The 144,179-nt window shown below is 42.6% G+C and overlaps 3 protein-coding genes across 3 annotated transcripts; 1 reads left to right on the forward strand and 2 right to left on the reverse strand.

Moving 5' to 3' along the window:
• Positions 1-8,961: 8,961 nt before the first annotated feature.
• Positions 8,962-54,763, forward strand: LOC147896160 (P-loop NTPase domain-containing protein LPA1 homolog 2-like). The gene is made up of 7 exons (XM_087382489.1): positions 8,962-9,478; positions 9,598-9,848; positions 16,437-16,518; positions 51,110-51,601; positions 51,821-52,564; positions 54,213-54,314; positions 54,457-54,763. The coding sequence occupies exons 1-7, from the start codon at positions 9,305-9,307 to the stop codon at positions 54,649-54,651; spliced, it is 2,040 nt and encodes a 679-aa protein (XP_087238615.1). The 5' UTR covers positions 8,962-9,304; the 3' UTR covers positions 54,652-54,763.
• Positions 54,764-71,799: 17,036 nt separating this feature from the next.
• Positions 71,800-72,686, reverse strand: LOC147896161 (uncharacterized). Its single transcript, XM_087383037.1, has 2 exons — positions 72,517-72,686; positions 71,800-72,362 (listed from the first exon to the last, which is right to left on the reverse strand). The coding sequence occupies exons 1-2, from the start codon at positions 72,563-72,565 to the stop codon at positions 72,049-72,051; spliced, it is 363 nt and encodes a 120-aa protein (XP_087239163.1). The 5' UTR covers positions 72,566-72,686; the 3' UTR covers positions 71,800-72,048.
• Positions 72,687-77,575, reverse strand: LOC147896162 (aquaporin NIP2-1-like). The gene is made up of 4 exons (XM_087382229.1): positions 77,537-77,575; positions 75,989-76,050; positions 75,666-75,875; positions 72,687-72,962 (listed from the first exon to the last, which is right to left on the reverse strand). The coding sequence occupies exons 1-4, from the start codon at positions 77,573-77,575 to the stop codon at positions 72,713-72,715; spliced, it is 561 nt and encodes a 186-aa protein (XP_087238355.1). The 3' UTR covers positions 72,687-72,712.
• Between the last annotated feature and the right edge of the window lie 66,604 nt (positions 77,576-144,179).

Raw genomic sequence — 144,179 nt, forward strand, 5'->3', positions numbered from 1 at the left:
CGATGTAAGCTTCTCCATCGCAGCATCCGGGCTTCCATGAGCACCATTCAATGACCACTGAAGCTGATGAAGCCACTGCAAGCCTGAGAGGCCTTGCAGAGTGCGCAACAAAACTCATGAGCTCCTCCGTCGCCATCGTCGCAGAAGGCTCAAAGCTCTTCTTTCTTCCTTCTCCAAGGTCTCACCAAAAAATGCCACGTGGCAGATAAATTTTAACTGTGGTTAAGTTAACTGTTTGAGTCAGTTGAACCTTGGTACAGTTTGAGTAACTGTGGGTTAACTAAACTGAGGTTAGTTAAAAGTGCCACATCACCAAGTGCCACCTAAGCACACAGTACCTTGCTAAGCACAGTTTGTAAGCAGGATGTGAATCCCTGTGCCACATCATCAATGGTCCTCTTCTTCACAAAACCTTCAACAAGCCATAACTTGCAATCCAGAAAGAATTTGCACACGCTCCAAAAAGGAAAAGTGATCGTCTTTTCAAGCTCCACGCGCCTGTCATGTCAGAATCATTGTATGCAATTAGACACTGCCAATATTGAAAGAAATCAATTGGTAAGACCTTTGCAATAAATGGAAAAGCAAAGCATGAATGCACACAGCAAGCCACAAGCACAAGTGTATGAGATGACCATAGCCCGAAACATGGCATCCACACAAAGCATCAAGGCACATGGAAGAACAAAGCATCATGCATGAAGCTACGTCAAGCAAAGAAGCAAATGAGTCGTCATCAAGCCATGAGCCAAAAGGTGACATCAATGGAATGTATTGAAAAGCAAAAACCTTGCCAACCTTGCCTATGTTTTGTAAATCAAGCCTGACCACCTGAGAGTAGCTATGAAAGCACCCAGGGGAGGTATTGACATGTAAAAAGCCACACTTGACCACCTTAAGTAGCAATGCATGCACTAAGGGGAGGTGATGGATTTGTAACTCACATCTGACCACCTTGCAGTAGCCAAAGGATTATGGCACCAAGGGGAGGTGTTGAGAGTTGTGGTGCCATAAGCACATGTAGAGCAAAGGTATGAGCAAAGGATAAGCTGCCACATGGCATGGAGGAGATATCCCACATGTGAGCAAGCAAAATGGATGTAAGTACCCTCACCTATAAAAGGGAGGTTCATTTGAAGGAATATCAATCAAGCACTTTGCACTATCTCAAGATTCTCTTTATGAGTCCAAGCTAATCTATCTTGGAACCTAATTGACTTGAGATACATGTCATGAGCACTCTCTTCATCATGTTTCCACACAGGTTTCATCCACCTTAGAGTGCTCCATAGATCCTGAGGCACACATGTTTTGACAGTTTGCCATTCTGGCTTGTCTACAGCATCTTCAAAGTACACTAGCTCTTCTGTAGCCATAAGAGCATAGTTGGTGGTTTCCACTTGAATTGCCTTGCCTTTTTGAGCATATGTCAATCTGGCTGGTGGTCTGCTTTCCCTAGTAGACCATCTGAGCTACTGTGGCTCTGCTTGGGGTGTTGCTGGCAATTCCTGCTCTTCTTCATCAACCTGTTCTATAGATGACTGTGAAGTCGATGCTTCTATCTCCTGTGTAGGTGAGGTTTTCCATTCTGATTCCTCATCAAAGATTACATCTCTGGAGATAATGACCTTGCAGTTGATGGGATCATACAATTTGTATGCTTTGCTTTCTTCACTGTAGCCAACCATGATGCCTTTGTGTGGCTTCGCATCCAATTTCCTGCAATGATCATCATGTATGTGGGCATATGCTATGCAACCAAATATGCGGAGATGCCCAATGTGTGGCTTGTGTCTAGTGAATGCTTCATAAGGAGTCATACCCTATATCGGTTCGCTAGGAAACCGATTAAGCAAGTAGTTTGCAGTGGCTATTGCTTTTGCCCATTACTGATTCGGAAGATGCTTCTCACTAAGCATTGCTCTAGCATTGTCTGCTAAAGTCCCATTCTTCCTTTCAACTCTTGCATTCTGTTGAGGAGATTTGCACATGTGAATTGTCTTTGAATGCCGTAATTTTTGCAAAAGTTCATGAATGCTGAAGACATGTTTCACCTCATCTATCTATCTCATGACTTTGATCTTTCTGCCTGTCTAGTTTTCTACCATGGCTTTGAATTCTTGAAATCTGGAATACACTTCAGATTTCTCTTTCAAGAAGTAGACCCAACAATATCTGCTGTAGTCGTCGATGAAAGTCAAGTAATAAAGTGAACCATTGATGCTGCGGGTCTGGGCATAACCCCATACATCTGTATGAATCAAATCAAGAATACCTCGTGCATGAGAGATACTTCTGACAAAGTTGGTTCGCTTTTGTTTGCCAAAGCAACATGCTTCGCAAACTTTTCCAAGAAACTGTAGCTTCAGAATCCCAATTGCCATATTCTGATTCCTGAGATCTAACAAGTACTTGAAATTGACACGACCATATCTCTTGTGCCATTTTGCAGATAGTGGCATCTGTTGCGATTGAGTTGACATGGCGTGCTTATTTGGTACTGAGCTAGCATTCTGTACAATCGTCCTTAACACCTTTTACTACTAGGTGACATCTTTTGAATTTGTCTCTAATAGTGCATTCATCTCCATCAAAGATGACTCTGTAGTTGTGTTCCATCATTTGACCTACTGACAAGACATTCTTGCTAAGCTTTGGAACATAGAGCACATCTTTCACCAATCCTTTCGTATCAGTGATATTGTTCATAGGGATAACACCTGTCCCTTAAATTGGATTCGGTGTATTATCTGGCTACTGTGTAGATGACATTTTTTTGTCCTTCTAATGGCTTCATTTCTATGAACCATTCTTGATGATTTGTCATGTGAGATGAGCCACCGTTGTTGATATACCAAGGATCCTATTCCACTTGGTCGACTTGATAGCTCAAATCCTCTTTGGGATTCAAATCAATGTCTAGGTACACTATATCAATCTGATGCATTTCCTCGCTTGCAAGAAACATATTTCCATGTTCAATTGCAAAATGACTGTGACTAGAATGTCCACTATGATGATTTCCTCTGCCTTAAAAATTCCCTCGATTACTGTTGGATTGACTACCTTGGTCGTATTGCTTTTTGAGGCAATCTCTTTCATAGTGTCCAAACTTGTGATAGTAGTTGCACTGAATGTTTGACATGTTGGTGGATGCATTCCCTCGTCCTTGGAATCTTCCTCGATTGGAATGATTGCCACTTTGCTGATTTTGATGTTGCTGATGCTGATTCTAGCTTTATTGATAATGACCACTTTTCTGATATGATCTACCTCTGCCTGTGCCTCTGCCTCTGCTTCTGTCTGAAGCTATGAATGCCTGATCATTAGAATGACATTTTTGTGCTTGGATGGCCTGAGTCCTGAGTTCTTCACCAAGTAGAACTGACTGAAGTTCTTCTAGATTTAGAATTTATCGTTGGATGGCAATACTGTGGACTAGATTCTCATATCCCTCTCCTAGTCCATTCAGGATTACTTGAACCATTTCTACTGGGTTCATAGTCTCTCTTGCTATTGCAAGTTGATTGTTGTAATCTTTTATCCGGAGTACATAAGCATGACTGGTTTCATTGCTATTGCGGAAACTCTGGTTGATCTGGTTTCTCAGTGTGACAATCCTGGATGTGTTCTTAGACTCATAAAGATTTGCGAACATATCCCATGCTTCTTTCAATGTCTTGACTATGTCGAGTTGTCCTAGCATGACATCTTGCACATTCTGCTTGATTAGATGATAGGCGTACTTGTCTTTCTTATCCCATTCTGCCTGAGCTTGGGCAATGGCAAGATCTGCTATAGGTGCGGAAATTGTTTGTGTAGCTATAGATCCTGCTATTAGTGCTGTGACAACAGGTGGAGTAGAGCTACCGCTGGCTGGATCGTCCAATGGTCTAGGTGTAGACCCATCGACATACTCCCATTTGTCCTAAAGTACAAGAATGGTCTCCATTTGGTATTTCCATGTACCGTAATTGGAGTTGTCTAACTTAGCAGATGCCTCTAAATTGAGGTTGCTAGTCGTAGACATGGTGCAAGAAATGTACTCAAAAGTGTCGTGAAAATCTCTGTATGAATCAACTGCAAATACACTGACTGTGCCAAGTGGAATCTGAATTGTCGACGGTGAAGATAGAACTGCAATATATAAAATCAAATCTCTGTTACAAGGCTTGTGGCAAATGATGCCGGGAATAGCCAAGAGGCTTTACAAGGCTGAAATGATGTGCACAATGCTGTGAAATAGCCATGTAGGCTTTACAATGGTGGTGTGTGTGTGTGTGAAATCAAATGCTATCTGCCCAGTGAACAATCGGAAATGCCTCTACACTCTCGGAAGTCTGCTCACTGAACTAATGAACGTAAGGTTTCAGGTAATGTAATGATGTGAAACCATATGTGAGCATATGGACTGACTTCGAGTAGGTACTAGTCGGGAATTTCGGGCATGGCTTAGATTGGCAACTTGGGGAAATTCAAAGCGTCCCCTTTATGGCGATCTAGTCTACTTTGATCTAGATCTATACCAACCATCAATCGAAGAAAGAATAGCAAATAATTTCTTTTCTTTTGTTCTTTTTAAGTGATGGGTCAAATGCATCGATGTAGAGGTAAATGTGCGTGAAGGAAGTGGTTTTGTCAAGCGAGGCTCAAATGTGAGTGTAACTTGCACCGAAATGTGCACGTGACATGACGATTGCGTAGAGCACATAAAATCAAGCGATTTTCCAATTTGGAACGCCCTCAAATTCTTCTTGGATCAAGAGATACAACTTGATCTAGGTGGAGGGGCAAAAGAAGTGCAAATGGTGCTCAATGATGATGTGTCACTGTGGGTCACATGCAGTGATGATGTGGCACTGTGTCTAGCAAGAGGTGTTCTTGTGGAGCCCTATGCTGAGGTGGTAAGAGTGGTCACATGTAGTGACTATGGAGCACTGTGTGTGCCTACAGAGGTCCAGTGTAGGTTGCCACATGGCAAAGATCTAACTAACCCACCTGACTAGGATTTATCTGACTTAACCACAATAAGGGGACCCAACCTTATCTGCCACGTGGTAGATGGTGGGTTAGAGAGAGACTTTTAGAGAGAGATAGAGCTCTCTCTATGTGGGGAGATGGCCGATTGAAGCAGGTGCTGGAGAGCGTCGCTGAGTCCGGTTGTTTTATGAGAAAAAGCTTGACAACGCTTGTGGATGGAGGCAGCACTGCTTGTATCCCGTGTGGGTTGTAGATTTTGTACTTTGTGTGTGAAGGCGCTGAAGGAGGCTGTGAAGCCTAGGCACTGTCGGTCGTGAGGCTAAGGCTGGAGATCATGGAGACCTTATGAGAGGTTATGGCTCGGTCTCACTGTAGTGTACGGAGCAGCCCATTAGTGATGATGGAGACGGGCGGCTGGAGAAGAGGAAGAAGGTCACTGATAGAGGTTGGCAGTGGTTGGTAGAGTCCAGTCGAGGCACTGGAGGAGCTTTGGACCTTTGGAAGTCCAGCGCACTGTGGAAGGGCCCTTACTGGCTCGTAGATTCTTTGCATGGAGCTTGCGAGGAGGCTAGAGAGGTCCTTGTTGTTGCAATGTATGTGGGTCGATCTGCTTTGCTGAAGGTGCTCCTGGTATCGATGAGGTCACTTGAAGTGGCCGGCTCATCGCGCTATTGTAGTTTGCAGCAGGCGTGGAGGTCGACCATTGTAGAGGCTTGGGAGGCGGATGCGTGGCTGTTGCAGGAGGCCTGGTGCTTCTTGTTGGTTGGAGGTTGTTCAAGCTCGTAGAGGTCATAGTAGGCCGCCTTGCCTTGAGGCCTTGGACTGTGGTGGTTGTCGAAGCCTTAGAGCTGCTGGCTAACCGTGAGCCTTTCCATCTATGACAAGAGATGCAATAGAACCTCTGTGACAAGAGATGAATCTCTTCACAATAGAGCTCTTGAAACTAAATCTCAGGTTCTCTCCCTCTCTCAAGCAATAGATTTCCTCTCCGAATCTCTCTCACAAGCAATGGATTCCTATCTCAATGAAATCTTTCTCTCACAATCAAATGAATCGACGGAAATTCTCTCAACGAAAGTGAACGGAAGAAACTCATGATCACTCAAGCGAACTCTCAATCTCATAATCTCTCTCGCACTCTCAAGGATCGCAATGTCTCAGCGGAAGACAAGGGAGCTCTGATAACATGACGAAATATGAAGAGGGGAGAGAAGAAGAGTGGAGATGAGGACTCAGGAGAGAGCGCACAGCTAGAGAGCACACCACAAATGACTAACTGTACACTAGATTTAGTTGAGAAAATAGAATATATACAAACCCATTTAGGGTTAGGGTTAGGGGGTCTAACCCTTTCCTTTATAGCACTCTATTGGGTTAGTGCTATCCACATATGATCACATGATGGAGCTATGCACATGTGATCACATGATGTTGAGCGTGAGCTCTCAACATGTATCACTTGTTGCCATACCACCTATTTAGGAAAGCCTGTAAGCCTAACTAGATGGTACCTTCCAAATCTAATCTTCTCATTGATTTTTGATCTTGTTCTTTAAAATATACTTGACAAATGTCATTTTGCTATGTGATTGGCCCACTATCATAGATTTAAGCATCATCCCTATTTAATTTCCACATGGACTTAAGCAAGACCACCTTGCCTCCTTGCTTTGCTAGCTTTGCATCCCTCTCTAAAGCAAGCCAATGCATAATTATCTCCTGACTTTAGCCTTAAGTGATTTTTTGGCAAATCCTAAGTCCTGTGACTTGCCTAAATTGAACTCGCTTGACTTTGTTTGGGATGCCTTGGCATTGATTCCAAAAGAAGACAACACATGTGTCTTTAAAGTAGGTTGTAACATCAAATACTTTGGTATGGCTAATAGTTGCCTTAGTTATTATGGTGCGTCTTCTAGTTTTGTATTGTATTGTATGGGATAAGTATTGGACTTCCACTAATCGAATATATTATTGCATGTAATTCTAACCAGTATGGTTAGCAGTATTGTATGGAATAAGTATTGGACTTTAACTGATCGAATATATTATTGCATGTAATTCTAACCAGTATGGTTAGCTAACATGCACCTTAGTGATTCTGCAATAAAGAAGTTCTCTCTTTATATTGAGATTTAGATGGACAAATATTTTGTATTATAATGCTTAAATAGGCATTGTGATTTTGATGATTTGTAGCATGTGCTCCCCAAACCAAAATAGTTGAGGCCATTTTGAAGAATCTTCTAATCGTAGGTGTACTTTTGTTAAATTGTACACTTTATGAATTATGCTACTAAATTGGTTGATGTTGCCTTCCAAATCTTGTTCTAGTTCATTGACCAACAAATAGTATATAAGCCATGCCAGGTACGAAAGAGCATGTCTTTTATACTACCTACATTTCCTTTGTCATTTTGTAGTGGGATAGTAAAAACTCGTCAAATTTGATGTGATACACATTATTACCATAAACACATTTTCTTTTGCATTTGTATTTGCATGAGATTATGAGAATTAATCATTCTAATGACCAGAATGGTTACTTTCTCTTAAATTAAACCATCATGTTGAAAGGTCCAATTTTTGTGATTCTTGTTGATGTGCCAATTATTTGTATGACCTTGCTAACAACTTCTACTAAAAAAAAAAAGAGAGATTGGATGGATAAAATCATAATATGAAATTCAAATGCGTAAATGAAAATCATACGAATCCTTGTAAGTTATTCTTGGTATCAAAAGAGGGGTGGAAGTGAGAACAATTAGTTCATGGGATATCATGGCATGTTAACGCTCACATGTAGTGTGAGGATCATGAAGCCATTTTCTTCATTTATATGAAATGCACTCGTATCATGAGATAAAGTAAATCACCCTATGGAAATTAATTTCCTTTTCTAAAGGTCTGCTTATCAAGGGGAAAACGTAAAGGAAGTGCACACTTACATTCTTGCAAAATTGTGAGATCAGTTTTAGTAAGCGAGAGACTTGATCTTTTAAGTAGTAGTCCTTATGTTCATGAAGGAGGTGGACACTTGCATTTTTGTAAAATTGTGAATCAGTTTTAGTATAAGCAGTATGTTCATACTAGAAACTAGGTTATGTAGAATTATGGGAATTTGTCTTTTACAAGAGATGAGATAAAAAAAGGATATTGTAGAATGAGACATTTAAGGACAATGGATGTTTGCTATCAAGATTTATAGATGTAAACAAAGGTGGGATGTATTGTAAAAGAATTGTGTATGACTTGTTCCCAAGTTGATTAAACACTTTTAGGCTTGCAAAGTGACATGAGTACCTTATCAACACTGATAGGGTGAGTGAGGTGGATGGCCTTGGTTTTCAAAGCTCTCATGATGTGGCAACTTCTATATCGAGAGTCCAGAACAAGGTGGAAGGTCCTTGAGGATGATGTAAGTTTGGTGATGAGAAGTCAATGGCTATTGTGACAAGTGGGGAAAATAGATGGGCCTCACTCACAACCATTGTATTGATATTTGTTAAAAGTGTTTGGTGATGAATTGTGATCTTGAAGAGCAAAATAGTGGTGGCTTTGCTAGGGTCAAGAGGGTAGGAGAGGCCAATGGCAAAGTGACAAGGGAGATGATAGATTGGGGTTGTGACAAGTTGGCAAAAGAGACAGGCATGACTTACAACCACTATACTGATGAAGTGTGATGTGGATGAGCAAGACAGGTGTGGCCTGTTGGGGTCAAACCGATGACGAAACGACGAGGGAGATGATGGATTGGGTTAGAGAGAGTTACTTCACAGACAAAAAAGAGGCAAGGAGTGATAGGGTGCAACCGCCTAGGCCGGTTAGCCGGTTAGGAGGGGAATCTGAATCTTGGGGACGCGGAAAACACGGCAAGAGATTCCGTCCAGATTATGCTGAAAGTCTCATTAAGCTTCATTAGGAGAACGTTTAACGAGTTAATCACCACCTCGCATTGCTCAGCATTGCAGCTAAATCGACGATTCTCCACCAAAATTTGTTGATTGTGCTCGGTCTCGATTGGTTTTGTTCTTACAGCTCGACTGATCTCTAGTTTCTGTGCTTCATTTTGAGCTGGCATCGCTTCCCCTGTCCATGATGGATACACGGAAGCTTCGCATGCGTTTCTTTGCATGAATTCTGCGATAGACTTCGAGTTTTCTTCTTCAGCGAAGTCCAGGAGCTGAATTTTCTTTGATTGGGCTCTTCTTATTTCATGTTATAATTGCGCAGAAATTGCCAATATTATGCAGACATAATAGACATTTCTAATCTAGCAGGTCTTTTGTCTCTTGGCCTTTGTTCTCCCTCTTTGTGCAATTTTTTTATGAGCAATCTTTCGGAAAAAGATATGAGCAATAGACAGAAACTTGTCTACATTGGAGTGCAAGATGAACAAAGTGAAAATGTCGAAGGGAATAAAAGGCCTTTTCGTTACACTAGGATGTTGTTGCAGAGTACACTCCATCTTATGGGATGCAAGCCCCGCCATGCATTCAAGGCAAGTGGCAACTTTGTGCTCTATGAACCACTTCCATGCAGCGAAAGACGTCCTTGATTTAGCCGGTCCGCAAAAATTATCGTCTTCTGAAATCCTTTAGATATGTTTTAAATTTCCAGATAAGCAAGCGTGTCTTCGAAGGTTTGAGTACTGAATTCCTGTGGAAGAAAGAATTTACTTCTCAAGAGACGGAATGTTATAGTGGAGGCTATGTAAACAATATTGGGCAAATTGTGGAGGGAGATGGGACACCGCAACATTCTATATTTGTTGTCCACAGAGAACATTTTCTTGATGTTGTATGTGATGGCCTCAAAATGTATCGCTACGTGGGACCAACTCAAAGAGATGACCTCATCCTAGCCTGCAAGTAAGAATTTTTTGTCCCAGTTCTTTGGGCTGACCTTCTGAGATACAATTCCTTTTATGTTGGTGTTTGATTTAATGGGATAAGAAAATAAAGAAGAGTTAGAAGATTCTCCAGGTGCAAGAAAATTCAAGTCGACCAGGGTGATATTTTGGAACTTTCGGCAGCCATAACTGAGTGTCGACGTTTGAAAGAATATTCTCTGGATTGCAAAAACATATAATCTTCCTGGTGGAAGTCGTTTGGCATTTGCAGGCTAAATTATCCCTTTTATAATCAGTAAATTGTCTGCACTGTTTTAGAAATCAATTTCTATCTATGACACGTATTTTCCTAAAATAAAGCCTATCTTAGCTTGGCACCTGTGTTGAATAAAGTGGACACAGATGATTAATCCATCTTCTGCGCCTAACTTGCTGATCAAAGTCAAGGCTTGGCCTTTATTCTTTAAATTTTTTTGTTTAGGATGTGTCACTATGTTGCAACTTGTACACTAAGATCATTGACTGCGTCCGTCACATGTCAACTGACTGTATCATGGCAGGATATGGGCAATGGATAATGCCTAGGGATATTCAAGGAACCCATCACTCAGGATGACGTCAGCCTGTTGTTTTCCATGTGCGCATCTAGATCCATCTGTGTCATACATAGAGTTTTGGTATTTCTCCATGTGCTTGTGTTGATGCACCTACGCTTATAGGTGGAGTTGTGGTATTTCTCTTTCGCAGGTGATTTGAAGCAAGATTCTGATGGATATTCAATTCAGAGGATGACAAGAAGGTAAAGAACGATAGATGGGAACTAGCGCCTGCATCCTTGAGCACAAAGCAAAAATGTACCAGGGAGATAAACCTTGTAGATTGTGGAATGGCACCACTAATCTTAGAAATACACTTGACTCTACCCATATGTCTAAGAAGCTCCCAATGATAGTAGTACACGAGCGGATATCCATGGTGACGGCCCACTAAGATCAATGTATGAGCTATATCCAAGTGTCTTTCAATTCGAGGTCTGAAAGGGGACTAACTCTTCATCAAATTCTTGCATGTTTCAAGAAAAACATGGGAGAACCCTAGACAAACCTTGAACCAAGCTCATGTAGGTTGACTATGTATAAGAAGTCTGGCTGACCAAGTTGGATGTCCAAGAAGATATCAAGTCCTAAATCCCCTGTCCATCTACATGCTAAATAATCGAGTCCTAGATCCCATGTATGGTTCTGAAGGTGGGGCTGATCCCCACACCCGATAGATAAACAGCTAAGTATTCTTCTGTATATAATATTGCAAAGGCTATTTCAGCTTACATAAAAGTGTACGGCTTTGCATCTCAAATCTATCAAGCCAAGTTTTCCCATCAGTGGCAGGTAGTATCATGGTATGCTGAGGAACATGTATATTTGTCTGTTATGCCATCCAACCCTTACCAGATGTAATGGTGAATCAAGGTTGTGTAAATCTCACTAACAGCTAAGAGTCTACTCACGAGGAAGAGATTTGTGGAGCTATAATGTAGAGGCAAACTTCGAATGCCCTCCATGGCTAGAGCAAGCTGCTAAGATGAGAAAATGCCTAATCCTGCCTGACAATACAATTATAGACTGGCCTAACCAACGATCATGGTGTGTGAAATGGCCGAGGGATTTGCTACTTGATGTGCCTCAGAACTACTTCTAAGAAATCACTAAAATAGCAGTGAGCATACGTTGAACACAAAAGACTTGATCATCTCCTACGACTTGAGCTCAATACTTGCATAAAAGTGCTCACAACTTGCCAAGAAGGAGGCTCAAAGCCACAAAGCGGCAGCCAAGATTGAAGTGCAATGAAAAGATGAAGCTCTCCAACTAGCAATCCCCCAACTAGAGGTGAGTAGGTCTATGAGGACATGGGCTAGTGCCCTTTCTATATGCCTTAGAAGGGAAGAGGCTGCACAGTGTATTGCAGCTTTGATCCTATTCAGTCAATGACTTGATTATTACTTTGGTTATAATTTGGGAGTTCAAAGAGGTCGTGTGAGTTTCTCTCTCTTTGTAGTCGGCACTGCAGGCAGCTCCATGCCGTGCACTGCTCAGGATCAGCCCCAGATCGCAGGTCGTTGTCAGCTCGCATGTCAAACTCGAACAGGCTCCAGCAGCCTCTTTTCTCCTTTCCCTAACCCCAACCTGGGCTGAACCCCTAGCCCAGCACAGGGGTTAGTCTGAGCTTGGGGTATTTTAGATATGGCCAACATGGAATATGGCCCAGCAACTCTGGCCAGCAGAACTCGATATTCTACCGTTGCAGCTATGATACCCACTCCATATGTGCAAACATTCTACTGAGGAGTCTGAACCGATCCATCATTGGTATGCATGAACAGCTTCTTTACCTACAGCAAGAGGTGAGAGAGTTAAAGCTGCAGCTGGCAGATGTGATGGCTAGACTTCAAGTTTTTGAAGGACCTGGTAAGCAGGCAGTAATAGATGAGGTAATGAAGACTTTCAAGGCGTCTCCCCCTACCCCTTGACTAGTGTCTACGGTAAAAGATCTGCGTTCACACTGAATCTCACTGAAATATAAACAATTAAGAAAGAAATGATTGTGGAGGTTTATACAAAGGCAAGTAAAACTAAGATATTCAAGAAAAGATTAAGGAGCATGAAGCCAGACCTGAAGCTTAGAATAGGAGGAACTCCCTGAAAGCTGGTACAAAGAGGACTCTTTCAGTGGGACTTAGCACACATCACAGCAGCCATATGCCTAACATTGAATGGATGCTTGACAATGATGAAGATGCCAGAGCAACTTGTATCTTGCATTCTAGAGGACATGCTATCATTACACTTAACTCACCAGATTTATGGATCAAGCTCTCTGACAATCTTACAAGTCTAAATGGACCAAGGTACGGATAGCTAAGGAACTCACACGAGCTCAAAAATAAGGCAGCGGAATTAGCCGACGTCAAGGCTGCTAGGAAGGAAGGAAAAATGGGCAGTATATAGTGAGGGCATAGCGGAGTTTAAAAACCAAAAGACTCTCAGACTTAAACTGATGTATGGATGATTATGTTTTTGATTTTCAGACTATAATCTAGGTACTATAAATAACTAGAGTTGCTTTTTTTGCACTCCTTGGGAGCTGCCATGTGCCCTTCCTAAGCAGATATACTAGACGGTTTTTTGCTATCCCATAGACCTATTGGTTTCCGGTGGACATTGATAGACTTTCTTTTGTTTCTTTCTTTCTTGCCTTGTTAGAGTCTTGCTATGGCAGAAGCATGTTTCTAGAGACATTTAATTTTATTAATGTTAGAGTCGGTGCTTATGCGGAAGCACAATTTCTAGTTAATATACTTCATAAACTTGAAATTAACAATCACACACATATAATTCAAATTCCACACAAAGGATAGGGTAGAGGAGACAAAAAGAAAAGACTCCAGCACCCGATGGGCTGTGAATGACGTACACCTCCTACCTAGGCTGATCCGAAGAATATTTCTATAGTACAATGATGATCAGCTTTGATAACGTTAACAATGCAGATCTTCAAACAAAACCAAGACAACCTAGAAGTCCTAGAACATGAATATATAGTCCAATATATATAAAATTGTCTCACCAATGAAAGAAAACGGGATAAGAGAATGTGAAGTAGAGGAAAACTTTTTAAAATTATCGAAAATAACCATTGGCAGCCGCTGGAGATAACCGGGTCACGGGTGACGAAAAACCCAAAAGTCCACTGAGTAGATCAGATCTCAGCACAGAGGTGGAGAGGCTGAGCGGTGAGGAGGGGCTTGAGGTAGAGAGGCTGAGCGACGGAGGTGGAGAGGCTGAGCGACGGGAGAGGGAGGCTGAATGACGGAGGGAGGGGCTAGCGACGGAGAGGCTGAGCGGGGAGGCTAGCGACAGAGGTGGAGAGGCTGAGTGACGGGAGAGGGAGGTTGAGTGACGGAGGGAGGGGCTAGCGGAGAGGGAGGCTAGCGACGGAGAGGCTGAGCGGGGAGGCTAGTGACGGAGGTGGAGACATGTTGGATGAGTAAGCAGTAGGGAAGGAAGGAGGTAGTGGAAAAGGCAGCATAGGTGTAGATGGAAAGGGAGATGAAACCTTCATGGCAGGTAAAGACATGGCCGGAGCAAAAGTACCCCTAAGTGGGATAGATGTGGAAGTAAGATTTGTTAGGAACCCGGGGCTATGGATAACGGATGAGATAGCAGTTGATGTCGAGTCGGGAGCAGAGGAAGTCACCACTCCCGTGGAAGTGGTCGTTGATGAAGACATATTTGCAAGAGGAGGAGAGGGGCTGTCCTCACCTTGATGAGTCCCTGAGGAGCCTTCGTCCATCGTACCTTCCTCTTTCACCCGCTCTCCGCTTTGTACTTCTTCTCCAGAGTCTGGGTCCCGACCACTAGGGATCTTGTTGATCCAAGTTGATGAGAGTAGACATAGGACTTGCTTGTGGGTACGAGGACACTCAGGGGAGTGCGTCTTCCGATGGTAGGGTAAGAGTTGACCTTCATTCATGCTCCAAACTTCACAAAGATGTCGTGGATGACCTAGATAGTGAGCATCAGTGCCTGGTATGTATGGACAGCTAGGTGCAGATAGGTCGAGGATAGGCCATAGAGCAGCAGACTACATCAGCCTTGGAGACATTGGCCATCATTTGGCTAGATATCATTCATAGATGGATAGAATCCAAGGAGTTTCGGATGGTGCTAGGCGTAGGAGGGAGTCTTTTTGGTATATGAAGCTATTTCACAGATGTGGTGTAATATTGCATTATAAACCACCGGAGTGGCTATTTATTCAGCCTTTGTATGAGATAATCCCTAATAGAGCAGCCACCCAGGAGGATATGCTCTTGCTTTTATATTGTACCCTTCATTGGGGGTTGCATTTTCCTTGGGGTCTGTGCTAGTAAGGATTTTATCAATAGAAGTTTCTTTTATCTGGAAAAAAAATCTCCCACCTAAATGTTGTCATCGTCACTTTAGCCATTAGTAGAAAGAGTAGCGTTAGTATCTCCATTCAAATAGTGAAAATCGAGTCCATTTTAAGCTAGAATTCATTGTAGGAGCAAGATTAAAAATTACACACAATCCATCAATCAAAACTCTTGTAGAACAGAAATTCCGGACATGGAAGATTCTAGTGTACTTGAGGACGAGGTCACTCATAGAAAAAGGGCCTTTGGAGCAATACATTAGCGTGGATGATGCCTTAATTTCTCGAAGTCACAAAATGACAAAAGAAATCTCCCATGGGTTTGTATGGAAGCCAAATTGGAGCAAGGTCTATTCTCTGGTGATGTGCAAGTGCAAGCTCTAACGTGGAGCTAGCAAGCTGATATTCTAATCTTGAAAAGTGATGTGGAGGGGTAAAGCATTGGGATCAAATGGACTGAGAAATAGAGTCTGAGTGAGGAAGACATGCTAAATAATTGAATCTTGCTCAAGAGGGCTTGAGAAAGCTGCAGATTTCATCTTTGAGGATGAAAAACAAGTAGCACCTTTTATATAGGATGGTAGTGGACTGTGAGGCAAACACACTAAAGCAAATGGTGAAAGAAATGGCCTTTAGACGGATGAGTTATAACTGAAGGGAGATTTGTAAATAGATGTAAACTAAGTAGTCCCTTAGTTGCTTTTATTACCATACATCTCTAAATATCTCCATCCTTATGGAGGCTGAGGGCTTATATATGTTTTTGTTAGGTTTTACATCTCTTTAAACACTGCGTTGCCCTGCTGTATTGAGGAACTCAAAGTTGCACAGGTTTTGCTGAATGTAAAATAAAAGCATATTTTCTGCATTGAAAAAAAGAGATTAAAAAATTAGTCTCTTAAAGACTTTACCCCATGCCCTCTACCCATTCACATATTTAATCGAACATTGGGCCTAGAATAAACAATTTATCCTAAGCTTGCTAGAGCTGTAACTATGCTAGGCAGCTCGGATTTAACCAAAATTGAAACCAATGGTTATGTCTTGATGTGCACTATTTAGCACAACTCTATATAAGCTGCTAAATGATAAGTGGTTTTGAAGATTACATCTACCTTACCGGAGAATACTAAGTGATCTTATTCTAACCTTGTTAACCAAACATCATGGCCTAGGCTCCCAGGTGTTAGGAACTATCTGAAGGGCGTAAAAACTCTATTGGGGATAGAAACCCTACGGATGTGCATATCATCTCATTGGTATGTTGAAAATATAACATCGGGGGTGGAGGGTGATCCCATGGCTACCCTCATGAAAGGTGTCACCTCCATAGCTAAATGGTGTAACCTCATGGTGAAAACCATAGAGAGAGATATCTTAGTAACATAACCAGTCTGTGTGTGAAGTGTTGTAATAAGATACATGATCCATGTGCACAAATAATAAAAATACAAGTGGTTATCTATGGAATAAGTAGGCCCGTCATATGCCTTCTTTTGCAAATTGTTAACAAACTGCACCGTCCAAAACAAAACTCCTTTTACAAGATCAAGCATGATTTATTTGGGAGATCATAATAGTTCTAGGTATTTGATTTTTACTATGCTCTTCATAGTTCTTATTTGACTCCTTCTTGACTATTTTCTTATAGGATTCGAGAAAGGAAGGTATCTTTGACTATTTTGCTTTGTGGCACAAGTGGATGTGGCAAGTCGACTTTATCAACCCTCTTGGTATGTATATCAAATCCCTTCTTTTTCCCCAACTATAGTGCATTAAGATCAAAAGTTCAATGGAATTGTTTAAGTATGCCTCTGTCCATTTGAGGAACATCAAAACAGCCCCACTAGGGTTGTGCAAACATTGATTAAAGCATATTTGGAGCTATTTCATAAAAATCATCAAAGGGTTATAATCAACACATGATTCCATGGTCAATCGGTGTGAAATGACAATAAGCGTGCACTATACTACTAATGCAAACTTGTTGCTTTGGAAAAACTCTCAAGTGTCTCTAAGGGTATGGATGTGATCCATACCTAAAGTCCCTAGGTGGAATGGGTTATGTTGTGAAATACATTTATTTTGATTAAATGCCAACCAATGAGATTCCAAATCTTTCAAAACTGGAGTTCGTTATTGCATAGGCATTCTACCCCTTTGCTTGCCCCTTTTGTGTAATTGACTCTGTGCCTTATACCAATTTAAAAAAGTAATTGATGACAAAATCTAGTGGCTCGGCAAAGTTTGTTGAAACAAACTCACTTGGACTTTAAACCATTTGCTCAGGGACTCTAAAAGTAACTTTATCCAAGTTTGTTGAAACACTCTCACTTGGTCTTTAAGCCATTTTCTCAAGGACTCTAAAAGGAACTTGTGATTTTGGCCAAGCAAGGCTTCCAATTGCAGTTATAATGCTGCCAGCTCTTCAACTATTTGTCTATTGCCAATTGCTATTCAAGCCCAAGCCCAAGCCTATTAAGTAGTGGCTTACATTTGAACTAGCTTGTGTGGTAAGCAAAATAATAAGAGATCCTGTGTGGTTTTGATCTTCCACAATTAGTGCTAGAATTCTCTCGATATACTACAAACACCAACAACAACCACCACCCCCCCCCCCCCAAAAAAAAGAAGAAAAAAACCTTCTATCAACAAAATATTTGAAAACAATACACAAATTTCAGAGACGCGTGAAAAGAGAGCTGGCTGTCCTGCCACCCTCTGTCTCTCAGGTCCTAGCTCACTCCCTAGGCTACCCTAGAAGTTGGTTCCAATTGCCATTTGCAGGATTATACAACCACTAGATGCCTCGATTAGTGAAAATGTAGATGATCCCTATAGGCCATGCCTTGTAGAAATGCTCTCACCTTTTGGCGAAAAGGCGATCTTCCTCCTAGAATCATCTGTCTTGCTCCAAGATGACTCGTAGGGTGTAGATGATGTCATTTCACAGGGCAAATTTGCTGCCCTTCCATCACTGCCCTTCCATCACAAGGGTCCCATAACAGGGTTGCATCGTACCATCTAGATATCATAAGTTGTGATATTGGAAATTGTCTCTCAAACGTTGTCCTCACAATGAAAGCTTTGGGTGCCAACTAGGAGCAACAGAGGACCTTGGAAGAGGGCCGAGGTTGGGCCGAGGTTCGGGCAGCAGTGGGCACCATGCAGGTAGCAGCAACAAGGATCGGCAGTCTGCAGCAACGTATCTGGTTTCTTTCAGTCTCATAGACCCTTGGGTTTTTCGTAGACGTTAATAAACTTTCTTTCTCTCTGTTTCGATACTGTTGTAGGGACTGTTGCCCGCCTCCCTGCCTCGCCATTAGGGTCGTACAGTGTTGTACTGTACGGACCTGCTGTCCATACATTCCGCCATCAAGAAAGGCACCCTCAGCCTCTCCTTCAGCTCTTGCTCCAGCTTCATCTCTTAGTCCCTGCATCAGCTCATTTGCAGCCTCTCCCTCTTGGTACTTGCATCTCCAGTTTGTACTTGCAGCTCGTGCATTCAGTTGCCTTGCACAGAAGGCTTCAGAGTATTTGGAGTACAGGTGCATTTGGAGAGTTAGTGCGTGCATTTGGGATACTTTTGGGCTGCATATTCAGCTCAATCTATTGCTCAGGTGGTATGCATTTTGAGGCCCAGTGTTATCTGAAGGTTATGCACATTTTGGATGGTAGTTGAGAAAGAAAATGCTGTTGCATTGTGAGCTAGTGTTTGGCTGAGATTCAGGAATATTTTGGGGCAAAAGCTCATTGCATTGTGAGCCAGTGTTTGGCTGTTTTTGAGGACCATTTTGGGGGCAAAAATACATTGCTTGATTGCATTTTGTATCCCGGAAGGGATTGTGTTTTGGGCAGATACTTTTGGGGCAGATTCTCTACTATTTTAGAGCAGCCACTGTCAGTGTATGCCATTGCAGCGATTGCATAGCGGTTAGTTGCATTTCAGTTGCATTTAATTTGCAGGTACATTTGCCTTCATTCTTCAGCTTGCAATCATGTCTATCAGAATTTTGGTACCATGACCGAGGCAGATAAGATGGATGGACCCAACTATGCTTTGTGGTCATTTACTCTCAATAATATTTTGGTTGGCAAAGGCTTATGGACATTGTGAATGGTGATGAGAATAGACCTGCTGGATCTAGCATGAGTGCATATTCCACTACTGGCGCTATCACTTAGGTTTGTACTACTGCTTCCACGGAGGATCAGAAGAGATTTAATCGCAGGGATGCCCAAGCTTTGTCTTTGATTGCATTATCAGTGAAGACACATATTAAGTCAAGCATTAAGTTGTGCAGGCATGCAAAGAATTCTTGGGACATGCTGAAAAGTATGTGGAATGTCAAGAATGAAACCAGAAGCATTGCTTTGAACAATAAGCTCAATGACCTGTCCATGTTTGAAGGTCAAACTGTTTTGCTAAGATTACTGATATTCGAGATGAGGACATAGAAGACAAGAAATTGGTCTCTATTACCCTCAACAGCCTAGCTCCCTCATATGGCACATTTGTTACCTCCTTGACCATCATGCTCAAGGCTACTCCTCTCTCGTTTGATGAGCTAGTTGGCTTTTTCTTACAGGAAGAAAAGAGGACTTCCAATGCTGCCCGTTCCTCTAGTCAGGTTAAGCAAGCAATTGCCACTCATGGAAAGGGTAGATTTCAGCCTATAGGAGGTCATTTTTAGAAAAAGACCAGCCATGCCCACCAGCCCATGAAGGAGGGAAATGCAAACACAAATGCAGGGAATGCAGATAAAGGTGCAAAGGTGAAGAAAGGCAGATGCAATTATTGCAAGAAGCCTAGTCATTACATTGCACAGTGCCAAAAACGGATTGCCAATGAGAAAAGAGGCAATGCACAAGTAGTAATTATGTTGCACCAGCTGAGCACTGGATCTTGGAGACTCTGGCTCTACGGGGGAGTTCCCATTAGGTATTTGCAGTGGGACCCTGGAGAGTGGGAGTGGATTGACACAGGACATTGAGAGAAGAGCATCCCCTTCTTTCACTACACGTCAGTAATGCCAGGAGATTCCAGCTCAGTAGTAGAGGTTGGAGACCTTCTAGAGTTCCTCATTGGGAGGCATTTGATATCACTGCGGATTTGCAGAGGTTCTTCTGGAGGAGACTCTGGAAATCCCACAGGAATAGAAAGATCACTCTTTTCTTTTGGCTTTCTATCCATGGTGGGATTGCAGTGAACCTTTGGAGATCTAGATTCGGAGCCGACCCTACTTGCCCTCGTTGTCTCTGTAGGAACAAAGTGGAGACAGGTTGTGAACACAAGTGAGCAAGAGTGCACACACAAGAAAGCTCCAATAGAAATGTTCAAATGAAATAATACAAGTACTTGGTATATACAGTACCCAAGTACTATTGGTCAACCATAGGGTTGACTTTATGCCTACAACACCATATCTTTGTAATATCTTACAAATCCCCTCTCAAAGATATGGCTGAAAGTACCTTGGAAACATCTCAAGTGTACCCTGCAGTACCTAAAGTACCATGGTTGCACAAATTCATCCAGTCGGATATGCAACCTATGGGAGTACATGAAAACAATGTCATTGTGAATCACTTCACAACCGCCCTTGACATTGTGAGAATGTCTATGATCCCCAAGCCATGTCGATGTCGTAACAAAAGATCTGTTGACAGGGTTTTGGTGAAGATATCCGCCACATTGTCCTCAGATGGAAAATAGATGAGATCAGTGAAGCCATCAGAAATACAATCCCGTACATAATGATAATGATTTTCAATGTGTTTCATGCGAGCATGAAAGACAGGATTGTTGGCTATGGCAATGCAACTCTGGATGTCACAGAAGATAGAGTTTGCTTTGCCATCCTGTGCATGATGCAAGTCATGCAAAAGCTTCCTTAACCACATTAACTCCGTAGTGGCTGAATTTGCAGCTTTGTACTCTGCTTCACTGGAGGAAAGAGAGACTCACTCTTGCTTCTTACTGAGCCATGAGATACAGGTTGAACCCAATGAGAAGCGATAGCCAGTAGTGGACCGTCTGTTGTCAATGTCCCCTGACCAATCTGAGTTGGTAAAACCACTCAGCTTTAGATCACAATCTGAAGCATAATGCAAGCCAAGAGAGAGAGTGCCATGGACATATCTGAGAACTCTCTTTGCTGCATTCCAATGTGTGATCATGGGACAATGCATGAACTGGCTCAAAAGCCTTGTGGTGTAGGCAATATCAGGCCGTGTGGAGCATAGATATATCAAACCGCCACCCAACTGCCTATACAAAGTGCCATCAAACTTTTCAGCAGCATCATGCTCTCAGCTTGAGTCCCTTTTCCAATGGAGTAGCCACACGCTTACAGTTCTCCATTTAACAACCCCTTCGAATACTTTGTCTGTGACATAGAGATTCCATCATGGGTCTGCCAAAACTCAATGCCAAAACTCAATGCCAAGACAATAGTGCAATAGGTCCAAATCTGTCATGTCAAAGTTGTGACATAAAGCGGACTGCACTGCTGTAATTTGCTGCAAATCACTGCCAATGAGTATAATGTCATCCACATATAGTACCAACATGACCAATTCTGATTTTTTCTGCAGAACATACAGATTTGGCTCTATATGAGTGTTTATGAGGCCCTGGGACAGAAAAAACTGATGTATCTTCTGATACCGCGCATGAGTGCTTGCTTCAGCCCATATAGAGCCTTCCTGAGCTTGCATACCTTGTGCTCTTGTCCCTTCACCTCAAAACCTTGGGGCTGATGTACATAGAACTCCTCTTTAAGATCTCCATTGAGGAAAGCAGTCTTGACATCCATTTGGTACACTGACCAACCATAAAACGCAGCAAGAGAGATGACAGAACGAATGGTGGTCATCTTGGCCACTGGAGCAAATGTCTCCTCATAATCTATCCCCTCCTCTTGTGCATACCCCTTGGCAACCAAACGGGCTTTGTATTTCTCAACTGTGCCATCTGAATGGTATTTCACCTTATAAATCCATTTCGTGCCAACCACATTTTTCCCAATGGGCGCATCAACCAAGTCCCATGTGGCATTCTTCTCAATGGATTTAATCTCAGCTTCCATAGCTTTCTGCCATGCCAGATTATGCTGAGCATCCTTGAAGCTCTGAGGCTCATTTTCAGCTTCCATCACTGAGGTCATCAAAGCAAAATTGACCTTTTGCTGATTTTTCTGAGTGTTGGCCCTGGTTTTCCCCAAAGTAGGCTGATCCTTAGCATCTTGAATGGTCAACCTTGCCCAACGTGGAATAGATTTCTCTGCTGTACCACTCAGAGCTGCATCAACATCTTAAGTGGCTTCCCGACGTTGATAATGCCTCCAAACATGAGGTTGTCTATTCTCATTTATTGGCTGCAAATCTGAAACATTTGAGAGAGAGCCATCCTCAACATGTGGCAAGCCATCTAAACTATGAGAAGTAGAAGGGGAAGCATCAGGAGACTCCGTCTCATCATCCTCAAAGTGGATGATGTCCAAAGAGGTGTCATCATATGGTGGCGAGTCTGCACTAGCGGGCTGCATGCACTCATTCTCAGCAAAGAGAACATCTCTAGTGATTATTACCTTCGTGGTAGCGGGATTATAAAGCCTAAATTCCCTGCTTTCAGTGCTATACCCCACGAAAATGCATTTGACACTCTTGTCATCAAGCTTTGTCTGATGTGCATTTGGAACCTTTGGCTTAAAGCCATACAAAGCCTCAAATGGAGTCACATTAACCAAAGCTTTGGTAGGGCATCTATTCTGAATATAAGTGGCTGTCACAACTACTTCTCCCCAAAAAGCCTTTGAGACTCTTTTAAATTTCAGCATGCATCTCGTCATCTCCATGAGAGTACAATTCTTCCTCTCAGAGATTGGATTATGCTGTGGTGTCTAAGGGCATGTCAAGTGATGTTTAATCCCATGCTGCTTCAAAAATCTCTAGAATGCATGTAACATGTACTCTCCCCCTATATCTGAGTTGAGTGTTCCAATTCTAGAACTGGTTTGGTTCTTAGCCATAGCTTTGAACTCCTGAAACCAATAGAACACCTCAGATTTTTCCTTCATGAGAAAAAGCCATGTGAACCTAGAGAAGTCATCTATAAAGGTCACAAAGTACCTTGCTCCTCTATGCGTGGGAATAGTCATGGGACCATATACATCACTGTGCACTATCTACAACACTCTGGTTGCCTTGACCCAATTCTTGCCTTGTTTACTGAATGGCAAGCGATGTAATTTGCCAAGTGCACACCCCTCACACACTTCATTTGCTGGTTGCTGTAATTTTGGCATTCCTTGAGTCATATTATTGTTGTACAAGTAGGACAATGCCCTGTGATGGACATGTCCAAACCTGGCATGCCATAAATCAGCCTGGGAAGTGTTTGCTACAGCCAATACCTTCTGATCATAAGACTGAGCATCAAGCTTGTATAAGCCTCTGTCATATGTGCCTGTTGCTACAACCTCATACCCTTTCTTTGGATCCATGATCCTACATTGGTTATCCTGAAATTCAACCAACATATGTTGATCATGGGCAATGTTTGAAACTGAAATCAAATTTTGCCTCAAATCTAGAACGTACCAAACATCTCGAATATACTTAACTTTCCCATTATCAAGCTGAATGGGAATGTGCGCAACTCTGATGATGTCTTGAGAAGCATCATTGGCACATGTAACCTGTCTGCCATGAACAGGTGTGATGCTCTCAAACCACTCCTGGCGAGGAGTCATGTGCTTAGTAGCACCACTATCGATATACCATGTATCACTTGCAACAAGGGAAGCATCCCCTGATTGATTTTCAGCATTCAAATCCCCCCTGGATCCATCTTCTCATTAATGCAGCAAACACAAAATCTCTATCACCTTGGGCAAGATGAGCTTCACCACGTGCATTTGAAGCACGAGTTTCAGTGGGGGCAACAAAATTACTACTAGAGCTGTCCCTTTGCCTCTTCTTTTCATTGGCAATCCCTTTCTGACACTCTGTGATGCAATGCCCTGGCTTCTTGCAATAATTGCATTTGCCCTTTTTTTGATTTTCGCTTGAACTGCTTGCATTCCCCTCCTTGGGCTGAGTTGTATGGCTGTGTTTTGGCTCAAAATTTGCCTTTTCCACCCATGGCAAGCGCTTGCTCACCCTGACGAGAGGCTTTGGCAAAATTTGAGCATCTCTCCTCTTCTTGCAACAAAAATCCAATTAACTCATCGAACGAGAGTGGGGCTGCCCTGAGAACAATGGTCAATGAAGTGACGAATGTGCCATATGAGGGCGCTAAGCTATTGAGAGTAATACTGACGAGCTTCATCAATACTTGCGAGCTGATCACGTAGATCAGTGATCCTGGCAATATGATTAGTGATGGCCTGGCCTTCCTGCATCTCGAGATCCTTGAGCTGATTTGTCAAGGTAATGGCATTCCCATGCTGCCTTTGCATCCTTGCACGACTTGATAGTCGTCATAATGTTTCTCTTCACATTTGTGACAATCAAAAACCTCGCTTGGGCACTGCGGCGGTCCAACTTCTTCTGCTCCTTCGTCGATGCTATGGGACTAGCAGGAGGGGCTGTAGCAGTTTGCTGTCTGCGTGTAGTTTGAGCTGAAGAAGCTGTGCTGGATGTAGATAAGCCTGCTGGCCTCACCTCATCCCCACTAACAATATCCCACAAGCCCTTACCAACCAAGATGTTCTTAAGCATGAATGACCACAAGGCATAGTTTGGTCCATCCAGCTTGTCACCCTCGGTCAAATTGCCAAAACTGTCTGAAAGAGTCGACATGATGCAAAATGGGATACCCACAAGCTGCAAATGTACCTGCAAAAAGAAGAACAAGTCCCAAAAGTGCAACTGGCTGCAAATGTGCCTGCAAATCCCAAACTAATACTGGCTGTAAATGCAAAGTACGACTGGTTGCTTTGAAATCCCACTGTCTGCACAATGCAATCACTGCAAAAATGGCATCAACCAATCACTGCACTCTGCTGCAATCTGAAGTGCAATCCCAAACTGAAAATGCATAACCCAAGTCTGAAATAGCGCACCCACTAGTGCTCAAATGCATCCACTAGAGCTCAAAAGCATCCACAACTGTAAAGTAACTGCGAATGCACTTGAGAGTGCAAGAGTATGGGCTGCAAAAATAGTCCCAAAACGAAATACACAGCTCAAAACACTTACTAAAAGTGCACCTTGGCCTGAAACACTTGCAAAACAGTCCATTGACTGTGTGGGCAAGCTGTAGATGACAAAGGAGTTAAAGTGAGCTGTGATTCGACGTCATCAGGTTGAGTCCTGTTCTTTGGATGTGGTACCACACCTTCCTTTTGCAGCTGTACATGCCTCTGTGGATACCTCTTGGGAGATACGGGCGAGCATAGCAGCCCGGCATATCTGGAGAGCTAGATGCATGAGGCATTGGAGGGAACTTAGGTTCATCCCTCGCACACATTGGCTAGCAGACACCATACATACTTTGATGGCCGTATGGATGAGTATGCAGGGAGACTCCTGTGTAGCCTCAGCTAGGAGAGCTTCATTCTTTAGGGAATGGAAGGATTCTCCTTTCTTCTTTGAGACTCTTACAGGTTTACAGGGTTGAGATGGCACTTTCAGCCTCAGCCTTGGTTGTTTTCCACCTCATTTTGAGGGGTTTATTTATCCTCATGGTTCCATGATGTATTCCGCTTTGAGCTTGCTCTCGCGGGTTTTTTCTCTTACTTAATAGAAGTCTCTTTCTTGAAAAAAAAAAGAATGCAAATGCTTCAGCATCTCATGCAAATTTTGCACAAGAGGGAAATGATTTTGTATTTACTTTATTTCAAGACAGCTTTGGTGTACCAGGGGGGATTTAGTTGCATATTATGCTTGACATGCTTCATTTGGTGATTCTTCATTTGCTGCCATAGATACTTGGTATCTAGATAGTGGTGCATCGAAGCACATGACTCAGATGAAAGAGTGGTTTGAAGAATTCAAACCTGTTTATCGCATGCATGTTACTTGTGCTAATGATGCATCTCAGGGCTTCACAGGAGTGGGAGATGTTCCCATCTTTCTGGATTCAAGAAAGAAAAAGTATATCCGTGATGCCTGGTATGTTCCTGATTTGAGAAAAAATCTTGTTTTAGTTTCATCCATGGCCCATGATCAGCACATACTTGTGGAATTTCAAGATGATCAATGCAGGATCAAGGATTTAAAGAAAGGGTATGGGACTGTGGCTACAGGCTTTTATGAGGCCAGCATGGGTCTTTACAAGCTTGATGCTCAGCCCTATAATCAACATGCTTTAGATGTCTCGTATGCTACTCCTGGTGATTTATGGCATAACAAGTTTCATCATCCGCATCACTAAGCTTTGGCATATTTGCATAATCATAATATAGTTGAAGATTTGCCAAAATTACTGCAGCCCACTCAAGAGGTGTGTGCAGCGTGTGCATTTGGAAAGTTACATTGCCTTAGGAGCTCAAAGAATTGGCTGATAATCAAACCAATTCTAGAATTGGAACACTCAATTCTGACAATGGGGGAGAGTACACTTCAAATGCCTTCAAAGGGTACTTGAAAGAGAATGGGATAAGGGATCACAAAAGAGTGCCATACACGCCTCAACACAATCCGATTGTAGAGAGGAAGAATAAGACTCTCATGGAGATGACACGGTGTAACTTAAGAAAATGTTAAAAGCATTTTGGGGTGAAGCAATAGTTACAGCACATATATTCAGAATTGATGCCCTACACAAGCATTGGTTGACATGATGCCTTTTGAGGCATTTTATGGCTACAAGCCCAAGGTGAATCATTTCAGGGTATTTTAGTCAGTTGCATATGCTTTGATACTGGCTCAGAATCAATCCAAGCTTGATGATAAGAGCACTAAATGCATCTTTGTGGGGTATAGCACTGAAAGTAGAGGCTTCATGCTTTATGATCCAGCCACAAGGAAAGTGATCATAAGTAGGGATGTTTTATTTGCTGAGCAAGATAGCATGCAGCCCATCAATCAGGATTTGCCTCCATATGATGATACACCTCTGGATATTGTTCAGTTTAAGGATGATGCTGATTTTGGTCCTTCAGTTGATTTGGGTTCTCCAGTTGATATTCCCTCTACCTCTCAGACTCCAACTTAGTTGCCACATGTTGAGAGGATGTGACTCCGGGTGCACTTCCAGCTTCTATTTCCAATGGTAAAGGTGAAAAATCAGTTGGGCTAGGTTGACTCTTGCATCATAGATCAGCCCACTTTAGGGAGAGCCAGGGCCAGCACTAAAATTACTCAGAATCAAGTCAAATTTGCCTTGATGACTACAGTGATGGAAGCTGAAAATGAACCTTAGCATTTTGAGGATGCACAGGGACATCCCGCATGGCAAGAAGCCATGAAATCAGAAATAAGATCCAATGAGAAAAATGGTACATGGGATGTGGTTGATCCTCCCATAGGCAAGAATGTGGTTGGCACCAAATGGATCTACAAAGTCAAGTATCATGCAGATGGCACTGTTGAGAAACACAAGGCCCGTCTTGTTGCCAAGGGGTATGCTCAGGAAGAAGGAATTGACTATGAGGAGACCTTTGCTCCAGTAGCCAAAATGACTACCATTCGGTTTGTCATTTCCTTAGCTGCAAATTATGGCCGGTCAGTCTTTCAGATGGATGTCAAGACTGCTTTTTTGAATGGGGATCTCAAAGAGGAGGTCTATGTGTAGTAGCCCCAAGGTTTTGTAATGGAGGGACAAGAGCACAAGGTATGCAAGCTGAAAAAGGCATTATATGGGATCAACAAGCACCTCGTGCATGGTATCACAAGATACATCAGTTTTTGCTGTCCCAGGGCTTTGTGAATACACATACTGAGTAACCCTGTGGCATAGGCAATGTCTGGTCTAGTGGAACATAAGTAGATAAGACTACCCACCAGCTGCCTGTAGAGTGTGCCATCAAACTTTTCAGCCTCATCATGCTTACTCAGCTGATTCCCTCTTCCAATGGAGTGGCCACAGGTTTACAATTCTCCATGTTAAATTTCTGCAAGAGGCCCTTTGAGTACTTTGTCTATGACATAGATATCCCCCCTTGGGTCTGCCAAAACAATGCCAAGACAATAGTGAAGTAACCCCAGATCTGTCATGTTAAATGTATGACATAAGACGGACTTCACTGCTGCAATTTTCTGCAAAGTACTACCAGTGGGTATAATGTCATCCAGATATAGCACAAGAACGAACGAATCTGAGTTTTCTTGTAGAACATAGAGATTGGTGCATTGTCCCACAGTCACTCATTGGAACGCAACACAAAGAGTTCTCAGATATGTACATGGTACACTCTCTTATGGGCTGCATTATGCTCTAGATGGTGACATATTGCTGAGTGGTTTTTCAGACTTAGATTGGTAAGGAGACATTGATGACCGCAAGTCCAGTTCAGGTTATCGCTTCTCATTGGGCTCCACATGCATATCATGGCTCAGTAAGAAGAAAAGCCGCGTCTCTCTCTCCTCAAGTGGTGAAGCTGAATATAAAGCAACAAATGCAGCCACTATAGAATGTATGTGGTTAAGGAAGCTATTGCATGATTTGCATCATGCTCAGGATGGTGAGGCCTCTCTGATCTTTTGTGATAGCTAGAGTTGTATCGCCATTGGCAAAAATTAGTCTTTCATGCTTGCATGAAGCACATTGAAAATCACTATCATTATGTGCGGGATTGTATTCAAGACGGTTTCATTGATCTTACATATTGTTCCACTGAGGAAAATGTGGCGTATATCTTCACGAAAAGCCTACCAGCGCCTCTCTTTTAGTGCTTTACACAGGAGAAGATCAGCAAATTGGCTGACAACATGGGTAAGAAAATAGGGGACAAATAGAACTCAGACCCCTCCATAGCACTACCGACCACTTAATTACTCTTCAAGTAGTCATGCAGGAAAGTAAACTCGATGGCAAGGGGCTGTTTGGCTGTTTGCTAAATTTAAAAAGGCTATTGGCACCATCCCTCACAGAAGTCTATGGGAGAGATGGAGTGTATTGGGGTATCGCATAGCCACAAAGTGGCCTCTACAAGATAGTAAGATGCCAGCTTAAGAAAAGACAAGCCTTGTCACACCCTTATCTAACAATATAGATGTCAACCAAGGTTGCCCACCTCATTTTACTTTTGCATCGATGAGATGGAAACGATGATCCTAACCTTTGGATTGACAATGGGCATCACCCTTGGAAATGTGTATTTCTATTACTTCTATACGCAATGATGTCATCTCTTAGAATACATCGAGGAGACAAATGTTGGAATACGAAGTCAAAGTGAGTCAAAAATGAGTGTTCTAGGTGTCTAGGGGGTGTTTTATAGTCTAGTGAGTCCTAGACATGCCACGTGTCATATTGGGATAACCCCATAAACACTATGGATTTCTAGAGTCTAGTGTCACACTATATAGTGTTGTACTTGTCTATTGTCTATCATATCAGTCAACATCAAGCTCTTTGGTATCACGTGAGTACTTGTCCATTGCTTTCATTTTCTTTCCATTTCATTTCCATTATGCTTGTTATCTTTCCTTTTGATTCCTAGTGTTAGCTTGCTTCTCTCCCTACCACTATGATCTTTAATGTGGTATCAGAGCCATGTTCCTAGCCTTGCTGTCTCTTTCCCTTTCCCTTTCCCTTCCAAGAGGTTGAGATGAGGGAGGCCAATGAAGCTACTCTACTTCCTCCTCCTTGGAAGGCTGTCCTCTTCTCTCCTTCCTTGAGCTCTCTTCTCCACGCCATGATCTGCCACCTCTGGTCTCCTTCCTTCAGCTACATCTTTCTGTGACCTGCGGACGATGTGATGCTTCTATCTGGATCTAGAAGCAGAATCACGGCTTTTGGTCTTCAGCAAAGTTGTAGAGGACCTTGAGTACTACAAATTTCGTATTTACATCATTGCAATCCGAGTTTTCTGTAAAAAGTTACAGCCTTTGCAAAAAGTGGCGAAATTTGTTTCTGCGCGCTGATTTTGTTGTGGAGCTTAATGATTTGACAGCCCAAGCATGATGCAGCCAGCTCAACATGGAGCTGTCCATCCTTTTCATCATTGACCTCTAATCCAGCCCACCATTTGCTCCTTCTGCCCATCACTTGATGTGAGCTCTTGACATTACATTGCGATGACTCCTTCGCGTGACTACTCCAAACTTTGGTGAAGACTTTCCGAGCTAAATGTGAGTTCTCCGATGCTACTCCGACACACTTCACAACAGTGACCTCTTTGATTAGTGCATTACATTGAGCTTGATGTAGACCACTCTACATCAACAAGTGACTTCTTCAAGATTGCTTATTCAATCGATGCGTGAGGTACTTGCATTGATTGACTGCCCGATTGATCATGGTACCTAAGGCTTCTACTTCAACATTGATGACTCTCCTTCCTGCATTTTGAGACTCATCATGTAATTGCTCCATGTAGGTACCTATGGACTTCATCGACACATATTTTGGGGCATTCCTGTCTAGCGCTTCATCGACGTCGTCATCGACTTGCAGGGATGTGCACACATGTGCATTAGCTACTTGGAGGACATCTCTTTCACAAAGAGATTATTTTATTTATGACTATACGCTTGATGTATTTTGAGGTCCTCTGCCCTAGGTAGTCCCCCTAAAATGATATGTATTGAGTGTTTGGTTTTCATTGAGTCTAAAGGTCCTCTGCCTTGGATAGTCCTCCTAAAAAGATGTATTGGTTTTCCTATTTTGGTGTGTGGCTTCCTAACATGTCTTGTTATGAAGCCAAGTGGGATGTACTGTGGGAGCCATATGTATTGGCTTTGATAGGTTTAGAGGGGGATGTATTGTGGGAGCCACATATTGGCTTTGATAGGTCTCGTTATTAGGCTTGGCCGAGTTCCAGGATGTTGGTGTATTCCTAGACCTATGAGCTGGTCATGTAGCCATGCTATAACGTGAGTCTCCGAGCATGTTGAGTCTCAAGCCGTGAGAGTTCTTGAATCAACCTTTGAACACGCTCAGACTTTAGCCTCTGAGTTACATAGGGTACACAGTTTGATGACCATCATTGTCATGTTCTGTTCTTGGCTCCATTCCAATAGTCCCTCACCTTAGACCATCATTGTCATGTTCTGTTCTTGGTTCCATTCTAGTAGTCTCTCACCTTGCCTTCATGGGGGGGTGTTGGAATATGAAGCCAAAGTGAGTCTAAAATGAGTGTTCTAGGTGGTCTAGGTGTGTTTTATAGTCTAGTGAGTCCTAGACATGCCACGTGTCATATTGGGAGTTATCCCATATACACTATGGCTTTCTAGAATCTAGTGTCACACTATATAGTGTTGTACTTGTCTATTGTCTATCATATCAGCCAACATCAAGCTCTTTGGTATCATGTGAGTACTTGTCCATTGCTTTCATTTTCTTTCCATTTCATTTCCATTATGCGTGTTATCTTTCCTTTCCATTCCTAGTGTTAGCTTGCTTCTCTCCCTGCCACTATGATCTTTCAACGAATAGAAGATGATGTATGTTTTGGATCGATTCTGCTGGAATGGTAGCTTGTTTGTCAATGTAGGAAAGACAAAGATGCCAATAGAGCTGCTCATTTTCACATACCTTAGTCAAAAGATTGAGGAGTTAAACACTGTAAATATTCGAGCAAATAAACTTTCGTCAACTATCAAGGGAACAATTGCTCTAACCAAATAATTCATGCAATTCCTATGCCTGTTCCTTAGAGAACAAATGTCATTATGGAAGAATCAATGATGGTACTTGAAAATTTACTTCGTTTCACACAATTCATACTTTACAAAGTAGAGTATGTGGATGGAAAGTATCTTCAAGATGGTACTTGAAAACTTAGTTGTTCAACATCCTGGTTGCACAAGCCCTACTTTACAAAGTAGTGTGTGGAGGGAAAGCATCTTCAAGAGTGCTTGGAATGACATTGAGGGAAAAAAATTTATGAAGATAGATGGCGGTCAAGATCAATCCCCCCTCCATTCTGCTCATGGAAATAAGGAGCCTACCACTAGAAATTTTGACCCTCGAAATAGAATTCTGCTAATCATCAAGGTGCAGCGTATGCCTAGTACAACAGTACCAAGACTTGCACTGTAAATAGGCTCAATTTATAAAAGTGTCTAAAGCAAGACATTGTCAAAAGGATTGGTCATCAAGGTGCAGTGCATGCCTAGTAATAGCACGAGAGATAGACTCAACATTTCATAAAAGTGTCAAGAGCAAAGCATTGTCAACAGAATTGGTGATTGACATATTGGCATGGTTCAAACGATGGGAGATAGGATGGTTGTTGGATTTTCCCCTGACACGGTGGCTATAAGCTTGCAATCGAGGGATACTTTGAAAGGACTTTGAATAGGACGTGGAAGATGGATCCCATGGATGCCCATCAATCCAAAATACTAGGAAAGATATAAAAAAGCCTCAAAGAAAATGTAGCCATTCTTACAGACAGCAATACCCCACAAGCAAGATGAGCAATCATCCTGGATTCACACTTGCTCTCATGGCCTTGGGGGAGAGAGTGGAGCTTGGGAAGTGCAGCTGCAAGAGACCCAACTTGCACCCTTGGTGACATGCAGGAGATAGAGAGTGATAAACACACACTTCTCTTCTACTCACAAATCCTGGAGGGGTTTCTTAATGTACATGGCATGCCAAAACTACCTAGCAGTCATGGGCACTTATTTAGCACAGATGCTAGCTTATTGAGAGCATCTCCTCATCCAAGATTAGGCTAGATTGACCATAATGTAACACCGGCCCTTGTACGATGTTGTAATTTCCTTTGATGGATAATCACACATATGGATTGTACACCATCTACATGACACTTTTAGTATGCTTTGTATTTATCAATAGGTCCCATAGACCATACTTTGGTCTAGTGGATGGTAATGTAACCTCTCTACCTTCTTCTCCCTACCACCCTTGTGTCGTATTAATCCCCCATTGTAGGAACAAGAATGGAGATGGGTTGTGAACACAAGAGAACAAGAAGTGAACACAAGTGAACAAGAATGGAGACGGGCTGTGAACACAAGAGAAAAAGAAATGAACACAAGTGAGCTCCAACTGCAATGTTCAACCAAATCAAGTACAAGTACTTGCTATATATAGTCCAAGTACCAACACACAAAATAGACTAAGTCCTAGTCTATCCTACACCACCATATCATAGTATATCTTCTACAAATCCCCCCTCAATGATATGGCTGAAGTACTCTAAAATGATCTCATAAGTACTTGAAGTACCTAAAGTACCAAGGTTGCAAAAATTCATCTACAAACCTATGGGAGTACAAAGAAAAACAATATCATTTTACAACCCCCCTTGACATTGTTTGAATGTCTCTAATTGTGACCTGCTTCTTATTGCCCCCTTTTAAATGAATTTCACCCAATTGTATTGCTAGTCGGGAAGCCTTCTACTATTGTGTGATTAAATAAGTCACATTCATATCAGTGTTTCCTTGTTGCCTTCCCATTAGCTAGCTTCTTCAGCCCTTTTAAGACATCCTCACGGCATAAAGTGATTTGGACATAATTTAGCATGTCTGATAGAGAATAAAAGGAAGGTATGTAAAACACAGAGGTAAGAAGTACATGGTTGTGGGAGGAGGGGTGAAGAGTGTGTGAATAGGAGTCAAATCACATCGGTAGGGGTGGAATTATGGAATTCCCATTCTCATATGAGTGTATCTTCTTCCTTCCCATTAGCTAGCTTCATCCTTTTAAGACAATATCAAGGCAGATCATCAATTGATCTGGTAGGTGCCCAAGTTCCTTCCCTTCTACTCTTCTCCCTTGTGATCATTAAGTGTCTGGACATAATTTAGCATGTTTGAGAGAGACGAAAGGTGAGGAGAGAAAGAAAGAAAGAAAGAAAAAAGTCTATTAACGTCCATGGAAGACCAACATGTCTATAGGATAGCACAAAACCTTAGTACATCAGCTTGGGGAGGGCACATGGCAGCTCCCAAAGAGTGCAAAAGCAACTCTATTTATTTGGAGTACATGAACAGTAATCTAATAAAGCATAATCAGCCATACATCAGTTTAAGACTGAGTGTATTTTGGTTTAGATTTAAATTCTCTAATAACTGCTATGCCTTCACGGTATAATGCCCGTTTCCCATGTTTTCTCCTTTACTTTGGCTAATTCTGTTGCTTTGGTCTTCAATTGACCTCGTGTGGGCTCCTTAGCTATCCATACCTTTGTTCCTTTCAACTTGTATGATTTGTGGGGAAGCTTGACCTTTAAGTTACATGATTTGAGTGTGATGTCAACATGTCCTGTGGAATGTTTGATATTAGTTGCTCCATCTTCATCATTATTGTCCTCATCCATTCAATGTTGGGCATGGCTGCTTTGACATGTGCCAAGGTTTGACATGCTGGGCATGGCTGCTTTGACATGTGCTAAGGTTTCACTAAAAGAGTCCTCCTCTTTGTACCAATCTTCAGGGAGTCCTCCTATTCGAATCTTCAATGCATTTTCACATCTGGCTTCATGTTCCTTGATCTCTTCTTGGATATCGGTTTTATTTGCCTTTGTCTCAACCTCTACAGTGACTTCCTTCTTAAACGTTTGCACTTCGGTGTGAATGAAAATTTTAAATCTAGAGATTAGTTGAGGGCTGGGAGGAGAAGCCTTACATGCTTTCATGACTTCATCTATGATTGCCTGCTTGCCAGGCCCTTCAAAAGCCTGAAGCTAGCTGTCATAGCTGCCAACTACATGTTTAACTCTCGGACCTCTTGTTGTGAATAAAAAATATGCTAATGGTGACCAATGATAGGTCGATTTAGACCTCTTTTGTGACATGTCTGCCATATGGAGAGGGTGTTTTAGTTGCAACTATAGAATACTATATTCATTTTTTTCAGAATGGCAGGGCTGAAGTAAAAATCCATCTCAAGCTGTCCATCCAATCTCCCCCGTGAGATGGCGTACAAGACTGAATGTAAAAATATTTCCAAGGCTCCTGTCCAAGCATCAATCCTCTCACTACAAATTTGCAGAGCAAGGCTATACATTGCAAGTTTGGATCAATAATATTGAGACCTTCCCCTGTGGGGAGAATGAAGGTCTCCCAAGCCACCCTAGCTACAACATCTGAGGTGCCATCTAACCCGCTCTATAGGAAGTTCCGGAAAGGTCTCATGAGCTAAGAGATACAACCTCTAGATTTGAACCAACATGAGCAATGAACCAGGAAGTAGCCAATAATACTTGGTTCACAACCACCACTATAGATGCAAGGTCAAGTCTGGCAGAACTCCAAAAATTGAGTTTCCTCCTGATCCTCTCCAACACGAGAGCAAACTGCTGTGTTGGAGAGATGCCCACCCCAACCTGGCATCCTAGGTACTTGATGGTGGAAACACCCTTCTGGATCCAAGTGAATCCTATGTCATTCCCCTAGTTTGGAGTGTCCTCATCACTAATCCAAAAGCCATTGGACTTGTTCCTATTAATATGAGCCCTTCCTGCCGTGCAAAAAAACTCCAAGGCTATCCTGAACGAGGTGAGTGTTTGTGGTGTGGCATCCAAAAAAATAGCTGTCATCTGCCAACTCACTATCCAAGAGCTCATCCTTCTACCTCAATGGAAGCCTCATCCCTATAATATCAGCTTGAGCTCTAAGGTAATAGCTCATAGCTTTGACCACCAATAAAAAGAGAAAGGGGGCTAAGGGGCATCCCTGGCAGAGTGATCTGGTAATCTGAAACTTGTTTCCCTTGACTCCCCAATAAGAACCTGGCCATGGGCTGATCTTGTAGAGAGCTGATACTCCTCTGATCCATGCATCTATGAATCCAAAGTGAGGGTACCCTCTAGAAAGCCCTAGTCTCTACTCTGTCATAAGCTTTCTCAAAGTCTAGGAGTAGAATCGCAAGCCTATGGCCATTATGCATGGCCCAATCAGAAACCTCCCAAAATGAGAAGATGTTATCGAAGATGCTCCTACCATGAACAAAGCCTGTCGGCGTATCATGTATAAGATCTGGAAGAAAGGGCTGCAAACGAAGGCTGATTGCTTTTGCTAAAATTTTGTACAAAGTACCCAGCAGAGTGATTGGTCTCCACTGAGACACTAAATTATTTCAACCCCCTTTTGAGATAAGATGAATGAGGCCCTCCGTAAGTGAGTCTGGCATCTCACCCGAGTCCCAAACGCCTTGCAGGGCTGAGGTAATGTGGTCCCTAATCTGATCCCAAAATGAAATAAAGAAAGAAGGGGTAAACCCATCTGAGCCAGGGCACTTGCCATTGTGAAGGGCAAATAGAGCAGTCCTGAACTCTATGTTGGTGAAGGGTGCATTTGGTGAGACTATCATATCTCCTATCACCAATGTAGGTACATGCTGCCAAATAGCAACTCGAGCATCATCTCTAGCCTGTGTGTCTGAGAAGGGAGGCATAGAAATCTATGGCTACCTATAAGACGGCATCTGGATGTGTATGTAAAGCTCCGTCTCAGTCAACAAGTTGTGAAATGCTCTCCTTACTCCCTATGAGGCATGGCATGGGAGAAAGCCTTCAGTGCATCATTTCAAAGTTTTTGGTTGTGTTGCATAAGCCCACGTGCCTGTGGAGTTTCGACACAAGTTGTCAGATAAGGCATTTAAATGCGTTTTTGTGGGGTATAGTTCACAAAGCGAAGGTTATCGTCTCTCTCTCTCCCCCTCCTGTAGCCTCTCCGCTCCCCCTCCCGTAGCCTCTCCGCTCCCCCTCCCATAGCCTCTCTCTCTGCTCCCCCTCCCGTAGCCTCTCCGCCCCCCTCTCGCAGCCTCTCTGCCCCCCCCCCCCTCCCGCCCTCCCGTAGCTTCTCCGCCCCCCCCCCCCCCTTCTCGCTCTCTGCCCCCCCTCCCGTAGCCTCTCTGCCCCTTCTCCCGTAGCCTCTCCTAATTGGGCTGAACCCCCAGCCCAACTAGGGGGTTAGCTCAGCTAGGGGGTAACAGGAAATATGGCTAGCAAAGCATGGCAACCTACCTTCCTCCTCTTCACATTCTCTCTAACCCCGAGTTGGGCTAAACCCCCAACCCAACCTGAGGGTTAGGTTAAGCCAGGGGGGTTCATCATACAGCCAACTATGGATTGGCCTACCCTCTCCTCCAAGTCTCCCTCAACCCCCTCAACTCCTTCAACATCCACCAAGACTCGGTACTCTACAGTTGCAGCCATGACACCCTCTCCACACGCACGGAATTACCAACAAGAAGGCTCAAAACAGCCCATCCTCGGGCAACAGGATTGGATTTTTTATCTGCAGCAGGTAGTGAGAGAGCTACGATTGGAGCTAGTAGAAGTAAAGGCCCGAATTCACATCTTGGAAGGGCCTGATAAGCAGGCAGTAATTGATGAGGCTGTAAAATCTTGTAAGGATTCCCCCCCTACCCCGCAGCTAGTCTCTACAGTCAAAGATCTTGTTCACACTGAAGTACAAACTGCTAGGAAGGAAGTGTTTGTGGAAGTGGACAGGCAAGTAAGTCTGATATCCAAGCAGAGATTAAAGAACACGAAGCTAGATGTGATAATACGCTGAAGATTAGAATAGGGGGGCTCCCAAAATATTGGTACAAAGAGGAGGATACATATAGTGAAATATTGACAAAGATCAAATCAAGTTTGCCCAACATCGAATGGGTGTATAATGATGAGCAGGATGATGACGACTCCAGGCCAGCTTCTATTTTACACTATAGAGGTCAGGCAATCCTTACACTGAAGTCAAAAGATATGCGGATCAAGCTTCTTCGACAATCTTACAAGCTGAAGGGCACTAAAGTATGGATAGCAGAGGAGCTTACACAAACCCAACTCAGGGCTGCTAGAAAGGATGGAAAATGGGCAGTTTACCGTGAAGGTGTTGGAAAGGTCACCTCCCCATCTATAAGCCCCCGAATGAGGAGACCGTGGGGGAGGGAGACCTAGGGCAGGATGTGCCCAAAGAGAGAATACTTGCATGTGTGGATCTGGGACAGATCTGGAGCATTCATGGTTGGTGGGGTATCCCAAGGAAGGAGGGTACCTATCTGATCTGCAGGAGCATAAGGCGGAGCAAAGGACAGCAGTAGGGACCCGAGAGAAGAGGCCATGAGCTCACGGATGACATCAGCAACAGTACGGAACAATACGGAGCTGAGGCGCACACGTGTGGGCAGATCAGGGAGCCAAGAAATAGCGCAGCATAGTGGGGGTCTATGAGCAGGTATACAGCCTGCAGCAGGGTCTTCAGCAGCAGCAAAGGGGAGCCTAGCAGCAGCCCAAAAGGGCCTGGCTAGGGCCCTTATATAGGGCTGGTTGGGCTGAGCCAACCAGGTCGGTTGGGCCAGCCAACCAGGTCTGTCCAGTCGGCCCATTTAGGGCTGGCTGGTCGGTCCATTTGAAAGGGCCTTGAGCCCTATAAAAGGAGAGGCCTTGGGCCTCATTTCATATCCAGCAACCAGCAGTTCTAGGAGGCAGAAAGGAGCAGCAGGAAGCCACCCTTTGGACCTATATTCAGGAGGTGAGAGGGTGCTTGAAGGGCTGCAGACTTAGCCAGGAAGGGCTGGACCTTGGCTGTCTTCTAGGGCAGCATGGTGCTGAGATCATCATGTTCTGGAGCAGCCATTCACAAGCAGGTTGGAGTAGTGGAGCAGGGACCTGTGTGCTGCAGACAAAGCTTGGCAGGGGCTGCCCACCTAGGCTGATTCACAGGTAGTAAGGTGGAGAAGAACACACTGGATGGAAAGTCTACAGAAGCTCGAGGTGGAGCACACGGGCTCGAGTATAGAGATAACTAGCTGATAGGAGAAGGACCTTGTGGTAAGATCAGAGGACCACACCATTGGTGGGACTCTGGATCTATATCTTTTGTACTGTGTCCATAGTTTTGGACGGAAATATATTTTGGTGGTTTCTCTATCTGGCTGGTTCATTGTCTATTGATGAGTCTGCACATCTATTGAATGCACATAAGTAAAGAAGTTTGTGATTCCACATCCCACACGCACACTGTGTGAGCTCCTGGGCATTGCTATCAGTCTTCCATTGTGCGTACCCTCTGTTGGGTCATTTCTAACATGGTATTAGAGCCCAAGTAGGAGGCTCACAGGTGTGGGAGCCTGAAGGCAGGGACCTTGCTGAAGGACGACCCTGATTCAGAAGCTCTTGGGAATCGACTTCCATGACTGGAGGATTGTGCCCTTGCGAGAAGGAGGGTGACTCAGGTTCAGTCAGGTGCATTTAAAGTTTGTGGTCCAGGTTATCTGGAGATGTACTTTTGTTGCAGACCTTGCCAAAGGAAGGATGGGGTGAAACAAACCCTTAGAGCATGGTGCCTGGAAGACTCCAGGTTGTTCACTCATTATGAGGGGGACAACTGGAAGATCGTGGAGGCTGGGTTGCTCGAGCAGCACACAGGCTCGAGTCTAGAGATAACTAGCTGATAGGAGAAGGACCTTGTGGTAAGATCAGAGGACCACACCATTGGTGGGACTCTGGATCTATATCTTTTGTATTGTGTCCATAGTTTTGGACGGAAATATATTTTGGTGGTTTCTCTATCTGGCTGGTTCATTGTCTATTGATGAGTCTGCACATCTATTGAATGCACATAAGTAAAGAAGTTTGTGATTCCACATCCCACACGCACACTGTGTGAGCTCCTGGGCATTACTATCAGTCTTCCACTATGCGTACCCTCTGTTGGGTCATTTCTAACAGAAGGGGTAGCACTAATCAGAGAGTTTAAATCAAAACCAAAAGACTCTCAGTCTTAAACTGATGTATGGCTGTTTACTCTCCAAAATATCATGTAGATACTTTAAGTAATCGGGATTGCTTTTTGCACTCCTTGGGAGCTGCCATGTGCACTCCCTAAAGCAGATGTACTAGAGGGTTTCTTGCTGTCCCATAGACCTTTTGGTCTCCAGTGGACGTTAATAGACTTTCTTTCTTTCTGGGGCCAAGAGTAGAGAAGAACTGTTTGTTGACTCTACCTCCCGTCTGAGTCCAAAATGACCCTCTGACATGAAAGGCATACTCTGCTCTCTGATCTAACAGTGACTGCTGCTGCTGAGCCCTTGCTTCAGCAAGGCGCTCCCGAACCCAAGCATCTGTAGGCCTCTTCTGCCCTTCCCTGTGAAGAGCAGCCAATTGTTGGCGGGTACCTATCTCTTGCATGAGGATCTCACCTCTCCTGATACATCCATACATGGATAGACATCTGCAACCTCTTGTTCAACCAAGAAAACAAGAGTGACTATGGCTGAGTGTGGAAAGCATCATCATACCAAGCATCTCTGCCACTATATCGAAAAAGGAAGGCATCCTAAGCTGCTCTCTCTAGGGAATGGATATGACCTTCCCTACCTCCTCTTTTGTCTGTGGGCATTCCAAATGTTGAAATCACCCCCAATGATCCAAGACTCTACAGTTATGACCAAGAAAGAAGCTCCTTCCATAGAAGGATTGGGGGCATAGAGGTTAAAGAGACCAACCTTATGCCCACTGTCATGTGCACGGATTGGTATCTGACGTGTACTGGGTACACAAGACTATGGCAAGGGTACGAACCAGTTTGAGGTCTTCGCTATTTTTGGCGCTTGGGGCCCGAGTCTATAAAAGGGGCCCAGGGGTTCAGTTCTCAGAGAGCCGATGGGAGCAAGTTTCGTTCCCATGTGCTAGGTCTGATCCTGGATTGAGTCGCGGACGCGCGCCTGCATCTTAGCGTAGCCCAAGGCCCAGTAGCAGATCCTAGGCTTCACAGCGACACCTGGTGGTATGGGACATCAGGCTGGTTTGGATCTGGTTGGGAGTTCGTGCTAGTAGCTCAGCTCGTGGCTCGAAGGGGACATCTCCTGATTCGGGTTCACATCCCGTAGATGTCATGGTTGGGTGGTGAGCAGCCTGCTCAGTTTCTCACGTTGTGTGTGTTTGTTTGCAGATCAGAGGTTTCAGGAGTGCTGGGACGTGTCAGTTGGTATCAGAGCCAACTCCTGAGGTAGGAACTTCTGATGCGAAAACTTTGGACGATTTCTTCCTCTAGGTAAGCCCTAATTTCGAAATTTGCTACTGCAAGATCTTGTTGGTTCATGGGTTATCGGATGTGGTCAGGATGTAGGGAAAAGGTAGGAGAAGGAGAGTCTTGATTTCGGAATTGTTGAAGGGATAGGTGAGAGAGGGTTGAGGCGTAGCTAGGAGAGAGTGGAGATGAAGGTAGGAGAGGCGTGAGAAGAGCTGAGTGGCAGGCGAGGAGTTTTCGTTTGCTGTCAGGGCTGCGTAGAGGTAGGTGACGTTGGTGTGAGTGGCTGAGAGGTGCGCCATGGCTGGAAGGAATTTCGGCTAGGCAGGGAGGTGTGCCAGGGGCTGGAGCAGGGTGCGGCCACTATGTTGGAGGTGTTGCTTTTTTCGAAAAAGCACCACCCTCCAAGTTTCGGAGGGTGAGCTTTTCTGGGAAGCATAGCTTCCTAGATTAGCTGCACCATCCCCTATATAGTCTGGCAGGGACCCAAGCTCAGCCATAGCCTCAGCTAGTGTGCGCAAGAAGCCCTCCTTGCACATCTATTGGATTGCGCCATCTAGATTCGGTACATCCTGCGACAGGCTACCGTACAGCCTGCGTCAGATTCGGTACAGCCCCTGCGACAGGCTACCGTACAGCTTGCGTCAGCATCCGTACAGCCTACGTCAGAATCCGTACAGCCAGCGTGAGGATTTCTGTATAGTACGGTCTGCTGCAAACTTCCGTACACTGCAGCCTACAGCGAAACCAGCCAGAAGAGACTCCGGGATCATCTACGCCCGCTGATCGTCAGTTTCCAGCATCTTCTTCCGTCACATCCTCTTGGGACGGTTTTTCTCTGCTCCACTCTCCTTCCAGCTTCGATTCCCCCAGTTATTTCTCTCAGTTTTATACTCTTTTCAGATCAGATTTCAGACATGACTGATTTGTAAATCCTGAGTTCGCCATGGGAGATCAGGATTTGGACTACCCTGCTGAGGAAGACTAGGGTCTTTATGACGATCTGATTATGAAGAAGGCCTTCGGTGAATTCACCACTGCTCTGGATGAAAAATTCCAGCAGGTTAATGCGAATCAAACGGGGTTGACATAGCAACTCCAAGGGATTCAGACGACTCTCACCCTTCTGACTAGCACTGTGCAGGCACTCACGCATGTGGATGCCATGGCTTCAGTGCTAGGTCCGAACATAACTCCAGACCCTTTTTCCGGAGATGAGAAGTCTCGAACTAAGGAGGTTGTTGACACTTGGTTGCACAAGTGGCAGGTACACTTCCAGTTTCACCCGTACACAGATGAAAAGAAAATACAACTTGCAGCCGGTTTCATGTCAGGAAAGGCTTTGTTATGGTGGAAGGAACTCCAACCTAAGCCGTTAACATGGATAGATTTCGAAGGTGTCTTCAGGAAGGAGTTCCTGAAGGAGGAGGACGACTATGATATCGTTGGCAAGCTTAAAGCCCTCGATATGTCTAAGCTGAACTTGTCGTTTGAAGTTTATCTTCAAAGGTTTCGAGATCTGCAGACCAGGGCCACAAAGATGGATCTAGTGACCTTGTTAGGTTTCTTTGTGGATGGTTTGCCAGATTCGTACAAGTTGCAGATCAAGAACAACAAATGTACAACGTTGCAAGAGGCCATGAATTACGCGCGTATTTATGATGATACCATGGCCGGTGCAAAAGCAACTACAGTTTCCGACACGAGTGGGAAGAACAAACGGAAGTTCTTCTAGTCTACGACTGGTATCGGGGAGACGAAGTCTATAGACAACGCCTCCAAGAAACACTTGACTCAGGCAAAGAAGAGCCCGCTTCCTTCGTACATTGAAGCTTAAGAAGGAAGGACGTTGCTTCTACTGTGAGGAGCAGGGCCACACCAAGAATGAGTGTCCAAAGCGCACAAAAGCACGCGCTCGGACCGAAGCTCCAGGTGGGTCCAGGTACCAAAGCCAAGGGAGCGAACCAAGTTTCGATGACAGGTATTTCTATAAATGTCATTACCTGCCCACTTTCTTGTAATTGCACTTTCAATACTTCGTTATTTGGTTCCCATGATCTTTTCTGAGTTTATGGAGACGTGAGGGACCAAAGGGTTCACATTCTCTTTGACCCGGGCAGCTCTCAAAACTTTGTTAATTACAAATTTGTGCAAAAGATGGGGCTGTTCACGATACCTAGCGATCACACCTATGAGATGCAGCTTCCAGCTGGGACAAGATTGAAGCGCTTCCTATCCGGATTCAAGCATACACAGGGGCTCTTACGTGCTATGTTATGCACTTGGAGCATGTAGACTTGTTAATCGGAATAGAGTGGTTTAAAACCCACAATATTCGGATTGGATGGATGGAGCATACCCTTTCTTTTGTAGATAAGGACACCCAATTTTGTATTCAGTGTGATAAAATTCCCTCTTCTCAGGGACCTATTGTATCTGCGATGCAGCTTCGGAATATATTAAACACTTCTCATTATGATGTCTTTCAGTGTGTTTTGATTCTGCTTTCTTCATTTGTTGTCTCTGTAAATAACAAGAATGATTTAAGTGTGTTTGAAGACCGTGAATTAAGAATGTTGTTAGATAGTTTTAAGGATGTATTCCGTGCTCAACTGCTGGAAGGTTTACCTCTAGAACGGGCAGTAGATCATCGCATAGACTTAGTCCCAGGGGCTCAACCTATTAGTGTACCACCTTATAGGATGAGCCAGCTTGAGGAGGATGAGTTAGCTACACAGCTACGGGATTACCTGAATATGGGCTATATACGCCCAAGTAAATCACCTTGGGGTGCACCTGTCCTCTTAAGGAAGAAGAAAGATTCTACATGGAGAATGTGTATAGATTATAAACGATTAAATAAAGTGACAATTAAGAATGGATACCCTCTACCTTGTTCCGATGATCTAATAGGCCGTTTGGCCGGAGCGAAGTATTTCACTAAGATTGATTTGCGTACGGGTTATCACCAAATCCGTATCTATGCTAAACACATAGATAGAACCGCATTCCGAACCAGGTATGGTCACTACGAGTTTCTTGTATTACCTTTTGGTTTGACCAATGCCCCTGCTACCTTCCAGCAAATGATGAACGATTTGTTCCGAGATTTTCTGGGCAAATTCATTGTAGTGTTCTTAGATGACATCTTGGTATATAGCCGAATGCTTGAGGATCACATAGGACACCTCCGGATTGTCTTAGTTATTCTAAGACAGCATAAGCTCTATGCCAAGATGAGTAAATGTGACTTCTTTATGAAGGAGATCATTTACTTAGGACACAAGATTTCTTATGAAGGTATTAGCATTGATCTGGATCGTATCCAGAAGGTTTTAGAATGGCCTATCCCTCAGACTGTGAAACAACTTCGTTCTTTCCTAGGATTTATGGTATTTCTACGGAAGTCTGTGCGTGATTATTCACATATCACTACACCCCTGACAAACATATTGAAAGGTCGTGGATGCAGGTCTACCCAGCCGATCTCTTGGAATGATGCAATGAACAAGGCTTTTGAAACCTTGAAGTTTTCTATCAAGGAAGCACCTGTTTTTGCATTACCCGATCCTACCCAACCTTATGTTTTAGAGGCCGATGCGAGTGATTTTGCGATTGGGGCAGCCCTATTCCAAGAGGGCAGACTTGTAGCTTTCGAGAGTAAGAAGCTAGACGACACCCAATATCGTTGGCCCACACTAGAAAAGGAACTTTATGCTGTAGTGTATGCCCTTAAGTATTGGAGACACTACTTGTATGGTTCAAAGTTCCTTGTATTGACTGATCATCAGTCAATTAAGTATGTGTGTGATGGATCTGAATTGAGGGGACAGAAAGCAGATGGGCAGAATTAATGCAAGATTTTGATTTTGAAATACGTTATCGTAAGGGTTCGTTGAATAGTGTGGCGGATGCCTTAAGTGGAGTTAAGTTTGTAAATGCTCTGTCATTTATGGAAATATCCTCAGACCTATTTCAATCCTTGAGAGGGCTATACGCAACTGATAGTCATTTCAGTTCTTATTGGCAGAGAGTCCAGGATGGGAGCTCCATGGTTGACCAGGACTCAGGGATTTGTGCCACCTACAGTACAGGCGGTGGGAGGTCAGTGGATGATTAGGAACGGCTTGCTGTTCCGGAATGAAAAGATTTGTGTGCCAGATGTTTTGGACCTTAGATCCAAGATTCTCTGGGAGTGTCATGATGCTCCTAGTGCTCGACATCCGGGTATACTCTCTTGTGGAGCATACCTTTTATTGGCCTAAGATGCATGCATTTATTGAAAACTATGTAGTAGGTTGCCGGGTTTGTCAGGTTACTAAGGCAGAACGCCTTAGAAGCGTGGGTTTATTACAGCCATTACAGATTCCTGGTAATAAATGGGAAAGTATTTCCATGGATTTTATTACTGGTTTGCCTCGAACGTGCAAGGGTCATGACTCCATTTGGGTCATAGTCGACCGTTTGACAAAAATGGCTAGATTCTTACCTACTAGAACAACTATTTCAGCTGTTCAGCTGGCTCACGAGTTTGTGGACCACTTGTTTAAGCTGTATGGTTTGCCATCTGACATAGTCAGTGACAGGGACCAAAGTTTACAAGTAACTTTTGGACACTTGTTTTTGAGAAGTTAGAAACTACTCTAAGTATGAGTTCCTCAGATCATGCACAATCCGATGGCAGTACAGAGAAGGTTAACCAGTTGGTTGAAGACATGCTTCGGGCATATGTATCTAAGAGACAGTCTTCATGGGAAGATTATCTACCTATGATAGAGTTTGCTTACAACAGTGCAAAGCATTCTAGTACTGGTTACAGTCCTTTTATGCTTATGTACGGGTTTCAACCTAAGTCACCAGTTATGGTTGGGTTAAAAGGGATTCAAAATGATGCTGCTAAGAACTTCTTGCTAGACATGCAGGAAATGTTGCAGTTTGCTAAGGAGTCTATTAGAAGTGCCCAAGATCGGGACAGATTTTATGCTAATAGACGTCGTTCACCTAGAGAGTTCTCTGAAGGAACGATGGTATATTTGCGAATTCCCAAGGAATCCAAGAGCCTAAGTACTGGTTTGGTTCCGAAGTTATCCCCCAGATACTGTGGTCCGTTCAAGGTCATTAAAAGAATTGGACTAGTTGCATATTGACTAGAATTGCCTCCTGATCTTAAAGTACATCCAGTCTTTCATGTCAGTAGACTGAAAGAAGTATTGGGTGCAGAAGATCAACTTGTTTCTCCTCACGAGATAATAGAAGTTACAGATTTGACTTTTATTCCACATGAACCTGAGTGTATTCTTGAATTTCGTGATGGACAGATTCGTAATCGATCTATCACGGAATACAAGATCAAGTGGAAGGATCGTGTTGAGGAGGATGCAACATGGGAGACATTACAAAACCTCCAAAGAACATTTCCGGGTTTTTTTAGCGAACTCAGGAGTGAGTTCTTAGAGGAGGGGAAGTATGTCATGTGCACGGATTGGTATCTGACGTGTACTGGGTACACAAGACTAGCTCAGGTAGCCTGGGGAGGCTTAAAGCTAGGCAGGCTTGATTCTCGGGTTGAGTGGCAAGGGTACGAACCAGTTTGAGGTCTTCGCTATTTTTGGCGCTTGGGGCCCAAGTCTATAAAAGGGGCCCAGGGGTTTAGTTCTCAGAGAGCCGATGGGAGCAAGTTTCGTTCCCAGGTGCTAGGTCTGATCCTGGATTGAGTCACGGATGCGCGCCTGCATCTTAGCGTAGCCCAAGGCCCATTAGCAGATCCCAGGCTTCACAGCGCCACCCGGTGGTATGGGACACCAGGTTGGTTTGGATCTGGTTGGGAGTTCGTGCCAGTAGCTCAGCTCGTGGCTCGGAGGAGACATCTCCTGATTCGGGTTCACATCCCGTAGATGTCATGGTTGGGTGGTTAGCAGCCTGCTCAGTTTCTCACGTTGTGTGTTTTTTTTTGCAGATCAGAGGTTTCAGGAGTGCTGGGACGTGTCACCCACCAATCAAAAGAATGATCCACTGAGCTCTAGAGGGAACTATGATCCCATGTCCAATCACCAAGGGTAGCATTGAAGAAGAAACAGAAATGGAAGTACCTCCCCTAGTGCCCAAGGTGGGTGACCAAAAAATATGCCGAGAGAGAAGCTTACCCGACTTGGCACAATCCTTGACATCCAGTTTGTGTTCTTGAATCATGAGAATATCAATGGGGCCCCTAGTACAGTTGGATGAAGTTGGTTACGAATCAGCTGCCTATGGTGGCGGTGAGGTACACCTCCGAGGCCCTGAACGTTCCAACTGACAATCCTCATTGGCGAGAGGAAGAGGCCGGATGAAAAACCCTACCCGACCTAGTAGTGGAGATATCCCTCTCCTAGGAAAATTCCTCCTATCAAGAGGAGGGAAGTAAACTGGGGAAAGAAATCAGGGTACAAACTCCTCTTCTAAATCAAACTCTGCCATGTCTGCCCGAACTGCAAAAGAATTCCTGAATGATGTTTCTGGAGTAGGTGTGCGAAGGATCCCTGCAGATGATAGAGTAGAAGCGATAATCCCATCGCCTCTGTCAAGAGGTGAAGAAGTAGGAGAAAAAGAGAAGTAGGCTAGCTCGGCCATAAAAGTAGCATTAGCTTGGAGTAAGACACGGGTTTCAGCAATGGCTTGCTCCATAAAAGAAATTGAAGGGTAGGAGAATGCCAAGCTAACTAGAAATAGAATGGAAATATGGAAAGCATAATAGAAAGGCAAAATGGAAAGAAAATGAAAGAACAAGTGCTAGGCAATGATAACCAAAATACTCACATGTAGATAGCTTGATGTTGACTGATGTAATAGACAATAGACAAGTACAACACTATATAGTGTGACACTAGACCCTAGAAAGCCATAGTGTATATGGGATAACTCCCAATATGACACGTGGCATGTCTAGGACTCACTAGACTATAAAACACACATAGACCACCTAGAACACTCATTTTAGACTCACTTTGGCTTCATATTCCAATACCCCCCCATGAAGGCAAGGTGAGAGACTACTGGAATGGAACCAAGAACAGAACACGACAATGATAGTCATCAAACTTTGCACCCTATGTAACTCAGAGGCTAAAGTCTGAGGTTGTTCAGAGGTTGATCCAAGCACTCTCATGGCTTGAGACTCAACATGCTCAGAGGCTCACGTTATAACATGGCTACATGACCAGTTCATAGCTCTAGGAATACACCAACATTCTGGAATGCCTAATAACGAGACCTATCAAAGCCAATACATATGGCTCCCACAGTACATCCCCCCTTGGCTTCATAACAGGACATGTTTGGAAGCCACATACCAAAAAAGTAGGAAAACCAATACATCTTTTTAGGAGGACTATCCAAGGCAAAGGACCTTTAGACTCAATGAAAACCAAACACTCAATACATATCATTTTAGGGGGACTACCCAGGGCAGAGGACCCCAAAATACATCAAGTTGTAGTAATAATAAAAAAATAGATCTCTTATGATAAGAGATATCCTCCAAGTAGCCGCTGCACACGTGTGCACATCCCTGTGAGACGATGACGGTGTCGAAGAAGCTCTAGGCAGGAATGCCCCAAAAGATGTGTTGGTGAAGTCCATGGGGTAGCTAGATGGAGCACTCACATAGTGACTCTCAAAATGGCTAAGGGAGAGTGACCGATGTCAAAGTAGAGGCCGTAGATGTCACGAGCACTTGGAGAGTCGGTCAAAAGTGGAGCTCGGGTACCAAGGACAATTGGGCGTTAATCAGAGAAGTTGGGAAGTGTTTAGAGCTCATATCAAGCTTGGAGCAGCTTCAATAGAATGTCGGGAAGAAGGAGCAAATGGCGGGCTGGAGCAGAGGTCAACAATGAAGAGGATGGACAGCTCCACGTTGAGCTGGATGCATCATGCTTGGGCTGTCAAATCATTGAGCTCCAGAACAAAATTCGCGTGCAGAAACAAATTTCGTTACTTCTTGCAAGGGCTGTAACTTTTCACAGAAAACTCGGATTGCAATGATGTAGAAACGAGATTTGTAGTACTCAAGGTCCTCTACAACCTTGCTGAAGACACAAAGCCGTGATTCTACTTCTAGATCCAGATAGAAGCGTCACATCGTCCGCAGGTCACAGAAAGATGTAGCTGAAGGAAGGAGAAGAGAGGTGGCAGATCATGGCGTGGAGAAGAGAGCTCAAGGAAGGAGAGAAGAGGGTAGCCTTCCAAGGAGGAGGAGGTAGAGTAGCTTCGTTGGCCTTCCTCACCTCAACCTCTTGGAAGGGAAAGGGAAAGAGAGAGCATGGCTAGGAACATGGCTCTGATACCATATGAAGAGACATGGCGGTAGGAGAATGTCAAGCTAACTAGGAACGGCGGAATGGAAATATGGAAAACATAATGGAAAGGCAAAATGGAAAGAAAATGAAAGAACAAGTGCTAGGCAATGATAACCAAAATACTCACATGTAGATAGCTTGATGTTGACTGATGTAATAGACAATAGACAAGTACAACACTATATAGTGCAACACTAGACTCTAGAAATCCATAGTGTATATGGGATAGCTCCCAATATGACACGTGGCATGTCTAGGACTCACTAGCCTATAAAACACACCTAGACCACCTAAAACACTCATTTTAGGGCCTTTTCTTTTTTCTCTTCCTTCGACAATCTCTAGCAAAGTGCCCAGGGGTCCTGCAAATCCTATACTAATCTTGTCTCCCAGTGATATCGACTCTCTGCCTAAAGAATGAGCCATCTGGACGCTGGAGCATCATGTGGTCATCCGTGATGTTAGGATCGGAGACAATGGCCTTAACACGTGGTACCCCGTCTGACCTGATTGCCTCTGCTATCGAAGAAGGCATCCTAGGGAGGGGGGGATCTCTGTGACCATTCCGAAAGTGGCTCCAATGGAAGATCAGAGTTACACCTGAGGGAGGCCGGGGAATTTGAGGAAGATTGAAATCGTCCGGCTATCCTCCTCCACAGGGTTGAAACCCAACGAGAAGGGCGTTAAGAAAATCCTCCTGGAGCTCAGTGCTAAGGGACTAGCTTGAAGGATTGTAATTGCTACGTCCGGGGAGTCAAAAACAACCTGGAAGAAACCTCGACCAAGCAGACGAACATCTGTGAGGTGCCTTGCGAGGTCTCCAGGTAAAGTGGATAGCATCCAGTCCCTGGCCTGTAACCTAGAGGGGTGGGACCCATTGATGCTAGCAAAGAGTGATGTTGAACTCTCTAGCTCTGTATCTTTTCTGAGCTGTTGCAACTCGTCTTTTGAGAATGTAACGGTTTTTGCAGCCAGTGGAAGCAGGCGAGGATTGGCTGAAGGCTGAGCCATCGCCAATCAAGATGGGAAGGCTGACTCGAACACAATGAGGCTCCATCCACTCAATATGCTGCCTGAGCGAGAAGGGAAAGGGAGGGGAAGGCTAAAGAGCTGAAGGAAAGGAGGAAGGGGGGGGGCTGAAAAGAAGGGGAGAAGGCGGAGAAGAGAATGAGGAGGAAAAAGGGGCTGAGGGGAAGGCAGCTGGGGCAGATATTCTGACTGGTAGTTGCCCAAGTTCCTTCCCATCAGCTTGTACTCTTCTCCCTTGTGATCATAAAGTGTCTAGACATAATTTAGGGCATCTGAGAGAGATGAAGGGGAGGAGAGAGGGGTGATAGAGTAAAAGAAGAGGTAAGAAGTAAATGGTTGTGGGAGCAGAGATGAAGAATGTGTAGATTAGGAGTCAAGACTAGAATAAGATACACAGGGGTGGGCTTATAGAGCTCCCACCTTCTGAAAAGCTGACATGCTCAGCATATTAATTCTAACATCCTCTAAATGACCAACTATCCCCTCAGTTACTGTTTCTTGCATAACGAGTTTAGTCTCCCAATGAATGAGAATGTACTGTTTTGTTCTCTTTTTTATAACATGGATTTGTTTTTCTCCAAAAGGAAAGGAATTAAGATCTAGATTCTGCTATCATGGACCAAAGGAAGTGGGGTCAAAGAGTTTTTTTTACTAGGGGTTCCTGGATTCATTGGATGTCTGACAGCAAATTTCTAGTGTGAGTTAGAGTTTGGATGGCGAATCGTGGTATATAGACTGACCTAAAATTTTCCGGTGCTTCTGAAATCCACCCTCCAGCATATCATTGCCATGCATCCCTTTCCATTTCAGTTTGCTTTTAAGTTTTGAAATATTAGTTGCAGATTTCCATCTTCTTACATCATGATTTAGGCTGCTGCTTGTTCAGGCAAGTAGGCTTGGCGTCACAACAGTTGTATCGACAGATTCCATTCGGCACATGATGAGGAGCTTTGTTGATGAAAAGGACAATCCACTTCTTTGGTCTTCAACTTACCAGGCTGGAGAGTATCTAGATGCAGTGGCTGTTTCAGAAGCAGAGGCCAAGAAGAAGGACAAAAGGATGGCAGAAATGGATGGCCATGCTGTGGTGAGAGATCCCATTTATTTACAGAAAAAGATTGTCATTGCTGAGTGTCTAAGAGATGACTCTCATGGATCTACCAAAACAACAATAGGAACAGGATATAGAAGTACCTTATTGCATGAAGGGAACATTGATTCTAAAGAGATGGCGATCAGTTCAAGGATGATGGCTGTACAGGGATATAAGGCTCAAAGTGGGATGGTAGTTGACAGACTCGATAGATTAATCACTTCTTGGGAGCACAAATATGAATCAGTAATTGTTGAAGGTGTCCATTTGAGCATCAACTTTGTGGTAAGATCTTGTTGACAACAAGGGCCATAACTTTTATTTTTCATATGTTGTACAATATGGCATCCAAAGATCGCCGATTTCTACTATTTCAATTGTTTATGTTCTTAGAAAGCAAGGAGAAATTTGCAGTAGGACAGTCTTGCAGTAGATGGCGTGACTTGTATTATTTTTTATATTGTTTTCATGTAATTGTAACTCATAAATTTCATTCCAAGGCAGGTGGAACTTATGAAAAAGCATCCATCAATCCTTCCTTTCATGATCTACATTGCAAATGCAGAAAAACATCAGGAAAGATTTGCGGTCCGTGCTAAATATATGACCCTTGATCCTTCAAAAAACAAATATGTGAAGTACATCCACAATATCAGGGCTATTCAAGACTATTTGTCCAAACGAGCGGATAAATATGTGATTCCTAAGACAAATAACACGAATGTAGACAGGACTGTAGCTGTCATACATGCAACCATCTTCAGCTGCTTGCGTAGAAGAGAACGTGGTGAACAATTTTTTGATGAAATGACCAAAACAGTGAGAATGGTTGATGAAGAATATAGAAAGTGTTCTGCTAACTCTTTAAGCTCAAAAGGAATGTTTCAAATTTTACAACGTAGGGGATCTTCTCGCCAGATCATGGCACTGGTTAACACTGATGGTTTTGTGGAGAAATCATGGCATCTCAAACTGATGGAGGAAAAAAATAAGGACTCTTTATGCAGTCAGAAAGTGGGTGGGACTAGTAAATTTATAGACGAGACCTTGGAAACTGGTCCAGTGAATGTACAATTTGGAAATTTTGGACTTGGTTGCTTGTCCATGGCTGGAAAATATCCCAGCCATTCCAATGTTATAGATGAATTTAGCTCAAAGAAAGAGGTCACTGTTGGCACCAGCGATAATATTCGGTCTTCATGTTCAAGTTCACCCACACTAGGAGATGGAGCTTTGAGTGATAAAGAGGTATGTTTTCTTTTGGATTAGGAAAAAGTCTGAGCATTGAATCTTGCTATTGAATTCGATTGATCAAGTGTTCATTGTCCCAGAATGCATGCTTTTGTTCTTGGCGCAAAAGTTTTTCTTCTGGATTTTAGTATTTCGAACAAACACATAACTTGATTTGTGAGTTGTCCATTCTGATCGCCAAGCTCTTTCTCCATAGAGTATCTTCAAATAGATCTCTAAGGCCTAATTCAGTCATAGAATAACTAGAAAATGTGGATTTATGGTGGCCTTAACTGTCGAAGAAGGATGCCATTTTGAAAAGAGATCATCATCTTTAGGTAGCTGGGCTATTGCTTTTTGCACTATGTTTAATTCAAGGATTCATCTATATGAGCGTGCACTTGTAAATCATTTGCTGTAAGGAATCTGTATAAACAAGAATCTTATGGTGGCTCAGAAGATCCTGGTATGCTGGAGCAAGGCTTAGACGTCCAAGCTGAACTTGCCAGTCACAGACTTCACAAACCTGCATCTTTTTCAATGTTTTTGCAATATCTAAGTAAAAATTAAAGCAGTAGTGTTTAAGGTCTTACCATGATTTTCACAACTTTGACCATGGTTCTAGAAACCCAAAGTAGGGATACAATCCAACTGAATAACATCGGAGCAAAGATACGTGTTGTGCTTTGTTACAACAGATAAACAAAGGCATTTGACACAAAAACCACTTTGGCAGTGATTAGTGTCGTGCATTGGTAATCTCTCAGAACAGAAATTTTTTTATAGCTCATTATCTTTATAAAACTATAACAATGGTCCCCAATATCTCAAAGAGTATAGGCAGGTCAATCCATAATGATGTAAGAATGCCTTGTGGGGAAGAGGACAAGAGGAGATGATAAGTTGGAGCATGCAATGAAGCTTTTGAGTTACTATAAAATATATGTTAGAATGGAGGAGGTAAAGATGAAGACAAGCATTAGTGAGCTGAAATATATCTTCAAAGTAATACACCCTAATTAAGGCATTTAGTTCAAATCTCAACCATTACGTTACACATACAATATATAATTCCCACCCTACAAATGTATTCTACAAAGGCCGCATATAGCCTTGCTGCCTGCTGGCTCATGCTTGCACCTCCATTACTTTATTACGCCTCCTAGATGATCTGGCTTGAATCTCTTACAGCCCCACATACCAACACCCTTCCATCTCTTTCCTCATCCTGGCCGCACCTCCTGCTGTCTGATTTGTTTCTGCTTTGTTTGTTGTGCTTTGACCACGATTTCACCCTTGCCTCTGCCTTGTCATTGTGTCCCTACTCGCTTCCTTTTCTCTGCACGCATTTTGTGTGATACTACATCATACATGTGGTTGACTGAATGATCGAATGACCTGTACAAGACAAATTAGGATATGGGAACACTTGCTAGGAAAATAAAAGTTACATATATTTTAATTACGTTGCATACAGTTAAAAAGAAACTGGTTTTTCAACTATATTTCTTTCCCAGGTTAGCATGCGTTGTTTTGTGTTTCAGCAAAACCATCTTCCATCAACTTTGTGGGACTTTCCACATTATTCTCATGATAGTTATTGATTGCACAGTCTCAAACATTCTTTCCACATTGTTTATGCTCTTGCTGGATTACTTAAATGCAGCCTTTAAGTGAAAGCAGTGTCTTAAGTGACGAAGAATCTGAAGAATCAAACGTTGCTGATAGTGAGGAGGAGCTAGACAGAAAAGAACAGTTGGAAGAGGGGGTAAGAACTTGCAACACAGTCCTGCTTATGTTTGAGTGTATGGATTACATCTAAGTGACTTGGATATTACTGAGTTTTGAAATTAGCACTCACACCTAGGGACTGCTTTATCAAGCCATGATTCTCTGCAAATGTGATACAGCTGCAGGCATCTGTTGATGAAGAGAGCAGCGGATCAGAAGAGCATGGTGAGGAGCTTGGGACTGTTGATGGATATTGCTCTGCCAACTCTACACCCACATGCGGTGGAATTGGCGCATTAGAGGAACCAGATAAAATTTTTTTACGCAAGGAAAAATATCCACAAAGAGTTCAACTTGAGAACTTCGATATGTAAATGAAGTTTTCGGAGAGCAAGGTTTTGTAAAATGGCATGCTGATCAGCAGACCTAACAGGTCCCCAATCAGGTGTTACATGGCAATATTCTGGCCCTTCAATTTGTCTTTATAGTTTTGTCAATTGGAATGTTGGATCTTGAATCATTTCATGTTATGCAGCCATCTGGCACTCAACTGTCCCTTGATAGTTGTGTGTTGCAGTTGAAGCCTAGTGTTAGATGTGAAGTCCACGGTTAGTCAAGGTTATACACTTACTTATTGTGTCTTGTAGAACACACCTGATAGTGATTAACATGAAAGTGGTTTCATCATTATCTATTCCTTGTTGTTGATAATAGCCTTTAATGACCTACCTTGTCTTGCACATGTCAATGGTATGATCACATTTAGTCTTCACCTTGGAAACCCACTTTGTTCCAATAGCCTTTTTGTCTATGGGCAACTCCAATAGATCCCTCTTATTGAGCCATGGAAGTAAATGACTAAGGTACTGAGAGTCTCCACCATTGGTAACTCATAGGGGACAAATGGGTCTCCTTCATGGTTTTGTATCTACAGAACTACCATAGGCTGCCATGGCCCATGTTGTTTGAGAGAGGTGCACACTAAGGTAAACATCACGTTGGTCCCTAGTATTATAGTTGTACTCTTCCAGTTAAGAGCAATGATCCTTTTTGGTTGGAAAATAAAGTAGATGAGAAAAGGGAAGTTTGACAAGAAGCCTGTTGTTGCATAGCTATTTTACTTTTTCTAAGTCTCTTAATATGTCGCCTTGCACGCCTTCCTTAGTATAGTTTCAGTCCCTTAATATATGCACCATGCTTTTTCTGAGTCTCAGTCCCTTAATATGGTCACCTTGCACTTCTTCTTGCTTCGGCTCCCTGCTAGCCCTCCCCCTCCCCATGCCGCCCTCCCCCTTCTACTCCCCCACCTCCATCTTCTTCCCCCCCCTCTGACCCTCTCGTCACCCCGTCCCCCCCTCCCCCTCCCACGTACCCCCCGATCTTCTCTCCTGCATCCTGTTGCGTCGACCCCCTCTTTTCTGCTCTTCCGCCCCCATCTGCCTCCCTCTGTGCCGCCCTCCTCTTTATACTCCCCCACCTCTTCCAGACAGCCTGCAAACCCTCCAACCCCCGTTTTTTCTCATGCTTCGATTGTTGGTAGTAGCTAGCTGGATTTCAACCCCCCCCCCCCCCCCCTCTCCCCCTCCCAAACCCACGCACCCACACGCATGCACACCCACCTCTTGCTGGTACGAACTAGTAGCCAGCCAGTGAGCACTGGCTGGCTTGTTGGGATGGAGCAAAGCATGCAAGTCTTGCCTTGCCTACCATGCAAGCTCCCACCTCTGCCCCTTTCGTTCTCCCTTGCTGGATGTTTTTTGGATAGCCTGTGAAGGTTCTTTTGGGTTCTATATATCCCCCCCCCCCCCCCCTTTTTCATCCCCCCCCCCCCCCCTTCTTTCCATATCTTACTCCCTCCTTTTTTCATCCCTTCCCTTCATCCCTTTTGCCTTTCGTCCTTTTTGCTAGTAGGGGTAGGTCTTGCTTCGTCTTTTGGGGACTCTAATCTTGGTGGTGATCTTTTTTGGTTTGGCTAGCAGGGCTCTCATGGAAGCTCGCTCGATTCCCATAGCTGTCCGGGATGCCCCTCTCCCTAGAGGACAAGAAGTAGGTGCAAATGACCATATGGCCTTTGCAAGATAGAGTAGGCAATGTAGGCCTCATGCCCACTGGGAGCTAGGTTAGAGATTAGATCCAAGCAAGTCTGGCATTAGAGGGTGATCACATCCAAAGAGGTCACCATCTATGGGAGAAGGCCCTAGCTGATGAGGCCCCACGATATTGCCCTCACCTTGGTGGAGAGTAGTCCTATTTTCCTTGGTCTATAGATGGTTTGCTTCATAACATGGCACAATGGTTGCATAATTGATGACATTAAGATGACCCACCTTGTGTCGTGGTTTCCAGTGATGCTTCGCTTCTCAAGGCTTCCAAAGGACGTCATCTTCCGTTGAAGCATTTTTCGGTTTTGTGTTGGAGTTCATGCCTACAGTAGCCTTGATGATGACACGAGAGGGTGCAACCCTCATGCCTCTTGGGATCACATCCCTTGGGCATACCCCATTATTCTACCCTTAGCCTATGACCCTTTATGCCTACCATTGATTAATGCAATACCCATGCACAATGCTACCCTTTCCTAACCATCCTAGGACCTAATGCATATGTGCATACTTTATTTTATTCAATTGGCCAATTTACAATGTTACAACCATAGGGTAATCGCAAGATTTCCTAGAATGATCCACTAGGATAATCATGTTGTGACATGCCCTCTTGCTTAGAGAAGCAGATGTCCTCATCTGTGTACCTTCAAATAATCTTCAACAAGTGCGGGGTAATCCTTCAAGTGATCTTCATCGAACCATTGGCCATCTTCCATAGGATATCCTTTAAACTTTACCAAATATCAACATCTCTGTCTATTCTTGGTACTCCTGACCTCATGGAAAAGTATTCGTTCTGGAACAAGTAATTCTACCCCGTCTTCAAGTTCTAGTTCTTCTTCTTCAATAGGCCTCACCGGCGGTTCACCTTTAAATGGCTTTAAAATGCTAACATGGAAACCATTCTTCATCCTCCAACTAGTAGGCAATGTCAACCTGTATGATGTTGGAGTTCCTTCTGGATGTATAACCTCTGAAACTTGGAAAGGTCCATAATATTTTAATGCTAGCTTTACAAACTTGGTATTTCCTCGGATTGTCTTTATATGCCTTTTGTCAATCTTTAAAATAACCCAATCTCCCTTCTCATAATGTACATCCTTTCGCTTCTTATTCGCAGCCTTCTTGTACACTTCTTGAGCTCGCTGAATATGTGATTTAACTTGTGTAAGTACTTCTTGCACATCTTCAGCAAACTGATCAGTAGCCAAAATCCTATCTCCTAAACGTGCAATGGGTGTGGGAAGGACTTGGCCATAGATGATCTCAAATGGTGCCTTGCAGGTAGCAGAATGGGTAGAGTTGTTATATGCAAACTCTAATAGAGGTAAATATAATTCCCATAGGGTAGGATTGTCATGGACATAACTACGCAACAACTGGATAATAGCTTGGTTAGCTATTTCACTTTGCCCATCAATCGATGGGTCATATGTAGTGGAGAATTGCAATTTAGTGTCTAAGTCCTCAAAAAGAGCTTGCCAGAATTGGCTTTGGAACTTGGAATCATTATCTATTGTAATGGATTTAGGTAATTTATGTAATCTAAAGATTTCTTTAATAAATAACTTAGCGGTTTTGATGGCAGTGATGTTCTTACATGGAATGAAATGGGCCTGTTTACTAAGTCTATCTATAACAGTAAGGATTTGCTCATTTTGTGTCCTTGTCTTTGGGAATCCGGACACAAAGTCCACAGTAATATGCTCCCATCTTTCACTAGGTATGGGTAATGGCTGAAGTAATCCTAGTGTCTTACCATGATCACTCTTAACTTTTGACAAGTTAAGCACTATTGTACTAAAGTAGTTACATCCTTTTTCAATCCTGGCCAATAAAAATATCTTTCAATTCTATCAATAGTTCCTCTAATACCTCTATGTCTAGAATAGGGACCACTATGCATCTCTTCAAAAACTAGGGATCTAAAAGTGGAGGGTACACAGATGAAATGTCCTCTAAGAAGATACCCATCATGAATTGCATATCCCTTTAAGGAATCACCTTGTCCTTGAAGTAACGCATCATAGATAGTCCCAAATTCTTTATCACCTTTGTAGGCATCCTTCATCGCACTAAGAGATTCTTCTCTCACTACGGAGACATAGTTTATACTCGGTCTACGACTTAGTGCATCTGCAACTATATTCTCCTTACCAAATTGATATTCTAACTCAGGTTGTCCAAATCCTTGAAGATACTTTGCCCACTTGATTTGCCGAGGTGAAACTATTGGTTGAGAAAACAAATGTTTAATACTCTAACGATCCGTCTTATCCTTGAAGTTGGATCCATAAAGATAATGTCTCCATAACTTCAAAGCATGAACTATGGCTAATAGTTCCTTCTCATACGTGCTATACTTTAATTCAACACTTTGAAGTTTTTGACTTTCAAAGGCTATGGGATGTCCCTCTTGTGTTAGTACGGTTCCAATGGATGTACCACTAGCATTTGTACATATGACAAAGAAAGGCTTATCAAAATCCGGCAAGACTAATACAAGGCTAGTCATTAAAGCAACCTTCAAATTCTCAAAGGCACTCGAATGTCTATCACTCCAGTGATACATTGATTGCTTCTTAAGTAGATCAATAAGTGGTGATGCAATCTTAGAGAAATTCAAGATGAATCTCCTATAATATCTACATAAACCAAGAAAAGATCTTAGTTCATGTACATTCATAGGGACGGTCCATTCCTTTATAGCTTTCACCTTGGTTGGATAAACCTGAATTCCATATTCATTAATGACATGGCCTAAATATTCTATTTCCTTCTTAAAGAACTCACTCTTTTTAATATTCAAGAAGAGTTGGTTCTCTTGAAGCAATTCCATCACTTGTGCAAGATGTTGCTTGTGTTCTTCTTCATTTTGGCTAAAAATTAAAATATCATCAAAGAACACAACTACAAACTTGCCTATGTATGGTCAAAGAACTCTTTTCATTAGCCTACAAAAGGTAGTAGGTGCATTAGTCAACCCAAAGGACATAACTACAAATTCATAATGTCTTGTTTGTGTTCTAAAGGCAATTTTATGCATGTCTTTTTCCCTCATCCTAACTTGATGATATCCTGACTTTAAATCCAATTTGCTAAATACCCTGGCACCTTTCAAGGAGTCTAACAAGTCGTCAACTCTAGGTACAGGAAACCTATTCTTAATTGTCAACTTGTTAAGGGCTCTATAATCAATACACATCCTAAAGGTTCCATTCTTCTTTTTCACTAAAAGGACTGGAGCCCCAAAAGGCAAACTACTTGGCCTGATTAGACCTTTCTCTAGCAAGTTCGCAACTTGCTTTTCCACCTCCTCTAGCTCTACCTTATTCATTTGATAGGGAGCTCTACATGGAGGAGAGGACCCTAGAATCAACTCAATCGTATGATCTGCAGGTCTACAGATAGGCAATTCATGCCGATCGTCACTAGAAAATTGATCATCGAATTGCTTAAGGAACGCTAAAGTTGACATTCCCAATCACTATGTTTGGGCTTCACTTTCCTAACATATATTACACTACAACTCACTCCCTTACGTAAATCTTTTTTAGCTCTAGTATGAGATATGAGCAGAATATGGGAGATATCTTGCTCACCTTTTAAGGTGATCCTCCTACCTTGGTGCTCAAAGGTACAAGTATGCTTTCTTACATTCATAGTGTAAGAAAATAGTATGCAGCGGAAGATAACAACAAAACGCAAGTACACGATGGAAAGCTGGAGAGAATACAAAAATTCTGATATACCAAACTGCTGATACAACTGATGGTTGGCTGTCCACCCTTGCGCTCTACAGACAGAGCTTCGATGGTGATCTAGACAGATGCTGGACGGAGGACTATGAGCGTGAAGAACTGGTGATCTGATGATAGGGGGTGGCCACTTATATAGTGTAAGTGGTTGACGGTCGGCCCTGTAATAGGCAGTCGGCCTAATAGACAGTCGGCCTGGAAGACCAACCGACCCTTCAGAAAACCCTGCCGCTGGGGGCTTTGCCCCCAGACCCCCACCGGGGGCCTGCGCCCCCCGGACCCCCTGCTATCGGGGGGGCTATCGCCCCCCCGAACCCCCCCTTTGTGCAGACGGGTATCTACTCTTGGCTCCTAAGCCGTCTCATAACCATCTGGTCTACTCTAAGACCCCTTCCAGTGTCTAAACTGGGGATCCCTCCCAATATCTGATACCCATCATGGCTTCTCCTCATATGGGGGCCTTACAACATTGGGTACACAGAATATTGGTGGGTTACATGAGAGGTGGACATTTGAGCTAACTCTAACACATAGATGGTTGGAAAGCATACCTCCAAGACTTGCCTAGGATCATATCGGCTTCCTGTAGAGGAGCAACAGAAAAGTCTCTATGATCTTCATACTTTTGGATTTTGAAGGGCAAGTTCTTGACTTTAGAAGTACATTCTCTTCATTCCCTCAAAATTTACCACTGATACTCATATCCCTCAAAGGACATTTCGTAGCTTTGAATATATTAGCCAACCTAGTTGAGATAATATCATAGCTACTACCATCATCCATGAGGACAATGATACGTTAACCCCCAACATATCCATGTAACTTAAATAAGTCGTGTCGACCAAAGGTGTAATGCAAACTAGCATTATTGCTCTTTTCATTATTTTCAATATCTTTACAAGAAGTTTCACCCTCTTGCTTAGGGTGAGAAGTCCTAGTTACATTGGTCTTACCCATCTTCTTCTTTAACTCTAGACAATCATACTATGATCTATAGCCTTTTTGCATCCAAAACATTTTCTTTCCTTAAACAGTCTATCCCTTTATTGAGGAGACATGAATGGAGGTTTCACACGTCCTCCTAGAGTAGGTTTCCCTATTGGTTTGCTATTAATTGTTTGTACTCCCATTCGCCTAGGAAAGCGTCATCCATTTCGGTTGGAGTTGGTTGATCGAACAAAGGGTCTACTTTGTGAAGTTGACACCTCATATGTTACTTCTCTCCTTCTAGGATGACTTTCCTTTCCGTTGCCTCGGCCAATCTAATGGCGTCCTTTAATTTAGTCGGCCGGGCTTAGGAGTTCCAACTCATGTCAGATGTTGAGTCTAAGACCCGAGAGATACTTATATAAATTCTCCTCTTCTGTCTTCGTTGTGAACTCTAGAGATAAAGGCCAAAATTTCGTAGTGTATTCGCTCACTGTCTCCCTATCAAATTGCTTTAGTTTCTCCCATTTAAACATTTGGTCCTCCTTATACTTAAGCGAGAGAAACATCGTCTTTAATTCTTCCAAGAATTTAGACCACTCCTTGATTGGACTACTTTTCGATTGGTGTATGGACCACCAAAGTAACGCATCCTTCTCCAAATGTAGAGTAGCTAGGGATAACTTCTCATCTTTCATACGATCAAAGTACAACTGGAAATGTCTAATCCAATCGAGGAGTTTCTCTAGATGCCTAGCCCCATCATACTTCGGAAACGCAAGCCGCTCCTTAGGATCAAACCTTCTTTTCTTAGTCTTTTCTAAAGGGTCTGCCTGATCTTCAAATAATTTCCTTTTTAAGGGCATTTCCCTTTGAATTGTGTCACTTATGACTGTCGACAACCCTTGAAAAAATTCTTGGATTGCATTGTCCGGGTAGTGTGGCGGTGATGGTGTCCTTGGTGGAGATTTGGTAGGTGGTTGAGGGTTATCGGATGATGGATCAAATACGTTTTGGTAGATAGGGGTGTAAGATGTTGTCCCGATGAGGTATATTGTGAGTTGTGGAACATTTTCAGGTGTGAATTCTTGATTATCGTCCATGTTTTGGAAATGAAAATGGAACTAATCAAGTTTTCAATTAAGCTTTGTGATGAGGTAAGAGTGTGTGAAATGAATTTAAGTGTGATAGAAAAAGGAATTTAAATGTGAGCGAATACTTCCCCTTGCCCGTTCGATGAAGCGCCCACTCCATGATCTTGCCGTGACTCTTTGGTGCTTCTATAACCCTCAGAATGTACAAGGGCCCCTTCTCCTTCTCTTTCTCTTCTTAAAATTTATATATATATATATATATATATAACTAGATCCGGGCAGGTAGCTATATTGAGCTAGAATATATATAAATGAATTTAGTACTATTTTGTAAAAATTGTTAAATAATATTTTTCTTCACTTGATTGTTAAAGTGATTTTAGAACTTAGATTTATGTAAACTTGCAATTTGAGAAGAATTAATTATGATATGAAGAAGAGCACTATAATAGTAGAATTTTTTGAAATACACTATAATATTATTATAAGAGTAACAATACATGAAAATTTATCTAGTATACCTAAAAGTGGTTATTATTGGAATTGTTATAAATGGAGTTATATATCACTAAAAAGATGACGTTTTTATAAGCATTTTTTAATAACAGTTCATACATGAATTATTTTGTGTATTGAAAAATAGTAATGCTTTGAAAACAAAAAAAATTGAGTAATATATGTTATGAATTAAGAGTCCTTCAAGAGTATGATTTAACTATAGTTTGGAATAGGAAGTCCTTTACATGTATTGAAAATGGGCTTCTACTTAAATATACTAGATTATGTCTCTATTTTTGAGAAAGTAAATTTTTTTTTGTAGATGCTGGATTTCCACTGAGGTTATTGTAGCCATATTTCGAGTCGGTTGTGTTGAGTTCTCTTATGTATTTCTCTTCTAGTGTATCCGCTTTGCTTTTAAAGTTTGTGGTGGCTAGGATTTCTGTTTTGAAGTTCGAGTGGAACGGTTTGTACATGTTAACATCATGTTTCAATTTTAATGGAGGATTGGTTTGGTGCTATGCTATCCGTTTTTCAAGATTTCTAGTTTGTCCAATATTTTTTTTTCTATAGCAATACAGAATAGAATATATGTAATATGGGCCTTTTGTGCCTTTTTCTTTGTCTTCTTCACGATTTCCTATTTGAAATAGCAAAATGACGTACGATGAGTTTTTCTTGTGTGTTAGAAGATGAAGTTTGTATGTATTTTAAGATATGGAGTCAAGAATGTACCTGTAGGGGGCTGAAATATATTGTTCTTTGGTGGAGTCGGGGAAAACTCAAAATGTTCGCCATATGCTTCTTTTACAAAATTTAAATCAATAATGGAAGTTATACCTTCTATGGTAAATGGCAACTCTTTTGCTTTTTTTTGATCATCTGTTTAGAACATGTTGTTGAACTCCGCTAGTATGACATTTCCAGTCTTACGATCTATTTTGAGGAGTTTGGCTAAGCTTACATTGTAGCCAAAGTGTAGAAGTTCAAGGCAATAAGCTTAATATTGAAAACGTACCTCATCTGATGTTGCCATATTTTATTGTTGGTTGTTCTTCAAATAAGTTTTTTGATAAATCCGGCATATTAGTTTGTATATCAATAGTTTCTTTTCTCTTATATTGATGAATATTTTATAAAAGGATTTTCTATTGATTACTATTTTTTTAAAGTTCATGTAAGCATTGGAATGAAGTCAGATGGATTGATTTTATTTAAGATTCTTAAGTTTTTTCAAGTGGTGACTCGTGAAAGCATGACATATGTTAGTCCTCGTGCAAATGATTTTTGTATTACTACAAGAGCCTTTCCTTTGAGTGTGCATCCTTGTGACTTGTGTTCCATAATTGCATATGCTAGTGTGATTGGAAAAGTTGTTTTGTGACACTATATTGAGTTTAATACCTTCCGTTTATGTTTTGATCGTCTTAGTGTGATTTTTTCATTTGTTGATAAGATCTTGGCATGAATTTTTAAAATGTTGTTTGTGTTATTATCTATTTCTAGTGATATGACACTTGCAATAGCGCCATTTGTAGCTCCAATTGTGAGATCTATATTTTTTGTGATCATCACTTTCGCTCCTATTGCTATTTGTTGTATGGAGTGGAAATGTGGATCCATTATCCATTCTTTTAATTCTAGGATTTGATCTGCATTGGATGTCACAATGACGCTTTTAATTTGTGCTCTTTGAATTTCTTATGTAGTATGAGCTCATTATAGTATCGTGTGTCTTTTTGATGGGTGCACAGTATAGTTGTGTCCTTGTCAATGAAATCGTTTGCTTCACTATCACTTATGATTAAATTACCTAGGTAATACTGAATCTCTTCTACCGTTGGTTGTCTTATTCTAATTATGTTTAAGAATTCTATGTATGTTGGATCTTCTAGGTGATGTATTGATGTGTGAAGGAATGAAAAGGTTGCAGTTGTCCAGAAACCCGAGTTTCCAATATAGCATTTTCTATAGAATTCATTTTCTTGCACCTTGCATTTGCATACTAGAGGCAACTGGGACATATCTTCGAATAAGAGCATCTTTTTATTTTCAAAAGGCTACAAGATTGTTTGCTTGCAAATTTCACACAATTGTTTGATTACTATGTTTAATGTTTGGCATGTCATCATTGACATCTCATCAATTATTATGATTTTTGCATTTTGCAATTCTATGTATCGTTCGTTTGACATTGGTAAGGAGGCACGAAACATATCATGTCTCTTTGGTAGAGCAAATTGATGATGGACAGTAGTTGCTAATCGACTTAGTCTCATTGCAGCAGCTCTTGTTGTTGCTACTAGAACAATCGATTTTCCTTGTTTTACATAATTATAAGTAATGTACTTGATCATAAATGTCTTTCCTGAACCAAGAGTACCACAAATGACATGAAATCCATAATGGGCTTTTTTGGAGTTTTCATGTTTGTTAGTTGGTGGCGATTTTGATCTATTAGCAAGTGCACTTTGCAATATTGATCGATAAGAGATTCGATGCCTTATTCTGTTTTTACAAGGTCTCAGATATCACATTCTAAGAAGTAAGATTTCATATCATTTTTTTCAGAAATGAGCTCATTCTCATTTCTAAAATTTACGTTCTTTAGTAGAAGGTTGTAAAAAAATCCTTCAAAATGATGAGCTGGGTGGTAATCTGTGAAACGTACGAAACGTGTTGATGGATACACAATTTCCGAAAGAATCTACGATAGTTATGTTATCTTTCTTTTTTTTCTTTGACTTTTGGACATTGTATTTTTTCTAGAATTCATAGAAGGTCAAGTTCTCCACGACACTTGGACGTCTGCAATATGTATCTATAGGATGCATTACAGAAACACAATGTTCACAAAGGTATTTTTGGCGCATAGATAGGGGAGAGGAGTCAATGAAATGCACAGATTCGCTTCTTTGAATGGTAGATATTTGTAAGCATGACAATGCTGCTTCTGTTGCAGATGTTGGCTTTGAAAGAATGTATGCAGATATCATTTTTAATTTAATTGGATCTAGATTATCTAGTCCTAGAAGTTTCGCATCACCAGGATTCAAGTTCATGTGTTCCGTGGTTTCGGTTTTCATAGCATATTTTAGAAGGTAATATGATAGGCCTGTGTTTGTTATTTTCTGAATATTCATATGTGCTCACCACAAGAGTAATATTCCTGCATGGTATGGAATGACATTACGATGTTCTAGTGATGGACCGAAGTAGATCCATCTTTGTGTGAGAGGATCTATAGTAGGTTTAGTATCTAAATGTATTGGATATGGAAATCCGTATTTGCATTTGTGGTTTGTGCTTGAGTCAAATAGATTGCATGTTGGCCTACATGTGTGGATTTGTTTTCTCTTTACCATATAGTTAAGCTTTCTTTGAATTGAATTCTCTAGCCAGTTATTAAAATCACTTGTTTCTCCCAAAACAACTGCCTCTGTCGATCTTGCATTCAATAAGCACATCGGTTCGTCTCCTATCTTGCAATACAATGAATTGCTTCGTTGTTTTTAGCAAGTTGATGCTTGTAATGCTTCTTAGATAAAGATGGTTTATGATGAAAACCTTTCGCATTTGTCCACTCTTTATTGTGGGAGGATGCAAAAGTGTGATTGCAGAACATAGCGTTGACAAGAAACTGTCAAAACTGCATCCTCGCTTGACACAAGGTTTTTTAGATCAATTTCAAGCTAGTGTCCTACCTCCCCATACAAGCCCCTCGATTTGATGGTGATGCTTCATGCGAGAAGCCTTTCACTATTTTTCAATGGTCTCCTGTGAAAATGCTTGTACAAACTATCGATTCTTCTAAGGGTGTTCAAGTGATATTCCTGATTTTAACTTTGTAAAAGAACCTGTATTAAATTCTATTCTACCACAAAATACACAATATCGCATCTTCGAAATATATTGAGAAGTAATTTGGTTCCATTTTTTTAGAAATTTATCGATGAATAGCCATGAAGAGAAACTCGGTTATAATCGTCTTTTCTTGTTTTCTATGCTAATATAGGAATCATGTTCTCTTCTTTTAATAAGTGAACTTTTCATATTTGTAAAGTAAATTATATGTTAAAGTAGAAGCACCTACTTTATTTTCCCATTGTAGATCAAAGTGTTAAAAATGACTTGAAATTCCAATTTGAATAATTTGCAAACAAAATATCAAGGTTGTTAACACTTTATATTTTTCACTCAAAATTTATAACATCTTTAGTTTATGTTGATACCAATTTGAATATAGCATATAGGAATTTGAATGTAGCATATAGCATTTCGAATATAGAACATGGTAAATAGCTCTTTCTTTTTGCACATAGGAGTTTGTGTTTAGCATATATTTTTTAGAATATATTTTGTAGCTATTTGAATTTGGGATATTTCACTTTTCATTTATCACTTTGTATATATTTGGTAGCAATTTGAATTTGAGATATAGCACTCTGAATTTTGTACATAGCATTTTGCATTGAGAATTAGCACAGCATTGAGCAACTAGCATTTTTGCATTTAGCATATAGCACTTTGTATACAACACATAAACAAATAAACTTAACCACACATTCGTGTGGGGGGAGAGTCGGCACATTTCCTCTCCAAAAATTATAAGACCAAGGAACGTGACCTTCCTTGGGTTCATATCATTTTGCATTATGCACATAGTATTTTGCATATAGTATGTAACAATTTGAGTTTGGGATATAGAACATAGCACTTTGCATTTTGCACATGGTACTTTGTTTTTAGAAATATATGATTCTGTATTTTGTACATAGTATTTTGCATATAGCACATAGCATTGAGCAACTAGCATTTTTGCATTTAGCACAAAGCACTTTGTATCCAACACATAAACAAATAAACTTAACCACACATTTGTGTTGGGGGAGAGTCGGCACATTTTCTCTCCAAAAATTATAAGACCAAGGAATGTGCCCTTCCTTGGGTTCATATCATTTTGCATTTTGCATATAGCATGAACAATTTAGGAAGGGTTCATATCATTTTGCATTTTGCATATAGCATGAACAATTTGAGTTTGGGATATAGAACATAGCACTTTGCATTTTACACATGGTACTTTGCATTTAGGAATGTATGATTTTGCATTTTGCACATACTGTTTTGCATATAGCATGTAGCAATTTGAGTTTGGGATATAGAACTTTGCATTTAGTGTATAGCAATTTTCATTTAGGTATTAGTGTTAAAATGGCTAACATGCCATATCAACATCTTGGGTGGTCCTTGTTCTAGGTATATGTGCACTGAGCTATATGGTGCGTTGACTTTGTATGGTTTCAAGCTTGCAGAAGAGGAGCTAGGAATGAGGAGGAGCTTTCCCACACCTAGGTTAGACGGGCACCATAAGAGTGGGCTTGTGAGGAATGAATGCTTTTGTTCTATTGAAAGCCTGTATGATGAGACCCATTGGGTGAGGGCTACATTGAGTGAGATTTATTGTGGGGCGCATGAGATCAATTGATCAAACATAAGCAATGATAAAAAAATATTGATTAACATAATTGAGTTTGTGTTATCAAAATGTTAAGGAATCTTCTTTTAGTGCCATACCTCTATTTTTATGTGTGCAAAGATTGCACATAAATTTTGATTTCCCTTTGAACAATGGACGTTTGTTGCTTTATGAATTCTTTCATTGCCATACCTCTGGTACATTGTGCATAGAGATTGCATAAAATTTTGATTTTCGATGGAACAATGGGAATTAGTTGCTTTATGAATGGGTACCAATTTACTTTAGCAAACTCTTGAACTTACATTCTTGTTGCACTCTCCTAATCACAATTACTAGACTTAAGATGTTTTGTTGCATGATAGAACAAAATTACACAAAGTTACCCACGGACAACCATATTGTATCTACCTTGTTCGTAAAGTCAAGAAGCGAGAAGAGACTAGTATCAAGGCTGGACGTTGGAATCTTTCTACAAGATTTCCGAACAAAGCTTGCAAAGTTTTCCTGTCTATTCCTTCAGTCACAAGGCTGCTCATTCGTTTTCACTTCTAAATTACCCTCCTCTTGGAACCCAATGAAAACTTCTCCAAATTGCCTTTTCAATTTTGCATATGTTAGAAGAGATGGTAGAAATGTCACATGAGCTCAGTGATGACAACCTTTCTTAATTAAGTATCTCAGTTGTCACATTTTGTCCTTTGATATCTATTGAGATAACATCTGATGATCCGTCGGATTTTGTATCTGCAAGTATAAGATCGTGAAATTCAATGCAACGGGTTCATCTACGATGTTTGCATGACTGAGCAATTCAACAAGTGTCGACAGGCTATTGTGTCTAAAGCAGTATGATCGGAACAACACCGTGAGAAAATAAATGGATGTTGTGTTGGGAAGAACAAAGTTTGTGAATATCATTGCTGCCACAAATAGTCTAATTGCCTCACATGCTTTCTGAAACTCCAGGGTTTGTAGCTTCTAGACGAATGGCTCCAAGAAGCACACAAAGGCAAGGAGGGAAAAAGTGAGAGCCTGATGGATTGGGAAAGAGCGTCGGAAGATCTACTGCTCGTTCAACTTCACACCCTCGAGAGGTTGATGTGGATATAGAGTTGCTCAAGAGCTGCTCGATGGGAAAGTCCGTCAACAATATGCACAGCCATAGAAATCTTGAGATCCAAAATAGGGCGAGAAAGATGGTAGAGATTTGTGAAACACTTTGGTGAAGCGAATGCCGGACTAAATCAAGGGATGTAATTGCCGCCGAAGCAACCCGGGTGGATGCCTCAACGTCAAGCTTGGCATTGTCTTCAACATCTGAATTAAATGGCATTCCAAGCGTGCAAGAGGGTGGCGGTGAAAGCTTCTCTAAATGACAGACGGACGATGCTCCTTTGCTTTCGAAAGGCCAAAGACTACACCTTCTCCTTCCTCAACGATAGTATCTTTCTCTGTGTCTTCTTCCAATGCACCATCATCATGCTTTGCTCTACTTGAACTGCCTCTTGCACAATGTTGCCGCTCCTCACATTGGAGGAATATGGTGGTGACAGCGTGAAAGTCGCTTGCATGGACTCATCCACCTCGTACTCATCGAGACTATTTAGTGGTAGCATCAACTTGTGCCTCGCTCCCGTCGAGAGCTTGTAAGTAGGATTGGCCAGATAACCGGAGATGGCCTTGTACATACCCTTACCAATCTGGCCTTCCTTATGCGTCTGCTGCCGCGCTACTGCTGAACTACCTGCTATGCTTGCACATTGTGACAAAGGCTTGACACTGACGTCATGATAAAGTGAGACAAGATCTTGCAACCACAATGAAGAGCTGGAGCTCGTCGTGAATTTGGGTGGAGGATTTGCTGTTTTGAAGATGCTTGCCAGTATCAGATTGTTAGGGTAGAAAACATCATCCGGTTTAGCCAATTCCAATTGCTTCAACTTCAAACGAGCAACACAAGCCGAAACCCCCTTTGAGCAAGATTTCCAATCCTATCAAAGAGATCGGTCATCAGGGACAAGAAACCGTTGCAATTGATGGAGCATACGGGAACAAAGATGCTAGCAAGAAATAGAGAAAGAGGAAAATCTAGGAGAAACAAGAAGCAATGGCGGAAAGCTGTAGATTAGGTTGAGGGCAAGGTGATATGGTGATTGCTTGGAGGTTCTTGGCTATGGCGATGACTACAGATAGCTTGTGAGAGAAGAAGGTGACAATTTTATAGGCCCATATATATATATATATATCTCTCTTTGTCCTTGGGAAGAGGGAAGGAGAGGTTTGAGGGAAGAACAAATGGGAACCGAGGAAGCAGTTACCAAATTCTACAACCCTTGATTGATTAGTGTAAACCCAAGGTTTATAAAGTAGACACGTGGCACAACCATAAGCTAGAATTCCTTTTCATTCCACAATGCTACCTGCCTAACCATAGTTTCCAATTGGAGAACCTCTAGTCTCTGTTATCCAAAGAGTCACACCGACAACTCCTGTGTTTTCACCTTTACCCTATGCAACTGCTACTGTGAATGCATTGAGCTACTTTTACCTCCTGCTGTTCCACCTCCGCTAATAAACCTATGCTCCAAGCTTCTACACCCAATCAGGTGGCCCCTTACTATTAACCTTAGCTGTATTACCCACTGTACCAACCATCTGCTTCAAGATGGACTGCACTACACAAGGTTGACAGCAAGAGGATAAAGAGATGGCTACTGTAGATGGGATCTAGTGAATGGTCAAAGTTATGGAGCCAGCCTGGATGGGTTGAGATAGTGCCAACTCAAAAAGTAATGATCGGTTCCTAGCACAAGGGAATGCATGTTTTTAAAAAAAACTCTGAGGTGAAGGCAAGGGGATATCAAGACATAGCCTTACATTGTGGCTCCTCCTTGGCGTAATCGGATGTCTGGGGGGAAAAGTAGCATGCTAAAGGTATACATCCTCAGCTAAGGGTCTCCTAAATTGAATCCACAAATATCAAGCATGCTCATTCATGCCTGTGATAGTGACATGTATCTAGAGATGAGTAGACCCATGTCTGTACAGGTCTGTTCGCAGATCTCTGGCTTATGTGTGCATATCATGCACTGTGTGTAGTCCTTTCTTCTAGCTCCAGCGTGTCTCAATGTAGACTACAAGATCTTTCCCTCGGTGCCCAAGGGTGATTGGAGACTGTGCTTTAAAATTATGATCTCACACAGGCTCATAAATTTACACACCTACACAAACAAAAACCATTTGAACAAGGCCTTTGTCAACTCCAAAGATAGGGGCAGCCCCATCATGATGAAGGTTCGCACTTATAAAAGAATATATTGAACCTTTCCTTCTTGAAGGAGATAGGCCCTGGCACTTCTCCAATTACATGAAAATACTGCCGATTCAACATCACTCGTTCATTTACTTCTCTTTCAAATATTGTGGAATGCATGCCTTTTCACATCTCACAAAAGAATAAAAGGACAGAAGCGCATAAACAGCTAATAAAACCAAATCAACCCCATAATGGAAATGGACTAATATCAAGAAAGTATATCAAGTGGAAAAGCCAACAAAGGTGAGTCTCACTATTGAGCCATATCTAAACAATCCAATGTAAAGAGTAAAAGTCAACCTCATATCATGCTCTATGAACCAAAAGAAGTCCAAACCCTGACAAGAGCAAGCCCCTAATCTGTATCATCCTGAAAATCTGTTTTCATCAACCATATGTACAATTCTATATTTGACTCACGAATGCAAGCTCTTAAGCAATTGCAATGATTACTCTACATTCATCTAGATCTCTCTCTTATATCAACTTCAGCTCAGCTTCACAAGGACATTGCTAGTAGATGTATTAGATCAGGCAAAGAAAATCCTCTCCATAACTTGTTTAGCATAAAATGGCTACCCAAATGCATCATCAGAGATGAAAATCTTTCCAGTATCCCAAAAAAAAAAGAGAAATTGTCCCAACCTTCATTTCAAAAAGCTGATTCTCCAAAGAACTTCCACTGTACAAATGTCCTTGCCTGGCTTCTCCATTGTTTGGAACAGATGCAGGCAACAGCACAAGGGGGTCTCGATGAGAATATAAGTCCCAGGATCGATTTGAGCTCCTGATTGAATCAGAAAACGGACTAGACAATGTTCTAACTCTGCAAAAACTATGTTCATAATCTTTGCATTGTCCAAATATATGTGCCTCAGGTATGACCAAAAGGTTAGCTACGGGCCCTGCATCATCCATGCATCAGAAAACAATCCTTCAAAAAACCCATGAAACTGTGATCCTTCTTCCTTCTGTCAACTGGCAATGAGACCCACTTACACAAGCCTCAAACAGAAACCCTAATCTAGCTAACTTTGAAGAAGAATGTTTCTAGCCTACCTTTAGTGTACAGTTCCCTGACAACATTTCCAGTAACAGTATCCCACATGCATACACAACCATCTTCTGAACCAGATGCTAGACACCTTCCATCAAAATTGATAGCTAAAGCTGTAACTGGGGACCTGTTTGGAACGCCACAACAAGTGTTTATATTTTATAATGAGGAACCTGTTTAAGCCTACACGCCTAATAACTAGAAGCATGCAGGAAAATACAATGTAGTGCTCATGCCAGCTTCACCTGTGAGCGAGAAATTCGGGGAAAAGACCACTAATATCAATTTTAGATACACATAATGGCCATTGATACATAACTCGAACAAATATTTTCCCATCCGTTGTCCCAGCATACAATGACTGCTCATTGAGATGTAAAACAAGGGAATTGATTGCTGACTGCAATTGAATCGACTGCAAGAGCTTCCCAGGCCCCAATCCCCAAACCTACAAATGCAGTTGCATCAAATGTCACAATTCATAATCTGGACCATATCACACTCCTACTGTGTAAAACATTATGGAAGAAAAGGGAAATGCATACATGGAGCAAGAAAGTGATCAATTATCTGATCCTGAGTAGCCAAACAAACCTGCCAATCATAGTTGAGCTGATACAACCACTAAGCATATAACAGAGTGAAAGGACAGCTAGATCATCCTGGTTATTTGCAACGAGAATGGAAATACATCATAATATTGTTGGAATTGTCATCTCCCCATCTGTAAGCCCCCAAATGAGGAGAGCGTGGGGGAGGGAGACCTAGGGCAGGATGTGCCCAAGAGAGAAGAAAGAGAGGGGGCTGCCACATGGGCAGCACCTCACATAAAGAGACCAGCATGGCTGCAACAGACGGAACCTGTGGAAGGAGTATAAGGTAGAGACAGCAAGTCCTGGATCTAACCTGGCAGGAGGTCAGTCAGGGGCAGCAGATATGGCGAGGGATTGCACAGACAAAGGCGCCTATGTGCAGGGCATCTGTGTGCAGATGGACAGCCTGCAACAGAGCCTACAGGTCACGCAACCATGGAAGGGCGCAGCAGCACCTGGGTACCCTGGCTGAGGCTGGTGGGTCTGCTTGGAGTCAGCAGATCAGGCCTGGAGATGGGCTGGCCAGGGAGGCTGAATCCCTAGAACAAAGGCTGAAAAAGGGCCTAGAAAAGACCCTTATACAGGGCCCTGGTTGGGCTGGTAGGGGCAGCCAACCAGGTCAATTTCTCAGGGTAGGAAGAACTGACCAGGTTGGCCAAATCTAGGGGCCTGGGTCGGTAGGTTTTGCCATCCCCTTGGGGCCTATAAAGGCAGAGGCCTCGGGCCTCATTTCATATCCAGCAACCAGCAGTTCCAGGGCAGAAAGGAGCAGCAGGAAGCCTACTCTCTAGGCCTATCTACACGAGGTGAGAGAGTGCAACAAGGGCTCTCAACTTTCTTCTCATCCTCTTGCATGTGGGCATCTGCATAGATGTTAGACATCAAGACATAAGCTGCAACATCCTTTTGATCTAATTGCAGTGCATGTTCAAAGGCTTGCCTTTAAAGTTCCACATGACCCATTTTTTACAAGCCCCCAGCACAGTGTGTTACACCACAAGATTACGAGGGAAAGGCTTCTTCTTAACCATCGCTACCACATCATATGGAGACACACCCTCAAGTTGTATCTATTTGATCAAGATTCCTCGCGGAGCCCCTCATCAACATATCCTACAATTGATGCAAGCCATGAGATCTATCACTTTCCAAACCCTCTCTAATAGTGCATGTATTTCTCGATCGTTATCTATAGCTCCTATGCTGCCACAAGCTTTGAAGCTGCAAAGAAATGCGATCATAGTTGAAGAGACACCACCAAGTTGCATCTGTTTGAAACACTCCAGTGCTTCCTCACCAAGACCATGCTTGGTATAACCAGCCATTAGTGCAGTCCACAAGACATCTAAAACTGAAAGCCTATCAAACAGGCTTTTGCAAGAAATCACAATTGTCATACATATGTACCAAGGCACTGCCAACAAAAAGATCTGTTACTGATAATCTCAATGTGTGTTCTTGGCCTTTGTCTATTGCTCCTATGCTGCCATAAGCTTTCAAGCTGCAAACAAATGTGACAGTAGTTGGAGACACATCCTCCTATTGCATATGTTGTATGCAAAAAAACATTTGCATTCACCCCATCTGGAACAATTCTATTCTCTGCCTTCCACTTTAGATAGTCCTGTCACGAGAATACGGTAAAGCCCCTGCCATTTTGTCCAATAGTGCATCATTAATAGTCTCTATCAGCATAATCAAAGCTGCAATGCTAACACAAAGAATATGGCACTTTGCATCATTGTCTTGGAATTACCCACCATTTTTTGCTAATGATAATCTTTTGACGACCTGAAAACTTTAACTTATCCCTACGCATGGCCTCTTCTGCCTAAGCTGCGTGACCATCTCTGCAGGAGCCTGAAAACAGAACTTGAAGTGGTGGGCTCTTGGAAAGACTCATCCAGCTCTCGATCGTTGTATGTTTGATCTCCATTTACAGGAGGCCAACTACCGTCTATGACAATGATGTTTTTAAGCCTCATAGTCAGTGTATTGATGCAAGCTGTGGATTTGAGTCCTCTGTCACCAATATCTCTCATTGAAAAAGTAGGTGGGTAGTGGCTCCAAAAAACGGAGCATGGCTAAGTCAGTTCTAGGATTTGCGTGATTTTTTGAGTAGTAGATGATTTCCATAGAAATTAACACCAAAATGATTGATTGATCTTTGGCAAATTATCGTAGATCTCATCTGGCAGACCATATCTCAGCATCATCCGGTGAAATGGATACCCTTCTCCTCCCATAGAACTTCACAAGTCTGCAAGAAGACGATGCCTTCCAATTAATGTTCGACGATGAGGGCAAGGAGGAATAGCCATGGAATGGCACTGAAATTGGTGAAGCTGAGAGAGGAGAGGGGTTCCCATGGCGACAAAGTGAGGAGTGGGAAAGAATCGAGAGCAAGCAACAGAAGATGTGGGGATGTGAGCTGAGAGAGATGGTAGAGATCGATGGTTGAAGAGAGAAAGACGAAGATGAGGATGAAACAAAATCTACAGAACTTTCACAAATCCTCTGCCAAAATTTGCAATCTATACAATAATGAATGGACTTACCAAATGCATAATCGTTTAGAACTTGTCGGTCGATCTTCAATGTGCTTTCGCTTCTTATTTTCTGGTAGCCGAATGAGATTGTAGGACCATGCTCCTGCAAGAGCACCCAAAACCGGGGCCACTACGTACAACCATAGGCTCTTCAAGTTGTTGGCTGCCACCGCTAGTCTGATTGACCTTACTGGATTCATAGATGCTCCAGAGATTGGCCTGAATCCGCGGCAGGATGCGTTAGGTTATATCTCCAACCCGGGATCCAAGAGCTAGTGATTCTGAGTATGAATCCAGAGAGTTCAAAGACACGAAGAGAGATTGGAACTTACCCAGCAAAGATTGCATTAAGCCAGACCGTGGCGCCGACGACCAACCCAGAAAATTCTCCAATCTACATCTCGCAACGCCTCTTCCATCGGTCTTCTCTATCTCCTTTCACGTTTCATATGTTTCTTTAAAAAGGCATTTGCTGCCTTTTCAAGCTCTCTTTCCTTCGCCTCTGCATTCCATTCCTTCAACTTTTTTAGGCAGGGAGCATTGTGGAATGAAAAGGAATTCTAGCATTGGGGTCAGCATGGAGGGAAAGATGAGGAGTGATTTCTTGAGTTCCAGTGAGGATACGAAGTGAATCAGTGGGGATGGCAAAGATCCCACAGATGTAACCGTGAAGGAGAAGGCTAGGGATTGAATTCAAAGAGAATTGCAAGCAGGCAGTGCAGCCATCGCCCCCTCTCACAAGCTACTCCTCCGTCTTCTAAGCAGTAAAGGGGGCTTTGGATCCCTTCTCAAAGGCGCTGGTACCAAAGTTGGCGAACTTTGCTAGTTGAATACGGTAACCACAAGCTAGAATTCCTTTTCATTCCACAATGCTACCTGCCTAATAATTGAAAATGAAAATGTAAGGGGGGGAGAGACAGGGAGATGAGAGGAAAAAAAATATTGGGGGCAATTTTGGGGAGTTTTCAATTGCAAGGGGGGTAAGTAATGGTTGAGGGGGGGGGGGATTTTCGAAATGCAAGGGGGGGTAAGTAATGATGAAGGGGGGGTAGAAGCAGCTACTATAGGGCAACTGGCACTCTACAGAGGCGGCTGGCAACTTGAGGCTACAGGGCTCGCTAATGGTAGAGGCACAGAGCTGGTGACAGACGACATGTGGTGGGGGCAGCCAATCTACTACTGGGTCTGTAGGCTACAAAGGTGGCAGATAGTATGTGGGTTGGCGAAGGTCACCGGCGCACGTGACAGCATGCACCATGTGGGCGACTGCTTGTTGCATTGCTACGCGCAGCCTTTTATTATACGAGAAGGCAACCGTCGACAGTTATTCCTGGGGAAAAAGTGATGGGGCTACCTTAAATAGGCGGAGCCTCGGAGACTAAGCTACGTGGCACATTGGACGTCCTACCACACGTAGTAGGCGGCCTTAAATAAGCAATGATGGAAGGTACGGTGGCGGAGTCTTTGGAGTCTGTAGCCTGGAGACTTTTTTCGTTTTTTTTGGGAGGTACATTGATAATAGACTGACATAGGTTGCACTACAACGTGAATAGAAGGGCATCCTTTTGTAGTGTGGTCCACCAAAGTCTAGCCCATAGCACTTTCTTGTTCATGATCGCTCCTGCAAAGTGGCCACCTACCACTCCTCTGTGAGCCTCCATGAGCATTGCATCTTGTTCATGAGGCAACAAGCATCGGAGTAGGATAGGAGTAGGACATCCGTCAAATGTCTTAAGTAGAGTTGCCCAACTATCAATTCAAATCCAAGGCTCCACAAAAGCACCCGCTTTCATTGTCTGTGGTTAGGTATTGTGGCATAGTTCCTTTAGATAAAAAATATAACATTTGATCATACCAGAACCAAGGGTGTCTTGACATACCTCGACCGCATTAGTGTCTGTAGCAGTAGCAATGGCCATAAAGACACGTTGAGATCCACATACAAGAACTCATCCTCGATGCCGGTGGTTGTGGGCTTGCTAGATTCCAACTGAGACAAGTAGTCCGCAACCGCATGATGCAATCTAGGTTAGTGCACCACTTCGAAGTCGAATTCTTAAAGAAGTTGTTAGATATCAATGCTCCACTCTCGTGTAACTACGCGAGAACCAGCTAACTCTACTTGTAAGCCCCCCATATGAGGAGAAGGCATTTGAGTAGCTCGATTATCCGGTAGGTCCTGGTTTGGACACCAGATGGGGGCCATGTGTGGCCTGATGGCTAGACGGCTTCAGATAGAGTTGGCACACTGCCAACTAGGCTATATGCAAGTGCGGGAAGGCATCCCATGACTGACCGCACTGAGGGTAGACGGAGCATTTCTCGGGGCAGCCCACTCTCGAGCTACGAGGCCCGTTTTGAGCCCCAGATGATCGCGGATGGCTCTATTCTGCGCTACGGTTCTAACGTGTGGTCGGTGGCCTATTTCGGGACTGACCTCCAGTCGGCCATTTTGGGCCGACTGGGTCGGTCTCCTAATTGGGTCTAATCAACTACGACTGGTGGCTATATAAGAGCAAGCCCGTGAAGCCCATCATCATCACTGGCTACAGCAACCCTGATTCCTTAGCATCCAGCCTCCATCTTCTACTATTTCCAGCATGCCATCGAAGCTTCTCACATAGGAGCACACGGTTGGGAGGCAGTGCCATCTATTGTATCAGTTTTACAGTAATCAAATTTTTGATTCTCCATACTATCTGCTTTTCTCTCTTGCATACTAGATCCTGTTATCTATTGAGCACAGACATTTTATTGTTTTCTTACATGGTATCAGAGCTTGGGCTCTAGCAAGAAGATTTAGTAGTGTGTTTATGTTTGTGAGCAGATTATGAGAGATGGCCCAGCCCACAAGACTGCGAATCCCACCATTCGGTGAAAGCGAAAAGTACAGCACTAACTATCCACTTTGGAAGTTCAAGATGAAGACCATCCTAAGCACATATGAGCTTTGGGATACTGCTACTGGGGTGGACGTGAAGCCAGTTGCAAGACTAGATCCAGCCAATACAGGACAACAAATAGTACCAACTACGGATCAGATTCTTGCATGGACAAGAAGAGATGCGCTATGTTCTATTGTCTGCAGTGTAAGTGATTCTATCATGGCATTAATTCAATTTGTCACCACAGCGGAGAAGGCATGGACGGTCTTGAAAAATTAGTACGAGACCACGAATCAGACGCGGATTCAGAATCTAGAGACTCAACTCGCGAATGAGAAACTGTCTGAGTCTGAAATGGCAGAGAAGTTCATCACTAAGGTGAAGAATCTGCGCGATCAGATGACTATGATCGGCATCACCATCACCAGTGAGAATCTAGCATGAAGGTGCATACGGATTCTCCCACCAAAGTACGACGGTCTTGTTACAGCGCAATGACTGCAGACCTACCAGAAATTACAGATCTGCCCGATGTATGTGAAGCTTGCATGATGGGCAAGCAGCATCGGCAGCCCTTTCCTGAAGAGGCCAGTAGGGCAAAGGCTCCTCTAGAGCTCATTCACATGGACCTTTGTGAAAAGATGGAGACAGAAGCTTTGGGTGGTTCCTACTACTTCATGACATTGATCGATGACTACAGTAGAAGGATATGGATATACTTCTTGAAGACTAAAGATGAGGCTTTTAGTAAGTTCAAAGAATGGCATGTAATGGTCAAGAAAGAAACGGGGAGGAAGGTGAAGAAGTTGAGATCAGACAGAGTGGAGAGTTCACATCAAGTGAATTCGAAAGTTACTACAAAAGTCACGGGATCAAGAGGCAGAAACCCTCGCCACATACATCATAGCAAAATGGAGTAGCAGAGTGCAAGATGTGTGTCATCTGTGAAATGGGTAGGAGTATGATGAAAGGGAAAGATTTGCCAAAGACTTTTTGGGCTGAAGCATGTAACACGATAGTTTACATTCTGAATCGTAGCTACACGAAGGCTGTGAACGGGATGACTGCACTACAGGCCTTTTCTGGTAAGAAACCTTCAGCTGCACATTTCAGACAGTGAAGAGGCAAAGGGTTACTGTCTCTATAATCCTATTACCAAGAAGGTAATAGTAAGTCGCGATGTGGTCTCCTCAGAACAGCTGCATCAATTAGAGGAGGATGCTTCCTTCCCAAACAACCAGGACCAGGATATCCATCCAGTACAACCACCAACAGCAAACCGAACTCCCCCAACCGTGCTTGGCAGGATTCAAGATAAAGAAGAGGAAGAAGAGCCTGTAGAACCACAACGGCAATGGCCATTCCCGAAGTGGGTAAAGTAGCTTTTGGACGGCAGAGAACCTCCAGCCATTGAGGAGGAACCATCCGAACACTACCACTCCAAGAGATTAGAGGAGCAAAGAAGGGCGCAGGAACACTTGGTCAACTACGCTTTGATGATAGAGGTGATCCGTGCTGAAGAACCCAAGTGTCTTGAAGAGGCATAGGGTGATGATAGGTGGATGGAGGCTATGTAGTCGGAGTATGGCTCCATAATGAAGAACAACACTTGGGACCTTGTGGATCGACCACCAAAACACAAGGTAATCGGCACCAAGTGGGTATACAAGACCAAGTACAAGTCCGATGGCACGTTGGATAAGTACAAGGCTCGACTTGTGGCAAAAGGATTTGCACAGGTACATGGTTTTGATTATCAGGATACTTTTTCTTCCATAGCTCGACTAACCACAATTCGCAGTGTTTTGGCTTTAGCAGCACATGAAAGTTGGCCCATGTTTCAGATGGATGTAAAATTTGCCTTTCTGAATGGAGATCTCAAGGAGGAGATATACGTGGAACAACCACTAGGTTTTGTGATCCCCGGTTTAGAAGGTAAAGTCTAACTGAAGAAGGCACTTTACGGGTTGAAACAGGTCCCACGAGCGTGGCACCAACAGAGTGATGCCTACTTTTTGCAAAAAGGGTTCAGGAGGAGCCCATCTGATGCAAATTTGTATATCTACAGAGAAGGAGGAAGGTGTATGATCGTGGTCCTTTATGTGGACGACCTTGTCATAACAGGGAATCATGAAGACAAGATCTCACAGACAAAGCATTTGCTAGGAGGAGAGTTTGAAATGACAGACCTCGGACTGATGCATTTTTGTTTGGGGATTGAATTTTGGCAAGAGCCAAAACAGATCATCTCACAGCTAAAGTATGCTGGAGAGATATTGAAGGCATTTGGCATGGTTGAGTGCAAGACAGTTGGCACTCCTATGGAGGTTGGCATGAAGCTCTCAAACGAGGATTCATCACCACTGTTGGACGAAGCGAAGTATAGAAGGCTTGTGGGTAGTTTGATTTACTTGTGCAACACACGGCTGGACATCAGTTTTGCGATTGGTGTACTAAGTAGGTTTTCCAATAAGCCCTGGGAGAACCATTGGAGGGCAGGGATGCGGGTGCTGAAATACATCAAAGACACACCTAATTATGGCATCACCTATACCAAGGGCAACACCTTGACTGGATTATGTGACTAAGATTGGGCAGGAGAAATGGACAGCAAGAGATCAGTGACAAGTTACTGTTTCTCACTTGGATTTGGAGTTGTGTCATGGGTCAGTAAGAAGCAACCCACAGTTGCTCTTTCTTTGATCGAGGCTGAGTACAAATCAGAATGTTTTGCCTCTTGTGAGGCAGTGTGGTTAAGGAGGATTTTTGGGGACATGGGTGCAGCAGAACAAGCCTACGCAGTTATCATGTGACAATCAGAGTTGCATGGCAATTGCAAAGAACCTTGTGTTCCACGCTTGTTGCACAAAACACATTGAGATTTAATATCACTTTGTACGCGAGCTCGCTCATCATGGATGGAGAGGTCGACTTGGTGTACTGTCCGACTACAGAGAATGCTGCGAACATCTTCACAAAGGCTTTTGGAAGAGACTTGCTGGAGAGGCATCTTCATCGACTTGGCATTGGGCCAAAAAATTAGTTCACTTATGAGTGGACATTGAGGGGGGGTGTTAGATATCAATGCTCCACTCTCGTGTAACTATGCGGGAACCAGCTAACTCTACTTGTAAGCCCCCCATATGAGGAGAAGGCATTTGAGTAGCTCGGTTATTTGGTAGGTCCTGGTTTGGACACCAGATTGGGGCCGACACCAGATGGGGGCCATGTGTAGCCTGATGGCTGGATGGCTTCAAATAGAGTTGGCACACTGCCAATTAGGCTACATGCAAGTGCGGGAAGGCATCCCATGACTGACTACACTGAGGGTAGACAGAGCATTTTGCAAGGTAGCCCACTCTCAGGCTGCAGGGCCCGTTTGGAGCCCCAGATGATCCCGAATGGCTCTATTCTGTGCCACGGTTCTAATGTGTGGTCGGTGCCCTATTTCGGGACCGACCTCCAATCGGCTGTTTTCGGCCGACTGGGTCGGTCTCCCAATTGGGTCTAGCCGACTATGACTAGTGGCTATATAAGAGCAAGCCCATGAAGCCCATCATCATCATTGCTACAGCAACCCTAATTCCTTAGCATCCAGCCTCCGTCCTCTATTGTTTCCAACATGCCATCGAAGCTTCTCACATAGGAGCGCATGGCTGGGAGGCAGTGCCATCTATTGTATCAGTTTTATAGTAATCAAAATTTTGATTCTCCATACTATTTGCTTTTCTCTCTTGCATACGAGATCCTATTATTTGTTGAGCACAGACATTGTATTATTTTCTTATAGAGGTAACCAGTGCGCGAGTCGATTTGCAAGGTTCTGTTGCCTCACCAGATATAAGTGCGAAATGGTTGACATGGAATACAAAACAACAACCTAGGAGATGGTGCCAAAATTTCATCACAGAGGAGATCATACCCAGACCTTCTCACTCTATCAATCACTGAGTAGTTCTGCTCTGCTGGGATGAGTCTACTGCTTGCATAATATACAGGTTGTGTACCATCCTGCGACATCCTCTTGCATCGACACACTGCCCAATGCCCTATCCAATGCATCCATAGAAATGTGGAACGATTTGTGCCAATTAGGCAGTATCAATATTGGTGCTCTAGATAGTTGCCCCTTGAGCTGCCGGTACACCTTATCACACTCCTTAGACTAGAAGAAGGATTTTGGCTCCACATGCGCTAGTGCATTCAATGGTATCGCCATGCAAAACAAGAACTGCGGATGCCTGCCATGCCACTGGATTTGCCCTAGAAACCATAAACACTCCTTCAAATTAGTGAAAGCAAGTGCCTGAATGATGACCACCACTTTGTCAGGATCCACCACAATTTCATCCGCACTGATTATGTGAACCAGCAGATGGCCATTGCAGACTACGAATGCACACTTCATTGGGTTTAGGCTAAAGGACACTTCTCAACAGCGTGTGGAACATAGTCATAGGTGCTCCAAATGGTCCACTTTTTTTTGAATGCCCTAAGATCATCCAAAAAAGCCTCATAAAGTCCATCAAATACTGTCCAAAGATCTCTTGCATTGCTTGCTGAAAGGTGGATGGTGCATTCCGCAACTTAAACCATATCACAGTATAGACATACACCCCTTGATGGTGATGAATGTTGTCTTGGGTTGACCTTCCAGTGCCATCTAGATCTAATTGTACCCACTCTACCCATCCAAGAAGGAATAGAGCTCATGCCCCACCACTTTGTCGAGCATTGAGTCCATGTATGGAAGTGGAAAGGGATCTGGCATAGTTGTGGCATTGAGTTTCTAGTAGTCCACGCAGATACACAACTTTTTATTTTTCTTGGGTACTAGACAATCAGAGAAATCCTCTACGGATTCTTGTTTGGTGCAATGAATCCCACTTGCAGGAGATGCTCCAGCTCCCCATCTTGACCTGCTTGACCACATGTGGGTTCATTCGGTATCTCTGCATTTTGGTTGCATGGGCGTCGGTATAGAATGAATCCCAACTATGCTAAATAGGTAAAAGTTGAGTTGGATCAAATTTTGTGTGAGCATTTCTTGTTCCCAATCAACCATTATAGTTTTCGAGTGAGTTTAAGGAGTACGCACCTTGGTCGACAAGTTTAAGTCCATCATTTCTGATCCTCAGCATCCAACTTGAACAATAGCACTTGTTTTTCATAACATTTACATAGAAACAACACATCCCATCAAATATGATGTACTTAGTACCAAAATGCAATCAATGGGAGTGATTGGATCTTTCTAATTGTGGTGGCACCCAAGAATAATAAAAACCTCTAAGTGTTCCATTGATTATAGGAAGCTCAATGTCCAAAACATACTAGACTTGTTCCCCATCCCCTTCATTAATAGTATATTGGACCAAGTAGCAGGCCATGAAATGTACTCATCTATGTAATCAACATGAGTGATTGTCTCTTTTCAATTGTGGTGGTGCCGACGAAGAATAGAAATCTCTAAGTGTTCTTCTACGCAATCAATAGGAGTGATTGGCTCTTTTTGATTGTGGTGGTGCCAAAGAAGCTCTTAGTGTTCATTGAGTTTTCCTACTTGTAAGTGAATACCAAAGAGGCTTCTCAAAGAAGTATTGTTGAAAGATATTTGGAGGAAGTCTATACTCCAAGAGCCTAGTGTCAAATAAGTTGGACACATTAGTATCACACCAAAAGATTTGTCACCAATAATAAAAAATCTTAGCTGAAAGGCAATGTATATCTTACATGATAAAAAGGACCATATGTATTGTGTTGAGCTCTTCACACATAATGCCCTTTATCATAGCGTCTCATTGCAATCTATATAGTATAGTCGTTTCGAATGAGTGAAAGCAAACATTTTGATACGTAAAAATCAAGTCTCTAATAATGGCTTTCTTTCGCTTCATTGAATTCTAATCCTCATCTATGAATTTGAAGACCTCCATCACAACGGCTTTCAAGATTCTGAGTGGGCGAACTCATTGTTTGCTACTGTTGATCTGTCATCCACACACCAAGAATGGTGCAGGCTCCCATTGCATCTAGCACATCTCCTTACAAGTCTTCAATGTCACAATGTTAACCCTGGAACCACTGTCAAGGCACATGTGAAAAGCTTCGGCCGTGTGCTTCGAGGACATAATTGGAATGCGCATGTCAGTGAGAGGTATTGCTGGGACCAAGATTGATGTGGCATGCACCTCGGGCACTACAGTTTCACCCATCAATGAGTGGATGAGTTCTTTGTGAAACTACGGTACCAACTGTAGCAACCGCCCCAAGGAGATCTAAATTGACACATCAAAGAGATCCTCCACTATTGATTCATCAGATTGGGTGGCTGCCATCTTCAGATGATCGTCTTCATCTGCAACCCTTGTTGTCTTCCCCTCAGATTGGCTCTTTCATTGTCACAGAACACAACACCTCTACAAACTAAACTTTTTAGGTTTTCTCTCGCCTAGTTTTTGGCACTGGTGTTGCTTCTGGTGGAGTTGCCTCTTGGACCCAATCGACCACTTTTCATGTCACTGCTTCTTATATTATTCACTATAGAAGTGATGGTGTCTTTTCGGATTTGCCTCACAATACTTTGCCTGAACATGTCACCACATTAACTTTAGGTGAAACTGTTAGGTCATCATCCACAATCTGCACCATTTATGTGCTTGGCATTTTCCCAGCCATCTTATGTCATTCTAGTTTTTGCCTTCCCCTAAGTAGAATAGGCAGGTCTTTGTCCGAGAACCACCCCAACCACCACCTCCTCATTTGTGATGGCCATGACCTCCTCCTCTGTCTCTCAAGCAAGTTGGGGCTCCATAGTCCCAAATTGTTGCACATATGAATCTTCGGGCTCAGTGGACAAGGATCTTGTCCATTGCATGTGTCCCTATGATCTCGGGCCTCGTCCTTTGTAATGACATTCGGATGTGGTGTGCATATTAGTCATGCAAGTGGCACACCACTTCTCATTTAAAGCACGCTCCATTGATAAATGGTGTGGATTCTGATAGTGAATTCACCAGCAATCCATTCTTCCTCAACCACGTGAGTGCTTGCCGCCAAATGTCATAGACCTCCCTTTTCCTCCTTTAGTAGTCTTTTTGGGCTACTTCTCTTCCTCTTCTCGTCTTTGACTTTTGACTCCTCACACTACTTTCATCAGAGGAACTCTCATCCAAATGCTCATCATTAGACTCGTTGCCATTGCCTCTGTGCTTTTTCTTTGATGAATCCTTCTTGGATTTGCTTTTCCCTTAGACGACTTGTGATGCTTGGCTGTCTGAACTTGGAGTGCCTCTCACGCACGGATTGCATGCATGACCACATGATTCAGAGGCATTGTGGCTTTGTTCACAATAGCCACCACTGTCCACACATCCTTGGTCAGTAGTTCGATAACAAAGTATTCATTAAGCATGTCCATTGCCGGCTACTAGGCGGCAAGAACATGTTGCAAAAGTTGACAAAATTGAGCCGCATAGTCTTCAACACCCTGATCACCTTGCTCCAAGATCTGCAAATCCCTCCAAAGTCTGTGAAATTGTCTTCTCTTTGTGAAACTGCCTTGGGAATATGACCTTAATGGCATTGTAGGTTGTGAATTCATCTGAAGGGTATTCCACCAACCATCTTAATGACTTTGCCTCTAGAGTTGACTCAAACACCACTTCCTTATGCACAAGATCCACCACATCGATGCATTGAGTGCGTAGATTTTGTCAAACTATCGAACATGTGCATCTCGATCATCTCTACATTTCCCTAGAAATTGGGTATACTTCACATTCATGGCCGCCACGGGAGTTGCAACAATGACCGGGATGATCGGAAGAGGACCGGAACAATTGGCACAAGCGGAACTTGTCCACCTCTATTGGCAAAGATTATGAATTGGTGAACATACCTCGTACCAATGACGAGACGTGTCCCTCAGGCGGTGATGATGGTTCACTTAGCACACCCCACCTATGCAGAAAAGGGCGAACGAAGAGGTGAACATTGCCTCGAAAAGACCAAAGTGTGTTCACCTCTTCCTGTGGGGTGTTCCGCTTCGCTCTAGACATCACCATGCTCCAAAACGTCTTCTGCAACATCTTTTAGATTCTGATAAACCTCTCCCTCTACTAAGGGATCTCCATCTACATCATTTGTAGAAATGGACTGCCTAGGATGCTGGGCAGCCTCAGTGATGATGGTTCACTCAACACACTGTGGGCGAGTAGCTCAAACACATTTATGAACTATTTATCTTTAGCAATGGTATAGGATGTATGGAAAACCTTAATGGGAGTTAGTTGTGCAACCACTGATGAGGCACGTATGCAAGTTAGTAAGAAACTACCATATGTAGGAAGTTAGTTGTTTGACTCATATACCTATCATGCAGTATTCCCAATGTGGATATGATGTTTCTGATCGGACTTTGTTTTGTCTAGTTCTATGCCTATTCTATATATGCTGTTGTGATAGAAGCATTTATAATATAAGGAATGTGTAGTTGTTTGCCTTAATCAACTATCCATGTTGCACTAAATCTTGAGTTGATGTGTTCTCTTTCGGAAGTTCTGAATGCATTCTTGAAGATGCTGTATAACTACTAATAGGTAGATTTCAGGATTTAATCCCTACCTATTACATTGGCGATCCTACAAATAAATTGGGCATTTTGACCGAATGTGGCAAAGGAGTTGAAAGAAAAAGAAGGCAATCAACATGTCGAAGCCGCAGGCGTTCTACCCGCAAGGGGATGGACAATCAGAACGAATGAATCGAATCTTGAAACAGTTAATGATCAAAGCAGTTAGGTCAACACAATTCGCACCTACAAGCAATCCAACCCTGCAAAGCAATTAGCCACTTTTGATTGTGAACATGAGAAGAGAGAGCATATGTCTCCTTCGTGTAAATGTTGTGGAAATGGGGCGCATGTGGTAGAACATGCACACAGTCTAGTCTGTGGAACGAGAACATCCAACATCTATAGAGAAAAATCAATATTCTCTACTGTGCTCTCCAGGCACTAAGGAACCTCCTACAGGCAATTGTGAATGGTGGGAATCGTGAAGCACTCCAAGAGATCATCGGCAATGTGCAAGAATTAATCCCTGATTCAAAGCAGAAGATGTGAGAATCCCCTGTAAGAGAAATCATGGATGGAAATGTCGAGGAGCATTGAGGTTGGCACAGACAATTCAATCTGAAGACCGAAAGGAGTCAATCTCACAGAATGTTCATGGAGAGAGTGGTAGCAGATGTCAGACATGGAGGAAATGGAGTCATCTCCTTCAAGTATCAATCGCTCCTTGAAGTATCAATCGTCTTTACTTTCCAAGGGCCCGAGCAAGGGGTCATATTGATGCAAATGAGGAAGGACCTGGTGGGATAGTTGGAACACAGGAAGAGGTAGGAGAACCATATGGAGTCTAGCCAGAATTGGATGAAAGTGCTCCAAGCTTGAAAGATGAAGACTGGATTCATGGTAACACAACATCCGGTGAAGATCCTTCCACGAGTTCTGAAGGAAGTTTAGAATACCAAGATGCAGTTAATGCAAAAAATCTCACATGGTCTCCATCAGAAACCTTCATTCGAGCAACTTTTGGGTACCACGCAGACCAGTATCTTTATCGGCTTGGGGTACAATGTTGTACTCAGATTGGTTATATCTTCCCCATGTATGCCGATCATGTTCACGTTGCCACTTGTGGAAGTTGCATTGAATGAGCTCAATTAAAGCTCTCACCTCCATTACGTCTTTCCAAGAGAGGTGAAAGATTTACATATTTTTTTTCCACCTGTTCACGTCTACCACATCTTATACTGATATGAAGGAAGTTATTGCCTCATACCAGGTATCATGGTTTGGTGTGGAGTCCTGTGGCTATTGCTGATGCTCTTCCTCTAGGGGATGTTGGGAAACTTCCTCTTTTGGCTCCTCTTCGTATGGCCCTTCTAGGTCAGAGAAGAGCATGGGACTAAGTATATTATAACACTATTTGGTACCCATGTCTTTGTGTCCCTTTCCATCGGGAGGCTACTGTTGCGCGTCTCCTGTTTTGTGTTGTGAGGTGGAGGGCTGGTGGTTGGTGGGCCCATGCTTGTGTGAGTGCCAATGATTGTGGATCTTGGTCCTGTGCCAAGTGTTGTGTCGTGGTGTGAGGTGGTTGTGGGGCGTCCAAAAAAATAGTCCAATTTGAGTCCATATCATCAGGATGGGCTTCCGTAGGGTATGCCACATGTGAATCATCAAAATAACTTATGCTAGTTTGAATCATGTTTTGGAGGGCTTGCAAAATATTATTGTAAAGGACCATGATGTTGGTAGGGGGATATCTTGTTGAGATATGGTGCCATGTGCACATAGATTGGAGGCTAAGGGATGGTATAGGAATGTATTAAAGTAGCCACCCTAGGATGTGGACTACATGATGTGAGGATGTGGATCAAGAACATCCACAAGGAGAGATGTGGATCAGAGGATCCCACAAGTGTTGACTATTCTAAAGGCCCTCTCTATATAAGATGCCTATCTTTGTATTGTTCACACACATTGCAATAGATTGAGTGTGCCTACTTTTGTCTCCCTCTCATGTCTTGTTTAGTATACTTTGAGCCTCCGTAGTCCTTATGCTCATCTAGTTGCACTAGGTTTAGCATGATCTTACATGCTTTGGCATGGTATCAGAGCATTGGTTTAGCTAAACCTAGATTTGTTTTTAAATTGAGAGTTCTTCATTGCTTTTGAGTATTCGAGAGAGAACCTTCCATTTTGCTTGACATATTTCATTCAAAGTCATAGGTGTGTCTTTTATTCACTTCGGGAATTTCATGTAGACAAGAGAGCTTCCCAAGCTCTGAGAAGACTAAGGACCTTTGCGAGACTGCCTATCCTATCGAGATCTTTCTAGCTTATTCTACTTCTAAGAGGCAATCAGCAAAGCAACATCAAAAGAAGCATCCACAACATCGATCCACAAGTACTTGGTCTACATCAGTGATGCTTCACCTACACAGTAGCTGGTTGATGTAATAAGCTAGCAATGCAAAGACATGACCTACAGGCAATGGAAATGACTAACTACAATGACTCCAAGCAGTAGCTACATGCACAAAGCTCCCACAGACAGTGCTCCAACTACTCCTCCAATGAAGATAGAGCCGTGCCTCTTGTCAGCTACCCCTAAGCAAACAACTAAGACTCCATCGAATTGCGACTACCCTGGACGACACATAGAGACTACACAGTTGACTAGACAACTCCAGGCACCCATGACTCCATCTACCTGACTCACTTGCTTAGGAACAAAGCCACAAACGAGTGTCCTAGCCTCTACAGTCTTCTGCACTCACAAATGAACATCAAGGCAGCTTCAACAAAGGAGTCTCAGCCAAGCTCTCTGCTTTCGAGCTGATAGCCTCCATCGCTAATGCTACCTCGAGCTCCCTACTACAAAGCTTTAGATTTCTAAGGTTGAACCTTAGGACATGTGGTAGGTAAGCCTAGGTCAATATTAACCTTGGGTTAAACCTATGGTCACACTAAAGTTAGTTTAATCTACCTCGATCAATGGTCAAGTAACCCATAATAGCCATGGTCAGGGTTAGGGTTAGTTAAATGCCACATCACTATAGTGCCACATAAACATAGAGGCCATTACTAAGCACAGTTTGGAATGCTGCATGTGAATCCATGTGCCACATCATCAAAGGCCCCTCTTCTTCATAAAACTTCGACAAGCCATAACTTGCAATCCAAGAAGAATTTGCACATACTCCAAAGAGAAAAATTGATTGCTTTTTTGAGCTCTACACACCCATCAAGTCAGATTTGTTGTATGCAATTGGACACTGCCAGATTTGAAAGTTTCTTCAATTGGTAAGACCTTTGCAATGGCAATATGCACCCTAACTATTGAGAAATTCATTGGGGAAGGATTTCACACCTGGTCTACACAAATGAGGTATCTCTTGATGCATTAGAAGCTTTGGAAGACTGTAAAAGAAGATATACCCACCGCACAAAATCAAGCCTAGAATGAAAAAGATGAAGCAGCACTATCACTCATTGGTTTACACTTGGGTCCAAACATAAATCATCATATAGACTCTAAGGATCATGCCAAAGATGCATGGGATGAGTTTAACACAGTGTTTGGTGCAAAAGCCAAAAACCAAGAAATTCATCTTGAGATTGAATTCTATGGCAACAATTTGTCAACATGAAAGAAACTATGCAGTCACAGAGAGGGAAGCACTTGGAATGATCTATGCATTGCACAAATTTCGGCATTATTTATTGGGCAACAAAGTGACTTTTCATGTAGATCATCAAGCTCTCATTTTCTTGGTGAATAAACTGCAATTATCAGGAAGATTGGCTAGATGGATGCTCTTGTTGTAGGAGTTTGACTATAGCATCATGCATAGGTCTGGAAAGCAACATGCCATTGCTAATTACTTGATTAGGTTGCTATCAAGAGAAGCTCCAGCAAGTATACTAGATAAACTTCCTGATGAATTCCAGATGTAGGCATTTTCATGGTAAGAATTGAAGAACCACCAAATTGGTAAGATAAAATGCTATTCTTTCTTATTGATGGTTTGATCCTTGAAACATTAACTAGGGACCAGAGAAAGAAACTTATTTTATAGAGCAAACCTTTCCTATTCATTGCCGATGTTTTGTATAGAAGAGGAATTGACTAGGTAATCAGAAGATGTGTGCAAGATTATGAACAGAAAGCTATCCTAGCTGAAGCCCATGGAGGACCTATAGGACAATTCTCTGGAGACATTACAGGTAAAAAGATTTTGTAAGTTGAGGTAAAAAGATTTTGCAAGCTGGTTTATGGTGGTCTATAGTTTTAAAATATGCTCATAATTGGGCCAAAGCATGTTTGTCATGTCAAAGAGATGATAGACCACTTGAAAGTGATAGGATGCCCCATCAACCCATTCTCCCCTTGGGACCTTTTTACAAATGGAGATTGGATTTTATTGGACCCATCGAACCTCCAGCAAAGTTTTCAGGTAATCAGTAAATTTTGGGTGCCCCTAACTATCGTACAAAATAAGTTGAAGCTGTAGCACTCAAAACATGCAAGGCTAGGATTGTGGCACATTTCCTTTATCACAACATTGTCACCAGGTTTGGTGTTCCTATTGAGATAGTGTCAGATAGAGGGACCCACTTTCTCAACAAAACAATTAGAAAGATGACTAAAATGTACATGATGTTGCATAAAAAGTCTACAGCCTAGTACCCACAAGCCAATGGCTAGGCTGAGAGCTCCAACAAACTAATGAAAAAAGTATATTGAAGAACAATAGCTAATCACCCAGCAGATTGGGATTAGCACTTGGATTTAGTACTATGGGCAAACAACACACAAGGTCACAACTGGATTAACACCTTTCAGGTTGGTGTATGGCTGTGAGGCAGTAGTACCTATGGAATTTCTGACAGGTAGCCTAAGAGTGGCAATAGATAATAGATTATCCCCAGAAGATTCCATCAATGCAAGATTAGAACAACTCCTACAATTGGATGAGTATAGGCTCACAAGTTCACATACTACTGATATTATTCAAAAAAAGAGGGTAGCATCGATTAGTAGAAACATAAAGTTTGAATTGTTCAAGAAAGGTGATTTAGTGTTAATGTTTAACACAAAAGTTGGGGAAAAGGCTAGGAAAGTTTAAGCTTAGATATGATGGCCCCTTCAAGGTGCTTGAAGTTTTTGATCAAGGTACCTTCAAATTAGCTGACCTTCACCCTGCATTTGATGGGTTTGTGTCCAACAGACTCCGACAGAAGTTCGACACCAGTCTGACATACACAAATGAAACTTGTTTCATCTCTAGCAACATTCAAGTATGCTCTAACCCTACCGGTCCAATCCCATAAGTGGTGCAGGTATACTCAACTTAACCGACACACCCAAAGTGGAGAGCCTAGCCCCAATGACCATCTGATGCTAGTCTGACCACAACTTTGACTCTAATCCAATGGATACAATGCCAATAGCTGAGTACTCTGAGTAAAATTTGACTTCGACGACCATTGTGTCCGACTTCGACCCCAATTTGACAAGCTTGTGCGAGTGGGTGAATGACTTGGACTCCAATCCATCCAACACTGCCTACATTAATCATCCCATCCAACCCCATTCCAACTCACATCCGAAAAGTATTTCCAAGTTCACTTTGCCAACACAGTCCGATTTTGATCAGACTCCACCATCCTCTTTCGATCTACTTCGCACAAAAGGAAATGCTATGCCTCCGCTCTGACTACTATTTCACCATCTGACATAGCTGCGATGTACATACGAGTCTTTGACAATGCCTCGACACTGCTCCAACAACAATGCAATCTATGCCATGCATGATCGATCCTACATATCATCAAGATAGCCAAAGGATGTACATGGTATGAATCTGACCCTTGTCGACAAGCCTATTCCCTTGCATGAGGCTCACACCCCCACAATAGCCATTCTTACCAACCACTCCTTGATGAACTCCATCATCAAGAATACCTCCCGCAGTGCCAAACGAAAGATGATTAGTCCCTCACACACGCCAAAAATGATTGCCAGTTTGTCATGCGCCACTGACGGACCGTCAATTGCAACAACAGATCGACACAAGCTTTTCCCACCATGAACCTCTTCTACATATGCCCAAAAGAGGCCATCACCTCACATTTCCTAGTCTAGCAGAAGAGCAAGAGCCAAACCTCCAACTCTTAAGAACTGCATTGCTCCTTGACACAACCATGGCTCCTAAGAGATCTTGCACCCCTGCTTGAAAAAGCCCACTCCAAAGCTTGACTACTGCGGAGAAGACAGTACACATCCCAGATCTAGAGAGGAGACGTAATCGGATGATGAACCACCACTTTCACCACAAAAGAAGTAGATGCTCACAGCAAGCTTCACCAATTTCAATGTATCATTGGACCTGTCCAAGCATGAGAAATGGATCAAAAAGATCAGCTTATTGCAGTATACTAGTTTGGCTTGGGCATCATGGAAGGCTTCCCTGCATGCTCTGACACAATCCGAGAGTTTCCAACACAGCAGAGGTATGCTTGTTGAGAATATCATGCTTTCCCCTGATATTATAGCATAGGCTTTTCAGCTTTCTATAATCAACGAGGAAGTCAAGTCTATAAAAAAGATGTCAATTCCGACATGCAGGAGTTTGGCCCACCGGAGACACAAAAGAAATACTTTTTCATCAATAATGTACATGATTTGAGGAGATGACAAAAAGTTGTTTGGTATCTTGAAAGGATATAGTTGCTCGTTAAAACTAATACTATGAGCAAAGATTCATATGCTACGCTTAGTGCAACCAAAAAGGGAACCATGATTTCAAGGGCACATCTATTGTACTCATGCTTGATGAGCGAGATCGCCCCAAAAAAAACTTGAGCACCTCCAATGCTCATTCAAAGATAGGGCCGTTCATTGCTGTGTTGTTTGAATTTGCTAGTCTCAGATGGGTACAAAGGCCCTAAAGGAAGTCCATCATGATAGTGAAGAGCACAGAAAAACAAAGCACGACAAACAACATGAGGAGGATAAGACCAAGAGAGACATGCTACAAGTGTTGGAAGAGGCCCAATACTCCAAGGAGGAAGCCACTATTGTTGTCTATGGCAGCCAATCCTTGGCAGAACGTCTGTAGGATATGCCCCTCACAAGAGAAGAGCTACTAGCCACACCTGCAGAGCCCAAATATTCCAAGAAGATCAAGTTAAATCCTCGATCAAAATATGTGCTTCAAAAGCTAGAGAACTAGAGCAAACCAGAAGATAACATTCCCTGCATATTGCTTACAACGCCTTCCAAAGCCTCCTTCAAAGCATTATCCCCTGTCCACAACATGATGGACTTACAAACATCCCCAAAATAGAATTTGAAGAGTCCAACTATAGAAGGAATACATGCCAGCATGGAGCCAGAACACACACTTTGAGTTTTGCAAAATTATGTTGATCAGCATAGGAAAATATAGCTGCAAGCTGAAGCAGCAAGTGCAGGAATTAATAGAGGATAAGAAGGCAAGACATGAATACATGCTTAAGTAGGGCGACATGTAGAAAAAGATCCATACCACAAAATTGGACCTAGAGGAAGTCAAGAGGGAATATGCCCAATAACAGAGCTATGCAGGAGAAGCAAGTCTCCAAACTCACTGCCTAGGTTAGAGTCCAAAAAGGATGCCTACCCATTGTTTTTTTTTTTCAAAAAAGAGACTTCTATTAAGTAAGAAAGAAACCTGCTAGAGCAAGCTCTGTGCAGAAATACACCATGCTAAGCATGTAATAAAAAACAACTCATAGGAATGAGGTAGAAAGAAACCAAGGCTGAGGCTGAAAATGCCATCTCAACCTTGTAGAAGTCTCAGCAAAGAAGGGAGAGTCTCTCCAATCTCCGAGAAAAGTAACTCTCTTGGAGGAGGCTACTCGAGATGATCCCTGCATAGTCACCCAAATGGCCATCAGAGTGTGTATCGTATCTGTCCAAGTACCGGCCAAGATCTGAGAAGGGTGAACCTGAGAACCCTCCAAAGCCTCAGTGCATCTGGCTCTCCAAATGTGCCATGCTGCAATGCTAGCTAGAATCTCTAGTCGACCGAGGAGAGAACAGCCCTGAAAAGAGTGGCCGGAGCATCCTCTAGAGAGCACGACTCCACAAGGTGTCGTCGGATGTGAAGAGTCGAAGAGGAATCAAGTCTTTCAAAAAATACCTAGGGCCCTAAAAGAGTAAGCCAAGACACTGATCCCCAAGTCATATAGAAAGTTAGGTGAAAAAAAGTGCTAAAAAGTCTTGCAATCTCCTTCCATATGATTCTCGCCTGTCTGCAATCCCAAAGGCAGTGCTATATTGTATCCAAAGTAGAAAGGCAGCGAGGGCAAGAAGGGTGAGCTATGAACCTAGATCTCCAATGGTTTACTCCTATCCCACCATGAATAGAAAGCCAAAAGAAGAGAGTGATTTTTCTATTCCGATGGGATTTCCAGAGTCTTTGCCAAAAAATTTTCTACAAGTCAGCAGAAATCTGAAAGTTCTCCGAATGATGAGCTCTGGTGGGCCTCTAACCCCTACAACTGAGCTAGAATTTCCTTGCATTACTGACTATGTAACGAAAGAAGGGGATGCCCTTCTCTCAATGCCCTTCATCTATCCATTCCCATTCCCTAGGGTCCCACTGCAAAAACTTAATTGGGACACCTCCATAGAGCCACAACCTCCATGAGCCAAGGGCGAGGAGAAGTGGGTTAGGATCCAAGTACCACTATGAAAGAGAACCATGCTCCATGAAGCCCACTATCCTGACTGGCTGAAATGGTACCTCCAACAAGATATCTCTGTGGATCTGGACAACCTGCCCCCGAAGAAACATAAAAAACTAAGGCATCCTCATGTATATTAAGAAAAGCAATCACCTGTAAAGGAACTTCCAATCTAGAAAATGCCCCCATCCAGTTGGAGCAAGTAATAGGCATGTCATCTATGTCCACCCAATCCAAGGGCAAGGCTGCATCAATCTGTTGGACTCTCCCTGCATTCCCTCTGAGATTAAGAATCATCTGGGCCTATCGGTTTGTAGGAAGATTCCTGAAGGCTTTCCATGCTCCCACTGTAGATGCAGGGCCCCTCTCCCATCTTGGCCACTGCATGTAATGAGAAGCTCCAAGTGGTCTGCCAAGCTCATCCAAAATCCTATCATTCCACATGATAGGCTGCCTTTGAATCTCTTCAGGGGTGGATGGGGGAATCTTGTGAAGAGTACTCCTGAAGCTGGCCCATGCTTTCAGGATAGCAACCATAAGAGGGGAAGAGGGAGACCTAAGGTGTGGGCTACGGTGAAAGAGGGAGACCTGAGGTGTGGGCTGTGGTGAAAGCCCATCTAGTACTGTGTGTCCAATCCTCTCCTGAAGTGGGCGTGATCCTCCCCTGAAGTGGGCGTGCGAGACTGTATGCATCTGATAAAAAAATCCTTCCAAGGCTCTAGCCCTAGCATAAGCCCTCTCACAACAAACTTGTAGAGTAAAGCTCTGCACTGTAGATTTGGGTCGATGATATTCAAACCCCCTTCTCTTGTAGGAAGAATTAAGGTCTCCCAAGCCACCCTGGCTGTAACATCAGTTGTGCCATCTAGACCACTCCATAAAAAGTTTCGTACAGGCCTCTTAAGCTGAGTGATACAATCCCTAGAGTGGCACCAACAAAAGCATATAAACCATGCTGTGGCTAGAAGAACCTGGTTAACCAGCACCACCCTAGAGGCCAAGTCAAGTTTGGCTGAGCTCCAGAAAAGGAGCTTTCTTCTAATGCTTTCCAACACCGGAGCAAACTGTTGTGAAGGAGAGATGCCCACCCCAACTGGCAGCCCAAATATCTGACGGAGACACCCCTCTGTACCCAAGTGAAGCCAATATCATTACCCCAATCCGGGGTGTCATAAATCGACTGGATTTATGCTAATCAATGTGTGCACCTGCAACCGTGAAAAACAAATCCAAGGCTGTTTGGAAGGAAGAGAGTGTCTTAGGGGAGGCATTCAAAAAAAAAGCTGTGTCATCTGCCAACTCACTATCCAGGAGCTCTTCTTCCCGACAGATAGGAAGCCTCAGAAGCCTCAGCCCATAAATATCAGCTTGAGATCTAATGTAGATACCCATACCTTTTGCCACAAACAGAAAAAGAAACGGGGCAAGAGGACATCCCTCGTGGACTGATCTGAAAATCTGAAACCTGTCCCCTCTTACCCCCCCAATGAGCCACTGGCTATGGGCTGATCTGTAGAGAGAGGATACTCCTCTGATCCATGCATCTGAAAAACCAAAGCGAGATAGAGTACCCTCTAAAAAATCCTAGTCTACTCTGTCGTAAGCTTTCTCAAACTCCAAGAGTCCCAAAATGAGAAGCATGTCATTCACTATATTCCTATTCAGTAAACGTGGCAAGTGTTTGAGTCATGCTTGTAGTGACCTTAAAAGCAGTTTGGTATGCCCAAAGTGCCGAGTCAAGTTTTTGGTATCCCCATCCCATCGGTGTTCTAAAACAGTCATCTTGAGGATCCTTTTCATGGTCTTATTGCTACTCTCCGCCTCTCCATTCACTTGTAGAGATGATATGTGGTGGCCATCTTGTGAATTACCATATGTGCACTTCCGACATCTGCTTTATCGTATTGTTCAGGAAGTGAACCCCCTGATCCGAGACTAACTCTCAATCGAGAGACCAAACTATGTAATGATGCTGTACTAGCCGCGTATTATCCCGTAATGCTTCAACTTCCACCCACTTGATTGAGTAGTTTGTTGTTGCCATCACCACATACTTATTACCTGTGAATTGAGCTATCGGTTTGAAGGGTCCCATAAAATCCAACCCCCACTTTTGAAATGGCTCAAAGGGTGAAATCGGATTGAGGGGCATACGGTTGGCATTCACTAGATGACTGTCCCTTTGACAAAACACACAGCTCTTGGCAAACTTGTGGGAATCCTTGATTATTGTGGGCCACCATAATCCGGCCTGGAATACTTTTTTAGCCGCCCATAATTTCCCCCGCAAAGTGATCCTCGAAAGCTCCCTGATGCACCTCTGTTAATACCGTGTTTTGCTCATGTTCTGGAACACACCGCCTGAGCATGTCGATCGATTCTCAAGTGTATGTTAGGCTTTGATGCTGATGCAGGCCCCATTGCGTCTCATACATCGTCACAACACGTTCTGCGTCAGCAGCACTCGGATGCGTAACCGGACTTTTCCTCAATAATAAATGTCAAGATGTATGGGACGACTCACCCCGCGAGATGGATAAAAGCTGTCCAATGGCGCATCTCAATGATGCCAATACGGTTCCCCCGAGTGAGCTACTATGGAGAGATCTAAACTTTGTGGCCCTGATCAAAACTGTGAGGTCGGAGGACTTGGACAAATGAACCCAGTCACAGAACCTGAGGGAGAGGACGATAAACGTATGGAAGTAACAGACGGGCTGGAGATCATTGCGAAGGATATAGCAGAGATGATTTCAAGGAAGATGAGGTCTATAGTAGTACCCACAACAATACCTGGTTTGAAAGCATAGGAAGCAATCGAAGGTCAACCAGACCATCCACCATTGAAGAAATTTTGCAACACAACTCTGCTATACCCAGTTCAACATGTGCCGTTGCATCGTCGACTGGTTCCAAACATGCATGGAGACATCTCTCCATCGGAATGGTACAAGCTTTTCTACATCGATAGATGCATGTAACTAGCAGGAGGAGTGACAGGTTTTTTGGGTACTCACATTCCAGGTATCAATAACATCATGACAAGTTATTACACAGCAAGCTGACGAATGTTAATGTGTGCAGAATTACAACAACGGGAATTTGCAAACAAAAATTTAAGATTCCCCTTCATTTCTGGGCACTAGTGAAAGGAACCATGGCCTCGGAGTTGATATAGGGATCATCTAGCAGGATGGCCAAATTTTTAGGGTTCATTTAGTAACCCCAAAAAGGTGCTATAGTTTTATAATGCTTGCTCTCTCATACCAAAATTACAGATAACAGTATATATGAATTGTGCATTAGAATAAGATGAATTGCAAGACAAGAAAATCACATAACATACAGAACTGCAAAGAGATATATTTCCTTCATGATCAAAAAATTATACAGTGTGTGATCCATAAGCGGATTGAGACTTGAATAGGTACACTCGACTCTTGGTGTCCTTTCATATGTGATTTAACAAGTAAGCTTACTACTAATGACTATTAAGGACGGATTAATGCCAAATTCTACTCTAAATATTTATCCAGTTATCGTAACTAAAGGAGAAAATCATTTGACAACCTTTGCTACTCAGCTTTGCTATAGTTAGGGCTGGTGAATGCATGATTAGTTGTAGCCAATCCCCAATTTTCTTTTGGGATATTGCAGTGCCACACCGCAATGCACTAGTGGATGAGATTTTAAATTTGGGACATGCTCACGCTCTTGTTGTGTTGATGGCCACACTAGCATAATGACGAGACACAATCTGTGAGAAACTACTGGTGTAATCATTTTGAACTATAGAATCCCGTAGGATAGAATAGATGCATCTTGCAAGAGGTGTGAGAGCACAATGAAATCTCTATATGATTGTGAGAGAGAAGACTCTCTTTTATAGAAAGGGGGAGAAGGTAATACCTTCCCTACATAGTGGCAATTAGTCCTTACATCAGTGGGAATCAATCCCTACATCAGTGGGATTCCCTTTGTCTTACATCATCACTTAGGTCACACACTAGACACATCATAGCACTTGATGTGCCTTTATAACACACACACAAACACACATGTGACTCCCCTAGATGCACATATGCACCATAGAGCAAGCCCCTGATCATACTTACCCCAACAAACCCCCCTTAAGGGATTGCCTCTTGCAGTGTCAAGGATACATCTAGTCTCATAGTTTCTCATTCCATCTCATGGTGGTCAAGGATTAATCTATGGCTAGGATCTCATGCTAGTAAGGGTTCCCAAGGGTGTGAGGTTTACAGAAATGGAATAGTAAAAACACATATCACATGGTCTACATCATATGGTGACCAGAGGTGATTTACATATTCTTTTTGAAGTACTACTCCAAGCAGAGAACCTCAAAATTTGACCAAGTGATGATAAACAAAGAAGACAAAGTGCCTAAAAAGCATAGTCTTTATTTTCTTCATTTGCTAATGGAGTTCTTCCTTCAGCCAGATTTTCTTTGTTGTTGAAGTAGTCCTTCTTGTCTTTGATCGACCAATTAGCTTTTTCTTTTATATACTTCTTTCCATTCACAACATTCCATATCTTGTTTTTCAAAAGCATAAACTTGGCTTTTGTTGGCCAAGTATGGAAATTAGTTCCATCCAACTTCTCCAAAAAGTCTTAGCTTCCATGGCAAGGTCTTACCCGAGGGCAGTGTCTAGTGCCTTACAAGTGAAATATGAGCAATAAAAAATAATCTTTCAAAGAGTAACAACTTGAATACTTTGACTTGGATTTCTCTATGTGACTAAAGTGAATGTCAAAGAGTAAGGCAATTAGTCAGAGCAACATTTATGCAAGATGTCTAAGCAAAAGATGACCAAGTAGATGCTAGAAAATGAGCATAGTAGACTAAAAATAAATCTTGGTCAAACTACCCCCAAACTACCAGTCAAACTTAGACTAGCATAGTCAAGCTTTCATGGCTAAAGAGGTAGCTCGAAAATTTGCTTGAATTCATCATGTAGAGGTTGAAAATCAAAGGGGTTTTGCACTGGAGAGGAAGGTAAATATGTAGAGCTTCACACTCAGAAAGGAATCGCGCAGAAGATAATCACATCGCCCAGCATTATAGAAGAACCGTGGACTAGTTTTTTGATGAAATCTACCTGAATGTTACTCCAAATGAGCTTAGACTTGATGAGCAGCAAGGTTGTGATGTCGCCTAGCTCCCTCTGGAAGGATTTTGCCAATGTTGCTCTCCACAGTGAGAACCAAGAAGAAGGTCAACGCAGCTTCCTGAGACAATGCCACCCCGAAAATGGCAAGATAGCACGTATGGGCTTATTCTACAGATTTGCCCTGACCTTGGGAAGACTCTCTTAAAAGATGAGAAGCTGAGAATGCGAGCTTGAAGAGAACTCTCACTTCCAAAATCGACTTTGGAAGGGAAGGTGGAAGATGGAGGTGAGGAAGAAGATGATGATGTGGCACTTAACTAGGGCTTAGGCTAGAGAAAGCATCTAATGCTAGGCTAGGCTAGATTTAGAACCTAGAGCTCTGATACCAAATGTAGAATCCTGTAGGATAGAATAGATGCATCTTGCAAGAGGTGTGAGAGCACAATGAAATCTCTATATGATTGTGAGAGAGGACTCTCTTTTATAGAAAGGGGGAGAAGGTAATACCTTCCCTACATAGTGGCAATCAGTCCCTACATCAGTGGGAATCAATCCCTACATCAGTGGGATTCCCTTTGTCTTACATCATCACTTAGGTCACACACTAGACACATCATAGCACTTGATGTGCCTTTACAACACACACACAAACACACATGTGACTCCCCTAGATGCACATATGCACCATAGAGCAAGCCCTTGATCATACTTACCCCAACATGAACACCATGCAGAGATCAACACATGACAATCCAAGCCTATACTCCACTACCATACATGACAAAATATGAAGGGAGAGGAGAAGAGTGGAGATGAGGAGAGAGGGCACAGCTAGAGAGCACACCACAAATGACTAATTGTACCACTAGATTTAGTTGAGAAAATAGAATATATACAAACCCATTTAGGGTTTGGGTTAGAAGATCTAACCCTTTCCTTTATAGTACTCTATAAGATTAGTGCTATGCACATATGATCACGTGATGGTGCTATGCACACATGATCACATGATGTTGAGCGTGAACTCTCAACACCTTCCCTCAAGATCAACATCATGAAGTAGGCCTTCCCTCAAGATGATGATTCTGGGGAATCAAAGAAGGATTGAGCATTACATTCCATCACACCCCTTTAATGGGAATGTCCTTCCTCTATGTCAAACCAAGAGCTAGTCGGTGTTTCTCGAATAGCTCTTTACTGAGTGGTTTGATAAAGATGTCTGCAACATTTCTTTGCTATCACAATGCAGTAGTGTGATGTCACCAAGTGACACTCTTTCTCTGATGAAGTGCTCTCTGACATCAATGTGCTTTGTCCTGGAGTGATATATTGGATTCTTGGCCAATGCTTGAGCCAATTGATTATCATGATATATTGTTGCTAGCTTTGACTCATCAAAGTAGTCTATTTCTAACAATAGTCTTCAGAGCCATATACGTCACATGCACCTGTAGTGAGTGCTCTATATCTTGCTTCAGTCGAAGACAAAGAAAGAGTTGGCTGTTTCTTTGGCAACCATGATATAGCACCTTGACCAAGGAAAAATGCATATCCTTGTGTCGATCTTATCCCATTCTGCCTGAGCTTGGGCAATGGCAGGATCTGCTACTGATGTGGAAACTGTTTGTGTAGTTGTAGATCCCATTGCTAGTGTTGTGACAATAGATGGAGTAGAGCTACTGATGGCTAGATCATCGAATGGTCTAGGTATAGACCCATCGACATACTCCCATTTGTCCTGAAGTACAAGAATGGTCTCCATTCGGTATTTCCATGTACCGTAATTGGAGTTGTCTAACTTAGCAGATGCCTCCAGATCGAGGTTGCTAGTCGACATGGTGTAAGAAATGTACTTAAAAGTGTCGTGAAAATCTTTGTATGAATCAACTACAAATACACTGACTATGCCAAGTGAAATCTGTGAACCATCGATGAAGATAGAACTGCAATATATTAAATCTCTGATATGTATTATGAGGCTTGTGGCAATGATGCTGAGAATAGCCAAGTGGCTTTACAAAGCTGAAATGATGTGCACAATGCCGTGAGATAGCCGAATAGGCTTTACAATGGTGGCATGTGTGTGTGAAATCAAGTGCTATCTGCCCACTGAGACAATCTGCAATGCCTCTGTACTCTCTGAAGTCTGCTCACTAAACTGATGAATGTAAAGTTTCAGGTAATGTAATGATGTGAAACCGTATGTGAGCGTATGGACTGAGTAGGTACTAGTCGGGAATTTCAGGCATGGCTTAGATTGGCAACTTGGGGAAATTCAAAGCGTCCCCTCTATGGTGATCTAGTCTACTTTAATCTAAATCTATACCAACTGTCGATTGATGAAAGAACAGCAAATAATTCCTTTTCTTTTGTTCTTTTTAAGTGCTGGGTCAGATGCGTCGATGTAAAGGCAAATGTGCATGAAGGAAGTGGTTTTGATAGCAAGGCTCAAATGTGAGTGTAACTTGCACCAAAATATGTGTGTGATATGACGAGCGTGTAGAGTACGAAAAAACGAGCGACTTTTGTTTTTGGAGCGCCCTCAAATTCTTGCTGGATCAAGAGATACGACTTGATCTAGGTGGAGGGGCAAAAGGAGTGCAAATGTGCTCAATGATGATGTGTCATTGTGGGTCACATATAGTGATGATGTGGCACTATGCCTAGCAAGAGGTGTGCAAGTGGAGCCCTGTGCTGAGGTGGCAGGAGTGGTCACATGCAGTGACTGTGGAGCACTGTGTCTGCTTGTAGAGGTCAGTGCTGACTGGACAGCTAAGGTGGCACTATTGAGGTGGCACAGATGATGATGTCAACAGATGATGTGGCACTGATGACACGGCAGGTGATGTGTCCCTGATGCATGACAGATGATGTGTTAGAGGTGACGTGGTAGATGAAGTGTCAGATAAGATAAGGGTTGATGACATGGTAGCCTCATGGGGCTGCTGACATGGTAGTGTAAATAGGAGTGCCACGTGTCACAACTGTGACCGATCTACCTAACTAGGCGTTGAATGAACCTAACCTGGTTAGCTCGTATCTACAATGTGTCACTCAGAGAGCAGGAGAGATTCTGAGTAGGAAGACGACGACGGAATGGCGACTTGGAGAAGATGATGGCGATGAGATAGTCGGTTGAGCATTGCGTTGTTTTGAAGGGATACAAAGGTGTTGATTGATGGAGGCTCATTGGACTCGTGGCTATGCTTGTTGGCCGTCGTTGGGCGCTGTGGAGCAAGCTACGTGCGGTTGGTCTAGAAGAGCTTGGGAGCGCAACCATTGTTGTAGGAGGAGCGTTGTCTTGGAAGCTATAGAGCTTAGAGGCTTGCCGGGCAATGAGTAGTAGCTTTGCTGAAGGTGCTTGTGGTCGTAGGAGACTTGCTCGCTACTGCATGTGCTTCTTACTACTGGCCAAGTAGGTCTTGTTTGTTGCGAGACTGTTGAGAGTTTCGTTGACGTTTCGGCTGGGTTGTTTGGAGAGCAGTTCATTGGTTGTAACTTTCATAGGCGTTGGGACGGGCTGCAGTTGGCCAACACTTTTGATGTCGTTGGCGGTAGTAGAGTCGTTTGGAGTAGGTGCTTGGTTTTGCTGAGAGACATGAGCTATATGTTGGCCGCCCTTGCTGCTTTGGAGTTGATGGAGAGGCAATTGTAGATGCTTTGTTGAGCTTTGGAAGGCATTGGAGCTGCCTTGGCTAGTCGTTTGGAGCTGTACCTTGCTATTGGAGGCACTGAGTTTGTCATTACAGAGCCGCGGGTGTTGGAGTCGACAACTCTTTTGGATGGAGGCAGTGCTGGGCGTGTTGGCAGTAGAGCTGCAGGTCGCGGACATTGAAGGAGGCTGGAGCTAGGAGCCTTAGAGCTTTGTTGCATCGTTTGGCAGGATTTCCTGGAGCCTATTGCATGGACGAGGCTCATTGTTGGAGAGGTGGACGACTGAGGAGCACGTTGAGTCGCTATTGCACAGGCTAGTGTCAAAGTGTTACTTAGGAGCCTTACTTAGGAGCTAGGTCATTGGGCGTAGGCACTGAAAATGCCTATGAAGATGTAGGCTTTGCAGCTTGGTACCTTTAGTTGTTGGAGCTCCCTACGCACTCAGCCACTCAGAATAACTATCTTCTCTCTCTCTCTCTCTCATCTCACAAGAGTTCTCTTAGTGCTCCAGAATAGCTTTAGAGGATACAAATAGAAATCTTGTTACACGAAACACCAAAGAGACTCTCTCTCACAATAGAAGAGATGAAACATAATTCTCTATCATTCAATGGACGGAATTTTTCTTTCACGAAAGCAAAAAACTCTCTCAAGAAAGCGGAAGTTCTCTCAGCGGAAGAGAACACTCAATCTCTCAATCTCTCAATCTCTCACAAGAAGAATGGTGCCTTAGCGGAAGGAAGAACCATGCTTTGATACCATGACAAAATATGAAGAGGGGAGAGGAGAAGAGTAGAGATGAGGAGAGAGGGCACAGATGAGGAGAGAGGGCACAGCTAAAGAGCACACCACAAATGACTAAATGTACACTAGATTTAGTTGAAAAAATAGAATATATACAAACCCATTTAGGGTTAGGGTTAGGAGATCTAACCCTTTCCTTTATAGCACTCTACAAGGTGAGTGAAGGAGTAGATTAAAAGTATGGTGGATGAGGATACCATGGATATTGAGGGTCATTTTGTGGGTGCATTGGAGTTTGAAGAGATGGGTAACCAATTGAAATATTACATGCGAACAATGTGGGTCAACATCAAAGACAAAGTATCATAGGTCATTGCATTTCCCTTCCAAGACTATTATCAGAGAGAAGAATCTGTCAGAGTTACAATGTTGAAAGGGAAGATTGAAGCACTACAGAAAGAGCTATATCATGCATAAATGTGCAAATTTCTTTCCATTTTTGAAGTGTTGAGGTCTCCTATCAGAGAGGTTGAGGAGACAGAGGTCCAATTTTTAGGTTCACCTCATATTATTGTAGGCACATTAGAAGGAGGGTATACAGATGATGAGAAATTTGCAGTAGAAGCTTTTATTCAGCATGCTAGCCAAGTGATGATGTTCTTGACAAACCATCAAGGAGTAAAGTTTTGAATATTTGTAAAACAATGCTAGATAAAATTGTAGATAAGATTTGTGAATCAATTTCTATGATACCTGAAGTTATGACTGCACCAGGTTCATCTTCTAAATCTGATATTGATCCTGTTAGATATCAATGCTCCACTTTCACGTAACTACACAAGAACCAACTAACTCTACTTGTAAGCCCCCCATATGAGGAGAAGGCATTTGAGTAGCTCGGTTATCCAGTAGGTCTTGGTTTGGACACCAGATGGGGGCCATGTGTGGCTTAATGGGTGGACGGCGGCTTTAGATAGAGTTGGTGCACCGCCAACTAGGCTACATGCAAGTGCGGAAAGGCATCACTTGACTGACTGCCCTAAGGGTAGACAGAGCATTTCCCGGGGGCACAGTCCACTCTCGGGTTGCAGGGCCCGTTTGGAGCCTCAGATGATCCTAGATGGCTCTGGGCCGAACAGACATCGTAGGTGAGTTGCTCTATTTTACGGACCGGTTCTATCGTATGGTCGGTGGCCTATTTCAGGACCAATCCCCAGTCGACCGTTTTGGGCGTACTGTCCAATTGAGCCTAACTGACTACGACTGGTGGCTATAGAAGAGCAAGCCTGTGAAGCCCATTTCATCACTGGCTACAGCAACCCTGATTCCTTAGCATCTAGCCTTTGTCTTCTACTGTTTCCAGCATGCCATCGAAGCTTCTTTCATAGGAGCGCATGGTTGGGAGGCAGCGCCATCTATTGTATCAGTTCTACAGTAATCAAATTTTTGATTCTCCATACTATCTTGTTTTCTCTCTTGCATACGAGATCCTGTTATTTGTTGAGCACAGACGTTGTATTATTTTCTTACATGGTATCAGAGCTTGGACTCTAGCAAGAAGATTTGGTAGTGTGTTTCTGTTTGCAAGCAGATTGTGAGAGATGGCCCAGCCCGCAAGACTGCGAATCCCACCGTTCGGTGAAAGCGGAAAGTTGAATGACTCTAACTATCCACTGTAGAAGTTTAAGATGAAGACCATCCTAAGTGCATACGAGCTTTGGGACACTGCTACTGGGGTGGATGTGAGGCCGGTTGCGAGACTGGATCCAACCAATGCAGGACAACAGATAGTACCAACTACGGATGAGATTCTCGTGTGGACAAGAAGAAATGCAGATGTGCTGTGTTCTATTGTGTGCAGTGTTAGTGATTCCATCATGGCGTTAATTTAACATGTCACCACAGCGGAGGAGGCATGGACGGTCTTAAAAAATCAGTACGAGACCATGAATCAGACGCGGATTCAAAATCTGGAGACTCAACTCGCGAACGAGAAGTTATCTGAGTCTGAAGCGACAGAGAAGTTCATCACCAGGGTGAAGAATCTGCGCAATCAGATGACTGCAATTGGCATCACCATCACCAATGAGAATCTAGCACGAAGGTGCATATGGATTCTCCCAGCAAAGTATGATGGTCTTGTTACGGTGCTGAATATGTAAAAGAGAAATCCGCCTCTCAACTTTGAGGATTTCAGCGCGATGCTTCTAGAGGAGGAGATGCGTCAAAAGATGAGGACTGGAGAAGATTCGGCTTTTTGGACTGGATCAAAGAAAGGTAAGGGTAAGGACTCTAGTAACCCATCTTCTTCTGATGATAAAAAGAGAAAGAAGAAGATCAAGTGCTTCTATTGCAACAAGGCAGGGCACAAGTAGAATGAGAGCCGAAAAAAGATTGCAGATGAGAACGGAGTAAAGAAAGAGTCCGACAACAGCACGCAGGCAGTACCAATAGAGCTGTTCATCGAAATTGAGGAGATTTGCACGAAGGCAGTTCATGTACCTGCGAATGAACCGTGGATCATTGACAGTGGTGCATCGTGCCAGATGACCAGACGGAAGGATTGGTATACCTCTCTACAGCCGGTAGGGAATGACATCCTGGTAGCAGTTGGCAATGATGCAAAATGTCCAGCAAAAGGAAAGGGTATGATTGCTCTCAAGTCAGATGGAGTTGTAAAATAGTTGTCCGATGTTCTTTATGTGCCAGATATCAAGAGAAACTTGTCCGTTTCTGTGATCACGGTTCGAGACCTCAAAGTTCAATTTGATAAGAATGGTGAACAGATTCTGGATCTTCAAGGGAAGGTTGTTGATAAAGGTACATGGTGCAACAACATTTACGAACTCTCAGCTTTCAGTGCTCAAGTGGATGTGAAGAACACTAATCTGTGGCATGAGAGATTTGGTCATCTAAACCTTAGTTCTTTGAAGGAGATGCATAAAAGTGAAATGATTGCAGACCTACCAGAAATTTCAGATCTGCCTGATGTATGTGAAGCTTTCATGATGGGCAAGCAGCATCGGCATCCCTTTCCTAAAGAGGCCAGCAGGGCAAATGCTCCTCTAGAGCTCGTTCACACGGACCAGGATGTCATTCCTTACAGCCGATAGGGAATGACATCTTGGTAGCAGTCGGCAATGATGCAAAATGTCCAACAAAAGGAAAAGGTATGATTGCTCTCAAGTCAGGTGGAGTTGTAAAATAGTTATCCGATGTTCTTTATGTGCCAGATATCAAGAGGAACTTGTTGTCCATTTCTGCGATCACGGATCGAGACCTCAAAGTTCAATTCAATAAGAATGGTGCACAGATTCTGGATCTTCAAGGGAAGGTCATTGGTAAAGGTACATGGCGCAACAACATTTACAAACTCTCAGCTTTCAGTGCTCGAGCGGATGTGAAGAACACTAAGCTATGGCATGAGAGGTTTGGTCATCTAAACCTTAGTTCTTTGAAGGAGATGCATAAAAGTGGAATGATTGCAGACCTATCAGAAATTTCAGATCTGCCTGATGTATGTGAAGCCTTCATGATGGGCAAGCAGCATTGGCATCCCTTTCCTAAAGAGGCCAGCAGGGCAAAGGCTCCTCTAGAGCTCGTTCACATGGACCTCTGCGGAAAGATGGAGATGGAAGCTTTGGGTGGTTCCTACTACTTCATGACACTGATTGACGACTACAGTAGAAGGATATGGATATACTTCCTGAAGACTAAAGACGAGGCTTTTAGTAGGTTCAAGGAATGGCATGTAATGGTTGAGAAAGAAATGGGGAGGAAGGTGAAGAAGTTGAGATCAAACAGAGGTCGAGAGTTCACATCAACTGAATTCGAAAGTTACTACAAAAGTTGCGAAATCAAGAGGCAAAAACCCCCGCCACATACATCATAGCAAAATGGAGTAGCAGAACGCAAGATGCGCGCCATCTACGAAATGGGCCGGAGTATGATGAAAGGGAAAGATTTGCCAAAGACTTTCTGGGCTGAAGCATGTAACACTGCAGTTTGCATCCTTAGTTGTAGCCACATGAAGGCTATGAACGGGATGACTCCATTGCAAGCCTTTTTTGGTAAGAAACCTTTAGCTGCACATTTCAAAGTTTTTGGTTGTGACTGTTTTGTGCATGTCCCTGATGCTACTAGGACCAAATGGGAACCGAAGAGCTGGAAGTGTATTTTCTTGGGCTACAATGAAGAGGCGAAGGGTTACCATCTCTATAACCCTGTTACCAAGAAGGTAATTGTAAGTCGCGATGTGCTTCTCAGAATAGCCGCATCAATTGGAGGAGGATGCTTCCTTCCTAGACAACCAGGACCATGATATCCATCCAGTACCACCACCAATAGCAGACCAAACTCCCCCAACGGTGCTCGGGAGGATTCAAGACAAAGAAGATGAAGGAGAGATGAAGAAGAGCCTGTAGAACCACAATGGCAATGGCCATTCCCGAAGTGGGTAAAGCAGCTTTTGGACAGCAGAGAACCTCTAGCCATTGAGGAGAAACCGTCCGAACACCATTGGTCCAAGAGATTAGAGGAGCAAAGAAGGGCGCAGGAACACTTGGTCAACTATGCTTTGATGACAGAAGTGATCCGTGCTGATGAACCCAAGTGTCTTGAAGAGGCACAGGGTGATGATAGTTGGATGGAGGCTATGTAGTCAGAGTATGGCTCCATAATGAAGAACAACACTTGGGGACCTTGTGGATCGACCACCAAAATGCAAGGTAATCGGAACCAAGTGGGTGTACAAGACCAAGTACAAGTCTGACGGTACATTGGATAAATACAAGGCTCGGCTCATGGCAAAAGGATTTGCACCGGTACATGGTTTTGATGATCAAGATACTTTTGCTCCCACAGCTCGACTAACCACAATTCGCAGTGTTTTGGCTTTAGCTGCCTAGGGAAGTTGGCCCGTGTTTCAGATGGATGTGAAATCCACCTTTCTGAATGGAGATCTCAAGGAGGAGGTATACGTGGAACAACGACCAGGTTTTGAGATCCCCAGTTCAGAAGGTAAAGTCTGCAAACTGAAGAAGGCACTTTACGGGCTAAAACAGGCCCCACGAGCATGGTACCAGCGAATTGATGCCTACTTTATGCAAAACAGGTTCAGGAGGAGCCTATCTGATGCAAATTCGTATATCTTTAGAGAAGGAGGCAGGTGTATGACCGTGGTCCTTTATGTGGACAACCTTGTCATAATAGGGAACCATGAAGAAAAGATCTCGCAGACGAAGCATTTGCTAGGAAGAGAGTTTGAAATGAATATAGACCTCGTACTGATGCATTTCTATTTGGGGATTGAAGTTTGATAGGAGCCGAAACAGATCTTCATTTCACAGCTGAATATGCTGGAGAGATACTGAAGGCATTTGGCATGGCTGAGTGCAAGACAGTTGGTATCCCTACGGAGGTTGACACGAAGCTCTCAAATGAGGATTCATCACCACTGGTGGACGAAGTGAAGTATAGAAGGCTTGTGAGTAGCTTGATTTACCTGTGCAACACACGGTCGGACATCAGTTTTGCGATTGGTGTACTAAGTAGGTTTTCTAATAAGCCCCGGGAGAACCATTGGAGGGCAGGGATGCAGGTGCTAAAATACATCAAAGGTGCACTTGATTATGGCATCACCTATACCAAGGGCAACATCTTGACCAGATTCTGTGACTTGGATTGGGCAGGAGACATGGACAGCAGGAGATCAGTGACAAGGTATTGTTTCTCACTTGGATCTGGAGTTGTGTCATGGGTCAGCAAGAAGCAACCCATAGTTACTCTTTCTTCTACCAAGGCCGAGTACAAATCTGCATGCTTTGCTTCTTGCGAGGCAGTGTGGTTGAGGAGGATTTTGGGGGACATTGGTGCAGTGCAGAACAAGCCTACACAGTTATCATGTGACAATCAGAGTTGCATAGCGATTGCAAAGAACACGGTGTTCCACGCTCGCACAAATCACATTGAGATTCAATATCACTTTGTATGCGAGCTCATCATGGATGGAGAGGTCGACTTGGTGTATTGTCTGACTACTACAGAGAATGCTGCGGACATCTTCACGAAGGCTCTTGGAAGAGACTTTGGAGAGGCATCTTCATCGACTTGGCATTGGGTCAAAAAAGTAAGTTCACTTGCGGGTGGACATTGAGGGGGGATGTTAGATATCAATGCTCCACTCTCATGTAACTACACGGGAACCAGCTAACTCTACTTGTAAGCCCCCCATATGAGGAGAAGGCATTTGAGTAGCTCGGTTATCTGATAGGTCCTAGTTTGGATACCAGATAGGGGCCATGTGTGGCCTGATGGCTGGACGGCTTCAGCTAGAGTTGGCACACCACCAACTAGGCTACATGCAAGTGTAGGAAGGCATCCCTTGACTGACTGCACTGAGGGTAGACGGAGCATTTCCTGGGGCAACCCACTCTTGCATTGCGGGGCCCGTTTGGAGCCTCAGATGATCCCGGATGGCTCTGGGCCGAACGAGAAACATAGGTAAGTTGCTCTGTTTTGCACACCGGTTCTATCGTATGGTCGGTGGCCTATTTCGGGACCGACCCCCAGTCGATCGTTTTGGGCAGACAGGGTCAGTCACCCAATTGAGCCTAACTGACTACGACTGGTGGCTATATAAGAGCAAGCCTGTGAAGCCCATTTTATCACTGGCTACAGCAGCCCTAATTCCTTAGCATCCAGCCTCCGTCTTCTACTATTTCCAGCATGCCATCGAAGCTTCTTTCACAAGAGCGCACGGTTGGGAGGCAGCGCCATCTATTGTATCAATTCTATAGTAATCAAATTTTTGATTCTCCATATTATCTTGTTTTCTCTCTTGCGTACGAGATCCTGTTATCTGTTGAGCACAGACATTGTATTATTTTCTTACAGATCCCTCATCCCTGTTGAGCATTGATATTGTTCCATCTTTTTCCAAAGTTTCTTGATTCCGGTTTCATTCTTGGGCATGAGAAATTTTCTTCCCAGATTTTACCTGCTTCATCAACACCTCTGGATGATGATATTTCCAAGCCAGTAACACAGGCTGGAACAGTTAAAGATACACACCCTTGAGCATGATATCTACAACTCCTATGTTTTTAAAACATAGTATTTCTTTAATGTTACTTTCCATCCTTGAATTTTGTTTTTTGTCTTTACTTTTATACATAGGAATAATTGCTGGCTTTTGAACTTTCTTTTGGGAACTAGTAGAGATAGCTATGTATGGGAGTAGTTTGAATCTTGGTATTGCATCAAGCTCTTCACTCTACTAACAGCATGGTCTTGGATTGATGTGATGTTTACATCATGAAGAGAGTCTACTAATTACCACTAGATTGATCTTAAAATTGCATTGGTGGGCTTAGATCAAGGAATTTTTTCAAAATTCCTATCCACTAGGAGTTCCAATGATAGCCGGATAAATATTTAAAGTAGAATCTAGTATTACTCCATCCTTAATAGTCATTAGTAGTAAACGTACTTGTTTTTTATATAAAGAAAAAGTACAATTTTAAGATGGACTATGACGAAATACCTATTTCATACAAGGGTATTTATATTCAGACCTTAGATGTACATGCTATATAGGATTTTCACATAATGAATCCCTCGGGGCTTTGACTCAAAGGTGAAAGACAAATTCACTCCAAGAGGAAATAGCTTGCCCATACTATGTGCTCAATGATTATACAATTAGGAATAAAGTCATCAATCTTTGGAATATAGTAACCCTTGATGAAAATGAGCAGAGAATTACCTTGGTGGGATGAGGCTAATGGTTAGAGAGTGAAAGAGAACAAGAAAAGAGAGAAAAAGAGCAACATTGAATGTACCAAAAAATATAGAAATGGAAAAAATCAAGATTAGTCGGGAACCGATTCAGAGAAGAAACAAATATTAAGATATGGTACTAAAGTATACGTAGATATATTATGATAAATCAAATGATAAGTGATAGGACTCATGTAATTTACTCTATCAAGCCTGCCATTAAGTATCAAATCCATAAGTATCACACAAAATAGGAACAAGTACTGAACTCGTGCTTTGCATGGGCAAAGATGCATGACCATCCTCAACAACTCCCCATCTAAAGGTGGATCTTTGATTCTTAAATTGCTAATCAATTCACCTTGCATACTTGGATTGGATTTTGAAATTTTGGCTAAGTCCCATGGCTATGAGACCTTCCATCTCCTCCTTCCTCCCAAAGGTGACCTTCCATCTCCTCCATTGCATTGACCTTCTATCTCCTCCTTGCCCCTAAAGCTACCTCTTGTCTTTCCACCTCCTCCCCCCTCCAAGCCTCCATCCAAGAGCTCCTCCTTTGTGACACGTGGTAGGCTCTTCTCCTCCAAGCTACCACGTGTCCTCTCTTTTTTTTTTTGAATAATAGGAATTACCTAGATAGTAGTAAGGATATGAATCATATTGTGAATCCTTGAAATGATCAAGTGGAGACAATTTAAAATTTTAAATAGCGTTTGTTCACAATTTTAAATGCTACAAGCGTGCAATACAAACCTTCGATATGTCAATGCTTTTGTTTTATGTTTTATTGCAGCCAATTAATTTGGTTTTTAAACTTTGCCATGTGGCATAGTTGTGTATGAAGAATTGTGTACGTAAACCATGCATTGCTGCAGGATGTAAAAAACATTGGTATATAAAAGACATCACTTTATTATTAAAGCCAATTATTTACTATTTTCAAAGCTAATAGCTATGGATTCTTAGATTGGCTGATTTGAATTCCAAGAAATAGTTTGAATTTTAATCATTACATGCACAACATACTAAGAAGCTTTAGTTCACCCCCCCCCTTCTCTCTCTCTCTCTCTCTCTTTGGATGTGTGTGTTTTCTCTATGTGTGTGTGTGTGTGTGTGTGTGTGTGTGTGTGTGTGTGTGTGTGTGTGTGGCTCTCTCTCTGTCTACATATATACATGTGTGTGTGTGTATGTGTGTGAATATATATATATACATACCATTTGGGTTGTTCGATCATCACTCACCACGAGAAAAGAGGTTGTTGGCCAATTATGTTTAACTCTTATAATTGAAAAGTACTAAGAGTCTGAGTCTTCTGCTGCTAGCTATGTGTCCTCTATCTTTTGGGTTGCTTGGTCCAAGATCACATGCACAGATACGTTTTCTTGTCAAGGGCTTGAGCCATCCTAGAGTTAATTTGTACATTCAAAGTTGTTAGATAGCCTTTACTTGGCTAGAGCAACGCGACCACTCGATAGAAAGTTTTCTTTCAAGAATTAAGGATAGCTACCCAAAGGCTAAGAGCACTATGAATATGGCTCAGAGAGTCCTTATATTGGCAACTATTTTGTCAATTGCCAGCTCATCTAGATGTTTCTAAAGGAGACTATTAGTGTAGCCCAATTTAAGTAGATCAACAACGTCTATGAGCTAAAAAAGAGCTTATTGAAAATTACTAAGGTGATAAATCCTATTCATCACTCAGATAAGTTCCTTGGAACTTTGCATAAAACTCTGGCACCATCATATAAAGGTCAAATTCATGGTTTCAAGAGCATATGATTGTCGTTTTGTAGAGGTCGAACTCATGTTTTCAAAACATTTGATCGTGGAAACTTTTTGCCAACACACTTTTCCAAGCCTATTGATTTCTATACTTGAAAGTTGATGGCAACCTTTGAGTTGGTTACCCCCATCTATGCTTTCGTGTTCAAGATTGTAGCAGTTTTGGCACTTACTGCTTCCTAGTTGATGCTTCTACAAACTTGTCAAGACTTTGCGCTAGCTTTGCATTTTATCACTTCTTCATCTCTATCCAACTAACATGATTCTCCCTGCAATGTAATCTTTGCTATGCCTCTCTATTCTATGTTAATCTTCTAATGTAGCTCTAGTATGGGGGACTTATCTCATCTAAGCCAATACTAATTTCAAATTCTATCATCCCTGGCCAATCCTTCCACCTACTGGAGTCCTCTGCTTGCATATTCCTCATATATGTTATTTTCCTTCTCTATGTCTGATTATTTTGTTGTCGACCCTACAAATCATTGTACCAAGGCAGCTTCCATGACTTGCATACTCATTTTCGAGTTCATTGTATTATATGGTCTTCCTTGTGTGGATTAGCAAGGGGAGGTCCCTATTGGTATTGATCACCCAATATCAGATCGAACATAAAAACTCCATTCTGGGGTAAGAGTGCCTGCAGGGCCGATGATGAGAGCTTTCAACATATCCATTTGGGAATTGTCTAACCGGCCCCTCATGTAGATGGAGGACTCCACAGATAGTAAAGCTACACATGGGAAACATATGTGTCACCTCAAGGCAATGGTTTAGGTTGGGCCAATAAAATCGTTGGATACATCGTGAAGGTGGATGGACCTTTCCATGCCTACGTAGATATTATAGGAGCCCATCGGCATCATTGGTCAGATCACACGTTGTCACAAAGCTTTCATGCACATTGGCTTGTGGCAACACGGTGGTCATGAAACCTGCAAAGTAGACTCCCTCTCTTCTATGCACACCTTACCGTAGAGGTTAGTCGGCTTGTTTTTTTCCATTCTTCGGCCCTTCAAATTTGATGTCCAGAGCTTTGAGCTGACAAAGTAGAAATCTGCCATGACTGAGGGGAAGATTGTCACTTGGGCAAAGTCAGAAGGTGGCAAACTCTCCAAAGGGGAAAAACATCATTGTGTTGGAGGCAGACATGCGTTGATTTGCTGATGGCGATTGTTCTGGGAGGCTTGTGAGAGAAAAAAGAGGATTGTTTATCGGGCTCTTGCTATGGTTGAATGGGGGATCTCACCCTGCATTTCTCTAATGGAGCTACTACTTACAGACCCGGTATTGTGTTGTTGCTATGCTCTTCGGGTACCACGGGTGTGAGCAAGGGAGTTGTAGATTCCCTCATACATTCTCAAAATGTGGCCCATAGCATTTGGGACCTGCTGCTACTGCTTCAACGTCAAAATCGAACCTGTCTACTCGATCCCTCTCCCTCCTCCCCATAATTTCCTCTCATAGCTCTCTCTCAATCCATAACCTTCCACTTAGATCTAATCTCTCCTTGCATACTCTTTGATCCTTGTGATCCTATTTCTACTCAATGCCCATAGAAAGATGCCACTATGTGAGACTCTGGTACCTGAACATCCTCTAAATGCACACCTGTTTGACTTCTATCTTTTTCAAACTCTATTGTGTAAAACGATTGATTCGACACAAAGAAGACGGCAACTGTGATCGAAAAATCAAGAACCTTAGTGATGTGATTCAGCAAATCCGACTTACATATTTAACATTGTGATAGGAAGCATGAAAGTGACGAAACTATGGGGCACTCATCAACGAAAATGATGATATGATCGAGAATACCAATAGGAAACTGTGGATTCTGATGGGCACCATTGGGAAGAATGACAAAATGGTAATCCAAAAACAATAGACATGAATAACAATGGTACCAATTTGACAGACCCAATAGACCCATGATGGGAAGGCTAGTTTAAGTACGATCCAGCAAATGGAAGAGAAAACTATTCGAATTTTTGGTGGCAGAAACGCTGAACCCAATAGAAAGCATTGACAGAAACCCCGAACCCAACATAAAATATTGACAGAAATGTGATCATTACCTCTCCACACTCTTGATTCTGGCATCGCCAACAGATGATGGAAGACACCCGACTTGCCAAGAAGCACAGGCCCAACAACACGCACACCCTCATCAATCAGCATATGCGATTGTTGAGGAACCACGTGATAATCAATGTTCATTTGTATTCTCGGTTTTTTCTTTGCTTCAAACTTTGTCATCGTCTGCCTCAGGGGAAATCAACGTCAAAATGAATGCTGCTGCAAATAAGAATTCATTCGAATGATGAAATGAAGGAGGTAGTGGCGTGATGATAGTTATGAGGGCCTTAAAGAGCGCACGTTTTTGCATGAGAAGGGGAAGGTAGTTATTTCGACGTGGAAGGGATAGGAATGAAGGAGAGGAGCTAGAAGAAAGACACATGTCACAACCTATAATCAATACCTCAATCTTTTAAATAAGGAATATAAGATAAGATAAGAAGGAGCAGGAGGAGGAAGTATTCTTGACAAGGGAGATATATTGGAAAGTGGGTGTAAAATCTTGGATATATGTGCATGCATACAAGGTCACCCCTTAAGGTAACAAACTAGAGACACATATGGATATTCATATTGAGAGGAAAGATTATTTATATAAACTTACATAAGTGGTCCCGGCTTGCTACCTCCTAAAGCATATGAAGATGTAGCAAAGAGCTCACTTCTAGTACAAGAATAATTCACAAGTAGAAACATGTAAAATCTTTAGCATTGGTAATAAAGCATTTGAGATTTCGTAAAAAATCAATTATCATGACATTGCTGAAGCATGTAGTACAAGTTCTTAGAGTAATTCACAAGGAGAAAGATATAAAGTTTTTAGCTTTGATAATAAAGAGTATTTTTTATTTCAACAAAAAAGAATGAGATGAATTGTCGAATGAAATTGACGCTACAAAAATTTGATGCTGAACAGAAGCATGTAAACAGAAAGAACATCGGCTCTACGAGGTGCACGCGGCGAACCAGCTTGCAGCTTGCGTTGGATTCACAACTTCCGGTATGCACATCGCCTTGGGCCCTTGCAACAAAGCTAGCGGGTCTTCCTTTCGATCTCCATCCACCCTCAACACCTTCTCTTGCCTTCTCCAGACGTAGTCGTAAGTGCGACGATCGATCACTGAAAGATAATCAGCATGACCTCTATTCGTTTGTTGGGTCGACCACAAATACTCGTAAGCCAACGCGCAGGCGAGCGACCAGCTTCGCGGGTCGCTCTTCGTGCCGGCGCTTGTAGACTCGATCTCTTGCACAGCGCATTCTTCTGTGCCATTGTTGCTGTTCTTCACAGCAGCCGGCAGGTACCCACGTCTGTCATAAGGGCCTTCTCGTACAATCCTGCTTGCTAGACATTCTTGCCCTGCAGCTGCCCTAACTGGAGGGGGCGTGGAATCCCCGAGCAAACTCGCAACGCACCATTTTGGACTGCTCTCCGAGCTGCTCTGGGGGCATTGTCGGAGCAAAGTCACCATGCCGCACTCCAATCTCGCTCCCTGCCAGGAACAACGAAAGTGGTGAAGACAAACTGGCGCAATATGTTGTTCCCAAATCCAGCTATAGAGATGCTGTTCTTGAGATATTCTATGTACTTGTATAAATATTTGTGTTCCTATGTCGAACACATTACTTGCTACCACGTGGAGGCCTAAGGTGGCACATCGTGATAACGGTTCGAAAATTTTTGCATGGCGAGACTAGTCCAAGTTCTCGAATTTCTAGCTGAGAATTAGCCAAGTGTCATGATTCTAATCGTTAATCAAGATGAAAAAGCTGGGGGAGGAGAAAGGGTGGAAAGGGAGGGTGAATGTGGACAAGGCAACGCAAGGGGTTTTTGGATCATTATAGATAAAACGAGTAACTTGACCCGTGTAGGACGAGTAAGAGACCCGCTCCGCTGGGTCTCAAGGTTGGGATCTCAGGGTGCCTTTAATTTAAAGGAATAAAAGTTTAGCTAAATCTCAAATTTTTAGGATATTTCAAATTGGATCTTTAGCATTGCTTTTAATTGAAAAAATCTCTCTCTCTCTCTCTCTCTCTCTCTCTCTCTCTCTCCCCCTCTCTCCCCCCCATGTCAACGTTTACAAATATCAACATTTGGATGCTTTTAAGTAAGTTTTCATACATACATACGTACATACATACATATATATAGATATATACACTATATATAATATATAAGTATACAAATTTAAATCTAAATGTATGAAATAGCTATAATATAATATATATATATATGTATTTCTCTCTCTCTCTCTCTTCTCTCTCTTCTCTCTTCATGCATATATATATAATTTTGTATGATCTCTCTCTCTCCCTCCCTCTCTCTCTCTCTCTCTATATATATATATATATATATAGAGTATAATATTATAGTGTATTCTCTCTCTCTACCTCTCTTATCTCTCCCTCTATATATATATAGAGAGAGAGAGAGAGTATAATATTATATTGTATTCTCTCTCTCTACCTCTCTTATCTCTCCCTCTCTCTTATCTCTCCTTCTCTCTCTCTCTCTCTCTCTCTCTCTCTCTCTCTCTCCGTACTACCACATGGTAGTTCTCCACTCCCGGGGGCCACCACATCAGTCTATTCCCGCTGGCATTCTGCACATGCCATGTCACCTATGTACCTCCAAGGCCCGCACTGCCAACTGTGGTTGTGTGACGTGGCCCTCGTGTCCACTCCCCTGTCTGAAACGCGGTGCCTCTGTTCCCTGCTCTATTGGTCGATAGTGCCACATGATGCTCTTGCAGCGCTCACTCGCTCACCTGCCTGCTATAGTGCCAGGTGGCGCATGTGCAACCACCACGTTATGTAGGCCCTCTCTCCCCAAAGCTCCCTCCTCCTCCCCCAAGCCTCCTCTTCTCTTGCGACATGGTGCTGAACCTCCCACGAGCCTCATTTTAATGCCAGGCCTCCCGCGGGTGCTCTCAAGTCTGGGATTAGCATCCTTAAAAGATTAGAATAGACAAGGCAGGGCTCATGGAGGGGCATGTAAAGTGTTAAGACTCAAATCTACACATCCGATTTTTGACCTTGAGGATTGTGTGTAGAACGTTGTCTCTCTTAGGAGTCTCTCACGACTCTCGGCTTTAATCCCTCTGCGCATGTCACCCATGTGTTCAACGCGAATGTCGAGGAGACTTGACCTAGTATGAAGGGACCTTGTAGTGATAGCACCAGCCTAGTCTCACCTAAGGAAGAGGTCATGAGGGAGAGGTTAGTGAAAAGGATGTCTCTACATGGATTGGAGCGGAGAATGAAGATGTTGAGGTTCCTAAGGGAGAGGAGGATCATGGCCAACAAACCCTCTCCTTTCGAGAAGTGATGGCAAACAAACTTTGAGTCATGCGAAGGAGGTGGCAAGACATTCATGAGTAGTTTGAATCTAGTTGCATACCTTCGTGCGTGTGTGCCCTTCAGGTCAATGACATCAAACCTGAGCTGGCCTGCTCTTGAAAGGACAAGTGTATCTATTCTTGACTAGGAGAGTCCCATCTAGGGACAATTCCTTGCTTACGAGTGCAACATACTAATTGATGGCTACATTGCTAGATTCCTCGGCAAAGGCTACATTTTGGTATGCTGCATGTCTGAGGCTCTACGGAAGGACTTGCTTGGAAGATCCTTTATTTCTCTAGCACCTCCATCTTGGTGGTGCCCTAAATTTCTTCTTGAATAGCATCCGGGGAGTTCCTATACCATGACTTCCTGGTATGGATTGACTTCCAAAATTTCCCTCCCTGGTTGGATGGATCCAATGGAAAGTTGGCCTCTACACTTGGCAAGGTTCTCCACATCTCAGCATCTATAAGTTCTCCCACTAAGTAGGAAATGAGCATAGATCCCATAGGATTACATTCAATCCATGCCTTGCTTTATCAAAATTAGGTCGCTAGATGATCTTTCCATGGGTCAATGGGTCAGGTTTGGCTCATTTCTTGACATGTGCTTTATTTGTAGGAAAACATTACAATTTGCCAAGAACTTCCTCAAAAAACCACCAAACATATAGTTGGCCATCAGGGATAAGACCTTAAGCATGGGTGATCTTTCCATGGCTCAATGGGTCAAGTATGGCTCATTTCTTGACATGTGCTTTATTTGTAGGAAAACATTACAATTTGCCAAGAACTTCCTCAGAAAACCACCAAACACATAGTTGGCCATCGGGGATAAGACCTCAAGCATGGGGAAGAGATTGATAGTGAGATCTGGTGAAGTCTAACTCGCCCATGTGCCACGCATGATATTCCTCCGGGTGGGATCAGTTCGGAGGTTAAAAATCCAAACGAGATGCTTCAAAAAATGGACTACTCGAGTGCTTGACTAGTGGAAAGTCGTGGGGGTAAAAAGGAGAAGGTAAAGGCCACTGGCTCAGAGTTGCAGTGTTTGTAGTGCAACAAGAATGGTAAGCTACCTACCTCTAATGATGCTGACTAGGAATGGTTATCGAAGTGGAGATGCATGATACCAATCTCAAAAAGAGATGCTATGAATAAAGGAGGAAGGAAAAGATGCTGATTGATGAAAGGGGTTGCTAGTACATCAGTGCATTCAAATCATATCCTTGCAAAGTGGATTAAAGAGGTGGCAAAGGGTTCAAGTTCGAGCAAAGAGAAGTGTTTCACTTTGATTAAAGATGCGTATAAAGGTATCATACAATGAAGCCATACTGTAGGTAGGAAGGAGTGTAAAGGCTCAAAAAGTATGTCATGAAATGTTAGGGGTTTCTATAGGAAAGCAAAGCATTAATGTGATTAGGAGAGCCAAGCCACGAGTAGTATTGGTATATGAACTGAAGTGTAGTGTCGATGATAGTTGGTGGTTCTCATGAAAAAAACATGGATACAAAGACTTTAGCATTTTCCCAAGTCATGTGAAGGGTGGTTCAACTATTTTTGTTCAAGTAGGTCTTATTGCTGAAGTGTTGTTCAAAGATGACAAAGTGTGCATAGTTGTAGTGTCCATAGCTATGGAAGGTTTCATGTTTTGGCTTGCAAGTATTATGCCCTGAAAAACCAGCACGAAAGAGGATACTATTGACAATTCTTAAACTTGAGGATGTCTAGAGAACAATGGATTGTGGGCGGGGGCTAGAAGGTGAGTGGAGATAGATTGCACCTTGGAAAATCATAGGCAAGGTGGGAAAGAGATGGTCTTGGTTCATCAGCTAGTGGATTGTGCGGAGCTTGACCCTTAGGACTCACTAGGAGGGTATTCTTGGAGCAATATAATGAAAGGGGCATACTACTGCATGGGGAAGATAGATCGCATCTACTCCTCTGAACAAGGATGGAGGATGAGGAGCCCCATGTAAGGGGGGTTACCTCACACATACATGTCTCTCCGATCACACTCCACTACTTGGAGCTTTCACAACACCATTGGAAGATATTTGGACGTGCCATTCAAATCCAACAAGCAATATCTAACATCTCAAACATTAGCGGCAATAAGGAAGATTTGGCATGAGGTTGCCTTTGGGTATTTGGACCCATTCATGATGCTGGTTAGGGAAGTATTGTCCTTGATAAAATAATTAGACAGCCTATTCATAGAACACTACTACCATTAGCCTCTTTTTCAACATTGTTCATCGACGCTTTTTACTTCATTTTGAATTGAAAATGACGTCCGTCGATATAAGTAGAGAGATAGCGGGACGTCCAAGGTTTCATTGATATTACCATCCATATAAGTGTTAAGTACTAAAAAAAGTGCTGATATAAGCGTCGATAAAAGTGTTGAAAAGCTCTCTGGAAAATACACAGCATTGATAAAAGCATCGATAACCTTGCAAGTACATTAGCATTAACTATCCAACACATTATCATGGTGAATTTAACCCAACACATTCCAATAATGAAATCCATTGACAAATAAAAATATATTGTATCATTTTTGCTCGTCATTGTTTAATCTACTAAAGCCTTGTTGGAATCTCCATCGTGAGTATGATTCTCATCTCTTGATCATACGTGGCTAGGTCTTGCATATCTTTAGCATGTAGATTGAGGTCCCCGAAGTCATTGTCTGAGAAACCCTCTGAGGAACTCAAGCTATCTTCATGTTCCAAAACTCTAGTAGAAGGGCTATCAGAAGTTCTAGCTTCCAACCCATCTATTTCTTGATCTTCCATTTCATTCTCTATTTCCACATCTTTAAAAACATGTCAGTTTCTAGGTGCAAATTGAATAAAAAACCACCACTGGTTGTCCACTCAATCATGTTGAAAGACCACCTAAGACAAAAATCCATGATATGTTCATGCAAGCTTTAATGAAGTGGAAGGACAGATAATATCCAGATAACAAAAGTGCTTACTTACACACAGTGTGTGGGTAGCACGAATGTGTCAGTAAGATCATCCCAAATTTTTGTTGAGTCAATGACAAAAAACTCACTTGATCCTTTTTGACTATAGCTTGAGCACCTCCACAAATGACTTTGAACCATTTCACATCAAATATAAATACTTGAAATTTTCTAAAATTCACTTGCAAAATATCTTCTATGATTCCAACATAATCCATTTCACCTATGATGAGATTTGTACCCCTCACAGTCGCTTGTGAAAAGTTGGCCATGACTCCTCGATCAAATGTGTTGCACTTTACATCAATTTTCTCTACTTTGTAGTGATTACCATATGCCCATATTGCATTGAAAGAATGGTACTGTAAAGGTAATGGATTCTCCTTGTTAATATAGATAAAAAGTTTATAAACAAATATAAATAAATGCAACATGATTATATAACTTTAGCCTCACAACCTCTTGCAAATTCCTCCTCCATATCTATCACAATCTCCCCTCTTCAACTAGCATCTTCAAGAGTGTCTTCTAACCAATCAATGGTGCATTTAGCAAGCATTCTGCTAACTCTGGGGGATACTTATTATCTATATTGCCCCTTTGCCATGATTTTCTATTCTCCTTTCTTTTTGCTCTTTCTTCTTCATATCATTTGATCCATTTCTCCATTTGTCCACAATTGTAAAGACAAAAGGTGTTGACTTTGAGTCACAAGGAGAGACTCATTTTATTTTTCTTTCCCTTCCCTTGTCCAATCTCTCCTACAACCCTGGGTTATCTCTATCATCCCGAAGTTGAAACATGTCTGGCATGAGTTGTACAAGAAACTCTGTAATGTAAAACATTGACTCTTGCACCAGCCATCCTTCTGCCATGCTTCCCTCTCATCTATGTTTTTGTCTTACATACCATTTCAAAACCTTCATAAACCGTTCGAAGAAAAACATCCATTGGCTATGTAAAGTTCCTGCATATGCCACTTCATCGACCAAGTGCACAAGTAGATGCAATTGGATGTTTATGATACTTGTTGGAAATGCCTTTTCAAGCAAACATACGGCTTCGATGGTGATAATTATAAATTCTAAAATGGATGACTCCTCGATTTCTCTTGATGATACCATCCTGCATGGTAACCATTGGTAAGCACTTATGCAATGAGAAGGGAAATTAGACATGCGTTAGCAAACCTATTGACATTCCTCACAAATACACTGAGATTGTTGATGCCATTTCATGCATCTCAGTAATTAGAAGGACATACTAGTATAGTAACAATCATGTGTTATGATGCCTCCAATAAGGAAGAGAGTAAAATATGGAAAGATGTTGCATGCCAGGTGGAGGTGTTTCGACTTTTGGATCATGGCAAAGCTGCTCCCAATCATTGAATCTCATGATTGGAGGAATAGGAGCTAGTTCAACCTCTCAAAAGATGTATTGAATCGATATGTATTATGGATGGTCCATAGGAAGAAATAGCATGTGCTTCTCATATACCATCTTTAAAAGATTTTTTGAGTACCGACTACACAAACTATCCCCACAAAGGGGACATGTGTTGTATCTGAACACTTGGAGACCTATTAAAATTATGGGACAAAAGAAAATATTCTTGAGAAGTGAAAGAAGAACACCATCTATTACAAAACAAACAATCACAAATCGATTTTAGTGAATCGAGAGGAATTGACATTTCATACCTAAGCAATCATGCAACCCAGGATAATCATGCTTGGTCCACATCAGAATGCCTTTTACTTGAAAATGGCATTGACCCAAATTCTTTGAAATGTCATAGACTTGCATGCCATTCCATAAAATTTGCAACTCGTCTACTAAGGGGGCTAGATACCATCCATGTTTTTCACCTTGTACTTGCCTGACACAATGAGTGCCAACAACGAATGCCCTTTCTATATGGTCATCCGAGGAATGTTGTAGATTGTGACTACTACTGGCCACGTTGACCATGATATGGATTGATGTCCAAATGGATTAAAACCATCCATAGCCAATCCAAGACACAAATGCTAAGGCTCAAGCCAAATTCTGGCCACTTCTTTTCTATGTTCCTCCAAGCCTTTCCATCCATAGGGATCCTTAAGGTTCCATTTGTGGAGCGGTTGCAAGCATGCCAATCCATAAGTCCAGCTAATGATCCACAACGAAATAGATGTGAGATGCATGTTAAGATGGGCATGTGTTGTGGGATCTTCCTAGAATATTTTGTCCTTGTGTGTCATGCTGGTATTGAGATGCACCACATTCGGGACAAGTTGTAAGCACTCGTATGCTCCTTTGTAAAGGATGCAATCATTGAGACATGCATGAATTGAGTTGTAATCCATTCCTAGTGATGTAATTATTTTCTTTGTGTCCTATCTTGAGTCAGGAATTGTGTTTCCTTTTGGGAGTAGTATTTGAAGTAACTTGAAACATCGATCCATTCAATGAATTCAAAGCCATGTAACTTAAAAGTACATGTAGTGAGACACTACTTGAAGTACATCAAAACTCTTATTAAAATAGGTATGAACTGCTAGTGCCCGACCATCCATAGGTTGCTTGAAAATTTAAGATTTGAAGAATTGTTGCAAGACAAGATTTGCTTGCCCCTTCATATAGCATGGTGCTTGCTTCACATTGTTAGATTTCCTCTTTAGGACTCATGTTATCCTCCCCAATCTCTCGAACATGTTCATCTCTTTCATCTTGGGGTGAAGGAGCATCAAAGAAAGTATTTATCATTTCTTGCATAATTTCATCCTCATTCAGTGCATCCTCCTCTTCAATGCTTGTCTTTTGTTGCTCTTCTATCTCTCGATCCTCCTTGAGAGCATTTTGATATCCTTGGGTCAACATTGTCTCATGAGGATGATTATGCATGCATGTGTTCTCAAAATTACTTCCATTAGTTCATCTCCCTACATGAATCAAATTTAGAGAATTAGTTGCAAAACTCACATACAAAAATGGAACTATAGTACATGAAAAGAATTTATATATTTTAATGAACTAGCCAATAAAGAAACTTGTACCTCATCATTGAACTCAACCTTAGGTAAAGGTTGGAAGCAACCAAATCTCTTTATGTGTGTGATTGATACAGTGCGTAGTCTCCTTATTTGTCCTTTGCATCATGCACAATCATACCTGTTAATAAAGACATGCTCTACTAGTCGCTTCTTTGGATTCCGATGAGATTGAAGACATCTATACAAAGAGAACTTGCCTATTACATATCTATTTTATTACATAGTTGTTAACGTCCACAGAGTACAGTCACCAAATGCAGGGTGATCAGTGATTAGGCTTCATGATTTAGTTCAACGGTTGCAGCCATGGAAGGAATGCAATACAAAGCTCAAGAGGTTTGAACCACAAATAGCTTAGGGCTTGGAGGCGTGAGGTTAACACAAGCGCTATTTGGGAGCCGGTAAGGAACACCTCCTAATGCCAGGCTTGTCTGAAGTGCTCTTATATGGTTAACACAAGCGCTATTTCTGCTAGTAGGGAGAGATGGAAAGAATAGCAATATGCCTTGGCACCCTATGGGCCCAAGTGTGGGGGTTAAAGGTCACTGTGCCTTTACCCCAATTATGTACAATGCTCAAATGCATATATAAATGAATGAAAAAGAATATTAGGGTGCAGAACCAAAACTTGTGTGGCTCTTTGTTTCTCTCTCTCTCTTCTCTGTTCTTGCTTCCGTTGAGAGCACTCTCAATTGGTATCAAAGCAAGTGGGAGTATGCTATGCAATAAGAGATGAGTTCACTTATGAAGAATAAGACTTGGGACTTGGTTTCTTTGCCACATGGAAAGAAATCGTTGCCATGTAAATGGGTCTACAAGATGAAGGTCACAGGTGATGATGTGCCTAGGTACAAGGCCCATTTGGTCGCTAAAGGGTTCAAGCAAGATAAGGGTGTGGACTTTGATGAGATATTCTCTCTGGTTGTGAAGATGACCACACTTAGATGCATGCTTAGACTAGAGGCATCAGAGGATATGGAGCTTATGCAGATGGACGTCAAGACAGATTTCTTGCATGGGGATTTGCATGACTCGGAAATTTACATGGTGCAGCCGGAAGGCTTTGAAGAAAAGGGCAAAGAGCATTTAATTTGTAAGCTAAAGAAGAGTCTCTATGGTCTTAAGCAAGCGCCTAGAGAATGTTATCAGAAGTTTGATGCTTTCATTCGGTCCCAGGGTCTTAGAAGGAGTGAAATTGATCACTGCCTCTACACTAAAAGGGCTAAGGATAATAGCCTGATAATTTTGGCACTATATGTGGATGATATGCTATTGGCTAGCAAGAATACTTATGAGCTAGATGCATTAAAGGCGAAGTTGCATGAGGACTTTGATATGAAGGATTTGGGACTTGCATGTCATATTCTTGATGCATGTACTTGGGTACATAGATTCAGACTATGCAAGGCATGTGGATAGTAGGAGATCCACTTCTGGTTGTGTTCACCTTTGCAGGTGGTGCAGTGTCGTGGATGTCTCGCGCACAGAAGTGCATTGCTTTGTCTACCACAAAGGCTGAGTATGTTGCAGCCATAGAGGGTTGCAAGGAGGCTATATGGCTTGATCGGCTAGCGGGAGATTTGGGGATTCATACAGGTGTACCGACATTGCATAGTGATTCCATGAGTGCTATTCAGCTAGCACGGAATCCGGTCTTTCATGCAAAGACCAAACACATTGAGGTTAGGTACCATTTCATCAGGGAGGTACTTGAGGACAAGTGCATAGAGCTTGTTAAGGTTCATACAGATGATAACCCTGTAGATATGCTGACGAAGAGTCTACCTAGTCAATAATTTGAGTATTGTCATGTATTGATGGGCATTAGATAGTATGCTCACTGGTTGTTCTCCCTTAAAGACACATTGTCCTTTAAGTGGGAGGTTGTGGGGGTTAAAGGTCACTATGCCTTTACCCCGGTTATGTACAATACTCAAATGCATATATAAATGAATGAAAACAAAGATTAGGGTGTTCTACACACACCAAAACTTGTGTGGCTCTCTATTTCCCTCTCTCTCTCTTCTGTTCTTGCTTCCGTTGAGAGCACTCTCACCAAGAGCCTTTTAATGTAAAGAGAGGGAGAGTGCTAAAAGGAAAAGGGTTGGCCCTCCCTTGAAAAGGTGACATGTATAAAAGGGCAAAGGGTTGACTTTGGTCTCCATTTTTGTTTGCACAAGTTTGAATATATCAAGCACCCTCTTCTCTTCGAAGAGTGTTTCAGGTGTTCCATTGTTTCTATTGTAGTGCCCTTGTGTTTTCCACTCCATCCCCCTTCAGTCTTCTCTTTCTTTCTCCTTCTCCCTCCCTTCTCCCCTCCCTTCTCGCCTCTCATTCTTCCCTCTTTCTCTCATGGAAACACATTGCAACAATCCGGAGGCTGCTTGAATGACACATGCGGATGGCTCGTACCTTGCATTGCTCTCACAAGGAGTAGCTTGAATGGAGGCTCCATCGACATCTGTTCAACATCCCCACGACACGTGAGTCATCATCGAGACCACACATTTTTGGCGCCACTACCGGGGAATGGAGGTATGCTTTTGCATTGCACTTGTCTTCTTTCGTTATCTACCCATTGCACAAGGCTTCAAGCTTAATGCATGTATTGCGTTGGTAGATGACATACCTCGATCGAGGTATCATGGCATGTCAATACCTCGATCGAGGTATGCTAGACAGATGGGTATGCAACATGTCAAATACCACGATCGAGGTATGTGGCATCGCAAGAGGTATGTTGGACAATGATGTATGTGGCATGTCAAATACCACGATCGAGGTACATGGCATCGACATACCTCGATCGTGGTATTGAAACCCTAAATTTTCATATATAAGGAGAGGGACCCCCCCTCATTCTTCAAACCTCGATCGAGCTCCTCCTCATCGAAATCGACGGAATTGCTGGAGCGACGGAGAAGCACCGACGGAGATCGACGGAGAACGACGGAGCGATGGAGATGGATGGAGCGAGAGATTCCAAGTAAGGTTTTTTAACTGTAGCTTTTTTTTTTAGCAAAAATTTATTTAAATTTTAGTTTATAGGAATATCTAATTTAATGATAAAATATTTCAAAATTTAAAATGCATTTTAAAGTTTTTTTAAATTATTTTTTTAATTACTTAAAGTTTTATTTAAATGTCAGAACGTATATATTTTGTTTTTTAAAATCATCTATTAAAAAAAGAGAGATTAAAGTAGTTTTTATGTTATTTTTTAAATTAGTGAAGTTTTTAATTAAACATTTAAATTTTGTTGTTAGAAATCATCTATTAAAAAAAAAGAGAATAAGAGTTTAAAGTAGCTTTTATATTATTTTTCAAGTTAGTGAAGTTTTTATTTAAATGTCAAAATGTATATTTTTTGTTTTTTAAAATCATCTATTTTGTTTATTCTAAAAAAGAGACTAAGTGGTTTTTATATTATTTTTCAAATTAGGGAAGTGTAGCATCTTTAACACAAAGTTTGAAATTTCTTTGAAAATGAAATAAGACCAAGGATGTACATCTAAATCCCTTTTTCAATAACACCGTTAAATAACTATTGTGTGTGCATCTTCCATTGAAGAGTGTAGCAACTTAGAGCATGTAGGGAGTGCATGTGTTGCATTTGCAACATAGCACTATTGTAGGCACAGCCACACATTTGGCCCATCTACCATTAGGTGCATAGGATGATCCCAACGACATCCTACCTCATCAAGGAGTACGTGAGTAAGTGTAATCAATCAAACACATAGGATGATTTGAACAACACATTCGCCTACACATCATTTTCAAATCATATAGTGCGAGAGGTTGATCCAAGGAGAGGGTAGATCATGTGGCTAGCAATCCATTTAGGTGGCACGTGAAACTATAGAAATAGGGAACTAGGGAAGGTTGTGGATCTATGTATGGATATAGTGACATAGACAAATACAAAGACTTATGTGATTCCATGAAACCTTGTCATGAGCTTTTGCAAAAATTAAATTAAAATTGGCTAGCTAAAAGTTTTCATTACCCAAATAGATTATTAAGTCCCATTGAATAGAATATTAATTTTCATTATCCAAATAGAATATTAATTTCCATGTGTTTTTCTGTGCATGCACCAGCCAACGCGCAGATTCTGGCACCACTGTTCATATGCAGATAGCGATTTTAAGAGCTGAGATTAGGGCACTGCAGGACGCTAGGGCACCCCCTCACTTGGTTGCGAGTCTTGATTTAGTCATTGATGCTCTAGGTCGATTAGACACAGTTGAGGATGTTTTGGATACCTTTTAGGCACAGGCTGCAGAGATCGGTGGTCATGGCTTGGATTGGAGAGCCATTCGAGAGTTGTTTGAGCATGAGTCACCTCACAGGCAGGCCTTAAAGGATATGTTTTGGGATGGTCACATTGAGGCGATGCGACCACGATCAGGGCAGCCCTTTTATATTTTACGTTGTAGGCACCCCGTCATAGCAGCACACATTTATTCGAGATATCTTGCTACGAATGGTGGTCGATTGCCTCACAACCGTCAGATAGCCAGGTCATTTGCCATGTAGCTATACGCCGAGTTTGTGCTTGGTCATCGGGTAGACTACCTTAGTACCCGTCTAGGATCAAGAGCGGGACATGGTAGGATGGGGCATCAGGAGCATCAGACTGCAGGTGTTCGGCGTCGACGCGAGGCACCAGAGCTGCACACTATCCCTGCACCAGCATTGTGAGCTATTGGAGGACGGATTAGGGGGGATGTTCATTCAGTGGCCTCATCCTTGCACGACATGGTCTCTACCCTATCGAGATCACTTTCGATTCCACCTCCCACATCTATGGAGCCTCCCACATCTACACCATCTCCCACATCTACACCATCTCAGCATGAGTTGGATACTCGAGACGCATGGATTGTAGAGTTGGAGGCATTGTTGGCTGAGCCTAGGGTTGAGGTTAGTTATTCTAATTATTTTAGTTTATTTCTTTGTTGCGTTTTTTGAACTAAAGGCTTTTTGTTTGACATTCTCACCATGTACGAAACATGTTTGCTTGGTAGGCACATCTATTGCGATAGGATATGGAGTCTCGTGTACGACAGCTGGAAGCAGATTTGGAGGAGCAGAGGATTCGGACACACATAGCCTACCATCGAGTGGAGCACTATATTTTGCAGTTGAGACATATTAGTCGTGATCCATCTCACCATAGGATCCACCCCAGTGTGGCCCTGTACTCTGCTCCTCCTATAGATGTGCCGATTAGGACACCCATAGATGCACCAGTCATAGCCAGGCTTCCTATTGCCACTTGCGTCCTTTGCCACCAGGATTTTGACACCGTAGGGTGGTTTGGACTAGGGTGCAGCCACATCGCACATCTCCATTGCATGACCCGCCACATGGTGGCACGATCAGTGTGCCCTGTATGGTTTGCTGACATTGATGTGGCCACATACAAAGGACTAGGCATGGATGATCTCTATCCTCGTCATTGTTAGGACATTGATCCATTTGCCTGTGTGGTCTTGACAGAGCACTACAGGGAGGAGGCACAGAGAGCTTTGCTGCAGCAGGAGGGTGCTGATACTTCAGTGGTTGTAGCGTGTGTTCCGCGATGCTTCTCATATGGTGATTTCATGCCAGGTGACGAGGCATGAGCAAAGGAGGCACGTTGTATTGAGCGAGAGGTAGAGCTTCATATATCATTGCAGTAGTGGTTGGAGTAGCAGCTTGGGCGGCAGGGCCGAGACTAGCATCTTCTACATGTAGAGACGATTACTCGAGCTGGATTTGAGGCATGAGTATTCACAGATGCATGACTTTGGGAGCTAAGGCACACATACATAGAGGAGGCGAGGGAGGCAAAGATGGCAGTGGTGGCTCGTGCAGCATGCCCTCCTCTTCATCAAGATGAGGCTGGCCCATTTGATCCAGGAGATGAGGCTGGCCCATCTTATCCGCCCGAGGGCACACATCAGACGGTTGGGCAGCGGGTCATACAGGAGCCACGTCAGAGGACGACTAGAGGATCATATGTGGAGTTATCAGATTCTGATTTAGGATGATTATTTAGGCTTCACACATATCTTGTTTAGAGATGCACTTCTGCACGATGATGATGATGATGTACACATTCATTTTGGTACTTTCATGATGTTGTTCTTACTTTTATGATGTATGAGCATTTTGGACCTTTCATGATGTTGTTCTTACTTTGTTTATCTCAGTTTATAGTTTGTTCAAATCTAACGTAAACATTTAAAATTAGGAGTATCATTTTGAATTTCAGATACCTCAATTCACACATCTAATACATAAGGTATTTTAAAAATAATGCCGTGTGAAGTAATTGTAAACATTAAGCATTGAAAAGGTATTCAAGTATAAGGTCTCTCTCTCTCTCTCTCTCTCTCTCTCTCTCTCTCTCTCTCTCTCTCTCTCTCTCTCTCTCTCTCTCTCTCTCTCTCTCTCTATCTCTCTATCTCTCTCTTGTGCCATGAACTTTATCATTTTGAATATCATATTGAATTTCGTATATATCAATGCTTGCAATTATTACACTAATATTGTCACTAATTTTTGTAAATTGTAGATTAAGAAAAAAATGTCAATGTTTAGCATGGAATGGTGCTCATTGGTAGTAACATGTGTCAAACATTAATACATGATTATGTACGATTGGTCCAAAATCATATAATACATATATAATTTTTCATAGGTAGTCACTAGTAGTGGGTGCATACAAAAATGTACGCATTATACCTTCTACCTTGCACATATCAAATCAGTTGGAGACCAAATCTTGCGTGGATGTAGGTCTAGCCTAAGAGCCATGCAAAGTTTCATCCTAAATAGATAAGTCCACATGTGTATTTGGTTAGTACATGTGCCATTTTTCATATGTAGTCACTAGTAGGGATTGTAAAATGTACACATTATACCTTCCACGTGGCACATACCAAATCAGTTGGAGACCAAAACTTGCATGGATGTAGGTCTAGGGTAGCCTAACAGCCATGCAAATTTTCATTCCCAATAGATAAGTCCACATGTGTATGTGGTTAGTATGTGTGCCATTTTTCATACGTAGTCACTACTAGGGATTGTAGAAATGTACGCGTTATACCTTCCATGTGGCACATACCAAATCAGTTGGAGACCAAATCTTGCATGGATGTAGGTCTAAGGTAGCCTAAGAGCGGTGCAAAGTTTCATCCCCAATAGATAAGTCCACATGGATATTTGGTTAGTACGTGCATCATTTTCCTTACGTAGTCACTAGTAGGGAGTGCATGGAAACATGTATGCATTATACCTTCCATATGGCACATACCAAATCAGTTGGAGACCGAACCTTGCATGGATGTAGGTCTAGGGTAGCCTCAGAGCCGTCTGAAGTTTCATCCCCAATAGATAAGTCCACATGCGTATTTGGTTAGTACGTGCACCATTTTTCATATGTAGTCACTAGTAGGGATTGTAAAAATGTACACATTATACCTTCCATGTGGCACATACCAAATCAGTTGGAGACCAAATCTTGCATGGATGTAGGTCTAGGGTAGCCTAAGAGCCGTGCAGAGTTTCATCCCCAATAGATAAGTCCACATGCATATTCGGTTAGTACATGCACCATTTTCCATACGTAGTCACTAGTAGGGAGTGCATGCAAAAATGTACGCATTATACCATCCATGTGGCACATACCAAATCAATTGGAGACCTAATCTTGCATGGATGTAGGTATAGGGTAGCCTAAGAGTTGTGCAAAGTTTCATCCCCAACAAATAAGTCCACATGCATATTTGGTTAGTACATGTGCCATTTTTTATATGTAGTCACTAGTAGGGAGTGCTTGCAAAAATGTACGCATTATGCCTTCCACATGGCACATACCAAATCAGTTGAAGGACAAATCTTGCATGGATGTAGGTCTAGGGAGCCTAAGAGCTGTGCAAAGTTTCATCCCTAACAGGTAAGTCCACATGCGTATTTGGTTAGTATGTGCACCATTTTTCATACGTAGTCACTAGTAGGGATTGTAAAAATGTACGCATTATACCTTCCACATTGCACATACCAAATCAGTCGGAGACCAAATCTTGCGTGGATGTAGGTCTATGGTAGCCTAAGAGCCGTGCAAAGTTTCATCCCCAACGGATAAGTCCACATGCATATTTGGTTAGTACATGCGCCATTTTTTATATAGTCACTAGTAGGGATTATAAAAATGTACGCATTATACCTTCCACGTAGCATATGATAAATCAGTTGGAGACCAAATCTTGCATGGATGTAGGTCTAAGGTAGCCTAAGAGCGGTGCAAAGTTTCATCCCCAACAGATAAGTCCACATGCATATTTGGTTAGTATGTGAGCCATTTTTCATACGTAGTCACTAGTAGGGATTCAAAAAAATGTACACATTATACCTTCCATGTGGCACAAACCAAATCAGTTGGAGACCAAATCTTGCATGGATGTAGGTCTAGGGTAGCCTAAGAGCCATGCAGAGTTTCATCCCCAACAGATAAGTCCACATGCATATTTGATTAGTACGTGCGTCATTTTCCATACGTAGTCACTAGTAGGGAGTGCATGCAAAAATGTACACATTATACCTTCCATGTGGCACATACCAAATCAGTTGGAGACCTAATCTTGCATGGATGTAGGTCTAGGGTAGCCTAAGAGCCATGCGAAGTTTCATCCCCACCAGATAAGTCCACATGTTTATTTGGTTAGTATGTACGCCATTTTCCATACGTAGTCACTAGTAGGGAGTGCTTGTAAAAATGTACACATTATACCTTCCACGTGGCACATACCAAATCATTTGGAGACCAAATCTTGCATGGAGGTAGGTTTAGGGTAGCCTAAGAGCCATGCAAAGTTTCATCCCCAACAGATAAGTCCACATGCATATTTGGTTAGTACGTGCATGAATTTTCTTAGTTACATTTTTAAAATGTCCTAAAGCACAAAACACAATTATAACATTACTACTAATAAACAATTTTTTATTTTACAAAAACAACAAATCCCATTGAGAAGGTAACGAACATCATGTATAAAATAGAATCTAATACAATGATGTGTATGAACGTGTATAAAACCATCATAGTGAAATACAAAATATGAGTCCATGAAAATTACAATGGTATGGTCACACAGTGATCCTATACATATCGAATACAAAAATATGAAATCAACTAGTGATACCCCATAAAATTCTATCTGATCAATTGATGATCCCAAAACTATGATATGTAATGTGCTTCTCCTCAGGATCTGGCTCTCATGCCAATAGTTGCAAGTATGCTCTCGTGGTCTTCCATTGCAAGGCACCATCGTGGAGTGGATGTCGCCTTGCGAGTGCGAACACGACTCAAAGTAATCTTGATCGCAACAACAAGATGAGAATACATGTATGCCTCCTGATCCGCCATGTACTCTTGGAACTCAATATAACGACCATGCCTCTGTATCTGCTGATAATAGTGGCCACCTACAATCATGCTATGAGCATTAAAGTGCATCCCATGCCCATCCTATATGAGAAGGCAGATAACATTGGGATCACAGAGCATCAAGGGGGGGTGGTAGTAGGCATGCTGAAGATGAGTGGGTTAGCAGCAGCAGATGAGCAGGGGAGCAAATGAGTGACGAGAGTTGGAGGAGAGAGCATGGAGCAAAGTAGAGCAAGGGCAAAAAAGAGCTAGAGGAGGTGTGTGGAGCAAAGTAGCAGAGCATGGACAGATCAACGCAACATAGTAAAAATGCCAAATGCCACAGATCTTATATATATTATAAAGTTGGAGCCACCGTAGTGGCTCGATCCATCCAGATTAATTGTAGGCTACAGTGGAATCCCCCAAATAGGATGGTAATTATGAAGAAGATGCCATGTGGTGCCACTCTGGTGGCTGGTAATTAACTGCCAGTCTAATGGAATCTTAGCCACGACAGAAGTGGCTGATGAGAGCCACCACCACGGAGCAGTAATTCCCACAAAGGTAAATCATGAAGCTCTAATCACTCATTACCATGCACTCTAGTTCTCTACTGAGCATTCAAGCCTAGTGACTGGTAATTTTTACTACACTGGTAGTGATCATGCATGCTTAAGCACAGTGGTGGATGAGCGGTGGCACGGTGGAATTGTAGCCACGACAGATGTGGCTAATGATAGCCACCACCATTGGGTAGTAATTCCCATAAAAGTAAATCATGAAGCCTAATCACCTCTAATCCCTCATTACCATGCACTCTAGTACTCTCCTGAACATGCAAGCCTGATGATTGGTAATTTACTGCACTCGTAGTAATCATTCATTCAAGCCCAATGGTGGTAACTAGAAGCTGAGTGATTGCGAGCCACTGCGGTGGCTGGTAATTAACTGCCAGCCCAGTGGTTCTTAGTAGCTGCCACCATAGACGTGGCTGGAAATATTAGATGCCACCACCTCTAATCATTCATTACCATGCAAGTCAGTATTGCCGCCTTGAATTATTCAAAATTTTGGCCAACCACCGTGGTGGCTCTCACCTTGATAGTGTATTTGGGCTACAAATAGCTATTCCATTCCCTTAACTATTTCTTCTTCTAGCCCTCTTGAATGTTTTGTTCTCCCTTGCAATCTCAAGCCTCCATTATTCCATTTCCTTCACTACTTCATCTTCTATCCCTCTCGACCATTTCTTTCTCCCTTGCAATCGGATTGCAAACTCAAGCCTCCACTATTCCCTTTCCTTCACTGTTTCATCTCCTATCCCTCGAGAGCCACCTAGCCGTTGTTGAGCTGATGGAGTAGTAGCTTTGTTTGCTTGTGGATGAAGCTTTCTTCTTAGAAATCCTTGGAGATGTAGATCTCTTATAGAGGTCGAAGCCTCTGCTTGCCTTAACTAGGAGTCCCTATGCTTCCAAGTCTCACAAAGAAACCTCAAGAACTCTCCTTCGTTCTCAAGATAGAGAATGGACTCACAAAATCTCTCTCACACAATATCAAAGAATGAACTTTCTCACAAAAAGCTCAGAGAACACTCAAGAAAGTATCAAGGGAACCCAAAGAAATTCATAATAGCATAACTTGATCTTCATGAAGAGAGGAATGGAGAGATTCCTGAACCGAAATGAAGAGGAAGACTAGTTCTACAATGTGGAACTCTCAAAGATAAAAGATGCCTAAATTGGAGGCCTTGTTGCCTTGATAGGACAAGGGCTTAACGCTCTCTCTCATGAAAAATCTCTCTCATAGAGGATTGGTGAATGCCTCGCACAAGGAGGGATTGATTCCTTGACAAGATGCATGGGCTTGGAACCACTTGGTGCTCTCATACCATGATAGACAAAGTGAGAGAGGGAGAGGGAGAGGATTGCACATGATGTAGCTACATGTACACTATGTTGTATTGAACATAAACATGACTATATACATGAGTACCCCTTAGGGTTAGGATTAGGGTTTTCCCCTATGCCCTATAGGTATGGTGCAATTTACACCATCCTTAATAGGGTCTCCTAGTTTCTCTACATAAAGCTAAGAAGCTCTTTCTTAGAGAGCTCACCATATGGCAAGGGCATAAGTTATGATAAGCAAACATAGGTTATTCCTGCCAACACAACTACATTGGGTTTGTAGATGGTTTAGGAATCGGCTCATAGATGTAATTGTGGTATGGAGCTGAGAAAAAGTCCAAGGTGGCTAGATGTGGAGCAGTTGTTGGTGGGTTGGGGAAGAGGCTAGAGGATCTCCAATGATATCCGGAGCACGCAGATGGGTGATACAGAAGAACAGATGGCTCCTGCCACAAATGAGATCAGGAACGAACCCCAAGGGAGCGATTGGTGGCTCGCCTGCGCGTTGGCCTACGAGTATTTACGTTGCACCCAGCAAACGAATAGCGGTTATACCGATGATCTTTCACTGATCGATCGTCACACTTTCTCAGGAAGGCCAGAGAACGACGTGAGGCTAGATGATGATCGAAAGGAAGACCCGCTAGCTCTGTTGCAAGGGCCCAAGGCGATGTGCATACCGGATGTTGTGAATCCAACGCAAGCTGCAAGCTGGTTCGCCGCCTGCACCTCGTAGAGAGGATGCTCCGCTAACATGCTTTAGTTTAGCATGTCATTGTGAAGATTATAAGAATCTGAAAGTACTTTTTGCATCACATGTCGTGGATATGTTTAGTCTTGGAGGGCGGAAAAGATCTGTGCCCTCTCTCCATCAGACCTCATAGATCTTGAGGTTTGCAAAATGAGCACAAGGAGAGCTAATTTGGAATCCTCATCCACCCTCGTATGCTAAAATTTGCCCATACATTGCACCTTGGTAATGTTTCTACATTCTTTCCGTTTAAATAAGAAATAAAATCATATCTTTTTACAAGAATGACAGACTTTGCATATGCGTGAAGCCATGTGCTCTACTTATAAAACATTTTCATGTCGACTTGTGAACTACTTTAAATGCTTCTATCATCAATGTAGCATGTCCATGGCATCTTGCATATACCTTAAGAGTTGCCAAGGTCATGATCTCTTATGGAAATTGATCTTCATGTTTGAATCTCATTCAAATAAACCTCCTCTTAGGCATTATAAACACCAGTTAATCAAAATCTATATGCATTTGTAGTATTGAGATGAATCCTCAATAGTCTCCTAATCAAAGCTTAAGGAGATGCAACTCAATTTCACAAATGAGGCCTCTTAAATCTTCTAGATCCTTCAGTAGCAAAGAGCTTAGCTAAAAGCCAAAATGGACGAGTTGCTGCAACTACTAACCAAGCATTTTTGGAGCCCTCCTAAAGTGATACTCTACCAAAGGATGACCAAGGTCTTGACTTAACACCTAGGGGAGCAACAAGTGCAACTGTCATGGCACCAGATCCCTCAATTTTGGCCTAGCCAAGTTCCACCGAACTAACACCTGACAAACACAAAGGGGGGAGGCACACTAGCGAATTAGGCAAATAGATTCTAGATGGAGCATCAATACTTTGTAGGGACAACATATGAGGTGGCTCGGGTAACATCTCCCAAAGGACAAACTTGAAGATGAGCCCGAAGGCCAAGACCAACATCCAACTTGCTACACCTCGCACAAGGTAACAAGAGTGCATGATTGCACAAAAGCACTCTGGCTTCGGCTATGAGGCTCTATTCAAAAGAAATTTAAAAACAATTTCCTTCACCGATGTAGTTGGAAAACGCATTAAGGTTACCTCAAAGTGGGTAGCTTCTACTTAACCCTGAGAGACCCGCTTATTGTTTCACTGATAGCTAACTAAATTTCAGAGTCCTTCATATGTCTTTATTAATTCATTCATTGCTCACTCACTATACTTCATAGTCCTTTCTTTTTTCATGGGGCACATAACTACTTCCTTGGAATGAAACTTGGATCCTACCTTTTAAGGAAATTTTCCTAAACTTGGAAAAAAAAGAGCGAAAAAAAGTATGAATGATGACATGCAAAGATTTGCGCCTTTTGGAAATTGAAGCCCAATTAAAACATGAATAAGACTACGCTCACAAGAACTCATAACTCATCCTTGTTTAGCAACCTATATAACATTGGGTCATGGACTACAGTCATATGAAATGTCATCCTTCGACCTTGTATCCAACTCGGTAGTCCTTTTCATACTATAATTTGAGAAATCAATATCTTGCATGCACCAGTCATATACGTTTCTTTGACTTTCCGCAAGCATGAAAAAATACATTAAAAATAGAAGGTAAAAATTTGACTCTTTAGATGAATGTAGAAGAAGAAGCTCTCTCAATAAAAAGAATGATGGAAAATATGCAAAGAATGAGAATAAACAATAGCTACTACCGGGAATGGCAAGAACTGTGGGTTGAATGAGATGGCCGCCACACATTATTGATATGTAAGTTTGCAAGAAAACTGACATAATAGCTTTTTGGTAGTATATAGTTTTGCAAACTAGCTTTTTTGATGGTAAAGCAATGTTTTTGGTAGTATATAATTTTGTGAAATAGACTTTTTGGTAAAATAGTTTTTTTTGGAAGAATAGCTTGTTTGGTATACAGCTCTCTTTCTTTTAAAGAATAGCTTTTCTTTCTTTCTTTTTTTCCCTATCCTATAGATAACAATCTTTTAGCCGGTAGGCATAAAGCCTGTTAGGTAGGCATAAAGCCCATTTGGCAGGCATAAAGCCCGTTTGGCAGGCAAAAAGGACTTTCGGTAAGCTAAGCCCTTTTTTACGGAATAGATTTTTTGGCATTATATATTTTTGCAAAATAGCTTTTCTGGCAGTATGTAATTTTGCAAAATAGCTTTTCTAGCATAACATCTTTTTTGGCAATTGGCAAAACGACTTTCTTTTGCAATTGGTGGAACAAAGTGAGCAAGAAATTGTAGTAGCTTTCAACATTTAGAAAGACAACCAATCAAGCTCAATCAACCACACAAAGGATCTTCTCAAAAATGCACGGACCAATCCGTGTAGAGAAAACAAACACACCAATCTTGCCAATAGAAAAGGCCACTTGGATAACTCTTAATGAAGAAACAAGTTTCAAAATTCATGCTTCGGTAACTTACACACTAACACATAGAGCTCCATACAATTAAGGCTACCAAACCCTTAGAGTTGTTGCTCTAAATGCTCACACAACTGGGCAAGGACAAAGATTCACAATGAATATTTAATGAAAGGCATGACATCCTACTGAAAACAATAACTACCTCAACCTGACTGATTGCACCTTGAATTAGGAACCCCAACACACAATCAAAAGTAGCAAAGAAGAGCAAAGACCCTCCTAATAAAAGTACTAAGCTGAATGACCATGCAACACCCGTAGTAGCCACCCAAACAAGCCATTCATTGAGCTTGGTAAATTGATGCACATTGAGTTTCTTTTCCTTTTGATAGCCCTGATTTCTTGAGCACTACTATGCAAGTAGTTGTAGGCTGGCTCAATCTTGATGCCGCAACTCTCAAGCTTTAGGCCAACCTCTACAAGCTGCTTTTGTACGAGCCTAGGGATAAGCTCCGCAGAGACACTGAGAAGTAGCCTGGCATGTTTGCTACCCTCATCATCTAGCTTCCCACAGATTCTGGCCATGAAGGAGGAGCTCTTATAGTGAGGAGATGAGGAAGCAAGACAAAGGTTGGAGTTCTCTTCATGTAGCTCTCAAAAGTTCTATCGAATCATCTTTTTTGCTGATTGCAAGCCTGAATTTGAGCAAATGAGGAAGGGAACTAGACTATGTTTGGTGTTCAATCATGTGAGGCAGAACACCAGCATTGTCTCCTTACAACACATGCTAGGTCTTTTGTGATGCACTATCAGCTACAGAAGAAGCATCGATGCCATGGTTGGAGGGGATAACAAAGGGTGACCTGGAAGGACCAACAAAGCTTGCTATACCGTTGGAGAATAAGTACACAAAAACTAATCTCTACTTCACTGGGCTATGGGCAACGATCGGGTAGTAGCAAAACTTGTTCTTCACAGTGCTAATAATGAAATCTTTGAGCTTCATCTGTGCCTCTTGACAAAGTATGAGCTGTATTGCAAAGACAACGACCTTGTGAAAGATGACACAACCACTGAGAATTGGGTGGGCATCGATGATCAACCAATGAGGTTTGTGAACATGGAAACCAATGTCGAGTTTGACTTGTTGAAGCACAAGCATGAAAGTCCACACCCTTCTCTTGCTTGAACCCTTTAGCGACCAAATGCGCCTTATACCTAGGCACATCATCACCTGTGACCTTCATCTTCTAGACCCATTTGCATGGCAATGCTTTCTTTCCTGGTGGCAAAGAAACCAAGTCCCAAGTCTTATTCTTCATAAGTGAACTCATCTCTGATTTCATAGCATACTCCCACTTGCATTGATCCTTGCGCATCATAGCCTCTCTGTAGCAAGAAGGCTCCCTGCAATCAGTAAGCATCACATAGTCTACCCTTGGAACAAACCTATCACGCGGTCTAGACACTCTAGATGATCTTCTCAAGGGCATTTCGGCTTGCTGTCCCACCTACATATCAGCCATATTTGGCTCATCATTTCCACCAATAGATGATCCATCATCTACCCTTGATTGTATACCTATGGGAGTATTTGGTGGTACCATTTCTTGCACATTTGGTGCATGGACAGCTTGCTGTCTATCAACATATGTAGGTGGATTCACGCCTTGGAAAGTGATTCTCCTCATTTCCACATCCCTCATGGGTGTGCCTTATGCATCTTCTTCTCATTGAAGGCTACATCATGGCTGCGTATGATCTTCTTTGCTTCTGGATCCCAGAGACGATAGCCCATCTCTCCACTTTCAGCATAACCTAGAAAGATGCATTTCCTAGACTTAGGATCTAGCTTCCTTTGAAGCTCTTTTAGCACATGTGCATATGCCTCACACCCAAATATACACAAATGAGAGTAAGAGGGCTTCTTGCGACTCCATGCCTCTTTAGGAATACCACCATCCAAACTCTTACTATGTGATCTATTGATCACATGCAGTGGCAGTCTTTATTGCCTCAACCTAAAAACCACCAAAAAGACTTGCATTGGAAAGCATGCATTGCAACCTTTCTTAAATGGTATAGTTCATCTTTTATGCAATTGGATTTTGCTATGGAGTACGAGGGGATGTGAGCTCCCTCTTAATCCCATGTGTATCACAGAAATGCTGAAAGTCATAAGAGAGATACTCTCCACCATTGCCAGTCCATAGGAATTTAAGCATTCTATCTAATTGATTCTCAACCAAGGCCAACCATTTTTGAAATACCTGGAACACATCACTCTTACGAGCAATAGAATAAGCCCACACTTTCCTAGTTGCATCATCAATGAATGTAACATAGTATTCAGCCCCGCCTAATGACCATGTAGGCATGGGACCACATACCTCTGAATGCAACAAATCAAGCTTTTCAAACTCTTTCTTTCCCCTTCTTTTATGGGCTGATTTAGCCTATTTGCCATAGAGACAGTGCTCACAAAATTCAAAATCAGAGAAACTTAAATGCAGTACATAACCCAAATGGCATAAGAGTTTCATCCCATTTTGGCTCATATGGCCCAACTGGCAATGCCATAAAGAAGTGCTTGGCTGCTCAGTTATTGCAACAACATGATCAAAAACCCTTGATACATGTAAGGGACACAATGTCCCACACTTGGCATCCTTGGCCAAAAGCATATAGACCTTTTAAATTTTCCAACTCCCAGAACCAAAGATAAAACCAGCATCATCTAGCCGACCTATTGAAATGAGACTCTTGGTTAGCTTAGGCACATGTCTCACATTTTTCAAAATAAATGCAGACCCATTTGCAAAAGAAAACTTTATGTCACCTACTCCCACTATGTCACATGCATAGTCATTTCCAAGATGCACACAACCCGTCTTTCCACTGTCATAAGTGGAGAACCATTCCCTATGGGGAGTAACATGGAATGAAGCACCATAATCCAAAATCCAATCCTAGGGATATGCATCATCTAAAGTGGTAAGCAACTCTGTAGATAAACTAGACATGAAGAGAATGTCATTGTCAGTATCATGTGTGACTGCATTGATCTCCTCGATCTTCACTTCTCCTTTGTCCTCCCTTGGACTCTCTTCCTTCTTATTTGCACCCCAATTTGCATTCTTTTTCTTATCCTTTTGCTCTCTTTTAAGCTTGTAGCAATCCTTTTTCATGTGGCCCTTCTTGCCACAATAGTGACACTCAATGTTCTGTGCCTTGGACTTGCTACGAGACTTCCCTCTTTCTTGAAACTTTCCCCTGGACTGTGATCTGCCCCTTTGTACATTTAAGG

The sequence above is a fragment of the Dipteris shenzhenensis genome, chromosome 12 (assembly GCF_047967505.1).
Source record: "Dipteris shenzhenensis isolate YYH24624 ecotype China chromosome 12, Dip_SZ_1.0, whole genome shotgun sequence".
NCBI classification, from domain to species: domain Eukaryota; kingdom Viridiplantae; phylum Streptophyta; class Polypodiopsida; order Gleicheniales; family Dipteridaceae; genus Dipteris; species Dipteris shenzhenensis.

Bases quoted from the DNA above. Each gene is read 5' to 3' on its own strand.
- LOC147896160 (XM_087382489.1), top strand. From the start codon at position 9,305: ATGAGCAATCTTTCGGAAAAAGATATGAGCAATAGACAGAAACTTGTC. The intron at 51,602-51,820 runs GTAAGATCTTGT...ATTCCAAGGCAG, and splicing joins ATTTGAGCATCAACTTTGTG to GTGGAACTTATGAAAAAGCA. The intron at 54,315-54,456 runs GTAAGAACTTGC...AATGTGATACAG, and splicing joins AAGAACAGTTGGAAGAGGGG to CTGCAGGCATCTGTTGATGA.
- LOC147896161 (XM_087383037.1), bottom strand. From the start codon at position 72,565: ATGTGGGATACTGTTACTGGAAATGTTGTCAGGGAACTGTACACTAAA. The intron at 72,363-72,516 runs GTAGGCTAGAAA...TGGATGATGCAG, and splicing joins CAGGGAACTGTACACTAAAG to GGCCCGTAGCTAACCTTTTG.
- LOC147896162 (XM_087382229.1), bottom strand. From the start codon at position 77,575: ATGGCCATTGCTACTGCTACAGACACTAATGCGGTCGAG. The intron at 75,876-75,988 runs GTAAGTTCCAAT...CCGCGGATTCAG, and splicing joins CTTAATGCAATCTTTGCTGG to GCCAATCTCTGGAGCATCTA. The intron at 72,963-75,665 runs GTAAGTCCATTC...CTGCATTTGTAG, and splicing joins TCTAAACGATTATGCATTTG to GTTTGGGGATTGGGGCCTGG.